Source organism: Astatotilapia calliptera, chromosome 3, assembly GCF_964374335.1.
Source record: "Astatotilapia calliptera chromosome 3, fAstCal68.1, whole genome shotgun sequence".
NCBI classification, from domain to species: Eukaryota; Metazoa; Chordata; class Actinopteri; order Cichliformes; family Cichlidae; genus Astatotilapia; species Astatotilapia calliptera.
The window spans coordinates 71,588,713-71,729,282 of record NC_137424.1 but is presented as its reverse complement, the minus strand read 5'-3'; the positions used below and the strand labels follow the sequence as shown (position 1 = coordinate 71,729,282).

General features: G+C 42.4%; 2 protein-coding genes, 1 long non-coding RNA gene and 1 pseudogene across 10 annotated transcripts; 1 reads left to right on the top strand and 3 right to left on the bottom strand.

The window, feature by feature from the left end:
• Nucleotides 1–39,155: 39,155 nt before the first annotated feature.
• LOC113010558 (uncharacterized) lies at nucleotides 39,156–62,590 on the bottom strand (annotated as a pseudogene). The gene is made up of 3 exons (XR_013906514.1): nucleotides 61,859–62,590; nucleotides 48,563–48,665; nucleotides 39,156–48,115 (listed from the first exon to the last, which is right to left on the bottom strand). The product of XR_013906514.1 is annotated as an uncharacterized LOC113010558 (transcript).
• A 6,600-nt stretch (nucleotides 62,591–69,190) lies between these two features.
• Nucleotides 69,191–72,750, bottom strand: LOC145425771 (uncharacterized). The gene is made up of 2 exons (XM_080299095.1): nucleotides 71,155–72,750; nucleotides 69,191–70,781 (listed from the first exon to the last, which is right to left on the bottom strand). The coding sequence occupies exons 1-2, from the start codon at nucleotides 71,170–71,172 to the stop codon at nucleotides 69,666–69,668; spliced, it is 1,134 nt and encodes a 377-aa protein (XP_080155221.1). The 5' UTR covers nucleotides 71,173–72,750; the 3' UTR covers nucleotides 69,191–69,665.
• Nucleotides 72,751–72,886: 136 nt separating this feature from the next.
• LOC145425769 (uncharacterized) lies at nucleotides 72,887–124,204 on the bottom strand. Of its 7 annotated transcripts, none has more exons than XM_080299092.1 (4): nucleotides 124,018–124,196; nucleotides 89,743–89,842; nucleotides 76,642–76,744; nucleotides 72,887–76,268 (listed from the first exon to the last, which is right to left on the bottom strand). In XM_080299092.1, exons 3-4 carry the CDS (start codon nucleotides 76,657–76,659, stop codon nucleotides 75,153–75,155), a joined length of 1,134 nt encoding a protein of 377 aa, XP_080155218.1. In that variant the 5' UTR covers nucleotides 76,660–76,744; nucleotides 89,743–89,842; nucleotides 124,018–124,196; the 3' UTR covers nucleotides 72,887–75,152. The 7 variants fall into 7 exon arrangements, 5 of the variants coding, with proteins under 5 accessions (XP_080155218.1, XP_080155217.1, XP_080155219.1 ...); XM_080299091.1 differs by lacking the exon at nucleotides 124,018–124,196 and adding an exon at nucleotides 109,990–110,922; XM_080299093.1 differs by lacking the exons at nucleotides 89,743–89,842; nucleotides 124,018–124,196 and adding an exon at nucleotides 109,990–110,922 and having other exon boundaries at nucleotides 76,642–76,775.
• On the top strand, nucleotides 81,020–83,768 carry LOC145425772 (uncharacterized). The gene is made up of 2 exons (XR_013906512.1): nucleotides 81,020–83,214; nucleotides 83,435–83,768. It is a non-coding gene; the product is annotated as an uncharacterized LOC145425772 (long non-coding RNA).
• Nucleotides 124,205–140,570: the final 16,366 nt, after the last annotated feature.

Sequence of the window (140,570 nt, the reverse complement as noted above, 5' to 3'; positions counted from 1 at the left end):
TGTGGGACTTCCAGATACAGACGGACAAAATGGTGGTGGCCCAAGCTCATCAATATCATCACAGTCATCAAACTAACAATCACAAGCAACATTTTAATCAGTCCTTTCTCCTCACGAATCTCCGCTTCGCGGGATGGCATTGTGTTGTATGTATGTTGTATGTATATTTGTACTTAGCATAAATTTTAAAACTTTGTTTCTGTTTTCCTCTTTCCCTTTTTACTCTTTTTATTTGAACCACCCCTTTTCAAACTCTCAATTTGTTACCACTCCTTTCTGTAGGCGCGGCGATCTCCTCCTAGGCTGCTCTTCTTTCTTCGGCCTTCCAGGTAGACTACTGGTCGGCCCGTTGCACAGGTGAAGAGGTTTATTCTGCCTCTGTTTCTTGACACCTGCGTTCTTTGAAGACGAATTTTCCTCCACCAAGCTCTCGTGTGCGGGTGCACACTGCGACCAGTGGTACCAGGTGTCGCCTTTCCCTTTCAGCTGGACTGCTGTAGCCGTCCGGGCGGTCACCTCATACGGACCAGTCCAGCGGGGCTCCTTCCACTTTCGCTTAATGACCTTCAGCCACACTGCCTTTGCGTCCGGGACCTCTCCGTTCCCCGTGGGTCTCTCACAAGTGACCTGTTTTGTAAAGCTGGACACAAGAGCCTTCAACTCATTAAAATATTCTGCATGAGACCTGTTGCTTGTCCTGGGCTGCTCCACCGGGACCACTGTCCAGGGTGCTGGAAACTGTCTCCCAGTCAGCAGCTCATAAGGGGTGAAACCTGTGGATTGGTTAACAGAACATCTTATGGTCATCAAAGCAATAGGCAGGGCTGCGACCCAATTTAGCCCTGTCTGCGCACAGATTTTAGCCAACTTGTTTTTCAAATTTAGGTTCATCCTCTCTACCTTTCCTTGAGATTGAGGATGATAGACCGTCCCGAACTTATGTTGCACTCCCAACATCCTCTCTACCTCTTGCAAATCTTTGTTCTTGAAGTGAGTACCATTGTCTGACCTAATTCTCTTGGGAAACCCATGCCTTGGAATGTAATGATTGATTAAGCACTTAATCACGCTTTTCGCGTCTTCACATTTGGTCGCCCATGCTTCGGGCCATCCAGTCAGAACATCCACACACACCAACAAATACCTCACCCCACCTGGGCCTGTATCAATCATGTCGGTATAATCAATCACAACCTCTTCTCCTGGCCTTTCTGGCATGAGAAACTTACCAGCTTCAGGTTTTACTGCTGGCTTTGGGTTGTGTGCCCCACAAATTAGGCACGTTCTGGCCTTTTCCAGTATCATCCTTCTCAAATCAGGATGCCACCATCGGCACAAATTTCTCTCCATCTGTTTCACTCCCACGTGACCAAGCCCGTGAGCCTCATTCACCTTCTGTTCCGCCATTTTGGCCGTTAAAGCGGGACGCCCATCTGGCCCCCTCCACAAACCGCCATCTTGCCAGGCTCCTTTGTTTTCCCACACCCCCTTTTCCTCTGGGGATGTCTCCTCCTGAGCCTGTCTAACTTCTTCCATGCTGTTAGTGCTAACCTCCTCTTCTGGGGTTACCTGCACCAGTTGTCTCTGTCCTTTGTAGCCCGCTGCTTCCTTTGCGGCTTCATCAGCTTTCTGATTTCCTCTTGCCACCATACTGTCTGCTTGTGAGTGGCCTTTGCATTTTATAATACTTACCTCATCTGGGTCCTCCAGGGCCTTTTCCAGTTCCTCCATTTCCTTTTTGTGACAGATGGGTGCATTAGTGGCCGTTCTGAACCCGGCTCTCTTCCATTGAGCCAGTTCCACATGAGCTGCTCCAAACGCATATGCTGAGTCAGTGTAGATGTTCACTCTCATGTTTTTAGCCAACCTCAGGGCTCGAGTTAGGGCTATCACTTCAGCTCTCTGGGCCGACTGTTGTCCCTCAATTTTTCCTGCTTCTTTCACCTGAAACTCAGTTCCTACTCTACAGACTACTGCATAGCCCGCTTTCAATCCTTCTTCATCTCTGTGGCAGCATCCATCCGTGAACCAATCCTCAGCTCCATATATGGGCTCTGCCTTCAGGTCTTCCCTGATTTTTCCTTCAACTTGGGCTTTCTTAATACAGTCATGTGGTTCTCCTGACCCCATTAGGTCTGCCATATTTATTCCTTCATGTGTGAATATCAAATTTGGCGCCTCTAAAATTTTGCTCAACCTTTGTTGCGTCAGTGGAGTCATTGTGAATGCCTGTGAGTTCACATAGGCCACTACACTGTGTGTGGTAAGCACTTTCAGTGGGTGTTCCCTCACTATGTGTGCTGTTTTCTGAATTATCTTTGCTACTCCTGCTGCGTGTTGTGTGCATGTGGGATGCCTTGCTTCTGTTGAATTTAATCTTATGCTAACATACATAAGTACATCCCTACCTCCCCCTTTTTTCTGAAACAACACACCATTCACAACTCCCTTTGTTTCTGAAACATCAAGATAAAATGCCTCATCATAGTTAGGTGTGGCCAGATCTGTGGCTCTTGACAAATCCTGTTTTAGCGAAATGAACGCTGTCTCTGTGTCCGGCGTCCAAGGCAATTCAGCCTTCAGATTTCGAACACCAACTTTCTTGATCAGGTCCCTTAAAGGGGCCGTTTTACCCGCATAGTTCGGAATGAACTGCCTGCTGTAACCTGTCAAGCCAAGAAAGGAAAGCAACTCCTTCACAGTTCTTGGTTTTGGATGTGTCAGAATTTGGTCTCTGTGTGTGTTCATTAACCCCACTGATCTGTGTGCGATCACCCGGCCCAGGAATGTTACCTCTGGCCGGACCAACTGCAGTTTTTCTTTACTCACTTTGAAGCCACACTCCGCCAATCTGTTCAACACCACGAGCGATGCTGCCGTACAGGCCGCTGCTGACGGGGCTGCAATAAGAAGATCATCAACATACTGTATTAATGTACAGCCCTCTGGCAGTTGACATGGGGACAATGCCTCTTTCAACACCTGATTGAAAATTCCTGGTGAGAGTGCAAAGCCTTGTGGTAGGCATGTGTACCTAAATTTCCGGCCTCTGTATGTGAATGAGAAAATGTCTCTAAGTGACTCGTGCAGTGGGAGACAAAAGAATGCATTCGCTAGGTCAATACATGTGAACCACTTTTGGTCCCCCGTAATTTCGGTCAGAGCCGTGTAGGGATTTGGTACAGGCACAGTGTCAGTCCTCAGGATGGCATTTATTGCTCTCAAATCATGTGCCATACGGTACTTCCCTGTCCCGTGTTTTTCCACTGGCAAAATAGGTGTGTTCCAAAATGACCATGAGGGCTCAAGCACTCCTGCCTTCCACAGCCCTTCAATGGTTTCAGCTATACCTTCTTCTGCTTCAGTTTTGTGCTTATATTGTGGTCTGTTAATTGGTATGTCAGACTTCAGCTGGAACAGGACAGGCGAACAGTTAGCTAAACCTACATCTGTGGGCCCTGCGGACCACAAAGTATCAGGCAATTTTGAGAGCTCAGTTACTGCATCAGGATGATCCATTCTTTCCCTGCCATGTATTCTGGAGATTTCTTTATGTTCTAAGATCACTGCATCGTTGGACAAACAAGTTATGCGATATATTTTACATTTTGGTGCATACCAGACATTTGGAATTTGGGTGCTTTGCCAGCCTGCGTTGTCCAGCGCCCGCTTGACCATTGGTCCCAGATCTCTTGGCCCATGACCCTCGTGGACCGCCAATGTAATGTGAGGGGCTGAATCCTCTCCCACATTGTACCAAGGCAGTTGTTCATCAGTAAATTTCACAGCCGCGGCCACACCTTCTGGTCCAACATAAATGTTATGTGTTTGCACATTCCACGTCTGTCCCTCAAGATCAGACTGGAATTGTTCCCGATAGATATCGTTATCTTCCCTATCATAAAAGAGTGTAACGTGGAAAGGATCTCGCGGAGGGGAATAGACGGCCAGGCTCATTATCCAGGGTTTCCATAGCTGATAATGTCTCAGAATGCCTTCTTCCACTAGCCTCCCCCAGTAGATTTCGGCAGTGGGTTGTTCAGAGTTCTGGACTAGATATTGAGTCTTTGAAGGTGATCCCAGACACGGGAATTCTTTTCCTCCAGGCAGAGTAACAATCAGTCCATCTGGTGAGCACATGATTGTAGCTCCCAGTTTCACAAGCAGGTCCCTGCCCATGAGATTTGCAGGCACCTGTGAGGACACCACATATTGGTGTTTCAAAGTCTGTTTTCCCAGCTTTGTCAATGCTGGATCCGTCAATGGCAGTGTCATTGGAATCCCGGAAAAGCCTACCACATTAACTGTGTGACAGGAGAGTGTTGCACTGTCTGGTGTGTCTTTCAATGTTGAGTATGTTGCTCCAGTATCCACCAGGAAAGGCAATTCAGTGCCTTCCACGGTCATCGACAGCATGGGTTCTGCCGTTCCCACGCTGTTCGGTTTCTCCGGGCTCCGTCAGTATTGCTCGCTCTCCCAGCCCCAGTCAGCTACTGGGTACTGGGCGGCTGGTGCTGCATTCGGGTTTGGAGCTTGATGTGCTCCCCCGTAAGCAGCTCTTTGTCTTGGGCCTCCTCGTGCCTGGGATCGATAGCCTCGCCCCTGATAGTTCTGCGGCGGTTCAGGGCAATCTCGGGCCCAGTGTCCTTCTGCTCCACATCTCAGACACGCAGTCCAAGACACACTGCCAGGATTCCCCGGATTCCAAGCCCTTTGTCCTCCCCTCACGGATCCACCACGCCCTCTCTGCGGTCCACCGGTCCCCCAATTCCCTACGGGTTGACGCTGCCTTGGTGCATTGGCGGGCCAACGGTCATCAGGGTAGAGACCCGGATCCTGATCTGGCCAGTCAGGCACAGGATCGGGCTGAGGCCTTGCCACCATTATTTTCCTTGCGCTCTCTTTATCCTCTTTCTTTCTGTCTCCTGCTTTGCTTTTTGCTTCTGCCAGCTGCAACTTGACCAGCCACGCCTGGGCTTCCTCCAACTCTTTCTTTTGTTTGTTTGCCAAATCCTGTTCCTGCTGAAGTCTGTGGGTCACATGTCTGTCCCACTGCACCGAGTCCGCAACGGCAAAATCTGGGTTCTTTTCCAAGTCAACTGCAACCTGGTTGGGCAGCCCTGCCAGCACTGCCGAACGAAACCACGCTCTACTTTCACCCTCCTTCCCCGGATGTATTCCTGTTTCTAACAACCATTGTTCCTTTGCTTTAGCTAAAAACTCTCTGGGTGTGTTTTTGGGATCCCAAATAATTTTTGGAATGGCTCCAGAGTTAGGAGTTGGGTACTTCTCCCGGACTGCATCTGCTAAGTCATTCTGCACCTCATGGTATTGTAGGTCATTTGCATATCTGGTTGTTTGAGCTATCTGCTCTACATCTGCTAACCCACCACCCAGCATACAACGTCCGGCCAAAGCGCGAAAATCGCCCAGCGCTAATTCTTCTCCTTCGGTCAACGCGCCCAGCCTTCTCAACCAGCTAGCTCCTCCCTCAGTTATTGGTGGAAGTTGTTTAACCAATGCTTCCAAATCTCTCACCTTATAGGCGCGATAAACTGGTTCGTTCTTTGGACCTGCTATTAGAGGCAGATTTAAACCAGGGTCAGGAGCTCCTTGTTCAAAACTCACTTTTCTACTCTTCCTCGACTTTCCTTTTCCCTTTGAGCTCCTAAATATGGGCTGTCTCTGTGCTTGGTCTCTCTTCACACTTCTTTTCCTCAAAATTAGGCTTGTACTTGGTTGGGGCTCAGGTCCTCCATCTTTGTCCTCCTCATCGTCCTCTTCTTCTGATGACGTCGCACGGTCTTCATTCTCCTCTTCTGGCCCTCCCTGCATTACTCTCTGCTTTATAACCTCCAATACCGTTAATGCCTCTATTAACGCACGTGGGGGCTCATGCATTTGTCCATACACTTCTCCTTCCCAATGTTCTCCCTTGGTTATCACTCCTTGTGGTATTTTGTCCTTCATTCTAGGGGTCCTTTTGGCCTCCCCGTCCTGCTTTGGCTGTTCCACTGTAGACACTTCGGCCTGTATCATGTTTCCACTATCCACCAAACTGGGAGGCGAGGTCGAGCCTTCATCTGCAGCTGAGGCTATCATTGTCCCTCCCACATTTTGGGACTGACATTCCACTGCCCTTATCCCTTCTTCGGGGATATTCAGGGGAGTAGTAGTATATTCAACATCTGCTATTCTGCCAAGGACAACTCCAGTCTGTCCATCAGGACCATGAACTTGTCCCCCTCCAAGGGTCATTACAGGCATGACATATGGTGGTGGTGGTGCACAACGTGCCAATTCAGGCCAAGGATATAGTTTCGGTGTATAATTCCTGTTAGCCTCTTCTACCTTCGGAGTCAAGTCCTTCACTTGGGCCTCTAGCTTTTTATTTTCCTCCTTCAGATGTTTCAAAGACTCCATTATACTCACCATGTCTCCTGATTTTCCTGTGTCATCCTCCTCCTCAGTCATCCAAGAAGAGGCTGCCCTCCACAGGAGCAGCCACTTACAGCACCTGGCATGAGTTTCTTTTAGATCCTTAATTTCTCCTCTGGCTTTCCTGTTCATTGAATGTCCCTTGGACTCCTCTTCAAATTGTTTCAATTTCTGTTCACATCTCTCTCCTTCAGTTTTTAACACCAGGCTCAGAGCTATTTTATCACCCAGCCCTTTCTGTTGGGATGTAATAAGTTTGCTTACCTCAACCTCCATCGCTCGGCACTCTTTCTCTGCTGCTTTTAAAGCTCCAGGGGAAGCCAAACGAATAGCTTTCTTAAGCTGTTCAAGCTGATCCTTCAGAGGTTTGCATCCCCTTTTCCCACTAGGTGTCGCACCCGAGCTGTCAGCCATTCTCTGAAACACAGACTTACCTCTTCCAATAGCGTTGGTCGACTCCACCTTCTTGGTCTAGGTCACCCAGACACGCTTAACTTTCGGTTTCAGTCTTCGTCTCGCTGTTCTCGCAACCACTGGCTCCTCTTCCCCTGCTCGGTGACACACAAAGTTTAACCCAGCACTTTAGACGCTGTCCTCGCGTTCTCAAGCGTTGACACTCAATCAAAATTATTCGCCCTCAAAGTGTTAATATATGACACCAGCAACCCTTAGGCGCAACGCGCTCACCTCCGTATACTTACCTCTCCAATAGTTCCTCGGATTAGTGTTTTTTCTTTTTTTTTTTTTCATTTATTTTAAACCCGTTAACGGCGCTGCGCGTCCCTTATATACTTTACAGCAACACACCCTCAAGCATCCCGTACTAATAAATCTAAAACCAAGAAATCACCTTTATGTCATTATGTCAAAGCTTTCTCCATTTTGCACAGCCTGCCACATGTTTAACAAAAAATCGCTGCCCGAGAAGGCTCCCACATATCAAGGTGGTCGTTTTCACAAATTTCCAGCAGACCCTCAAATAAACAAAAACAACGACCCAGGCAGGCTTCCAGTTCAGCCTCCTCAATTTCTATGCACACTGAAAACTCATGGGGAGATTCTTCTGTCTCCCCGTGTCCTACACAATTCACCTCCAAATGATCCCCTACAATTGAAATTTCAGTGTGGAATGACGCAGAGATTAACATTCCCTTATTTATTTACTATATGTAACCTGAATTTTTCTCTCTCTTATCAAATAACAAAGGTTATCTTTAAAATTTGTTATTGAACTCTCACAAATTAAGTTGCTTTTTATGGCATCAGTGATAAACTGCCCCTAAAAAGTCCACTTTATTGCGTGCTCATTGAGTTACTCCTATCAAAGCTATTTAACAAGTTCAATTTACACATACTCATTAATCTGTCACGCTTATTAGTGGCTCATGGTTGCTTAAAGCCTATGTCTGACTTGACCACAGAGTTAGAGCATCATTCAATCCTCTCAGGATGACCACTCCACTTACTCTGCATCCAGTCAGCTCATGAATTAACAACACTTGCAGACTGTAACCCTTTTATTTTTTGTTTATGCCTTCAAATCCACCTTAAATCTTCTTACCTAAACGTTGGTTTTAAACACAAACAATTCTTATATTCTATTTTGAAACGCTGTCACCATTCATATATTTACAATGTTATTATAAACTAAGCCAGCATTTTAATCGCAGACATTTATCCACATTTGCAAACAATAGTTATAGAGCTGAATAGCACACAAAACCGAAAGCATAGTCCTCTCATGCGCTCTGCATCAGCTGCCTCATTTGCATGCACACACACTCTTCATCTAAGAATAGCAGCAGGAAGTCAGTGCATTGCCGACTCAACCCACAGAGATATTTTTTTTTTATTACAGAGACGTCTTATATTTACAACTGCACAGATTTTAAACCTTTTATCACCTATCGAATTTCGACAAATTTAACATAACAGTGTAACCGATAAACTCCCTGAGTTTTTTGCGATCAATTAACCAGTATCAAGACTTTAACTGTTTCTGGCCTCATTTCTAAAATCCCTAACTCAATTTAAAAGTGTCCAACACCCAAGGTCCAACCTTTGCTGCCCAAAAAAGCGCAGATACCGTTCCAAACGGTAAGGAGACTCTAACTCCTAGTTATTCTGGAGTGCCCCAAACTCCACAGTGACCAACTGACTATCCCTCTTCGAGGACAATGTCTAAGCGTCCTTGACATTGGCAAGCGTTACCTCTGAGCACTGCGCTTCCTAGCAGACTCGAACTGCCGTTCTAGAATAATTTATAATACTTTGAAACAACAATCAACACCCAACAAAGTGTAAGACTGAAGCAGGTCCAACCTTATAACCAAAAAATAACCAAATTCCCTAACCTACTAAAATCACTTCCAGCAGTCCAACTGCTTCCCGCGGTCCAACCGCATTAAATCCTTTCCAGCAGTCCAACTGCTTTAAATCCTCAGATTCTTCTCAAAATCAAAACAGACATTCACCAGTAATTTCAGTGAGTAGACTTTTAATTTTCACAGCCCAATTTGACACACTTTGGAAATAATTCAACAGGTAGTGTCTTACCTTTTTAAATATGATGCGCCGGCGTGCGTCCACTCACTTTTGACCACTGGCCAAGTCTGCCCGTCTGACCACCTCGGACCACCACTCACACCTCCACTTTTCTCCCTTACTCAACCACCGGACGAAGCCCCCAAATGTTAAGATTCAAAAATTGAGGAAGGGTACAAGAGGTGATCGAAAAATAACCACACTGGTCCGGCCGGGTGAAGTCAAACGAAGATTTTAATTCACATGTGGGAAGATCAAAGGAAACAGCAATTGATCTTCAACTTACTCAAAGCATTAAACAGATATTTATACCGTCAGGGCTTAAATTTAATGACGCCCCTTCAACGTCACAGATACATTTTATACATAGATCAAATCAAAACCACAACGACTTTTGACACCGTTTAAAAGAACAATTGTCTCCTATCTTCACAACAGGTGCTTCCTGTCACTGCCGGATGCTCGCTTGTCATCCTGACACCTCAGCAAAACATGATTAAACTTTCACCTATAAATGATTCTCTAACTAAGTGTGTGTCTGTGTGCTAACCACAATTGCACCCTGTTTCACCTCGCGACTAGCTCCTGACCTCTAACCAGACAGAGAGACAGAAGCCACTCTGATATGCAACAACTGAAACTATGTATGTGTCCTCTACTAAATAAATGTTTTAATCAAGAACCCCTACTTTAAAGCTTAATACAAGAATATGAACATATAAAAGATATTAAAATGAACTGTTGTGTAAGCATGTACTGCAATTCCTTCTATGTTCTAGTTTTCCCTCAACATGGATCATCTAGACACTCTCACTGGATGAAGCTCACAACCATTAATGAACCTGAACATCAACTCAAATAAGCACAGATATGCAATATGTATAAAATAGTTATAACTGCACCTGGAATACAAAGTTAACATCATCATAAACATCTTAAGGCCATCTTAAAGCTATCTGTTACATTGTTAAAGCAATGATCATACTGCAGATTATATTATGCTGGTAAAATACTTTTTGTTCATCCCTACAATAACCAACCGGACATAGTGGTGGTAGACAAACAGAAGAAGACGGCCGTAGTGATCGATGCATAGTGCCTGTTCAACATCTAGCCAGGGCTCATCTAAGAAGGTATGTTTTGACCATTCTGAGATGAACTGAAGCCTGTTGGCTAAGAAGTATTGGTGAAAATTAGGCAGATCTAATCCTCCTCTACCCTTGGTTCTTTGTAGCGTTTTTAAGCTGATACGTGGGGGTTTATCTTTCCAAAGGAATTTGGAAATATATGAATCCAGAGATCTGAACCAATCTTGTGATGGTTTGTTAGGGATCATCAAAAATAAGTAATTTATTTTTGGCAAGATCATCATTTTTATAGTGGCGACCATTCCCATGAGTGATATGGGTAAAGATTTCCATCTAGTCAGATCGCCTTCTACTTTCTTTAGAAGTGGGATGTGGTTTAATTTAGTTAAGTCTGAAAGCTTAGGAGAAACATTAATACCTCAATATTTAATATTTCTGGATTGCAGTGGGGCAGAGGAAGAATTATGGAAGGAGCAGTTAATGGGGAGAACTGTAGATTTTGGCCAGTTAATTGAATAATCTGAAACTCTTGAAAACCAGTTTATTAGCGTAATTACCTCAGAGAGGTTGGTTTGTGTGTTTTGCAGAAAAAGCAACACATCATCCGCATAGAGACAGATTTTATGTTCTATGTTCTTACATTTTATGCCCTTAATTGTTGTAGCCTGTCTAAATGCTGCTGCTAGAGGTTCGATAAAAATTGCAAAAAGTGAAGGGGAGAGTGGGCATCCCTGCCTGGTGCCCCTCAGGAGACAGAAGCTGGAGGATGTCTGGTCATTTGTTCTGATACGAGCTGTTGGGGAATTGTATAATATTCTTATCCAGTTTATAAAAGAGTTTCCAAAACCAAATTTGTGTAAAGTTGCGAATAAAAATTTCCAGTTAACTCTGTCAAATGCTTTTTCTGCATCTAGAGATAATATTATGGTTTCGATGTTGACATTCCTGCTGTCAGCATGCCAATTGCACGCTCCCTCATTGCTTGTGGCATCTGTGGCATTTTGCTGTGAGACAAAACTGCACATTCCAGGGTGGCCTTTTGTTGTGGGCAGTCTGAGGTACACCTGTGCACTACTCATGATGTCAGATCAGCATCCTGATGTGGCACACCTGTGAGGTGGGATGGATTATCTCAATATAGCAGATGTGCCCACTACCACACATTTGGACTGATTTGTGACCACTGTTTGGGAGGGATGGTTATATTGTGTATCTGGAATGAATTTTAGGTCTCTACGTCCATCCCATGGGGAATGGGAGCAAAAACAAAAGTGTTGCGTTTATATTTTTGTTCAGTGTAGTTGTGTTTTCTTTATTTATTTTTAACTGGTTAGCTAGAAATCGACCTGATTTGTTACTGTGTTCAAAATTCTGCAAGCGAAGTCTTTGTATAAGGAATTGTGTTTTTTTATTAATAGTTTCATTTAATTCTAGTTTTGTCTTGCATATTTTGTTCAATGTTTCCTGATCTTGGTCGCACGCGTAGGCTTCTTCTAGTGATTTGATGTTTTTTTCTAATTCCTGAATATTTTTGTTTTCTTCTTTCTTTTTGTGTGATGAGAAAGAAATTATTTTACCTCTCATCACAGCTTTCCCTGCTTCCCATAGAACAGAAGCAGATATTCCGGGAGTGTCATTAAAGTCTAAATATGAAGTCCATTCCTTTTTAAAATATTTAATAAAGTCTTCATCTTTAAGCAGTGATGTATTAAATCTCCAGTTTTTACTTGGCGTAGTATTATTCTTGTGCATTAGTGTTAAAGATACAGGAGCATGATCGCTGACAGCTATAGGATGAATCTCAGTGTCTGAAATGTCACACAGCAGTGAGCTGCTGACCAGAAAATAATCCAGACGAGAGTAAGAGTGATGAACATGCGAGAAAAAAGTATATTCCTTACTGTTGGGTTGAAGGGAGCGCCATGCATCACAAAGGCCAAAGTCGCTCATATACTGTTTGATTATATTTGTGGATTGCCAATTGCGCTGAGTTCCTGTTGTGTTGAGCCTATCGATTTCTTCATTTAGTCCAAGGTTGAGGTCACCGCCAAGAATGAGTGTGCAATCGAGGTGTTCAGAGAGTGTACTAAAAAATCCGTGGAAGAATGAGGGTTCATCAACATTTGGACCATATATACTTACAATACATAGTTTTTTGTTCAATATTGATAGTTTAATAATTAGAAATCTACCCTCTGGATCTATAACTGTATCGAATACTGTAAAATTAACATTTTTATGTATTAAAATTGCTACTCCCCGTTGTCTAGAATTATAACAGGCTGCAAACACGTTAGGAAACTCAGGTGTTTTAAGTTCGTTTAAACCTGTGACAGGTCTGTGAGTTTCTTGTAATAAAACAACATCTGCCTGTAGTTTTTTAAGCTGGTTAAATATCTTTAACCTCTTTCCTCTGGTGCCAGCTCCATTTACATTCCATGTGACAAACCTCAGCATGCCCATAATTGTGTGTGTATGTCTAATGATGTACGCTGGGTGTTTCGTTTAGACAGGTGGAGAGAATGTGGAAACATCACTTGTTTGTAAATAGAAAGAGAGAGAGGAAAAAAAAGTGTGGTGAGAGGCTCCATAAGTCTGACTATGTGTGAATATTCACTAATATGAACAAGCGTGGCTTGCTTATGTGTCCTGCAAGTCTGTGCGTGCTGTGGAGCCTTTCTGGATGAAGCTACGTCGAACTGGGAACAGGACCTTGCGTCGTTCCAGGATCTCTTTGGGGAACTGGTCGTTCACGCTGAAGTCCGTTCCTTTCAGCTCTCTGCCGCGACTCTTCACCTGTTCCTTCTGTTTGAATTGACCGAATTTGGCCACAATAGGCCGTGGTCTCCCGGTCCGCGACCGCACGCCTCCCAGGCGATGTACTCTATCGAAGTCGATGTTCTTTACGGTGTCCTCCGGTAGCTTCAGGTGGATTTTGATGAAGCTTTTCACCGTTGCCTCCGCGTCCTCTCCGGCAGATTCTGGAATACCAGAAAACACAAGATTATCTCTCATGCTACGGGCTTGTAGATCGATAACGGACTCTTTTATTTTTTTATTTTCAATGTTTAGCTGGGTCACGTTATCGGTGAGAGATTTGACCGACTCCCGTAGCGTGGTATTTTCAGCGGCAAGCGTTTCCACCTGCTGCTGGCTGAATTCCAGGGATTCTTTTAGAGATTTAAATTCCTGGTGTAAAATCTCCACCAGGGCCAGCCTCGCATCGAAACTGGACAATCGCTTGTCGATTGACTCCAGGATGTCTGCGATGTCTTTGCCGGCAGGCGATGTTGTACCGGGGGAGTCTCCCGGCGACATCTCTTCGATGATGGCGTCTCAATTTTGGTCGGGGAGGATGTACTCTGGGCCTTCTTCATTACTAAATCTTGAAAACAGCGGTCGATGTAATCTTGGAGAGCGTCTAAACTCTCCCCGTTGTCCTCCAGGGTGTTAGAGATGATAGAACAGATGTTGTTAGTTATATGACAATTGATTAGTATATTTGGTAATACTGAAGCTTGAAAAACCTTTGTTAAACTCTATGCTACCATTTGCTTTTTTTTTTTTTATTCCGCCAATTCTGCGGCGTTCTGCGTCTACAACAAGCGACCCATGTTGTAGGTGACCTACAACATGGGTCGCTTACCTTACTCGTCACTTCCGTCACTTACCGTCTCTCAAGCTTTCCAAAGTTCTACAAGTGCCTCCATCGCTTGTGTCCAGATCACACGCTGCACTGCACGTGCTGCTCCGTCTTTTTCACCGACGTTTATGTGTTTGCGCGTGCGCAATGTGAGCAGCTGCAGTGACACCCTCACGACGGTCATGAGGATCTCAAACCTCCCAACCAAGTGATTGATGATCGGGAGCTGGTCGTGAGGTGTTAATCGCTTCTTGTTACCCCACGTATACTACAGGATGCATGAGGCACGATGAAGGCCAAAATTGGGCCGATCACCAAAACGGTCGCACAACTGAAAATGGGCCAAAAATCGCACAGAGTAAGCCCAGCTTTACGTTGCTTGAAGATGTTTCACCCGTCATCTGAGAAGCTTCTTCAGTTCTAGGGTCAAATGGTGGAGAGTCCTAGATTCAAGCTCTGTGAGGCCCTCCAGCGGAGACGAGGAGGTGCTAGCCGGGCTGACCAGAGCCCCCAGCGGAAACGAGGAATAGCTGGAGAGGTTCTCCTGAACCCCCAGCGGAAACGAGGAATGGCTGGAGAGGTTCTCCTGAACCCCCAGCGGAAACGAGGAGCAGCTGGAGAGGTTCTCCTGAACCCCCAGCAGAAACGGATGCAGAGCCAGCAGGTGCGGGGACCTCTGGCCCAGCGGATGCTAACTGTAGCGGCACAGGGCACGCAGTCGGCTTAGGATGCAACGGCTGGGGCTGTGCAGGGCAAACAGTCTGTCCAAAGTGTGTCAGCACCATGCAGTCCCCAGCTGGCGGAGAAAGTTCACAAAAGCTTCCAGCTGAGGTGGGCAGTGTCTGAACGGGTTGCTGAGCAATGAACTGAGCTGATGACGGAGTTAATAACTGAGCTGATAACTGTGCTAGAGACTGACCTGAAGACAAAATAGGAAACCGGGCCGATAACTGGGCTAATGACTGTGCTATCGATTGAAGTGCAAGTTGTAGTTGTGGTTGTAGTGATGGTGGGACAGCAGGTAGTTGAACCGGTGACTGAACAGGTGACTGACTCTTGGCTGCTCTCCTCCGAGGAACAGGAACGGGTGCTGGGCCCGGCTGACTATATTAATTTCTGTGTGGATAACACCGTACCTACCAGGACTGTACGGTGTTTCTCCAACAACAAACCTTGGATTACCCCAGAAATTAAAGCTGTCCTCAAGCAGAAGAGGAGGGCCTTCAAATCCAAAGACAAAGAGGAGTTGAAAAGGGTGCAGAGAGAGTTGAGGGGACTGATAAGGAATGGGAAGGACAGCTACAGGCAGAAGATGGAGAACCAGCTTCAGCAAAACAACGTTGGTGAAGTCTGGAGAGGCCTCAGAACCATCTCAGGCCACAAACAGCAGAACTCTCTGCCTGGGAGGGATGTGAGGTGGGCAAATGAACTGAATCATTTCTTCAACAGATTTGATTCAACCATGAGACAGTCTACAACATCGGCTGCAGACTCACCCACCCCCACTGCTGCTGTTCCACCTCTGACACCTCAGACACTTCACACCTCCTCTATTCACCCTGCTCACTCCTCCCCACCCCCAACAACAGCATCCAATACACACTCAACACAAGGCTCCAGCCTGTCTCTCTCAACCACCCAGGTTAGGAGGGAACTGAGGAGGATTAATGGCAAGAAGGCAGCGGGCCCAGATGGCATCAGCTCGAGGGTCGTCAGGTCCTGCGCGGACCAACTGTGTGGGGTGATGGAGCACCTCTTCAACCTGAGCCTGAGGTTGGGAAGAGTCCCACAGCTCTGGAAAACCTCCTGTGTTGTACCAGTGCCAAAGACTTCACGCCCCAAGGACCTCAACAGCTACAGGCCGGTGGCTCTGACATCCCACCTCATGAAGACCCTGGAGCGGTTGGTCCTGGCTCAGCTTCGGCGCCTAACAAGCTCATCACTGGACCCACTTCAGTTTGCCTACCAGCCCGGCATTGGAGCGGATGATGCCGTCATTCACCTCCTACATCGTTCCCTCGCTCACCTGGAGACCGCTGGAAGCACTGTGAGAATCATGTTCTTTGATTTCTCCAGTGCCTTCAACACTATTCTTCCCTCGGTTCTGAAGGACAAGCTGGAGAACTCTGGAGTGGACCATCACCTCACTACCTGGATTTTGGACTACCTCACCGACCGACCACAGTATGTGAGGACTCAGGGCTGTGTGTCGGACAGGGTCGTCTGCAGTACGGGGGCCCCACAGGGAACGGTTCTGGCTCCGTTCCTCTTCACCATCTACACTGCAGACTTCTCCCACAATTCCACCCAGTGCTTCCTGCAGAAGTTCTCTGATGACTCTGCAATAGTCGGCCTCATCACTGATGGGGACGACAAGGAGTACAGAGGACTGACTCAAGACTTTGTGGACTGGTGCCAGCTGAACTACCTCCAGATCAACGCCAGTAAAACCAAGGAGCTGGTGGTAGACTTCCGCAGGCACAAGCATTCTCCACTGCAACCACTGAACATCCAGGGTATGGACATTGAGGCTGTGGACAGCTACAGGTACCTTGGTGTTCATCTGAACAACAGACTGGACTGGACTCATAACTCAGACGCCCTCTACAGGAAAGGGCAGAGCAGGTTGTACCTGCTGCAGAGACTCAGGTCGTTTGGGGTGGAGGGCCCACTCCTGAAGACCTTCTATGACTCTGTTGTGGCTTCTGCTATCTTTTATGGTGTGGTCTGCTGGGGCGGCAGCATCTCTGCTGGGGACAGGAAGAGACTGAACAGGGTGATCCGAAGGGCCAGCTCTGTTCTAGGATGCCCTCTGGACCCAGTGGAGGTGGTGAGTGACAGGAGAATGGCGGCTAAGCTGTCATCCCTGTTGGACAACGTCTCCCACCCCATGCAGCAGACTGTGACAGCACTGAGCAGCTCCTTCAGTGGGAGACTGCGGCACCCACGGTGTGGGACGGAGAGATTTCGCAGGTCTTTCCTCCCCACTGCTGTCAGACTCCACAACAAAGACTTTAACTGAACAAACACACACATCCACACATGTGCAATAACACTAAGTGCAATAATCCTTTCTGGCATCGTTGTATTTTTACTCAGTTGTATATAGCATTCGTATTCTATTTTTATCTTATTGTATATTTTTATTCTATTTTATTCTACTGTATATAGTATATTATTTTATTCTATTCTGTACAGCTGTGTACTGTATTTATTCTTATTGTATTCTAATTTTTGCGTCATAACTTTTGCACTGTCCACTTCCTGCTGTGACAAAACAAATTTCCCACGTGTGGGACTAATAAAGGTTATCTTATCTTATCTTATCAACCCCACCCGAGGGGCAGGTATGGGTGCCGGGACGAACGGCGCCTCTGCCAGGCTGGGGACAGAAGCAGGGACCAGCTGGACCTCAGCCACCCTCCCCCGAAGAACTGGTACGGGAGCAAGGGAAAGCTGGGCCCGCGCTGCCCTGGTTACAGGAACTGGAGGCGGAGAGCGAAGCACAGGAACAGAAACAGTCACTGGGTGAACCAAGTTGGTGGGGCCAAACACAGTGTCAGCAAACCGCGACTCATGGTGCGCTGGTGCCAGCAACGCTGCTGTACTTAAGTTGTCCATGTCATGATTAGCAGTTTTAGAAAGAGTGAGTCCAGGAGCAGCCACAGGTACAGGAAAACTCACACAAGCAGCGTCCGGATAATCTGGATGTGGAACCACACTACTCACAGTCGTACAGGACGTAGCCCGAGACGTAGTGCACATAGAGTCCATGAAACCTGGCCGAAAAGCATGGCGCACAGAGTTAAACCGACCTGACCGGGGAACAGAAAAGTTAACCTGTGCAAACAGCTCTGCAGTGCTCAAACTAAAATCTTTTGCCAGTCTATGTATAGCGGATGAAATCCTGCGACTCTTAACCTTAGCAGGCCTTGAATACACAGTTTCAGTGGGTATGTGTTTCTCAGCATGCACCGTCACATCTAGAGCTGATGATGCTAACGGTGTGTGGCTGAGCTCAGACTGGAAAACCTTAGAGTCTAAGGGCTGAAATAAACAGTTCTGCGGGGCTACGATGCTAGTAGCAGTACGTAGATGAGTCTGGTGTGAAGCAACAGTCCTAGGTTCAGTTAAATCAAAGAAAATACTGTGAGCATTACCAGAATCAGAGGGCTCAAAAACACAAAGGCTACTAGCGAGAGCAACCGGTGAATGATCTGACACTGAGGTGCCTCGCTGTACAGTGTCTATGGAGTCCAAACAAAAGGTGACGGAATTATCCAAGTCAGGTAACACAAAAACAGAGCCACTCACAGTAGTGCATAAGTCATGAAGTCCGGGTGCATAAGTCATGAAGTCCGGGTCCAGAAAACTTGGGCTGAGTATGTGACGCACGGTCACTCTCACCCAGGGATGAAAACTGCTCCGCTGCTCGGGAACGCCGTCGGCGTGAAAGCCGTTTTCTCCGGGAAGGGGAAGGAGGCAAGCCAGGCCGCGAATCCGTCAGCGGACCGGGCTGAACATCCTCCGGCTCTTCATACTGGAGCAGCTGCTCCAGGCGGATGCCTACAGTGGAGATGAGAAAGTCCTGGATGTGGGGGCGTAGCACGCCGAATAGCCACGGGAGTCCGGACACCATCCGCTGCAGACGGACGGCTACGATCTCCCGGTATTCGCCTCCTGGCAGCGCCACCCACTCCTGACAGTGATACTCCACTGTAAAAATCAAATCCTCCCGGAGCTCAGCGGAGGGGTTGTGAGTTTCTGGGTCCATTACTGGTTGCGTCGTACTGTCATGAACTGGCTGTGTGGAGGCAGAAGAGGACCCAAACGCAAAAACTCACGGAGACTGGAACTGAACTCAAAAATGCTGCTTTATTGCAGAAGTGCAAAGTAACAGAACAAAAACCGGGAATATAAACTGAAGACCGAGGGAACAGAAAGCCACACAGGTTCGGGGAAGACACATTGACGACGCAACACTGGACTGGGGGAGACATGCACATAAATACACAGAGGGTTAACGAGGGAAGTGGGAACACACGGGGACACAGCTGACACAGATAACCATAACGAGACAGGGCGGGGTGAACATAACATGACGTATACAGGCGCGAGAGTCACAAAGTAAAACAGGAAGTACACAGGGGTTCAGACAGGAGGAGAGAGAGAGCACAGGGAGAACATAGACATAACGGGCAGGGGAAACATGGAATAAACACAAAGAGAGACGAGGGCCCCCTGGCTGGGGGGCTCCCTGTTATAGTGTTTCCTCACTTGGCTCATGCGAGCCCAGCCCAATTTTTACTCTTTAAGTGTGCGCGTGTGTGTATGTGTGTGTGTGTGGGGGGGGGGGGGGGGATATATGTGTATTGAGAGTGTGGGGAGTGAGTTGGAGGGTGGGGTGGGCTGCTTTTAACTATGTAAAGCACTTTGTGCTACATTTTTTTCTGTATGAAAAGTGCTTTATAAATAAAGATTGATTGATTGATTGATTGATTGATTGATTGATTGATTGATTGATTGATTGATTGATAAATACACAGAGGGGCACATGGGGGTAAGAGTCACGAAGGGAAAACACTTAGGGAACAACACAACAAGGCAACTCAGGAAACATGGCCTAAATAAGGAACAAAATACAAAAATACAAGAAACTAAGAATACTGGGCCAACATAGCCCAGGATCATGACATGAGGACCCGGCCTTTGCGTTTTAAAGAAAGCCGGGCAGTACCTCACGAGCTCCCTCGGTGGAGTGAAACTGCCGTCTGCTCCTTGCTATCCAAAATATAACCATGTGCTGACTTAAATTCTTGACCATCTCGCACTTCTGTTTAATCAGTTTTCTTTTTGACGTTTATTCAGCTGTGTGAAAACCCCGGAGGAACCTCCTGAGGGATTAATAAAGTTACATTTAACTTAATCTAATCTAATAACTTTAATATCAGCCAAACCGATTTACCCACAAACAAATAAAACACTGAAAAAGCCAAACAATAACATTTTTAAGTTATCAAAGTGACTTATATATCATGTTTAACCTGAGTAATGCCGCGGGGGTTTGAAAACGATGTGTCGGTCGGCTCAGATATTTGAAGTTTACACAGCTGCATTCTTACCTGCAAATATGTTAAAAGTTTTTTTGCGACCCAGAAAGAGAAATAAGAGTAATATTAAAACTAAGTCGCTGCCTCCAAACTGGAATTGGCTGGGCCGCGCTATGAATTCTGCGATATGGATTTTCAACTTTGTTGTCCAGGTGGAAAATCGGGAAAAATTCGGGAGAATGGTGGCTCCGAGAGATTTTCGGGAGGGGCACTGAAATTCGGGATTCTCCCTGAAAAATCAGGAGGGTTGGCATGTATGGTTGTGGCAACATCACTAACCTTGTCAAACACCTCAGAGTAAAACATATGACAGAATATGACGAGCGTATGTTGAGGTGAACTGAAGAGAAGAGGACAGGTGCTGCTAGGGCGAGACAGACGTCTCTCATGGAGTCCTTTAGTGCTGCAGGCTGGCAACGTGTTCAAATAGCGCGCAACTTCAGTTTTTGTCACAGGCTGGGTCTCCGACCCAGCACTCTGAGTTTTCTTTGTATTTTTTGATATGTTATTAGTTTTTGTGTTATTTCCTATTTTGCCTTTAGTTTAGGCAGTTATTGGTTATTATTCCTGGGTTTTCTATGTTTTGGGGTTTGGTATTTATTCATCACGTATTAGGTCTGTTAAGTTGTGTTGTCATGTTTAGTTAGTATTTCCTGTTTTATTCTGACAGTGTCATGTGTTCTCTGTTTATTGTATTTAGCTTTTCTCTCCTGGTCCTGTCATTAGGTTTATGGCTGTCAGCTGTTTCCCCATATGTTTCCACTTCCCCTGATCACCTCATGTCTGTATTTAAGCCTTTTGTTTTCTTCATGCCATTGTCGGGTCGTCTGTTTATTCTGCCCTAGTTCTAGCCTGGTTCTGTTTATTTGACCTCAGTCTTAGTTTCGGTTTTCGTCTGTTATGTATTATTAGTCTTAGTCGTGGTCTTTGCTTGTCATTTTCCACCACAGTCATAGTTTAGGTTTTGGTCTCAGTACCGTTTTAGTATTTTGTTTCTTAGTGTCTTGTCAGTTTACTTTGGTTTCCTGGTTTACTTCTGCCGTCATTTAAATAAAGCCTCACCTTTCTGTTAAAACCTTACTACTCCTCGTCGTCATCTGCTTTTGGGTCCTGTTTCCACTCACATCGGCGCACCCCGCCGTGACAGAACGACCCGACCAGTATGGACCCAGCGGATGCAGCTCTCGTCGAGTGTCTGGAGGAGACGGCTCGTATCCAAGCGATCCTCGACCGCATCTTTATAGCGCCCGATTTGAAGAGCAAGCTGGTGATGGTTAACGTTGCTGAAGCTATTATGGAGAGGGATCCCCGCCTTCTCCAGCTCCCGGACTCACCTGCCATAGTTGCTGCCTTTACCAGGATAAAGGAGATGCTGCAGGCCCAGAAACTGTCGAGTCAGGAAATGGCTTCCAGCACCCACCAGTCACAACAACCCCACAATCAGTCATCTCCATCGCTGCCTCCGGAACCTGAGAGTGTTCGTGTCGGTTCGCTGAGATTCGCCACAGCGTCACCACCTCTCAGCTCACCAGTTTCCACGCCCTCATCACAGTCTCGCCATACTCCTGTCACAGTTCAGCGAGAGGTAGCACTGGACACCATAGACTTAGACCACGACGAGCGCCAGTCAATATTCTGCGCTCTGTTGGAGGAGGAGCTCCGGTGGAAGCCATGGCTCATTCCGGAGCACGAGCCCTCTTTCCGGGGAACTCGACTGGCTCTCGGGGGACCTCGGAGTTATCAGGGACTTCCACCCATCGCTCCGCCGTCTGCCACTTCAAAGAAGAAACGGCGCGCGCGCCACCGACGCTCCGTATCACAAACGCAAGTGAGTGATTACATTTTGGCTCCTCATGTTTTCTCTCAGGAGGTTGTTGAATTTGACACTACTTTTCTGGTTAATGAGCCCGGCTATAAAGAGACTGTTTGCCCTGGAAATGCTAGCCCTCAGGCTCAGCTAAGCTGCTGTGGGACTGCTATCCAGGCCGGTTTGGAGCCGGAGATGGAGGTACAGCTGGTGCAGCCAATTTCAGTGTCAGCCAGAGGGCCCGGGGAGCCCGTCCAGCCTCATGCTTCGTCTGCTGGAGGTTCAGAAGAACCCAGCCAGCTTCATGCTTCGTCTGCTGGAGGTTCAGGAGAACCCAGCCAGCTTTACGTCTCGTCTGCTGGAGGTTCAGGAGAACCCAGCCGGCTTTACGTCTCGTCTGCTGGAGGTTCAGGAGAACCCAGTTGGCTTTATGTCTCGTCTGCTGGAGGTTCTGGAGAACCCAGCCAGCTTTATGTCTAGTCTGCTGGAGGTTCAGGAGAACCCAGCCAGCTTTATGTCTCGTCCGCTGGAGGTTCTGGAGAACCCAGCCAGCTTTATGTCTCGTCTGCTGGAGGTTCAGGAGAACCCAGCCAGCTTTATGTCTCGTCTGCTGGAGGTTCTGGAGAACCCAGCCAGCTTTATGTCTCGTCCGCTGGAGGTTCAGGAGAACCCAGCCAGCTTCATGTCTCGTCTGCTGGAGGTTCGGGAGAACCCAGCCAGCCTCACGTCACGTCAGCTGGAGGGCCCGAGGAGCCCGTTCAGCCTCACGCCACGTCAGCTGGAGGGCCCGAGGAGCCCGTTCAGCCTCACGCCACGTCAGCTGGAGGGCCCGAGGAGCCCGTTCAGCCTCCTTCTGCTTCACCACCTGTGGCTGCAGCGCCACCTCCTGCGGCTCCCATGCCGCCACCTGCAGGACCACCACCTGCTGCACTACTGCTTGCTGCTTCTACGCCTCAGCCTGAGGACGACGCCTCGCCTGGTTCTGCCACACCTCAGTCTGAGAACACATATAAACTCATTTCACCCAATATAGACTGTGTATTGCTGCAACTTACGCAGCCTCCTGCCATGTCGGCTGGGGGGCCTGAGGAGCCCGTCCAGCCACCACCTGTGGCTGCCTCACTGTCACCTGGTTCTGCCTCTGCTACGCCAGGACCAGCTCCGGTCTGTGCTTCGCCTGGTCCAGCTTCAGCCTCAGCTTCTGCTTCGCCTGGACCAGCCTCAGCCTCGGCTTCTGCTTCGCCTGGTCCTGCTTCAGCCTGGGCTTCGTCTGCTGCAGCTCCAGCCTGTGCTTCGTCTGCTGCAGCTCCAGCCTGTGCTTCGTCTGCTGCAGCTCCAGCCTGTGCTTCGTCTGCTGCAGCTCCAGCCTGTGCTTCGTCTGCTGCAGCTCCCGTGTCTTCATCTTCGTCTGCTGCAGCTCCCGTGTCTTCATCTTCGCCTGGTCCGGCTCCCGTGTCTTCATCTTCGCCTGGTCCAGCTCCCGTGTCTTCATCTTCGCCTGGTCCGGCTTCTGCTTCGCCTGGACCAGCTTCAGCCTCAGCTTCTGCTTCGCCTGGACCAGCTTCAGCCTCAGCTTCTGCTTCGCCTGGTCCAGCCTCTGCTGCTGCCTCGTCTGGTCCAGCCTCTGTTGCTGCCTCGTCTGGTCCAGCCTCTGTTGCTGCCTCGTCTGGTCCAGCCTCTGCTGCTGCCTCGTCTGGTCCAGCCTCTGCTTTGACTACGCCTGGTCCAGCCTCTGCTTTGCCTCCGCCTGGTCCAGCTTCGGCCTCTGTTCCTGCTTCGCCTGGTCCGGCTTCAGCTTCTGCTTCACCTGGTCCGGCTTCGGCTTCTGCTTCACCTGGTCCGGCCTCGGTATCAGCTCCTGCTTCGCCTCTGTTTCTATGTTGGCCTCGCCTGGTTCTGCGGCTGTGTTGCTGCCGCCCAAGCCACGTTTTGCCCCTCGGAATCGCCGGCCGCTTTCCGGGCCGTCAGCTGGACTTCGTTGCCATCAGGGTCGGCCGCCTGAACTGATGACCTATGACCTGCTGTGCTCTCGACCTCCGGGTCGGCCCCCTGAGCTCATGGATTTTGGACTGCTGGACCGTTGGCCTCCTGGTCGGCCTCCTGAACTTTTGAACTTTCTTTTATTTTGCTGTCGACCTCCGGGGCGGCCACCTGAACTGCTTCGCCATTCGCTCCTGTTCTGCCGGGTTCATGGTCGCCCTCCTGAAGATGGGTCTCGGACTTTTTGTGCCTTTGTTGTGTTTGCTCTGGGTGTTTTCGCTTCTTTGTTTTTTGTGGTTTTGTTTCCAGATGTTAGAAAACTTTGTTTTTTATTTTAGTGGACACTCAAATGTTACAATAGACAGCTGCTGGGGTTTGGAAGAGAACTGAACAAATATTTAAAATAGAATCTGATCATTTTGAAGCAGCCTTCAAAATCTCCACGTATTAACATGCTGTTTTTGTTCCTGGTGAAAATGTTTCTGTTGGGTCTGTGCTTCAGCAGACCCACTAGTTCAGAGACTTATCACCCATGAAGAAAACAAGACAATAATGTAGCCGGGTTTTATTTGCTAGCAAGGGAGGCTGATCGGAACCTAGCTCTTCGAGCTGAATGCTCCTCAATGTGTGTGTGTGTACATGACTTCCTGCCACACAATATTTCCTTACAATTGTTTAACCACATTTCCTAGTTATCCAAATGTCATCTCCCCACACCCGTACACGGCTTAACTTTAATGGTTCACCATATGCAAGTATAGGTGAGCCCCTAAATGGCCGGGGTGGACATCCCTCAGAAGATAAGGAAACCAGAATCTCACATGGAATGTACCTGCAGTTAAACAGCTACAGCTAATTACTCCCCCAGCACCACAGATGTGTAGGGGAGGAACAGATGAATATCTAACCATGCAGTTTAAGGCATGGTTTACAAATTTGAGGGTACCTTCTGGAGTAGCACATGGAATAGACTCGTTCCCAGATGCTCCTCCGTGCAAAACTTAGAAACTTATTTTAACGGTCTCCTAATTCATCTTTCTCTTCGCAAAAAAGTCAACTATTGAAGCTTGTACTGTATACAACAAAAGATGCCCAGAAAACCTGTTAAACAGATTAACTCTTCATCACGAATTATGACTTCAGCCAACACTGCTAGCGCTGTGGCTAACCCTACTGTTAGCATTGGCTCTCCTGAGGGCAGAGATGACAACAATACTGAAGAGATGCCGCTATTATGGGAGAAGATCTCCAACAAAATTCTCCGTCATATAAACAAAAGGTTTGACAATTTGGAACATAATCTTCATGCAGTACAGGAATCCCAAATAGAACTGCTGGAGAAAGTTAAATCTATGGAAGAGCAGGCTCTAGATCAGGAAAATCGTCTGTCCCGCTTGGAGAAAGTGGTCTCCAACTTGGAAAGCAAGAATAAAGCACTGAAATTAAAAGTGGATGACTTGGAGGGTCGTTCGAGCTGAAACAACATTATGATCATTGGCATCCCTGAGAAAGCAGAGGGACCTAGACCGCATGAATTTATTCAAGATTTGATCCCTAAACTCCTCGGTGAGGATCATCTCAAATCCCCGGTTATTGTCGACCGAGCACACCGCTCGCTGAGACCTCTACCTGAAGGTCTTTTCTACACTGGGTGAGGTGTCCGTGTTTATAAACTCCGAGCTGAATAGTTTGGAATAGAGCTGTATGATTTATGCTTCTTCTGTAAAATACTCTTTAATGTTCTGAGAGACTAGTATATTGCATTTTTTTTACTATTTAATAGTTTGTTTGAGCACGGAGTCAAGCGTAGTAATTCTTTTTATTTCATTAGACACTCTGTGGAGGAATGTGTTGAAGGCCGTGTGCCCAGTGGCCTCTGGCAGAGAGGGACGCCAGTACTTCATCTCAGAAGTGCTTTATGCGGGGGTGGGGAGAGGATGGGGAGTGGGGGTTTTTATGGGTTTGTTTTAGGCTGCTTAAGTGTGTTTGGTTTTTGTGTGTGTGTGTGTGTGTGTGTGTGTGTGTGTGTGTGTGTGTGTGTGTGTGTGTGTGTGTGTGTGTGTGTGTGTGTGTGTACGCGGATGGGGATGGAAGTTGATATCTCATGGAGTTGATACATGATGTTTGGGTCAAACAATGAGGTGTGTTCTGAGGGAAACAATCTAAAAATAGTTTATTGGAATGTAAAAGGTCTCGGATATATAATTAAGAGGTGAAGTTCTCTCACACCTTAAATCAATCAGTGCAGATATAATATTCCTTCAGGAAACTCATATAAATATTAATAGGCAACAAAGATTAAGAGCGAGTTGGATATCTCAAATGTATCAAGCTCCTTTTACCAGTAAGGCCAGAGGAGTTGCAATTCTCCTTAAAAAGAATGTTTCATTTTGTTCAGACTTTGTGATTGCTGACCCATATGGCACATAGCTTATAGTCACCGGTCAAATTAATTCACTACCGATAACCTTGCTTAACATCTATGCTCCAAATGTGGATAATCCTGATTTTTTTTAAAGAAAGTTTTCAACTTAATGTCATGGTCCTGGGTTGGTGACCCAGTGCTTTTAGTTATCATTTTCTAGTTTATTATGATGATGATTATTATTATTGTTTGAGTTCTATGTGTTATATTCGGTCTGCCTTTGAGTCTGTGTCTCTGTCTGTCTATGGTGTCACCCCATCTATTTGTGAAGCTGTCTGTTTAGATCTGTGTCTTGTTTGGTTCCTCGTGTCTGAGTTCCCTGTTTTATTGTGAAGGTCTCTGTCTGATGTGAGTGTGTTCAGTTTACATTTCCCCTGTCCCATCAGCTCTGATTTCTCCCAGCTGTGTTGCCCTCCTGTCTCTCATCCCCTGAGAGATAAAATTTTTATCATTAGAGAAAAAATTACCAATAATCATCCCACAGATGTAATATTATCTACAGCTACTCTTAGTACCATTGATGTTAAGTTAGACTCTTTTTCTCCAATTGATCTTTCTGAGTTAACTTCAATAATTACTTCCTCCAAACCATCAACGTGTCTTTTAGACCCCATTCCTACAAAACTGCTCAAAGAAGTCCTGCCATTAATTAATTCTTCGATCTTAAATATGATCAACCTATCTCTAATAATCGGCTATGTACCACAGGCCTTCAAGCTGGCTGTAGTTAAACCTTTACTCAAAAAGCCATCTCTAGACCCAGCAGTCTTAGCTAATTATAGGCCAATCTCCAACCTTCCTTTCATATCAAAAATCCTTGAAAGAGTAGTTGTCAAACAGCTAACAGATCATCTGCAGAGGAATGGTTTATTTGAAGAGTTTCAGTCAGGTTTCAGAGCTCAGCACAGCACAGAAACAGCTTTAGTGAAGGTTACAAATGATCTTCTTATGGCCTCTGACAGTGGACTCATCTCTGTGCTTGTCCTGCTAGGCCTTAGCGCAGCGTTCGATACTGTTGACCATAATATCCTATTAGAGCGATTAGAACATGCTGTAGGTATTACAGGTACTGCGCTGCAGTGGTTTGTATCATATCTATCTAATAGACTCCAATTTGTGCATGTAAATGGAGAGTCCTCTTCACACACTGAGGTTAATTATGGAGTTCCACAGGGTTCAGTGCTAGGACCAATTCTGTTTACATTATACATGCTTCCCTTAGGCAGTATCATTAGAAGACATAGCACACATTTCCACTGCTATGCTGATGACACCCAGCTCTATCTGTCCATGAAGCCAGATGACACACACCAATTAGTTAAACTGCAGGAATGTCTTAAAGACATAAAGACCTGGATGGCCGCTAACTTTCTGCTTCTTAATTCAGATAAAACTGAGGTTATTGTACTCGGCCCTGAAAATCTTAGAAATATGGTATCTAACCAGATTCTTACTCTGGATGGCATTACCTTGGCCTCCAGTAACGCTGTGAGGAACCTTGGAGTCATTTTTGACCAGGACATGTCCTTCAACGCACATATTAAACAAATATGTAAGACTGCTTTCTTCCATTTGCGCAACATCTCTAAAATTAGAAATATCCTGTCTCAGAGTGACGCTGAAAAACTAGTTCATGCATTTATTACTTCCAGGCTGGACTACTGTAATTCATTATTATCAGGATGTCCAAAAAACTCGCTGAAAAGCCTTCAACTAATCCAAAATGCTGCAGCAAGAGTGCTGACAGGGACTAGAAAGAGAGAGCATATTTCTCCTGTTTTGGCTTCCCTTCATTGGCTTCCTGTTAAATCCAGAATTGAATTCAAAATCCTGCTCCTCACATACAAGGTCTTAAATAATCAGGCCCCATCTTATCTTAATGACCTTGTAGTACCATATCACCCTATTAGAGCACTTCGCTCTTGCTCTCCAGGCCTACTTGTTGTTCCTAGAGTATTTAAAAGTAGAATGGGAGGGAGAGCCTTCAGTTTTCAGGCCCCTCTTCTGTGGAACCAGCTTCCAGTTTGGATTCAGGAGACAGACACTATCTCTACTTTTAAGATTAGGCTTAAAACTTTCCTTTTTGCTAAAGCATATAGTTAGGGCTGGACCAGGTGACCCTGAATCCTCCCTTAGTTATGCAGCAATAGACATAGGCTGCCGGGGGATTCTCATGATGCATTGAGTTTTTCCTTTCCAGTCACCTTTCTCACTCACTATGTATTAATAGACCTCTCTGCATTGAATCATATCTGTTATTAACCTCTGTCTCTCTTCCACAGCATGTCTTTGTCCTGTCTTCCTTCTCTCACCCCAACCGGTCGCAGCAGATGGCCGCCCCTCCCTGAGCCTGGTTCTGCCGGAGGTTTCTTTCTGTTAAAAGGGAGTTTTTCCTTCCCACTGTTGCCAAAGTGCTTGCTCATAGGGGGTCATATGATTGTTGGGGTTTTCTCTGTCCGGTTGTTCAGTCTGACGTCACTAGCCGTGTCTGGGTCTAAACTCCGCTGCAGGTGCATATATCAAACGATCACTATGGCATTACTGAGAGTTGAAAAACTGTCTAAAGTCTTTCATCTTTAATAAAATGATCAGCGTTCTGCTCTACCAGGTGTAACAATTGAGTTTAACATCCAGGCATCCATGAAAACGGAATTTATGACATTTAACGGAGTTAGAAGTTAGCAGGGAGTTAGCTCGCTAGCTTCTATCTAAATACAATATAGCATGTCCTGACTGCGGGGTTTTGGAAACAAATTAAAACGTACAGCTCTGCTATCACTTCCAGCATAAATGAAGACAGAAAACTAAACAGCAGTGACGTTTGTAGGGTTACTGAAGTTGGGCTAGCTGGTATATAATGATGTGCTACGTGACCGCTAGCGACACAGCTATGTTAGCATAATATAAACAAGCTAACTTTTTTTCCACTCGATAAAAGTTAGCGTGAGTGTTCTCGGTGGTCAGGAACAAATGTAATCGCATGGCAGGATGCTGTAAAAGGACCAAACTTCAGCCAGGAGAACAACTGAGATAATCCATCCACAATACGAGGTTAGTCATTCATATACTGCTGCATGGGCTGGGCTGTAGTTACATCCTAAGGTTTTAAAAACTGAGCTTAAATAAATGATTAGCGGTAATAAAAGCCGAGGGAGGTCAACAGTGATCACTGACTGTTTTAGGAGCTTTTTGAGATAAAATAGAAGAAAATACATAACATTAAACATGTTAACAACACAAAAGCCATATTAAACGCAGACTACTTTAGACCCGGAAGTAGGATTCGTTGCGTCATCACTGAACAACCGGGTATCTATGAAGCGCCTTGAGGCGACTTTTGTTGTGATTTGGCGCTATATAAATAAAATTGAATTGAATTGAATCTTAATGTGGGGGATGTTTTTCTCTATCCACGCTCTTGATACCATAGTCACTTGGGCCCCTTAAGTGGTACTCCATTGATGGCACATGAGACCATACATCTGTTCCCAATAAGCTGTGCAGTGGGTTTCCCTGGTGGTGCAGGACTGGGTGCATTTTGATCTCACCACACTTGAAGTCTTAGTAAAACTGGTGTGTGCTGGGGACTCCTCGGCTTGTTCGATCACTGGCAGCCCCTCTCCAGTGACCTCACCCCGTTTCCCGACACCTTACGCCGCTGGCAGCCAATAGCCCGGTGTCCTGGCTGGCCACACGCAAAACAGTTGCAGCTCACTTTGCCTTGCTGTACACAATCACCACATCTGCCCCGGTTCTCAGCTGGAGGTGTTGGAGGGTGGTTCAGGGGCGAGCAGGAGTCTCCAGATGTCACACTATCAATCTGGCTCACCACTTTAGTTAGCTGTCTGGTCAATGAAGACACTTGGGCAGTCAGTTCTCTAATAGCTGCACGGTTAGCCTGTAGCTCAGTGTCAACTTTCGCTTGCTCAGTCAAGTCAGTATTAGCAAGCTGAGCGGCACTTATAGTCACAGGTCTAATTTTAGATGCTGTACCCAGTCGCCTCAGTCTCTCAGCTTCCTCACTGGTGGGCTTTGTAATCTGTTCAAGCAAAAAGTCGTCACTAACCTGCAAGTCATTAAGAAAAGGTTTGAGGTCTTGTCTCACATAGTTGTTTTTTTCATTGAACCCTTGATAAAGTGTGTGAAGAAATATGCCCTGCACAAGCTTTTTGTCATAGCTAAAGTCTGCACCAGGCTGTCGTGACTCAAATAGTACACGCTGTTTTAACCCTATAATTCTGTACAAAAACTGCTGTGCACTCTGTTTGTCTTGCTGCTTAGCATTACTTAGCTCTTGAAAGAGTTCAGCGCTATTCTTGTCTCGAATATGAGAGCGGAGAAGTTTCTTCAAACCATCAACTGTCAAATCATCTTTGTTGGTTAACATTTCCTTGAGAGTACCAGGCTTCATTATCTTTAGCACGGTTCTGATTATTTCACACTCAGTAAACCCTTCTTGTAACCCCTCATCAATTTGTTTGCACAGACTACTGTAGGACATATCCAAGCCAAGATCTGAAATTTGTCCACCATGCAACTTGAATTCTCTGCGTGGAAACAAAGCTGCCACATCACTGAGACTCAAAACTTGGTCATATCCTCTGGACGGACGACTCACCCTGCCAGGGGAAACCCCAGCAACACTAGGCGCCGGTGACACTGAAGCTGGGATGTTGAAGTTCTTGGTGGGCGTATCAGTGTCTCTTAGCATGGATGAGGGAAAGGTGGAGATGTCTCTGTCCTGCGGTAGAATGGGCTGTGTGTGAGAGTCTTTGTTAGGGTGTGATGGTAGAGTGGGGACGTGGTCAGCTGGCATAGCCAGGTGTCTGTCAGGATGTGTGGGGTCAGTGTGGGGTGAAGTAGGGCACTCCTGCTGCTGGTTAGGAATATCTTCCATCTCAAGCGGCACGGCCAGATGATCTCCAGCCCCTCTGACGTCCGTTGACAGCAGGTCACTCACGATGTCGTCGAGGAGCAAGAGCTGGGCCATACCTTCATCCTCCAATGCTCTCAACTTTTCACCTCTGATGTACTCAACGATCAGGTCATACAGTTCTGGTTCATCTAAGCCATCAAAATTGCGAGTCATACTGCCATCCTCCACTGAAGAAACAACAGTGCGCAGCTGGCTCACACTCAAATCTCAAAGTCTTTTCTGGATCTTTACTAACAACAACCGCCGTGGGGTAACAGTGGCCATCTTGACGTTTTGACTGTGACCTGGGCTCCCTGGATGACGCACTCAATGCAGCCTTCCCTGAGACTTTGGACACCAGTTCTGGTCGTTTGGCACACACGTCACCACTAGACGATCCCGGACGAGCCCCCAGTTGTTACCGGCACCAGACCTAGGGGAATCTGGACAGGCAGCAAGCAGCACACAGGCTAGAGAGCACTGCGTAGCCAAATATGAGCAAACTGTGGATTAATGGAGAGGACACTGAAGTTAGCGTCTTGCTCAGGCCGGAGCTCATTTATTTCTGCACATATACACAATACAAATCACACTAGGCCATGCATTCTTCCTATAAAATAACACACACACACACACACACACACACACACACACACACACACACACACACACACACAACTTCACTCGCTCATCTGGAGGATCAGCACTCAGGCTAATGGTGCTGATGGGGTTATTGCTCTGGGGTTTTAGCACGTGAGCTAAATCATGTGTAACATGTGAATTTCCTGAGTGTGGCATTAATAAAGTCTGTGTCTATGTCAAAGCTGACGTTTAAATTCCTTTTTAAATTTACCAACATTTCTCATTTGCAGTTAAGACTGTGACATGTTTTCACCATTTGAAAGCCAGAAGAGTGATCACTCTTGAAGCCTGGTTGCTGCAGAATACTAGGACTACTAGCACTAGTTCTAGTACTACTGCTACTGCACAAAGCATATTGTTCAGGAATTTCACAAATTTGCTTACGTCTAATGTGTTGGCTTACAGGTAAACTTGTTTTGCAGGTGGATAGGATGAAAACTTCCAGCATCACATAATGTTTTCCAATCAGTAGGTTTGGAGTAAAAAAGAACTGGACATATATTTGTCTTCTTTGGGCTACTTTTATGTCAAGAAAGTTAACTTATTTAGAACTGTGATCAAGGATAACACATAAACCCTTGCAAATGTGATGGTAAAAGAGTCTAACATCTAGGTGTTACATGGTGTTGCAGGTGATAAAGATCCATAAACTACTTCCATTTGTTTAGAGGTGATTGCCAGTTTTGTTGGGATTTTTAGAGATACAGAGATCCTGTTCTGCTTTACTTAAAAAAAAAAAAAAAAGCATTTTTCAGAGCTGTTGATATATTAATCAGTGTTCATAGAAACATGGATCAACCCTGTTTTGACAGTGAGAGTGTTACATTGTGACAGTTTCCATAAAAGTCTGCAAATTCTCTGAACAGATAGCCATGAAGCAGCCATTTTTTTTAAGATTAATTAAACTTAATATTATTTGTATGGCCATATCACAACAACAGCATAGCCTTAAAGCCTTAAACCAGGTTTGGAGTAAAGAGAACTGGACATATAGTTTCTTTTTTGGGTTACTTTGAAGTGAAGAAAGTTAACTTGTTTAGAACTGTGATCAAGGATAACACGTGAAACGTTGAACGTTTCAATATAAAAACTGTACAAACTGTACAAAAGTGGCAACTGAGGTGGCAAAAGTGCAGGCAATTTTTACTTACATAGAAGTACAGCTGCTAGTGTCAAAAACATTCAAGTAAAAGTTTGATAAAGTATCGGGTCAGAAATGTGCTCAAATTGAGGAAGTCAAAGTAGTAACCTAACTGAACCTTGTGCTATAATAAAACATAAAATAATATTAGTAGATAGGACTACAAACTTAGTCTGGTGGTAAAAAGCACAAAGGCCTCAGGGGGGCATTTGGCAGCCAGGGTTAGAGCTCAGACACCTGGAGCCTGGGGGTTGGGGCTAACAACACTGACTGGTAAAAGAATCTAACATCCAAGTGTTACATGGTGTTGCAGGGCCCTATTTCAGGAAGCCGGTTTAGTGCAAACTCTGAGTAAGTACACCCTGAGTTAACGAAAACTCCGGGTTTTCGGTTTCACAAAGCGAGTTTAGATTAATCCTGAGTGAGTTACTATGACGACACACTCCGTGAAGCTAACCTGCTCCCTAGCAGGTTTACTCCAACTAACCCTGACGTTCTCCACCTCTGTGTCGGAAACCTGACTGTAGGAAGTGTCAGACATGGAGTGCCCCTTCCTTAAAAGAGCCAGTAGATGTTGAAGCCCAAATTCTCCGCAGAGCTCTCCGCCGGGAGAGAGTGATTAGAGCGTGTTTTTTGCAGGTAGCAGGATGAACAAAACTTAATTCATGATGTGGTGATACTTGAACTACTACTTAAATTTTATTTATTTATTTATTTTCAGGGTTCCCAGGCGTGATTGGCTGTATAGATGACACTCACATTCCAATCATTGCTCCTTCAGTAAATGAAGGAGACTATGTGAACAGGAAGTCTTTCCACAGCATTAATGTACAGGTACATAGTTCCCTGTAGCATTTCAAACTAACAAATTATTTCATTATAGTAATGGATGCTAATTTGTGTTCTCTGCACTGTGAAGATCATATATGATGCTGCCAACATTATCACAAATGTGGAAGCCAAGTGGCCAGGCTCTGTGAGTGGTGGTGGTGGAGGACCCCCACTCTGCTTTTTTTCTAGTGGCTATAACAGGTCACATTTGAGCATACAGAGTAAGCAAATATGTACTTGTAATGTGCTCAGATAATTTCAATAAGTGCTTACAGAAAGAAAATTAATGTAGCCTCTAACTGCAATTGATTTACGTGGGACAAACAGACCAAGCACTATGGCTCATAATACAATTACACCTTACCTGTTTGGACTATATTTTTATATTTCATTTTTACTTGCTGCCAGGAACATTTGGGGCCTGTTGGGTTGCACCTGCGCTCACATCACGTCACAGAATAAAATGTATAAAATAAAAAATAAAATATAATAAAATAACATGTTAAATGGGTGGAAATCCCTAGATCAATGTTTAAATTAACACTCACGCATTGACTCTGTCGGCTATGTTTTGCCATGCATGCTCACTTTGTTTTGCAGCTGAGGCTGTGTTACTTTTTTCCTGCAAAATTTGCATGTTATCGGCATATGCTGCCATCAGAATTTCGGCCTCAAGCGCTGTAAAATACATTGACCGCGCCTTCTTTCCCTCCGTCTCCATGGTGACTCGCTTAATCTGTGCTCCACTAATCAGGGCTTTATGTATCCTCGTGCGCGCGCTTAATTTGGGGTTAAAGCAACTCCGCGTAGATTGAACTACTTGTTATCAGCCTTTCTGAAACTGAATATTCTGAGTTGGACAGTTCGGGGTTACTCAACCCTGAGTATCGTTTTTCACTCTGAGTTTTCTAAACCGGCTTCCTGAAATAGGGCCCAGGTGACAAAAAGCCATAAACCACTGTTTAGAGGTTGTTGTGGAAGTTTTCCATTTAATAAAGCCAAGCGATGAGCGGTAGCTAACATTCTTTAATCAAGACAAAGAACAGAAATCAAGCTTGGTGAGGGACTGCCATCGCTGGGACAGAGGGTGAGCAGAGTTTCTCACTGAGCCTAGCATGGTTCTCAGTTAAATACCTCCTACAGAAAAGAAGGCAGGACACAGCTGTTTTCACACCTTTCGTCTTTCCCACAAAGAAAGTTTCACACTGCCTTGCTATCTTTTACAGTGGAGAAAAGACAAAAAGACTCTTCCTGTGGAGTTGTCTGCTTCCCCCCAACTTCCTTACCAGACCCCACTATAGGGCTTTGGAGTTGACGTCACGCCGCAATGCATTGTGGGAGCGCAGCGCCATTTTCGGGGTCTACGAATCAAAAGAAACACACTGTGTTGGAACGACGACTGCAAGAAAGATGCTTAAAAGCAGCTCAAAAGAGAATGAACTGTATAGAGACCGATTGCGTCCAGAGGCGAAGCAGCGGTACTTGCAGAAAATAGCTGCATTGGAAATGTGGACCCGTATGAAATACGGCCGTGGAGTAGAAACTCCGAACACCTAGCGCTATTGACGTAGCCTGATATATTTTCATACCTTGTCTGTGGAGTCAGCGCGTACAAGTCGTCATTCAAACAAAGGTAAGTCAGCTTGAGTACTGCGAGTGAAACGCGTTTGATTTCCCTGCAAACATTCACATTAGTGCAGCATAAATTCATTCATGAGGGGAAATTACAGTGAGAACATGTGGAGGCTGTTAGAGGGATAACATAGTGAGTTCAGTGCATTGATGAGACATTGTCCTGAAGGATTGTTATTCTTTATGGTTGAAGAAATTGCACTATTCATATTTATTATAAATAATCCTAATTACACATCTTGCTTCCATGTTTGTATCCTGTGTCACTAAAAATACATTTTATTTTAGTTTTATACTTTGATCAATGACCTGCAGAATCTCCTTATCATATTAAGGGATTCATAATTGTCACTTTATGCTTTCTCCATCTCTAAAGTGATGACATCCTTGCATTACATACTTTAGGTTCATTTTCTGCAGGCAGGTTTGTGACCGAGAACAGACAGATTTACACTATAAGATGCAGCGTTCTATAGATGGACACATAAAGAAATGAAAAATGACATGTATGTGCTAACTTTCTAAACACTTTGTTACATTTATGATAAAGTAGATAAAACACATTTGTGTCGGCCTTGGCTCATAGTTCTTGTCTTCAAATGAACTTTGTCTGTGTGTGTTTCAGGTGCTGCACTCTAAGACTGAATGAACCAGCATTGCAGCCATGGGTCACTGTGAGCATCGCAGGGAAGGTTGAAGCCGCCCACTGCACCTGTATGGCCGGAGTCGCAGAGACCTGCAGCCATGTCGCTGCTCTTCTGTTTAATGTAGAAGCAACAGTGTTGATCTGTGGCACAAGGACTGTTACAGATGAACCTGCATACTGGGTTTTGCTGGGTAATGTGACCAAGATACAGCCAGAGGTTGGCCATAAGATAGACTTCTCCTCTTCAGCTGCCCAAAAAAAGGCTCTTGATCAAAACATAAACAGACCATCTGTAGTGACAGGTAAAAGGAGCCTCAAAACAGAAAAATCCCCCCTGCTACTGTGGAGGAGTTGTCACTGCTATAATGCCATAATGTTTTATCTAGGGGTCTAGATTTATGCCTGTAGTGCACTGCTGTGTAAATAATTTGCATTTACTGAATATGTACTGACTGAGTCCCGCTGTTCAAAAGTTGAATAAAGAAACTAAATTATTTTGCCTTTTTTTTTTTTTTATTAAAACCACTTTATAGAACATCACATCAGTAACAGTGTAGAATCCATGTCATTTATAGTTTACAAATGACAAAATGTTTACACCAAATCATGAGTGTTTACATGATATCACCCACTACTAACATTACTTTATTTACTGTATCTTTTGAAAAAATAACAGCACAAGACTTAAGAACATTTAACAGGAGCAGGTTTAATTCTTCCCTGGTTTTATTATCACACTGTTCACCAAACGCAGCAAACCTTCACCATCTTATCCAGGAGGGTCACCTCTTCACCCTCACATGGAAGAAGTAATCTGATTGGCATGGTGGTATGTTTGAAGCAGGTCCCTTGTGTAGCGCTGGAACCCAGTCCCGATGTTTCATCCATTTAATATAATTTCATCGGCTGGTTTGCTGCAATAATGGCAAATAATTAGCAACTCTATAAATAGAAGGTAGTTCTGCACTCAGTAGGATGTTTGTTCTAATTTGCTATGAGCTCAGAGCGCATCGAAAATGAAACTTAATAGGCTATAAAGAGTGATATGAACATATTTAGAACTTACTGTAATGAAAATGTCTGGAGCACCAACAGATATCTGGAGATGGAAGAGAACTGGATATCAGCTCGTCTCACAGCTGCTCTCCAGGCTAGACGCCTTCGTTTGGTAACATCGATACACGAGCTGCCTCATGTTGCTTCCAGGTTGGGAAAGAATGAAAAGATAAACCATTTTCAAGCTTATTTTCTTGCCGGTCGTGCGATCGAACATTGCAGCCGACCACACAGCAAATACGAACCATGGCTGTTGTGTGTGCCTTCGCTCCCTTTTCACTTGCGCTAGACCCCCAAAATGGCGGATCGGGCCAAAATCCTTTCCACGCCCACCCCCGTGACATCACGCTCCAAAGCCCTAACTGTCAAACTGTTTAAATGGGGTGTGAGGCAGACATGCTAAAACAGTGACTTAAAAGCATTACCAATAAACAATGTGATCAATACATAAATGAAAGAAATGCAGCTGATAAAAAAGCCATAAACGACTTCCATTTGTTTATTGGTGATTGCCAGTTTGGTTGGGTTTTTTTGAGACACAGAGAGTGAGAGATCCTGTCCTACATTGCTTTAAAAAAACAGAAGATATTTTCAGAGCTGTTGATATATGAAGCTCTGAGCATTGAGTGTTGCATTGTGAGAGTTTCAGTAAAAAGCCTGCAAATTATTGCATTTATACTGGAGAGCAAAGAAAAATTAAAATTCTACTTGTACGATGGAAAATCAGTTTCATAGAAGCTACATAAACAGAGCTGAAGAAGACTGAGCTCGTAAAACTAGCGGTAACGTGTGAGAATTATAAGTTATAAGACTGTTTCTGCTATCGATACAATTTGTGTTGTTTCATTTCATTCATTTCATTTATTTGTTCATTTTCAGGCACAACAAATACCTATATTGGACATAAAATGCACAAAACAAATGCACAAAACAAAAAATCCTAAATGATTCACGGTGACAACATCATAAGAACAAGGCCATTTTACTCCACACACACACACACACACACACACACACACACACACACACACACACACACACACACACACACACACACACACACACACACACACACACACACACACACTTGGAAAATCACATAGTTTGACCATAAAAATGCCCAGAACAATTAGTATTTGAGATTGCTGAAGCAACATCACTAAAGAAAAATATCCTTGCATGTCACTTTGCTTTCATTTGAAAATCTAAAGGTTTTTTTTAATGTAAAACATAAAAACAACAAAAACTTTAGATGTTAGAGATGTCCTGATGAAAATTGTGAATATCTAGATCAATGGTGTTTCCATGTGAGTCTATAGGGCATAGACTGAGGCGGGGTTTTAGAAATACATGATGGTAACATGAGACATGTTACCTTTGAGAACACTAACATCTAGATTAAGGTGTGAGAAGTAAATGCATCACAGAAGCTGAAAAGGAGTTCCTTGTCTCTAGATTAGTTGAAATAAATTGAAAATAAACTGATTTGAACAGGTTTGATGCATTATACAAAAAAAAAAGGTTCATGAAATAGTTCACATGATCTAAGCAAGAGTCACTCGGAATCTCAAATGTTAAAGTACACTTACTGATTGTACTTTTACTACATGAGCTAATGCAGATGCTCTAAAAGCAGGCTGACTGAAAAAGAAGCACACACTTGGAGAAGGTGTGCTGTAACTTCTCATACTGTGAAGTTTTCTGACAAAAGTGTATTGAAAACTTATGCTGTACAGCTTACTAAGGGGTCCTGTGATGGGCCATGTGCAATTACACAAAAGAACAAGTAAAATTTCACCATACCACTGACTGGAGAAAAGCCAGTTTGGTATTCTAATTGAGATTACAACCGTAATCAGTAAAATCAGTGCTGTGATAGTTAGTTTAAGATCAAAACCTGATTTAAAACACAGTCTAACCTCAACATTCTTGCCCCTGAAAATAGGTCAGGATGGCCGAAAAATGTACTTTAAAATGAGATTTTCTTTTTGTTTCATTGGAACAGTAAAGTACCATAACAAAGAAATGAGTACACCTTTGTAGATATCACTGATATGGAGTTTTTCCTGTTTTACATAAAGACTTAGAGCTGCTAGTTTCCTAGTGGCATTTTCTCATTTAAACCATGGTGACTTAAAAGTTTAGCAGCAAGACACTTGTTTCCTTTGTTCCATCAAAACATTTCTTTCAGAGATCTGTGTTTATCAGAGCGATATGTGACTCATTTTTTATTGAATCACCAGGAAGTACACAAATACAAGATTAAATATTTTATTTATTTATCAAAGATACATAATTACACATTGATACAATGAACAAGGTGTTTATAAAAATTACACATGGTGTAAGAAAAACATTATAACATACAAATAAGTGCTTTATGATAATCTGACATACTTTAAAAGCATACGAATAAAAGTTTTTAAAAAAATCATGTTCTTTGATGATCACATTACATGTATCATATTTTTAAAGCATAACATCAGGCACGTGCAGGGGGGGGGGGGGGGGGGGCTAGAGGGGCTTGAGCACCCGCATTTTTAGCGGTCCGGAGCTGTAAGAGAAACACAAGTTAACTCAGAGACACAGACTGATGCGACAAAACCAGTAAGTAGGTGTACAGCGTACACTGTAGTGTATAGCACACAGGAGTATTAGCTTATTACGTACACGTTGGTAAGCTGTCTTGTTGCAACTGACGAACTGAAACAAACGAGCGTGCTGTGTGTGCAACAGCGCGACAAACATTACCTGTCCTTGTATTAACTGCACAAGTAGTGCTGGTCATAGCTGCTGGCTACCTGTGTAAGGCTGTCATGGGTCTGTAGCTCTGTCACCGTTTTAGGGAACATATTTAGTTTTAAAGTAAGTTTCCGTTCTTTTCCTGCCTTTCTGGAGGGATTATATTTCACTAAAAAACAATCTAATATGCATGTCCACATAATTATGCATTATTATAATTATAATATATTTAAAACACGCTGTATTTTAAAGAACATACATTAAGAAGCAGATTATATTAGATTTATATTTTAAATAAGACAAAAGTTGGATTTTATAGCAGTAAAATTATTGTATCTCTACAGTTTAAAAATATAACAAGCTTTGCCCTGCACAGAGTGGATAGTGAAACAAATGGAATCATCATAAATACATTATTTCATATTTATTACTTCCCCCTCCTCTTTGCTTTATTATTGTAGCTCTAGTAATAAATATGTAAGGATTCTGGATCAGCACCATGATGCCCATAGTATATACAGTATTCTGAAGAAGGTCTAAAATGTCAGTGTGTGTGTTTTATTTAGATGGATTTAAAAAAAAAAAATTACTCATGATATAACATTGTCCAGACATGGCTGGTAAGGACATGAGGAGGAAACAGTAGGAGCTGTGTGAGGCTACTAAAGGCAGTGCTATAACATTTTTCTGTCATAATTTTATTTTAGATTAAGTGCAAGAGTTGTTAGGTGTGGATAATTAGATTATAGTAGAGATGGCACGATACCACTTTTTTATGTCCGATACCGATACCGATATCATAAATTTGGATATCTGCCGATACCGATATGAATCCGATATAGTGTTTTTTAATCAACAAAACTGTTTTTTAAAATATCTTGCTGCATTTTGCAAGTCTGCAAGTTCATACTCAAGTTTAAAACAACAACTACACTAAAGCTATTCTGTTATACCTGTATACAAAAAAAATATTTCATAGTTCAGCAATACTGATCAATCTAATAAACTTAGACCTACACCATCCTCCCTATTCTGGTATTTTAAAGAGTACTTAGCGTAAATATTAAGCAACCTAACTAATAGGGTTCCAACTCCCAGCAACAACAAACATAAATAAAAAAAAAATAAGGAACCACCCCTCACGCGCCACCTCATGATGCTTAATCGACGTAATCAACCTTAATTTGATGCAGTGTGAAAAAAAAAATGCACAGAAATCAATTATTTTTCAAGAAATATTAAATAGATTCAACATCTTTCTTCAACAAAATTGCAGACTGTACAGATGGTACCTTCCCAAAGTAAAAAGTACTATAGCTTACTAGGGTATATATTAGACTTAATAGTCACTATATACAGTAATTGACTTCTATTCATTTTACATCAAATTAAAACTTTGGGTGTCAGATAATTATTTATTAAAAGCTCGACATTTTAAATGAGAATAAGAAAGAAAAGTATGTCTTTGTGCCCCCTTTTCCCTGTTCATGCCCTATCGGCCCCCCTGGCTAAACTTTGCTAGATCCGCCCCTGCACAGTTACCAGCGTCAGCTACGTAGAAAAAGATCCTGGTGTAGAAAGAAATATTAAATAAATTCTAACAACAGCTGATCAAGCTTAAACGTTCTGCTGTTGTTCAGCCGCTGGTTTCCTCTTTCTGGTGCAAAGTGGGCCAAAAACAAACAAGAGAGACGGACTCGCGACAGAAAAGCCGATCAGCTGATCATTTAAGCAGTTTCACGATTGAAGTAGCAGCCGGAGAGCGAGAGGCAGTCGCTTGTTAAGCTTAACGTGGGAATGCTTTACAAACATTCAGAGATGGACTTACACACTTGCTTTACTTCTCTCGGGGATAACTTTGTCGGAGATGAAATGCCAGGTTGCTAGCGAAGCTCCACATGCTATCCAGACCACCGACAGTTCCGGCATGCTACAGCTGCTCTATCACGTGATGCATACTGCTCCGACTGCTAACGTTCTGAGGTGAGTTACGGCGTGTTGCAAGTTTTGCGAGGTGCTTTCGTGATATTTAATGGATCGGATTACATTTTTTATTTTTCTCCGATATCCGATCCAGTAATTTAGGTCAGTATCGGACCGATACCGATACGTAATATCGGATCGGTCCATCTCTAGATTATAGTTTATTGCAATAGCAAGTTGTGCCTTGTTCTCAGATAGAAAGCAAGTGGAGAGTGATATATGAAATGATGGGAAGGAAGGAAGAAGAGAAGCAAAGAGTGATTCACAGGCAGAGCCTAAATTATTTCTCACAGTTTTTTGTTGCCTTATGGTTCCAAGCGCTGTCACCAATCTTTGCATTTTGTTATTATCTCATGACACTTGTTTAATCAGCTACCATCTCTCCTATGGACTTTTTAATGTCTACAGTCTCAGATCAACACAGCCCTGCCCTCCAGCACTATCCACAGCAACCCCTCAACAGCAACATTGTACCCATCAGGTAAAGCATCGGCTACGTTTGCTCTGCCTTTTTGCCCATATTAGATTCTTGATGAATGTGTGTTGTTGTTATTCAGCCTGGTTCAATGTGCCCCTTTTTAACTTTGAGCACCCGCCCCTTTAAACCTCTCTGCACAGCCCTGCATAACATAGGGAGCAAAGTGCTCACAAAAACAGTTTTAGAGGACTTAAACACGATCATTTTTTCCACAGTGCTTGTATGCCTCTTGCAAAACTATGTACTTTTCACCATAAGACACAATAACTCACGATTATCTAAGACCAGCCATGAACATGGACAATCGCTTCATTACAATCATTTGTCCCCGCTGCTGCCCTCAGATCCAGATGCAGTCTTCTGTACTGGGGGGTAAAATGGCTCTTTTGGTGGTTCATAAAAAATATCTCAATAAGTTCGTGAGGGGACTAGAAACTAGAAACACTGGGTTGCAGAGCAGTTGGTAAGGACTTGTATATTTCTGGAGAGTCTGCAAAATCTGTATTCCTCGTGCTCCTGATTGGATATGTGGAGCCCGGCTCTGATATCTCACTGGTGGCAGCTAAAGATATGCATGCCTTGGAGGCGGAGTTGGTCTCGGGCGCAATCTTTCAAATGAGCCTCACGGCATTTCAGGAAAACTCAGGCCAGAAACAACATCCGGTCACTCGCGGTCAAAATCCACGCAGAGCTGATCTAGCTTAGAGAGCAGAGGCTGTCTATCGCGTGTGGAGAGACGGATGTTCTTGCCTGTGGATCGCTCAAGCACTGGTGGAGAAGAATTTGGCGAACTCGAAAAAATAAATGTGTGCAAGTCTGAGATATCTGCTGTGACAAAACAAATTTCCCACGTGTGGGACTAATAAAGGTTATCTTATCTTATCTTATTTTCCACCCTAATTTACGAATAAATTCTTTACAAATCCTACCATGTGGATTCATGGATTTTTTTTTCACATTCTGTCTCTCACAGTTGAAGTGTACCTCTGGTGCAAATTACTGACCTCTGTCATCATTTTAGGTGGGGGAACTTGCACAATCGGTGGCTGACTAAATACTTTTTTGCCCCACTGTATATTTTTGAAAAGTGTATTCCAAGTGTTACAGAGCCTATTTTGCATGGCTTTTGAAGATGAAAAAGCTTTTTTTGACAGAATGGTAAAAAGGAAAATGCGAAAATGTAGTTAGAGGGGGAAGATTAACACTTACTGAGTGATATGCACATAGGGCAAGCGAAGGCAGTTGTTGTTGATCCCTGGTTTCGTGGCTGTTGCGAGCTCGCAAGCAGTCTGAGCGGCGCGAGTTGTTGATATGTCTGAAGTCAGAGGTCTTCTGGGAGCTCGACGGCAGTTTTAACCTCAGCGGGAGATCATAAAATCGGACCTGCAGCAGATTGGCTAACCGGAGTGCGAAGGGAGCCGCCCGATTGTTATGTGATTGGCAGCGGGGCGAAGTCAGGGGGAGTTGGTCTCCAGCGGAAATTTTCAAACAAGGTAAGCAGCGCATTTGGGAGCAGAGCGGGGAGCGAACAAGCAGGAAAAAATTGTGCTCTGCTCTGGAAGCAGTTGCGGGTCGGCGATTAAGAGCGAGGTAGAACTTAGACTGTGCGTTGAATTTTAGAGGTTGCTAGTAAGAGGGAAGTTTTTGAAGAAAAAAGACTAAGGAGTTTTCCCCCTGTTTTGGATTATAAGATTTTTGGGAATAGAGGGTAGCTAACAAAGTTATTCTAGGGATTTTGGAGAAATCGCGGAGGATATTTTAAAGGAGTTTTGGCTTTGTTCGGTGGGTGGGAGCCGCGGGGCAATTTGAGAAAAGACTAAGGATTTTTTCAGGATTTACCCTGTTATTGAATATAAGGTTTTGGGAATAGAGGGGGTACCTAACAAGTTATTCTAGGGTTTTGGAGAAAACGCGGAGGGTTTTTTAAGGAGTTTTCCCTGCTTATGTTTCTAAGGATTAGGTTAAGGGGGCTGCGGGGATCGCGAGTTTTTTTCTGAGTATGAGTTTTATTCTAAATGAACAAATGCATATAAATCGAAATAAAGTTTTGCCCCAAGGCATGCAGCCTGTATTTCCGGCCATACTGAACGTTACAAAAGCACAAGTTAAACTAAACAATTTTAAAATGGTTTAACAGATTTTTAAACACATAAGCACGGAGCCCGAGAGAGCACGGTCCGGAGACACGGGCGCACCCGTGCACGCCGAGGCACACAGTCTCGGGCATACACACTGACCCGCCACCAGATGGCGTTTTTTGAGCATAAAAAGTAAAAACTTTTTAATGGCTTAAAAAAAATAAAAGAATGCTACTTGATATATAAGAAACTTTGAAAATAATCAATTAGTTGTTTTTTTGGGGGGGGGGGGGGGGGAGGAAGCAATGAGCTATGAACTAGCATATTTTTATGAATATCATATTTTTATTACTTCCTTTATTACTTCCTACTTCCTGAGCTCATGAATAATTTATTGGGGGGCCATAAATCACTCAGTTTGACATAAGGGGTATAATATCACTCTCTCATGAGACCTTCACTTTTTGACAATCATCACAGAATCGTATAAAACCCTGCACTCACTTCTTAATTACCTGGAAGCACCTTAAAGACAACCGGCCCCTCTCAACTGCGACAAATCATCTGGAGAAAAGGTAAGCATAGGAGACCAAACACTGAGGAACAAATCCTCATTTCATCCTATGATAACAGCATTTTCACCATTTCAGCCAATTCCTTTTGCACAATTTGTCTCTTGTGCTTAGGCAACCTGTAGGGCCATGAACGCACTTTCCAGGCTGCGTTTCAAATTGGTGCTGCATGAGAGTCTTGCAGATGGTCGGGGGATGAACACATCTGCAAACTACTGTTGCAATGCAGGAACATCTGCTTTATTGGAACGTGTGAGATGCTAATCACAATGCATCTTAAACACACTCATGTTAAAACTTCATGCCCACATCTTGTTTTTAAGAAAAATTAATCATCTTTTCCTTGAAGATCATTTCAGAGTTTTTAATGAGCTGCAGGAACCGTGCCGAGAGCAGCCAAGTCTCCTCCTCTGATAAACCTCCACATGTACCACTAAAAATGGATGTGGATCAAAATGAATTCATTAAAAAAACAACGTGGACTTCAAGGATACAGTAAATACACTAAAGTGAAAGGAGGAGCCAAAAATAGATGTTTAATAGGGTTTGAATTAACTAAAAGTAGTCACCTGTAATCTTTAAAATGGTTCTGATGCGTGCTGCTGTTTTTAACTTTTAACAGTTCTTTGCTGCCACTGTGAATATTGTGTTCTTTCCCTAATTAAATAAAGGTTACACAGCATCACTGCTCCATCTTCTGGTAAAAAAAAAAGAAAAAAAAAAAGGTATTACATGGAAGTACAGCCCAAAACCAGTTCAGCTTGAGTTTCTTTTTTCTGGACATAAAGTCACAGCAGGTGTTGTTTCAAAGCTGGTGGACAGATTTAGTTCATTTTGGAAGTTTTAAGAGCAACTGCTGTGAAAATATTTGCTTGTTTTGGGAGAAAAGGATTTAAGAGAAGATTTTACCACAGCAAAAGTTTAAATATGAATGAAGGATTGAAATTTAACTGAGGTGAAACATGCAATGAATACATAAAAAATAAGTTAATTTTGGAAAAGCTAAAAAAGTTCAAATAAAAGAAATGATTTACATATCCATATTTGATTTTTGATAGAATACCAGTTTGGTTAAAAAAAAGAAAGAAAAGACATTCCTATAACTTTAATAGTACAACTACTAAACACTACTGTGTCCTAAGGGAACAAAGGTTAAAATGTAACAGGGATAACATTTTAGAGAATTAAAATCCCTCAAAGGAAAAAACATAAACTTGATATACATATCTATACATGCAGCTTCCTAAATGTAACATTCAGAATTATTCACTGCAGCTCCAGAAATCAGAGCTACCTCATCAGATCCAAGTGTGGCATCAGCTGACACTCTTTACAGGAGATTCCATCTGAACTCTGTGGAGCCTGATCTCAAGGTTTTTAAGTCTGAGCCTGAAACCAGAAGAGGATCTTTCTCTCTCTTCAGATTCATTGTGATCCAGTGATTTCAGTCCTGCATGATCAGGCTGATGTTTGCACAGAGCAGATAATGAAGTGAAGGTTTTTGCACATTGGTAACAGTGAAACAGTTTATTTACAGTGTGGGATCGTTTGTGTTCGGAGTATGAACTGAGATTCCTGAAACTCTTGTCACACTGGTCACAGCTGAAGTTCACTTCCATGTGTGTATGTTCATGTTTGTTACGATGACCTGATTGTGAGAAGCTTTTGTCACAGTGTCTGCACTTGTATGGTGTCTCTCCTGTGTGGATTCCCTTATGCTTTTTCATTTCATGTGCTTTTTGAACACACTGTGGAATAGTTCATGTATTTTTAATGCACTTGGTGCGTGGAAGCCTCTCCCACATTCTTTGCAGTAGTTCATTTTTTCTCCAGTGTGGCTACGTTGATGTGGATTTAGGTCCCGTTGATGATTGGAAGTTTTTCCACAAAGGTCACAGAGAAACGTTTTCCCACCACCACAGTGACGACAGGGCTGAGAACTGGATCCATCTGTGTTGCTCTGCTTTATTTATTTTTATCCTGAATGTCGCCTGAAACAAAGAGCATCTCTGCCAACGTCCAATTACTTTTACTGTTTACATTATAACACTCAGCTTACTGAGAGAAAATGAGTCTTCATTTTCCCAAACAGTTCATTCAGTATAACTCCATGAGTTTACTGATCAAACTTGTTCCAAACAATCAGGTTAAAAATACAGGATAAAAAGGTAAATACATCCTCACAGTAACTGCACTTGTAGAGTTACTTTCTGGTGTGGATCTGTTGGTGTTTATTCAGCTGATGTGGAGATTTAAAAGTCTTCTCACACAGGTCACATTTATAAGGTCTCTCCTCAGTGTGGCTAAACATGTGTTGTTGTAACTGTGCATCTGTTGTAAACAGTTTCCCACACTGGTCACAGCAGGAAACATCATTTCCAGTGTGAATCCGTAGGTGACTATTTCGGTACTGTTTTTCACTGAAACCTTTTCCACAAAAGTTGCAGCTGTACGCCTTAATTCCAGAGTGGGTAACTAGATGCTTCTGTAAGTTTCAACTTTGACCAAAAGCTTTACCACACAACTCACAGTAGTGTGCTTTAACTACAATGTGGATGAGTTGGTGTTGTTTTAAGCCCTCACGATACGTAAAAGACTTTCCACACAAGTCACAGCTGTAAGGTTTAAATCCACTGTGGATGATTTGGTGTGTTTTTAAGCTTCCAGCCTGGGTAAAAGACTTTCCACACAAGTCGCAGCTGTAAGGTTTAACTCCACTGTGGATGATTTGGTGTGTTTTTAAGCTTCCAGCCTGGGTAAAAGACTTTCCACACAAGTCGCAGCTGTAAGGTTTAAATCCACTGTGGATGAGTTGGTGTTTTTTTAAGCCTTCAGCCTGGGTAAAAGACTTTCCACACAAGTCACAGCTGTAAGGTTTAACTCCACTGTGGATGAGTTGGTGTGTTTTTAAGCTTCCAGCCTGGGTAAAAGACTTTCCACACAAGTCGCAGCTGTAAGGTTTAAATCCACTGTGGATGACTTGGTGTTTTTTTAAGCCTTCAGCCCGGGTAAAAGACTTTCCACACAAGTCACAGCTGTAAGGTTTAAATCCACTGTGGATGAGTTGGTGTGTTTTTAAGTGTCCAGCCCGGGTAAAAGACTTTCCACACAAGTCGCAGCTGTAAGGTTTAACTCCACTGTGGATGAATTGGTGTGTTTTTAAGCCTTCAGCCCGGGTAAAAGACTTTCCACACAAGTCACAGCTGTGAGGTTTAAATCCATTGTGGATGAGTTGGTGTCTTTTTAAGCCTTCAGCCCGGGTAAAAGACTTTCCACACAAGTCACAGCTGTAGGTTTTCTCTCCCTTTCTTCTGTGAGGTTTGTCGGCCTCCTGAGAGCGCTGACTTCTCGCTCCATGTTGGTCCTGCAGTGACAGAGATACAAACACAGGCAGTGAGTGAAATGCAGTCGTGGAACAAACTGAAACTCCCTCTATTAGCGGAATCAAACATGTCAACAAACACATTGTAGGTGTGTTTCCACCACCTTCTGGTCATAGTATCACATTTCAATGATGTGCTACAATGACAGTCGTAACGAAAAATACATATTGAAGAAATATTGATAAGTGGAGAAAATATTTTACTCATAAAAAATTGAGTTCAATTTTTGTTATTGTTGTTTCAATGTGTGCCGATAAAAATTATGTTTGTATCTTCTTGTAACATCTGAGTTTTTTGTTTGTGAATGTAGATTCTGTGTATATATGGAGGAGCCCGGGATGGAAAAGATAAAGCTGCTGTTAACATGTTTTTAAAAACCAACAAGCTGTGCAGTTTCAATAACAGTGTAACTGTGATATTTTTCTCACCTTCTGTGTTGAAGTCATTTTTTCCTCTGTAGTGGCTGAGCTGAGTCCAAATGGCTGAAATTGTTCCTCTGTTGCTCCACCAGACTCTTCTCCTGTTACTCAGCTGGGACACAAAAAGTATATGTATTTTATCCCTGATAAAAAAAAAAAAGCAGAGCAAATAAACATGACTAAACTCCTCAGTGACAACAATACCTATGAAACTTCAATGTGGAAACTGAGAAGCAGCTACAACAAGAAAGTCATCAGTTGTCACAAGAACCTGAAAGGGAAAAAGCCACTGACCCCCCTGCATATCACTGCCTTTACCCAGTGGATGCTACACCCTGTATATATGGACTTCTATAGATCCACAAGTCCGGCTCACACTCAATGGTAGCAGTACCACCTGAAGCACCTCATTAGATTCCACCTACTCCACCCAGACAACCCACATGGAAAGGATATATATAAATCTTATAAAGTTTGTATCCGTCTTGTGTGAAACTTGTATGAAAAGCATACAAGAGTGAAAACAGATATAAGACCCCTTGAAAATTATATAATGAAACTTCTATGTTTTGGATACTTACTAAAACAATACATGAAAGTAATGAGAAAGTGGCCGCTTTCATGAGTAAATCATATAATTTTTTACTATTTCTTTTCCATATGGGAAGGTAAAGGGTGGTTGTATGTAGGGATGGGTATCGCTTAGGTTTTATCCGATACCAGGGCTGCACGATTAATCGTTAGAAAATCGCGATCTTGATTCATACTTTTGTGCGATCTCATTTCCAAATGACAACGATTTTTTAAAAAGAAGAAAAAAAAAGACGACGACTGTACCGCATTTTGATCCGGGATGTAATCTGCATGAAAACAAGCGCTCACTGTTCGTGCTGAACAAATGACAAGGGCGGAGCCTTATACCACGTGATACAGAAGCTGTGCCGTGTGATGCTAAAATTAGTAGTGAAAAAACAACGGAGAGCACGTCAGGGAAGACAAGAAAGTGACAGGAGAAAATCCATCCCGGTCAACCACTCAAACATCAATAACGGGAACCTTATACAGCGCTTCCCTATACCCGTCGAACTCCCGCAGGCACAAAGAAATTACAGAGGCCATTACTTATCACCTGACCAAAGATATGGCTCCCATCAACACTGTGCAAAATGAGAGATTTAGGGAAACGATCAACACCCTAGACAAACGCTACACAGTGCTGTCCCACAACTATTTTTCTATTGTTGCACTACCTGCTCTATACACGCAGTGTCGAGCAACGGTGGAGACGGAATTTCAAGCAGTACAACATTTTGCAGCAACGACAAATGTGAGACATTTGTTGTTTTTATGTTTATTTATTGTTTTTATGTTCAGTCTCAACTGTTACGAAGTTGATGTGCAGTTAATAAGTGCAATAAATATTTATATTGGAAAAGAAAATCGTGAGAGAATCGTGATCTCAATTCTAAGGAAAAAAAATCGTGATTCTCATTTTATGCAAAATCGTGCAGCCCTATCCGATACCAGTACCAAACTGGTACTTTTGAAACGGTGCCAGTGCTTAAACGGTACTCAAACTGGTGCTTAAAGAATGGAGAACACAAAATTGGTCCAAAACCCTCTCATGTTCAGCTGTTTTTTTTGTAAAAAGATAACAATGTTAGCCTTTTCTGCAGCCATAGGGCATATATGGTATCACTCTTGGCTGGAAGCAGTGCTTAAACAATGGAAAAAACACAAACTCTGTCCAAAACCCTCTCATGTTTAGCCGTTTTCCATTTTTTCTTTGGTCATTTTAGCCTTTTTGGCCAGGGTGAAGGGAGTATCTGCCATCAGACAAGAAGAAAGCCATGTAACTATGACGGTGTTTGCTAGTTCACCTTACATGCATTAATGTAATAACGTGGTTAGCCTACTCAACGTAAATTACACACGAACAACATTAATCTACATATATTGTTACAAATATATGTAAGAACTGAGCCAAATTTAGTAATGCCAACAAAATGAAATAACAATATTTGTATCTTATATATGATACATTCTTCCACAGGAGCTGCTGATCCAGTTCTACACTGCGGTCATTGAGTCTGTCCTGTGCTCCTCCATCACCGTCTGGTATGGAGCAGCCACTAAACAGAACAGGAGCAGACTGCAGCGGACTGTACGGGCAGCAGAAAGGATCATCGGCACCCCCCTGCCCTCCATCCAGGATCTGTACCTCTCAAGAACCAGGAAACGGGCAGGGAAAATCATCACAGACCCCTCACACCCTGCACACAGACTTTTTGATCTGCTGCCCTCTGGCAGACGGTACAGAAGCCTGCAGACCAGGACCACCCGACACAGGAACAGTTTCTTTCCCCTCGCCATCTCCCTTCTTAACAGTTGACCTGTCACACTGCTCCCACTGCCAGACTGCAGCTGCACCTTATGTACATTTTGTAGTATTCATTCCACCTCATTCATTTCTGTATTTTATGTATATAAGTTTAGGTTCGTTATTTATAGTTGGTTTACACAGCTTTGTGTATGTATGTGTATATATAGACACGTGTGTGTGTGTGTGTGTGTGTGTGATTTACATTGCTGTGCTTGAGAGCCACCATCTACTGAAACCAAATTCCCTGTATGTGTCTGCACATATACTTGGCCAATAAACACTATTCCGATTCCGATACATCTATATATACACTGTAGGGCTGCCACGATTAGTCAACTAGTCACGATTACGTCGACTATCAAAATCGTCGACGACTGATTTAATAGTCGACGCGTCGTTTGAAGCTTTGTAAGATCCCAAAAGACGCAGGAATAAGTAACAGGATTTAAGAGTGTAATAACGGACTGAAACAGAAGATGGCAGCACTGCATGTACAAGGATGCCAGCTGCCGTTAAACCCCGAAGAAGAAGTAGTAGCTCCGTCCCAGTCAGAATTCATAGCGCAGCCCAGCCAGTGTTGCCAACTTAGCAACTTGGTCGCTATATTTAGAGAGTTTTCAGACCCCTTAAAAAAGACGTGAAAGCGCTACTCTCAACAAGCAGCGGGTGCTGTAACGCAGTCAGTTCTTCTTTTACTCTTATGCTGTTTTGTGAATCACAAGGTTTAAAACTACTTATAAACACACACACAAAGTAACTCCACCAGAGTGCCTATTTCGGGTTACTTTTGCCGGTCCAAGCCCGGGCAAAGGAGCAGGGTTGGAATTGTGACATTAAAAAAAACAATAATTGCTAAAAGAAATTTAATTTGTAGTTCTAAATAAACTAACTGCATTTAGGACGTTTTTACTCACTTTATGTCTCTTCCATGATGTTATTTCTCTCTCCAACAACATAGGTTACAATTAGATTAGCATGACCAATTATGCAAATTAGGCGATGACATAATTTAGCGACTTCTAACGACTTTTTTGGACAACCAATAGCGATTTTCCTTACTGAGGAGTTGGCAACACTGAGCCCAGCTCAGTTTCCAACAATGGCGGCAGCTAGTTAGCTTTAATATTACTCTTATTATTCTTTCTGGGTCACAAAATAAACATTTAACATGTTTTCAGGCGAGAATGTAGCTGTGTAAACCTCAAATATCTGCTCAGTTTATCAAGACACCACATATTTTCAAAAGCGCTCCGACGTTTTCGGAGACGTCTGTTACCCACTAGCTCGATAGCTAGCCGGGGGCAAGGCTCGCTAGAGCCATGAGATCACTGGACTCCCGGCAAATCGTTTTTAAACCCACCGCCGTCTTTCGCTACTCAGGTTAAACATGATATATGAGTCACTTAGATAACTTAACAATGTTATTTTTTTGGCTTTTTTCAGTATTTTATTTGTTCCTGAGTAAATCAGTTTGGCTGAGATTAAAGTTATAGTTCTTACACAGCTGAATAAACTTCAAGCAGACAGCTGATCATCAGAAGTGTGAGATGCTGGAGAATTTACTCCGGTGTCCTGTTATATTTTAGATAGCAAGGAGTTTATTAAACTTCACTGAAACAATCTGCAAATTTCATTAAAATTTAATAAACTATCATCTTGTCTTTATTTTTAGTTAGCACCTTAAAAGCTTAAAGCTGTAAGCTAATGATAGTTATATAAGAGCAGATGCTGCTGGTGCAATAAGCTGTAGTTTTACGTTCAATGGATGATGATCTGATTAGTTGACTAATCGCAAAAATAATCTGTGACTAGTCGACTATCAAAATAATCGTTTGTGGCAGCCCTAAAACACTGTCAAAGATACTTGTCTTTGAGTGAAGATTTAAGGTGATAGGACATAAATAAATGCAACTTGAATCTTTACTGAAGCTCAGTATTTGACACAGAGTTCAAGTTCAATGCTGTAATAACTAATAATGATTAATATAATAATAATAACTGTAATATTGGCTGTATAATATTTACATCACCAACATGAGATAACTTTAGTCTCATGAACAACATTAGCTAATTGTTATTTACTAGCTAATCTTAAAATGACTGTTCAGTACAGAAATGAAGCCCAACAATCATGTTTTTACAGTCCCGCGGTCTCAGCCTCAGATACTCAACAAATCAAACAAAGCTCATAAAAAAATAAACAGATGAACAAAAACTGTTTCTCTTCCATTTCAAACAATGCTGTATGAAACGTTTCAGCGGTTAGTATCATGGTTGCTAGGCAACCTGAGCAGCACCATGGAGGCCAGACCGTCCCATTACACAAGCATTTCACTTTCGGTCTTTGAGGACGATTCCCGCGTGGCCCGCATCCTCCAAGGCTGCAGACCCTGAATTGGAATACAGCCTATAAAGGTGTGTGTATGAGAAGTACTTCTCAGAACCACTTGGTGTTTGCTGTGACTGCATGTAGTGGGATCAGTGGTAATAAAGCTTTGAAGAAACATACTTCAGCCTCATCTGACCCTTCTTCTCCAGCAGGAATATCAAAAGAATCGGTGAAGTCAAGAGAAAGTGAACCTCAACAGCACCTAGCCACATGAGAAGTCCGATCATTTTCTCTCTAAGCTTCTTAGACTCAGAACAAAAGTTGTCCGGCTTTGTGTGTCTGGCAAAACACTTTTTACAAATCCTGCTGGAATAGGTCTGGTTACAGCCGCAGTCAAAGCATGATGGAAATAATTGAACAAGCAAGAAAATGTAGCCCTTTCGCACCCTTCGCGGTAGGCTTCCACTACTCTCTTTATAGGGCTTTGGAGTTGACATCACAGAACGCTGGGAACGCTGCGCCATCTTCCGGGGAAATGAATCAAAACAAACACACTGTGTTGTAACGACGACTACAAGAAAGATGCTTAAAAGTAGCTCAAAATAGAAGAGACTGTATAGAGACTGATTGCGTTGTGAGGCGAAGCAGCAGCACTTGCAGAAAATAGCGTGCGTTGGAAATGTGGACCCGCATGAAATACAGCCGTGACGTAGAATCCCCGAAGACCTACCGCTATTGACGTAGCGTGACATTTTTTCGTACCTTGTCAGTGGAGTCAGCGCGCACAAGTCATTAGATATCGTCATATCGCCCAGCACTATCATGTGGACAATAGAAAAGTGTCTAGTGCCATTTGTCTTCTATCGTTTTTAACCCAAATTTTATAAATTATTACATAAAATATATAATTAACCCTTTACAACCGGTCGGAGAAGGCACTCCGTTTTACCTATTTTTAAATCCCTGTAGAACTGGAACCAAAAATTATTTTTTTGGCATGTGAAACCGGAGGAGTTGTACTTACATCTTATGCCATTAGCTTGTCCTAGGTCACGGTTTCCTTCCACATACAGGGAGTGCAGAATTATTAGGCAAGTTGTATTTTTGAGGAATAATATTATTATTGAACAACCACCATGTTCTCTATGAACCCAAAAAACTCATTAATATCAAAGCTGAATGTTTTTGGAAGTAGTTTTTAGTTTGCTTTCAGTTTTAGCTATTTTAGGGGGATATCTGTGTGTGCAGGTGACTATTACTGTGCATAATTATTAGGCAACTTAACAAAAAACAAATATATACCAATTTCAATTATTTATTTTTACCAGTGACACCAATATAACATCTCCACATTCACAAATATACATTTCTGACATTCAAAAACAAAACAAAAACAAATCAGCGACCAATATAGCCACCTTTCTTTGCAAGGACACTCAAAAGCCTGCCATCCATGGATTCTGTCAGTGTTTTGATCTGTTCACCATCAACATTGCGTGCAGCAGCAACCACAGCCTCCCAGACACTGTTCAGAGAGGTGTACTGTTTTCCCTCCTTGTAAATCTCACATTTGATGATGGACCACAGGTTCTCAATGGGGTTCAGCTCAGGTGAACAAGGTGGCCATGTCATTAGTTTTTCTTCTTTTATGCCCTTTCTTGCCAGCCACGCTGTGGAGTACTTGGACGCATATGATGGAGCATTGTCCTGCATGAAAATCATGTTTTTCTTGAAGGATGCAGACTTCTTCCTGTACCACTGCTTGAAGAAGGTGTCTTCCAGAAACTGGCAGTAGGACTGGGAGTTGAGCTTGACTCCATCCTCAACCCGAAAAGGCCCCACAAGCTCATCTTTGATGATACCAGCCCAAACCAGTACTCCACCTCCACCTTGCTGGCGTCTGAGTCGGACTGGAGCTCTCTGCCCTTTACCAATCCAGCCACGGGCCCATCCATCTGGCCCATCAAGACTCACTCTCATTTCATCAGTCCATAAAACCTTAGAAAAATCAGCCTTGAGATATTTCTTGGCCCAGTCTTGACGTTTCAGCTTGTGTCTTGTTCAGTGGTGGTCATCTTTCAGCCTTTCTTACCATGGCCATGTCTCTGAGTATTGCACACCTTGTGCTTTTGGGCACTCCAGTGATGTTGCAGCTCTGAAATATGGCCAAACTGGTGGCAAGTGGCATCTTGGCGGCTGCACGCTTGACTTTTCTCAGTTCATGGGCAGTTATTTTTCGCCTTGGTTTTTCCACACGCTTCTTGCGACCCTGTTGACTATTTTGAATGAACCGCTTGATTGTTCGATGATCACGCTTCAGAAGCTTTGCAATTTTGAGATTGCTGCATGCCTCTGCAAGATATCTCACTATTTTTGACTTTTCTGAGCCTGTCAAGTCCTCCTTTTGACCCAGTTTGCCAAAGGAAAGGACGTTGCCTAATAATTATGCACACCTGATATAGGGTGTTGATGTCATTAGACCACACCCCTTCTCATTACAGAGATGCACATCACCTAATATGCTTAATTGGTAGTAGGCTTTCGAGCCTATACAGCTTGGAGTAAGACAACATGCATGAAGAGGATGATGTGGACAAAATACTCATTTGCCTAATAATTCTGCACTCCCTGTATAGCTTTAGAAAAATTTGCATAAGAAGCACTTGCAGCAACAAAAACATAATATTCCAGAAACACGCGTTGCCGATGTTCATAACACTTCTTACGTTGGCATATACATCAGTGCAAAGTATTGCATGTCCGCCATTACCTGCCCGAAACCGGAAGTGACGTCATTTTTGTGGGCCTTATAAGCCTATGTTGATGTTCATAAAAGTCATGTGCATATTAGTATTGTACAACACTTTGGTCAACCAGGTGTGTTTTTAAAGTGCTATATAAATAAATAAATAAATAAATAAATAAATTGATGATGATGATGATGATGATGATGATGATGATGATGATGATGATGATGATGATGATGATGTTTGACTTTATGCTTTTCCGTATTGTTTCTGGGATCCTTAGAACTGAAATTACACTGTTGGAAATATTATAATGCATCAAAATAAACTATTTATTTTCATTTTTCCTGTAGTATATAAAAGGACTGTTACAGATGAACTTGGATACTGGGTTTTGCTGGGTAATATGACCAAGATACAGTCAGAGGTTGGCCATAAGATGGACTTCTCCTCTTCAGGTGCCCAAAAAAGGCTCTTGATCAAAACATAAACAGACCATCCGTATGGAAAGGTAAAACTAGCCGTCAACAAAAATAGAAAAATCCTACCTGCTACCGTGGAAGAGTTGTCACCGCCATAGGGCTTTGGAGCGTGATGTCACGGGGGTGGGCGTGGAAAGGATTTTGGCCTGATGCGCCATTTTCCGGGTCCAAACAAAGCGCAAGCAAAAAAGGAGCGAAGGCACACACAACAGCCATGGTTCGTACTTGCTGTGTTGCCGGCTGTGGAATAAGCTTAAAAAAGGTTTGTCTTTTTTTTTTCTTTCCCAACCTGGAAGCATCATGAGGGAGCTTATATAGCGGACCTTACAAAACGAAAGCATCTAGCCTGGATAGCAGCCATGCGACAGCTTGATATCCAGTTTGCTTCCATCTCCAGATATCTGTTGGTGTGCTCCAGACATTTTTACTCCGGCAAGTTCTGTACGTTCATATCACTCTTTATAGCTTAATAATATTATCGTTGGGGTTCTTGGAGATTATAGAAATTGCAAACAAACATAGAATTGAGTGACTGTGGAGACAGACATACGTGCTATGTAACGATTTGCTAACTCTTTCGCACAACTGTAGGGAAGCCTGCCTATGAAATGAATCAAACAAATCCAGACTGGTTACCAACGTTAAACATAGGGCACTCCGAAATCCGAACGTGAGGGTTAGGGTCAGGGTTAACAAGATACGTGAAGATATCGGGGTAGGACAGTGGCGGTAAGTACTCTGGGTCTTTACTCCACTGCCGTATTTCATTCGGAAGCAGACATCTGAAACACCCGGGGCTTAGCCCTAAAGGGTAGTATGGATGTGGGATTCTTTTTTTCTTCTTCTTTTTTTTTGGGGGGGGGGGGGTAGACATTACTGAAAGATTAATTGGAGCATAACTGAGCCACTGTGTGAGAGCTGAGCAGCAAAAGGAAATTAAGTGAGGGTAGAAATGACTGAAAGATTAATAGGCTTTCTTATGAATTTTGTTCAAAAAAGAATGAATTCATATAGGAGAAAATATGTATCACATATGCAGGACACCTTAAACTAGTTTTTTAATTAAGCAGCAAGGCAGAACAAAGTTGGGGCTGCATCAAGACACGAGGACTAAACCACAATTCAACCAGATCCAGAACTGATCCAGAATTAAAACAGGACTACAACAGTTCAAAATCAGGACCACTTAGGACTTAACCAAGACAGAACCAGAATCAGAACTAGATGATAGTAGCACTAAAAATCATCATAGACCCGCACTACACTTATTTTTTTAATTCTACCAAAAGTACACTATTTAGATTCAGAAAAGTTTATTTAATTATTTAACCTTCATATGCCTGCATAACTTAATAAATATATAACTTGAAAAATAACAAACCTGAAAAGAAACACTAGGGGCCCGTTCTTCGTACGTCGCTTACTACATCCAAGATCAAATGACACATCCAAGATCAAATCATCGCGCTAACCGTGAGCTCGCTAATCCGGTTCCCCGAACACACCTGCTGTTGACGATTACTACAGCTGGACGCAGGAATGTGACATCACTGGGTGTCGTAAAAGGGGCTACGCATCGATAGTAGAAACATTGATCGGCAACCCGCTGATTGGTCGGCGAAAATGTCGAAGGGGCGTGCTCGGTATTTTCCGGCAGCAGAGCAAGAACTCATGAGTGAGGGATTTCAGGAGTTTCAGAGTTTAATTAAAACGCAAGAGAACACTGCAAAGGCTGCAAAAGCAAGGAGAGAGGGCTGGCAGAAAGTTGCTGACAAATCAAACTCGTAGGTAATTTAATAATAATAATAATAATAATAATGGATTGGATTTATATAGCGCTTTCCAAGGCACCCAAAGCGCTTTACGATACCACTATTCATTCACTCCCACATTCACACACTGGTGGAGGCAGCTACGGTTGTAGCCAGGCTGCCATATCGCGCCATCGGCCCCTCTGGCCAACACCAGTAGGCGGTAGGGTAGATCTATCATATGACACTATATTGTCCAATATCATATGGCATTATATTATATTATAATATGTTATATTATATCCCCTTTCACATTAGAGCCACAACAGGACCCACAAGAACATGGGAACAAGTAAAAGTGGAATACAGGAGTATTCTACAGAATGGTAATCTTAGATTGCTTTGCGTCTCTTGGCAAGGTAATACTGGCCTGTAATACTCTGTTAGTTTGTTCATAACAGCAACCAAGAAAAGGGCAGAGGAAAAAAAGACAGGTGGTGGTCCTGCACCCCCTCGTCAACAAGTTGGTTAAGTAAATAATACCCTCACGGGAATATCGATATCTCTCTATGAGCACACTGTCGCGCTGAGCTAAAGGATCCTGTCTATCCCGCAATATACGCTGAATTCTGAGGACTCTCCTTATCAATCTTGCACCTTCCGCAATGGGTTGGTCGCGTATACGGACAGGACATGGCTGCGACAGGCTTCCCAAATCCACCTTCGCTTTTATAGCCGTGGTCTCTCATCTTGATTACACGAAGTAATTTACAATTACTACTCTGAAATATGAATTACATCTGTAATAATCACATACATGTAATAGAATGTTAATAGTTCATTTCCCTTTTTTAGGAAATGACCTGTATGTATCTGTGTGACATCAATAAAAGGATCAAGTGCTGCATTATCTTTAGTTACATTGATAATATTTATTTATGGTGAAACAGTGGAGAAATATCGCTGTTGCTTTCGTATAAATGAAGCGGACATACCTGCGTGGCCGCGATCTAATCCTGTTTACATAAAGTAAACCTGCTCCCGAGCAGGTTTACGCTTACGGCTCTGTTGCTATGACAGCAAGTCCCGGATGAGCTTCGGAGAACCGACTGATCCAGGATCACGCGAAATCGTCAACAATCTAATCCGGCTAACCTACTTAGCGAGGTACGAAGAACAGGCCCCAGGTACGAGATACACAAGTACCTATGATACGGATTTTGGTAAACAACCATTTGACTAACATGTGTTTCTCACCTGTTCTTGTTCCCTTACTGTTCTGTCCTCATTCTCCTCTCTCTCCCTCTTTGTGCTGACAATCATCAAATATACAGTTGAAACCAGATATTTACATACTCTTCAGATCAAAACAGATACACTTTTTTAATTGTAACATCAAATCAGACTACCGTAATTGTCGGGCTATAAGCCGCTACTTTTTGCACAAGCTTTGAACCCTGCGGCTTTTAGTCAGGTGCGGCTTTTCTATGGATTGTCCATGATTTTTATCATATCGTAAGACAATTTGTTTTGTTTGTTCCGCTGTTGTACGGCACTACGTTGCCTGGCGGAAGGGCATGTGATCAGACACACAGTATCGGGGTTCAAGAGTGGTATGTTGGTCACGTGTCCATCCGCCAGGCAACATAGTGCTGTACAAGTAGCACAAAAAACAAACTTCAAATTAACGCTACGCGTTCAGCGGGAGTCGTGGATGACGAGCGGCGATAAACTTGCGAAAAGCAAGTTATGCTCAACTCCACCATTGGAATCTGACAGCGTGGAAAAGTGTGAAAACATCCATGATCACCAACGGATGTCGAAGGGCTGGACTGCTTGTGTATAAATACATAAACAATACACACATGCTTTCAATTGTGTAATTTAAGTGATCTAGGTAGCGGTTTTGAAAGTTCAGTTAACGCTAGAAATGTGTTTTGGAGTTTGTACATGCATATACATCCGCATATATTTATATATAAACATATATAAATAAAACCACTTCTTTTTTTTACATTAGTAATTCCTTTTGTGCATAATTTTATATTTTTGTTAATAATAAATTAATTAAAGCAACAAAACAACCGAAAAGAGCCGGTTCGGAGCCGAAAGAGCCGGCTCTTTTTAGTGAGCCGAGCTGAAAGAGCCGGAAATCCCATCACATCGTCACTGCGGGGCGATTGTGGCTCAAGAGTTGGGAGTTCGCCTTGTAATCGGAAGGTTGCCGGTTCGAGCCCTGGCTTGGAAAGTCTCGGTCATTGTGTCCTTGGGCAAGACACTTCACCCGTTGCCTACTGGTGGTGGTCAGAGGGCCAGTGTCGGCAGCCTCGCCTCTGTCAGTGCGCCCCAGGGTGGCTGTGTGTGTGTGAATGGGTGGATGACTGGATATGTAAAGCGCTTTGGGATCCTTAGGGACTAGTAAAGCGCTATATAAATACAGGCCAACAATCATGTTTTTACAGTCCCGTGGTCTCAGCCTCAGATACTCAACAAATCAAACAAAGCTCATAAAAAAATAAACAGATGAACAAAAACAGTTTTGTAATAGAGTGAATTGTTGCCCCCCAGTGGTAAAATACAGAAGTGCCTGTTACAGGGCTAGTTCTTGGTTGACCAGTAAATGGTAAATGGACTGGTTCTTATATAGCGCTTTTCCACTCTTCTGAGAACTCAAAGCGCTTTACACAACTTGTGCATTCACCCATTCACACCCATTCGCACAAGCACAACTGACATTCACACACATTCATACTCCGATGAATGCATCGGAGAGCAATTTCGGGTTATTATCTTGCCCAAGGATATTTGGCATGCAGACTAGGGGAAGCCGGGAATCGAACCACCAACCTTCCGATCAGTAGATGACCTGCTCTACCACCTGAGCCAAAGCCACCCTACATAACATACCCTATATAACAACAAAAAGGGTAGTTTTCTGCACGCTAAGAAAACAACAAGTTAGTGTGTGATGTCCTGCTGTTCAATAAAGGCACCTATCCACGTCCTTCTGTCCTGATCTTTTTAAAGAGCCTAATCCAGAATATCACAGTTTCTCTAAATACAGGCCATTTACCATTCACTAACTCGCAGGCAGTAGCTGCCCCGTCCTGCTTAGTGCCTGAGCTCAGATCATACCAATATTAGGGGGGATTTACGCACAGTCGTAAACACATACACATACAAATCCTGATTTACAAGTACAAAATATTTATGATCACATTTTGAGCCCATATTTGAGCTTTGCCCCAGAAAATGGCGCGTCAGGCCAAAATCCTTTCCACGCCCACCCCTGTGACATCACGCTCCAAAGCCTTTTGGCCTCCTTCTCAGCAAGCTTCCACTACTGCGCTCCCCCAGGCCTGTACCTGTGGCTTCATGTCCTGGGGTGGGGGTTGGTTGTTCTCCTGCCCTGCACCCCATCCTTTTGTTCATATTCAAAGACTATTTTTCTTTATGTATTCTTTCCCCCCAGCAACCGCCATATTATGATGTTGCAAGCAATCACAAACTCTACAGTCTGTCTAACTCCAATGTCTACCAAGCAATCTATTATTCTCAACAGAGCTAAACTCAACATAAACTGAACCCACATTAAAGTTAGCTCGATGCTTACCTTTAGACGAGCCCACAAACCGAGAGAAACTCCGTGATGAAGCTGGAACTCTTTCCAAAAACAGGAAACAGATCAGGGAGCAGAGATCCACGTGGTTCACGCTGATCTCAGCTACGATCCAGGAGACAAGGGTGTGCAGATCGATGCAGAAATGAATCCCAACGTTGGTAGTGGTATATGTTCCAGTAAGTTTACTACTTTACAACCGTTTCATAGAAAAGCAGCTCTCTCTGCTCGACTCCTCTCCTGCACACACAGTTTGCTCCGCCCCCTTTATCTGACTCCGCTGTGATTTGTTGCTGTGCGGTCACGTGACTCAGCTGCACAACGTAACCCAGTGGAGTGTTATTTCAAAAGTAGCGCCAATCTCCTTTTCCTAAACTCTTTTCCTTGGCCTCGATGAAAACGTCATCGTGGGGAGGACAATATGGAATCAGAACGATGCCACCTTGAAGCGAAAACGAAAAAAAATATTGAAACCGAAAAAAAATATTGTAACTGAAATAAATGTACTGAAAAATCTTGTTTTGAAACCGAAAAAAAATTGATAGTGAAAAACAATTAATTGAAACTGTAATTTTTTTGTTTTCGCTTACATTTTTTTTTTTCGGTTTCAAACCATTTTTCAGTTTCAATCCATTTTTGTCATTTTTGTCATCCACATTGTCAGATGTAGCCCCCAAAATTTTTACATACTGTAGTCAAACACCTGTTTAAAAAAAACCTGTTCTTGATCTTACGATTCTTGCAAATTACAGGCCTTTCTTCTAACTACCTTTTCTTTCCAAAATTCTTGAAAAGAGAGTTGACAGTCAATGAATGACCTTCCTGAAAAAGCAAAATGTTTTACACGTTTTCCAATTTGGTTTTAAACCCTTTCATAGCACTGAATCAGCCATTTTACAAGTTTTTAATGACATATTTTTAGCCACTGATGCTGGGGACTGTGTTGTTCTTGTACTTTTAGATTTGACAGTTGCATTTGATACAGTGGATCATGCATTTTACTCTGTCATTTGGAGCACTGGGTGGGCACTTGAGTGGTTCAGGTCCTACTTGGCGGGGCAAACATTTTGTGTCAGTCTCTGTGACCATGTGTCGTCCTCCGCTCCTCTCTTGTGTGGTGTCCCACAGAGCTCAGTTCTAGGCCCCCTTCTCTTTTCTTTGTATCTGCTCTCTCTTGGATCTATACTGAGAAAACACAGCATTGCATTTCACTTCTATGCTGATGACTGTCAGATATATGTCCCTCTACATAAAAAAGGCACATATTCCATACAACCATTACTTCAGTGTCTTGATGACATTAAGGCTTGGATGTCTCTTAACTTTTTAAAATTCAATGATAAAAAGACTGAGGTGATGATTTTTGGTAGCCCCACTGAGATGCCAAATGTATATTTAGATTCCTTGGCTCGGTATGTTAAGCCAACTGTCACAAACCTGCTGGTCAAAGTGGACTGTAATGAGAAAAGATGACATTATATGCCACTGTAAATGCACTGCTGAATTGTTACCTCTCCCCACTGCCTTCAGTGGCAGGCAGCAGGAAACAGATCAGGAGGCAGAGATGATATTTAAGTTTAACATTACTCACAATATTGCCAAAGAGTCATATGGAATTTAAGCACAAGTGCGTTTCAGTAACTTATCTTTCTTGTAGATCTGTGCTCCAAATAAAGAACTTTATGCTGACAAGATTATTAGTTAAAATAACAAATTTTAAGTTACAAATCAATATTGTCTGCATGGACAGATATTCCACATTCCATATATCATCCTTCAGGTCCTGCATCAATACATTTCCATATTTTTATATCTATAAAAAAAGCTGACACTTGCTAGACTCTATCAAAGGTGTGAGCATCACAGCAGATGCCTTTGTGTCAAAGTAGCTGAGGATAAAACACAGAAAAACACGAAGTTGATTTTCCTGGCCTGGGATTTTATAAAAATATTCAGCAGTACATCGAAAACGAAAGAAAACCATTAATCAACATATGAACCTTAGCTGATGCTGCTGAAGTGAAGCAGAGCAAAGTTACAGAGGTTTTATTAGAGACACGGCTAAGCGTTTTGAAATTTCGCATAATTTTAAAAAGTTTGAATTTGTTCAGTAGCCTATTGAACAGCAGAAATGAGACTTTCTTTTCAAAATTAGGTAAAAGGGAAAAAACAGAGGCCGACAGCGCTGTAAACAACGGTAGACTTGTGCGTAATAAACAAGCGAATAATGCAGAAAACTGATTTTTTTTGACGGGAAACTGTTCTTGAAGTACACATAGACAGAAAGAGAGAGAGAGGGAGAGAGCTGTGCATGAAGTGTGATTTTATTGTTGTGGAAGTAAAACAGAAAAAAGTTCATGACGATGTTTATGTGAAGGGTTGGATCTTCTTTAGCTGCTGGTTTAGTCAATATTGTTTGGAGAGAGACAAAACCTGCAGCTTCAGAATCTAGTGGAAAAAGGCCGTGAACTCAAAGCACGGATCAGCGAGCTGTCGGCTTTCAGCCCCGACCGTGTCCGTGCTGTCGTGAGAGAAAGGCGACATCTCGCTGATTCTGATCCGTCGGTGGATCCACGCTTTGTGTTTACGTCTTTGTGCAGAATCGTGTTCCTGCTCTCATTTACTATTTCAGCTGTTTGGTTGTTGTTATTTGTTGAAATTTTCTGAGGTTTAACCTGAAATTCTGGCATTTTGGTCAAAATAAATTTGTATTAAAAAATCATTTCAGGATTTTAATGAATCGATATCACATTATCCACGCTAGAACCGATTTTAATCGATAAATCGATAATTAAAAACCCACCCCTATACATAACTTTGTGGACATGTAGCCAACAGTAATGTTATAACGTTCTTTGCAGATATATAAGTGATCTAAACTTTAATACTTGCTTTTAAAAGTTTATTCTTTGGCCACCACGCTTCAGCCATCTGCTGGGGTTTTTTCTTTTTTGAAAAAAATAGCCACAGCCACCACTGCGCTATGAATTCTGGCCTATGTTGGGACATAATCAGCCTTCAAATGGGGCCTCGAGGGATGCAGACGAAGTATAGATAGATACTTACATTTTTTTTTTATCCTTTATTTATCCAGGTTAAAAATCTCATTGAGATTAAAAATCTCATTTCCAAGAGAGACCTGGCATCATAGCAACAAAAGTCACATACCACATAGGTATATAACATTTAAAACAAATACAATATCGCATACAAACATGTGTAAAATATACAATAACAGATCAAATACAAAAAGAGTACATTAAAAACAATCACACTGAGTAAAAGAGCTGTTCTCTCGTTCCTTTAAGACAGACTTAAACTCTCCCAAGGTAACCAATTCTGATAATTTCAGTTCCTTCTGCAGATTATTCCAGGAAGCAGGGGCAGCGTATTTAAAAGCCCTTTTCCCCCATTCTGTTCTGATTTTTGGGACAATCAATTGTATGATTTTGTTCGAACGAAGGTTGTATTGGTTGTGGTTTTTACCCATATAAACACATAAATAAGATGGAACCAGCCCAAGGAGAGATTTATAGATAAAAATCAACCAATGGGAGAGTCTACGAATATGCAAAGATGGACATTTAGCAGCAGCATACAGAGAACAATGATGTACACGACTTCCATAGCCAGTAATAAAACGTAAAGCACAATGGTACACAGTATCCAACCTCTTTAGGTAGTGGGCAGGTGCATTCATAAAAAGCAGGTCACCATAATCCAATAAAGGTAAAAAGGTTGAATGAATCAAATGTTTTCTCACTTGGAGGGAGAAAACAAACATAATAACTTCATACTGTCACTGGGTTTAAACTAAAGGAGTGTTCACAAGAAATCATCAGTATCAAACTGTGACAATAACAAAATGTTCATTAAAGCAATCAAGAATGAGTTTGATGTGAATCTTTGGTAATGCATGGGGGAAGCTCTGTGCCAATTTTATCAACAGCTATGGATTTTATTCTTTTCTGGATGCAATACCTTGGCCTCCAGTAACACTATATGGAATCTTAGAGTCATTTTGACCAGGATTTCTCCTTTAATGGAAATATTAAGCCAATATTTATGACTGCTTTCTTCCATTGCTGCAATATCTTGAAAATCAGAAATATCCTGTCCCAGAGTGATGCTGAAAAACTCGTTCATGCATTTATTTCTTCTTGTCGGGAATATTGTAATTCATTATTATCAGGATGTTATTTTTTTGCGTTGGGACACAGGCAGGATGCGATGGCTGCTGTTTTATCCATGTGTGGATGCACATACCCAGCTCCCAAATTGTACCCAAATACTGTACGTCCCTCCATCCAACCACACACTTTAGGGACTGTGACCACCCACTGCACATGCTCCACCGTGGTATCACTATGAATGGCAACATCATCCAGGTGGCAAACAGCATATGCAGTGTGAGGACGCAGCTATCGCTACAGCAGGTGCTGAAAAATGCCCGAGTCTTCAAACAAACCTAACAGAAGTGTGATGAATGGTACGAACCCTGCACTCACTTCTTAATTACCTGGAAGCACCTTAAAGACAACCGGCCCCTCTCAATTGTGACAAATCATCTGGAGAAAAGGTAAGCATAGGAGACCAAACACTGAGGAACAAATCCTCGTTTCATCCTATGATAACAGCATTTTCACCATTTCAGCCAATTCCTTTTGCACAATTTGTCTCTTGTGCTTAGGCAACCTGTAGGGCCATGAACGCACTTTCCAGGCTGTGTTTCAAATTGGTGCTGCATGAGAGTCTTGCAGATGGTCGGGGGATGAACACATCTGCAAACTACTGTTGCAATGCAGGAACATCTGCTTTATTGGAACGTGTGAGATGCTAATCACAATGCATCTTAAACACACTCATGTTAAAACTTCATGCCCACATCTTGTTTTTAAGAAAAATTAATCATCTTTTCCTTGAAGATCATTTCAGTTTTTAATGAGCTGCAGGAACCGTGCCGAGAGCAGCCAAGTCTCCTCCTCTGATAAACCTCCACATGTACCACTAAAAACATTTAAATTAGTTTGAATCGGAAATCATGGCTCAAACTACTTGCTGTGAGACCATTTCTTTATTTTTCACACCAAACTGTTTAATAAACTTTACACAGAGTTCATCAAATATAACTGATGCTTTAACAGTATCAGGATTTCATAATGCAAACTTCAAATCAAAAGGAAAACAGCTGCAGAACATGTGGATCAAAATGAATTCATTAAAAAAAACAACGTGGACTTCAAGGATACAGTAAATACACTAAAGTGAAAGGAGGAGCCAAAAATAGATGTTTAATAGGATTTAAATTAACTAAAAGTAGTCACCTGTGATCTTTAAAATGGTTCTGATGTGTGCTGCTGTTTTTAACTTTTAACAGTTCTTTGCTGCCACTGTGAATATTGTGTTCTTTCCCTAATTAAATAAAGGTTACACAGCATCACTGCTCCATCTTCTGGGAAAAAAAAAGGTATTACATGGAAATACAGCCCAAAACCAGTTCAGCTTGAGTTTCTTTTTTCTGGACATAAAGGCAAGGCAAGGCAAGGCAAGTTTATTTGTATAGCACAATTCAACAACAAGGTGATTCAAAGTGCTTTACAGAGACATTAGAAACAAAAACAAATAAAAAGCATGATTTAAAATTGATTAAAACAAGCAAATAAACTAACTAACTAATTAACAAACAAACAAACAAAACAGTATATAAAATCAAAACAGATAAAATCAGAACAGTAGATAAAATCAGTAGTTAAATGTAAGTTTTGAAATTTAAGCTTAAAAGTGTGGATTTGGTGCTTTATTCAAATGCAGCTGAGAACAGGTGAGTCTTCAACCTGGATTTAAATAAACTGAGTGTTTCAGCTGATCTGAGGCTTTCTGGGAGTTTGTTCCAGATATAAGGAGCATAAAAGCTGAATGCAGCTTCTCCGTGTCTGGTTCTGACTCTGGGAACTGATAAATTTCATAATAAAGTGTTGTTTCAAAGCTGGTGAACAGATTTAGTTCATTTTGGAAGTTTTAAGAGCAACTGCTGTGAAAATATTTGCTTGTTTTGGGAGAAAAGGATTTAAGAGAAGATTTTACCACAGCAAGAGTTTAAATATGAATGAAGGATTGAAATTTAACTGAGGTGAAACATGCAATGAATACATAAAAAATAAGTTAATTTTGGAAAAGCTAAAAAAGTTCAAATAAAAGAAATGATTTACATATCCATATTTGATTTTTGATAGAATACCAGTTTGGTTAAAAAAAAGAAAGAAAAGACATTCCTATAACTTTAATAGTACAACTACTAAACACTACTGTGTCCTAAGGGAACAAAGGTTAAAATGTAACAGGGATAACATTTTAGAGAATTAAAATCCCTCAAAGGAAAAAACAAACTTGTTATGCATATCTATACATGCAGCTTCCTAAATGTAACATTCAGGATTATTCACTGCAGGTCCAGAAATCAGAGCTACCTCATCAGATCCAAGTGTGACATCAGCTGACACTCTTTACAGGAGATTCCATCTGAACTCTGTGGAGCCTGATATCAAGGTTTTTAAGTCTGAGCCTGAAACCAGAAGAGGATCTTTCTCTCTCTTCAGATTCATTGTGATCCAGTGATTTCAGTCCTGCATGATCAGGCTGATGTTTGCACAGAGCAGATAATGAAGTGAAGGTTTTTGCACATTGGTAACAGTGAAACAGTTTATTTACAGCGTGGGATCGTTTGTGTTCGGAGTATGAACTGAGATTCCTGAAGCTCTTGTCACACTGGTCACAGCTGAAGTTCACTTCCATGTGTGTACGTTCATGTTTGTTACGATGACCTGATTGTGAGAAGCTTTTGTCACAGTGTCTGCACTTGTATGGTGTCTCTCCTGTGTGGATTCCCTTATGCTTTTTCATTGAGCTCACGTGCAGTGGTGAAGGATGACCCACACTAGTCACAGATGTGCTTATTGAACACACTGTGGAAGAGTTCATGTATTTTTAATGTACTTGGTGTGTGGAAGCCTCTCCCACATTCTTTGCAGTAGTTCATTTGTCTCCAGTGTGTCTACGTTGATGTGGATTTAGGTCCAGTTGATGATTGGAAGTTTTTCCACAAAGCTTACAAAGAAACGCTTTCCCACCACCACAGTGACGACAGGGCTGAGAACTGGATCCATCTGTGTTGCTCTGCTTTATTTATTTTTATCCTGAATGTCGCCTGAAACAAAGAGCATCTCTGCCAACGTCCAATTACTTTTACTGTTTACATTATAAGACTGAGCTTACTGAACAAAAATGACTCTTCATTTTCCCAAACAGTTCATTCAGTATAACTCCGTAAGTTTACTGATCAAACTTGTTCCAAACAGTCAGGTTAAAAATACAGGATAAAAAGGTAAATACATCCTCACAGTAACTGCACTTGTAGAGTTACTTTCTGGTGTGGATCTGTTGGTGTTTATTCAGCTGATGTGGAGATTTAAAAGTCTTCTCACACAGGTCACATTTATAAGGTCTCTCCTCAGTGTGGCTAAACATGTGTTGTTGTAACTGTGCATCTGTTGTAAACAGTTTCCCACACTGATCACAGCGGGAAACATCATTTTCAGTGTGAATGCGTAGGTAACTATTTAGGTACTGTTTTTCACTGAAACGTTTTCCACAAAAGTCGCAGCTGTACGCCTTAATTCCAGAGTGGGTAACTAGATGCTTCTGTAAGTTTCGACTTTGAGCAAAAGCTTTACCACACAACTCACAGTAGTGTGCTTTAACTACAATGTGGATGAGTTGGTGTTTTTTTTTTTAAGCCCAAATGCTACGTAAAAGACTTTCCACACAAGTCACAGCTGTACGTTTTAACTCCACTGTGGATGATTTGGTGTGTTTTTAAGCTTCCAGCGTGGGTAAAAGACTTTCCACACAAGTCGCAGCTGTAAGGTTTAAATCCACTGTGGATGATTTGGTGTGTTTTTAAGCTTCCAGCCCGGGTAAAAGACTTTCCACACAAGTCGCAGCTGTAAGGTTTAACTCCACTGTGGATGAGTTGGTGTGTTTTTAAGCTTTCAGCCCGGGTAAAAGACTTTCCACACAAGTCGCAGCTGTAAGGTTTAACTCCACTGTGGATGAGTTGGTGTGTTTTTAAGCTTCCAGCGTGGGTAAAAGACTTTCCACACAAGTCGCAGCTGTAAGGTTTAACTCCACTGTGGATGATTTGGTGTTTTTTTAAGTCTCCAGCCTGGGTAAAATCCTTTCCACACAAGTCGCAGCTGTAAGGTTTAAATCCACTGTGGATGAGTTGGTGTTTTTTTAAGTTTCCAGCCTGGGTAAAAGACTTTCCACACAAGTCGCAGCTGTAAGGTTTAACTCCACTGTGGATGAGTTGGTGTTTTTTTAAGTCTCCAGCCTGGGTAAAAGACTTTCCACACAAGTCGCAGCTGTAAGGTTTAACTCCACTGTGGATGAGTTGGTGTGTTTTTAAGCTTTCAGCCCGGGTAAAAGACTTTCCACAGATGTCGCAGCTGTAAGGTTTAAATCCACTGTGGATGATTTGGTGTTTTTTTAAGTCTCCAGCCTGGGTAAAAGACTGTCCACACAAGTCGCAGCTGTAAGGTTTAAATCCACTGTGGATGAGTTGGTGTGTTTTTAAGTGTCCAGCCTGGGTAAAAGACTTTCCACACAAGTCGCAGCTGTAAGGTTTAACTCCACTGTGGATGAGTTGGTGTGTTTTTAAGCTTTCAGCCCGGGTAAAAGACTTTCCACACAAGTCGCAACTGTAAGGTTTAAATCCACTGTGGATGAGTTGGTGTCTTTTCAAGTCTCCACCCCGGCTAAAATCCTTCCCACACTCATCACAGCTGTAGGTTTTCTCTCCTTTTCTTCTGTGAGGTTTGTCGGCCTCCTGAGAGCGCTGACTTCTCGCTCCATGTTGGTCCTGCAGTGACAGAGATACAAACAGAGGCAGTGAGTGAAATGCAGTCGTGGAACAAACTGTAACTCCCTCTATTAGCGGAATCAAACATGTCAACAAACACATTGTAGGTGTGTTTCCACCACCTTCTGGTCATAGTATCACATTTCAATGATGTGCTACAATGACAGTTGTAATGAAAAATACATATTGAAGAAATATTGATAAGTGGAGAAAATATTTTACTCATAAAAAATTGAATCAATTTTTGATATTGTTGTTTCAATGTGTGCCGATAAAAATTATGTTTGTATCTTCTTGTAACATCTGAGTTGGTTTTTAAAAACCAACAAGCTGTGCAGTTTCAATAACAGTGTAACTGTGATATTTTTCTCACCTTCTGTGTTGAAGTCATTTTTTCCTCTGTAGTGGCTGAGCTGAGTCCAAATGGCTGAAATTGTTCCTCTGTTGCTCCACCAGACTCTTCTCCTGTTACTCAGCTGGGACACAAAAAGTATATGTATTTTATCCCTGATAAAATTTTTTAAAAAAGCAGAGCAAATAAACATGACTAAACTCCTCAGTGACAACAATACCTATGAAACTTCAATGTGGAAACTGAGAAGCAGCTACAACAAGAAAGTCATCAGTTGTCACAAGAACCTGAAAGGGAAAAAGCCACTGACCCCCCTGCATATCACTGCCTTTACCCAGTGGATGCTACACCCTGTATATATGGACTTCTATAGATCCACAAGTCCGGCTCACACTCAATGGTAGCAGTACCACCTGAAGCACCTCATTAGAGTCCACCTACTCCACCCAGACAACCCACATGGAAAGGATATATATAAATCTTATAAAGTTTGTGTCCGTCTTGTGTGAAACTTGTATGAAAAGCATACAAGAGTGAAAACAGATATAAGACCCCTTGAAAATTATATAAATGAAACTTCTATTTTTTGGATACTTACTAAAACAATACATGAAAGTAATGAGAAAGTGGCCACTTTCATGAGTAAATCATATAATTTTTTATTATTTCTTTTCCATATGGGAAGGTAAAGGGTGGTTGTATGTAGGGATGGGTATCGTTTAGGTTTTATCCGATACCAGGGCTGCACGATTAATCGTTAGAAAATCGCGATCTTGATTCATACTTTTGTGCGATCTCATTTCCAAATGACAACGATTTTAAAAAAAAGAAAAAAAAAGACGACGACTGTACCGCATTTTGATCCAGGACGTAATCTGCATGAAAACAAGCGCTCACTCTTCCTGCTCAACAAATGACAAGGGCGGAGCCTTATACCACGTGATACAGAAGCTGTGCCGTGTGATGCTAAAATTAGTAGGGAAAAAACAACGGAGAGCACGTCAGGGAAGACAAGAAAGTGACAGGAGAAAATCCATCCCGGTCAACCACTCAAACATCAATAACGGGAACCTTATACAGCGCTTCCCTATACCCGTCGAACTCCCGCAGGCACAAAGAAATTACAGAGGCCATTACTTATCACCTGACCAAAGATATGGCTCCCATCAACACTGTGCAAAATGAGAGATTTAGGAAAATGATCAACGCCCTAGACAAACGCTACACAGTGCTGTCCCGCAACTATTTTTCTATTGTTGCACTACCTGCTCTATACACGCAGTGTCGAGCAACGGTGGAGACGGAATTTCAAGCAGTACAACATTTTGCGGCAACATTTTGCGAGACATTTGTTGTTTTTATGTTTATATATTGTTTTTATGTTCAGTCTCAACTGTTACGAAGTTGATGTGCAGTTAATAAGTGCAATAAATATTTATATTGGAAAAGAAAATTGTGAGAGAATCGTGATCTCAATTCTAAGGAAAAAAAATTGTGATTCTCATTTTATGCAGAATCGTGCAGCCCTATCCGATACCAGTACCAAACTGGTACTTTTGAAACTGTACCAGTGCTTAAACAGTACTCAAACTGGTGCTTAAAGAATGGAGAACACAAAATTGGTCCAAAACCTTCTCATGTTCAGCTGTTTTTTTTGTAGAAAGATAACAATGTTAGCCTTTTCTGCAGCCATAGGGCATATATGGTATCACTCTTGGCTAGAAGCAGTGCTTAAACAATGGAAAAAGGCAAGGCAAGGCAAGGCAAGTTTATTTGTATAGCACAATTCAACAACAAGGTGATTCAAAGTGCTTTACAGAGACATTAGAAACAAAAACAAATAAAAAGCATGATTTAAAATTGATTAAAACAAGCAAATAAACTAACTAACTAATTAACAAACAAACAAACAAAACAGTATATAAAATCAAAACAGATAAAATCAGAACAGTAGATAAAATCAGTAGTTAAATGTAAGTTTTGAAATTTAAGCTTAAAAGTGTGGATTTGGTGCTTTATTCAAATGCAGCTGAGAACAGGTGAGTCTTCAACCTGGATTTAAATAAACTGAGTGTTTCAGCTGATCTGAGGCTTTCTGGGAGTTTGTTCCAGATATAAGGAGCATAAAAGCTGAATGCAGCTTCTCCGTGTCTGGTTCTGACTCTGGGAACTGATAAATTTCATAATAAAGTGTTGTTTCAAAGCTGGTGAACAGATTTAGTTCATTTTGGAAGTTTTAAGAGCAACTGCGGTGAAAATATTTGCTTGTTTTGGGAGAAAAGGATTTAAGAGAAGATTTTACCACAGCAAGAGTTTAAATATGAATGAAGGATTGAAATTTAACTGAGGTGAAACATGCAATGAATACATAAAAAATAAGTTAATTTTGGAAAAGCTAAAAAAGTTCAAATAAAAGAAATGATTTACATATCCATATTTGATTTTTGATAGAATACCAGTTTGGTTAAAAAAAAGAAAGAAAAGACATTCCTATAACTTTAATAGTACAACTACTAAACACTACTGTGTCCTAAGGGAACAAAGGTTAAAATGTAACAGGGATAACATTTTAGAGAATTAAAATCCCTCAAAGGAAAAAACAAACTTGTTATGCATATCTATACATGCAGCTTCCTAAATGTAACATTCAGGATTATTCACTGCAGGTCCAGAAATCAGAGCTACCTCATCAGATCCAAGTGTGACATCAGCTGACACTCTTTACAGGAGATTCCATCTGAACTCTGTGGAGCCTGATATCAAGGTTTTTAAGTCTGAGCCTGAAACCAGAAGAGGATCTTTCTCTCTCTTCAGATTCATTGTGATCCAGTGATTTCAGTCCTGCATGATCAGGCTGATGTTTGCACAGAGCAGATAATGAAGTGAAGGTTTTTGCACATTGGTAACAGTGAAACAGTTTATTTACAGCGTGGGATCGTTTGTGTTCGGAGTATGAACTGAGATTCCTGAAGCTCTTGTCACACTGGTCACAGCTGAAGTTCACTTCCATGTGTGTACGTTCATGTTTGTTACGATGACCTGATTGTGAGAAGCTTTTGTCACAGTGTCTGCACTTGTATGGTGTCTCTCCTGTGTGGATTCCCTTATGCTTTTTCATTGAGCTCACGTGCAGTGGTGAAGGATGACCCACACTAGTCACAGATGTGCTTATTGAACACACTGTGGAAGAGTTCATGTATTTTTAATGTACTTGGTGTGTGGAAGCCTCTCCCACATTCTTTGCAGTAGTTCATTTGTCTCCAGTGTGTCTACGTTGATGTGGATTTAGGTCCAGTTGATGATTGGAAGTTTTTCCACAAAGCTTACAAAGAAACGCTTTCCCACCACCACAGTGACGACAGGGCTGAGAACTGGATCCATCTGTGTTGCTCTGCTTTATTTATTTTTATCCTGAATGTCGCCTGAAACAAAGAGCATCTCTGCCAACGTCCAATTACTTTTACTGTTTACATTATAAGACTGAGCTTACTGAACAAAAATGACTCTTCAATTTTCCAAACAATTCATTCAGTATAACTCCGTAAGTTTACTGATCAAACTTGTTCCAAACAGTCAGGTTAAAAATACAGGATAAAAAGGTAAATACATCCTCACAGTAACTGCACTTGTAGAGTTACTTTCTGGTGTGGATCTGTTGGTGTTTATTCAGCTGATGTGGAGATTTAAAAGTCTTCTCACACAGGTCACATTTATAAGGTCTCTCCTCAGTGTGGCTAAACATGTGTTGTTGTAACTGTGCATCTGTTGTAAACAGTTTCCCACACTGATCACAGCGGGAAACATCATTTTCAGTGTGAATGCGTAGGTAACTATTTAGGTACTGTTTTTCACTGAAACGTTTTCCACAAAAGTCGCAGCTGTACGCCTTAATTCCAGAGTGGGTAACTAGATGCTTCTGTAAGTTTCGACTTTGAGCAAAAGCTTTACCACACAACTCACAGTAGTGTGCTTTAACTACAATGTGGATGAGTTGGTGTTTTTTTTTTTAAGCCCAAATGCTACGTAAAAGACTTTCCACACAAGTCACAGCTGTACGTTTTAACTCCACTGTGGATGATTTGGTGTGTTTTTAAGCTTCCAGCGTGGGTAAAAGACTTTCCACACAAGTCGCAGCTGTAAGGTTTAAATCCACTGTGGATGATTTGGTGTGTTTTTAAGCTTCCAGCCCGGGTAAAAGACTTTCCACACAAGTCGCAGCTGTAAGGTTTAACTCCACTGTGGATGAGTTGGTGTGTTTTTAAGCTTTCAGCCCGGGTAAAAGACTTTCCACACAAGTCGCAGCTGTAAGGTTTAACTCCACTGTGGATGAGTTGGTGTGTTTTTAAGCTTCCAGCGTGGGTAAAAGACTTTCCACACAAGTCGCAGCTGTAAGGTTTAACTCCACTGTGGATGATTTGGTGTTTTTTTAAGTCTCCAGCCTGGGTAAAATCCTTTCCACACAAGTCGCAGCTGTAAGGTTTAAATCCACTGTGGATGAGTTGGTGTTTTTTTAAGTTTCCAGCCTGGGTAAAAGACTTTCCACACAAGTCGCAGCTGTAAGGTTTAACTCCACTGTGGATGAGTTGGTGTTTTTTTAAGTCTCCAGCCTGGGTAAAAGACTTTCCACACAAGTCGCAGCTGTAAGGTTTAACTCCACTGTGGATGAGTTGGTGTGTTTTTAAGCTTTCAGCCCGGGTAAAAGACTTTCCACAGATGTCGCAGCTGTAAGGTTTAAATCCACTGTGGATGATTTGGTGTTTTTTTAAGTCTCCATCCTGGGTAAAAGACTGTCCACACAAGTTGCAGCTGTATGGTTTAAATCCACTGTGGATGAGTTGGTGTGTTTTTAAGTGTCCAGCCTGGGTAAAAGACTTTCCACACAAGTCGCAGCTGTAAGGTTTAACTCCACTGTGGATGAGTTGGTGTGTTTTTAAGCTTTCAGCCCGGGTAAAAGACTTTCCACACAAGTCGCAACTGTAAGGTTTAAATCCACTGTGGATGAGTTGGTGTCTTTTCAAGTCTCCACCCCGGCTAAAATCCTTCCCACACTCATCACAGCTGTAGGTTTTCTCTCCTTTTCTTCTGTGAGGTTTGTCGGCCTCCTGAGAGCGCTGACTTCTCGCTCCATGTTGGTCCTGCAGTGACAGAGATACAAACAGAGGCAGTGAGTGAAATGCAGTCGTGGAACAAACTGTAACTCCCTCTATTAGCGGAATCAAACATGTCAACAAACACATTGTAGGTGTGTTTCCACCACCTTCTGGTCATAGTATCACATTTCAATGATGTGCTACAATGACAGTTGTAATGAAAAATACATATTGAAGAAATATTGATAAGTGGAGAAAATATTTTACTCATAAAAAATTGAATCAATTTTTGATATTGTTGTTTCAATGTGTGCCGATAAAAATTATGTTTGTATCTTCTTGTAACATCTGAGTTGGTTTTTAAAAACCAACAAGCTGTGCAGTTTCAATAACAGTGTAACTGTGATATTTTTCTCACCTTCTGTGTTGAAGTCATTTTTTCCTCTGTAGTGGCTGAGCTGAGTCCAAATGGCTGAAATTGTTCCTCTGTTGCTCCACCAGACTCTTCTCCTGTTACTCAGCTGGGACACAAAAAGTATATGTATTTTATCCCTGATAAAATTTTTTAAAAAAGCAGAGCAAATAAACATGACTAAACTCCTCAGTGACAACAATACCTATGAAACTTCAATGTGGAAACTGAGAAGCAGCTACAACAAGAAAGTCATCAGTTGTCACAAGAACCTGAAAGGGAAAAAGCCACTGACCCCCCTGCATATCACTGCCTTTACCCAGTGGATGCTACACCCTGTATATATGGACTTCTATAGATCCACAAGTCCGGCTCACACTCAATGGTAGCAGTACCACCTGAAGCACCTCATTAGAGTCCACCTACTCCACCCAGACAACCCACATGGAAAGGATATATATAAATCTTATAAAGTTTGTGTCCGTCTTGTGTGAAACTTGTATGAAAAGCATACAAGAGTGAAAACAGATATAAGACCCCTTGAAAATTATATAAATGAAACTTCTATTTTTTGGATACTTACTAAAACAATACATGAAAGTAATGAGAAAGTGGCCACTTTCATGAGTAAATCATATAATTTTTTATTATTTCTTTTCCATATGGGAAGGTAAAGGGTGGTTGTATGTAGGGATGGGTATCGTTTAGGTTTTATCCGATACCAGGGCTGCACGATTAATCGTTAGAAAATCGCGATCTTGATTCATACTTTTGTGCGATCTCATTTCCAAATGACAACGATTTTAAAAAAAAGAAAAAAAAAGACGACGACTGTACCGCATTTTGATCCAGGACGTAATCTGCATGAAAACAAGCGCTCACTCTTCCTGCTCAACAAATGACAAGGGCGGAGCCTTATACCACGTGATACAGAAGCTGTGCCGTGTGATGCTAAAATTAGTAGGGAAAAAACAACGGAGAGCACGTCAGGGAAGACAAGAAAGTGACAGGAGAAAATCCATCCCGGTCAACCACTCAAACATCAATAACGGGAACCTTATACAGCGCTTCCCTATACCCGTCGAACTCCCGCAGGCACAAAGAAATTACAGAGGCCATTACTTATCACCTGACCAAAGATATGGCTCCCATCAACACTGTGCAAAATGAGAGATTTAGGAAAATGATCAACGCCCTAGACAAACGCTACACAGTGCTGTCCCGCAACTATTTTTCTATTGTTGCACTACCTGCTCTATACACGCAGTGTCGAGCAACGGTGGAGACGGAATTTCAAGCAGTACAACATTTTGCGGCAACATTTTGCGAGACATTTGTTGTTTTTATGTTTATATATTGTTTTTATGTTCAGTCTCAACTGTTACGAAGTTGATGTGCAGTTAATAAGTGCAATAAATATTTATATTGGAAAAGAAAATTGTGAGAGAATCGTGATCTCAATTCTAAGGAAAAAAAATTGTGATTCTCATTTTATGCAGAATCGTGCAGCCCTATCCGATACCAGTACCAAACTGGTACTTTTGAAACTGTACCAGTGCTTAAACAGTACTCAAACTGGTGCTTAAAGAATGGAGAACACAAAATTGGTCCAAAACCTTCTCATGTTCAGCTGTTTTTTTTGTAGAAAGATAACAATGTTAGCCTTTTCTGCAGCCATAGGGCATATATGGTATCACTCTTGGCTAGAAGCAGTGCTTAAACAATGGAAAAAGGCAAGGCAAGGCAAGGCAAGTTTATTTGTATAGCACAATTCAACAACAAGGTGATTCAAAGTGCTTTACATTGACATTAGAAACAAGAACAAATAAAAAGCATGATTTAAAATTGATTAAAACAAGCAAATAAACTAACTAACTAATTAACAAACAAACAAACAAACAACAGTATATAAAATCAAAACAGATAAAATCAGAACAGTAGATAAAATCAGTAGTTGTGAAGTAGCATAACATAAGCAGCATGAAAGGTGATAGGAAGACAGCATCTGCAGACCGTTCAAGTTTCTTTTAAGTGTTCTTTATTTTCTGGCGTCGCCCTTCAACAATTATCTCAAAAAACATAAGAAACCCTGAGTCAAAATCTCACCTGCTTTATATAGAATTCCTACTCACACCTGGATCTCATTAACCTCTACATTGGGAAAACAGGGTAGACTAAATAACACGGTCTAGACAAAGAAACAGGAATAAAATCATTTTTCCACTTAACAAACTCATTCACCCAACTAAACAGTTTGAAAAGTCAATCTCTTCACCTAATCTGATTCATGAGGTTATTTTAAATGAAATAAACAATTTTACACAAAATAAACACCCCTTCATTTGGTTACACCCAATTGACATGATCAGTGACATCATATCCTATAAAATCAGGAAGTACTGGGGCGGCTCTTCCCACATACCTGCTTTACACATAGGACCTGTCCTAAGGAACACACAATGGTAAGTATAACCAAACTACATAAACAAATGAAAGATTCAAATCAATTAATGATGAAGTGACATTTAGCTTTAAGTACATTTGCACTGATGACATAAATATAACCAATGCTACCACAAACAGACCCGGGATAGTATGTAGAGCTAAGGTTACATGTGCTGTGTTTACATTAAAGCATTATGATAGACTATGGGATAACAGAACACAAAATAACAATATATGCAAGTGACAAATGGCAAATGAATTCTGTCCTAGCCACTTTGTCACATTCCCCCCCCCTTAAGTCCGTTACTCTTCATAGGAACGGGAAAGAAAGTCTGCCACAACATTCTTTTTCCCCGCTCTATACCGAATCTTAAAACAATATGGCTGCAGTGAAAGATACCACCTCGTGATTCTTGCGTTGGTGTCTCTCATTCTGCTCATCCACTGTAAAGCTCGATGATCGGTTTCCAGCACAAATTCACCTCCCAGTAGATAGTATCTCAGAGTGTCCAAAGCCCATTTTATTGCCAAAGCTTCTTTTTCAATTGTGGAATACTTCATTTCTCTGGGGAAGAGCTTACGGCTTATGTACTGCACAGGTCTTTGGTCCTCTCCATCACCTTGCAGCAACACAGCTCCCAGCCCAACTCCTGAAGCATCAGTCTGTACAATAAACGGGCACGTAAAGTCTGGACACTGCAACACAGGCTCATTACACAAACAGTTTTTCAAATCCATGAATGCAGCCTCACACTCTGGAGTCCATTTAATTTTGTTGGGGCATGATTTACAAGTTAAATCACTAAGAATAGTTGATCTGGTAGAGAAATTAGGGATGAAACGACGATACCAGCCAGCTAAACCCAGGAAGGATCTCAACTTTTTCTTTGTAGTCGGAGGAGGACAAGAGGCAAGGTTCTCGACCTTACTCACCTGAGGGCGGATGACCCCACCCCCAATGACGTATCCCAGGTACTCCACCTCGGTCTGTGCAATGTGGCATTTCCCAGGGTTGATGACTAGTCCAGCTGTTCTGATGCGTTGCAGGACATCAGCCAGATGTTTCACATGGTCCTCCCATGTCTCGCTGAACACCACAATGTCGTCAATATACGCTGCTGCATAGCCATCAGCTCCTTTCAGAACCAAGTCCACCAGCCTCTGGAACGTGGCTGGAGCTCCATGTAGTCCGAAAGGCATAGTTCTGAAACGATAAAGTCCGCTGGGAACCCTGAATGTAGTTAAATCCCTTGAGGACTCTGTTAGGGGGACTTGCCAATAACCTTTACAAAGGTCGAGTGTTGTGAGGTACTTGGCATTACCCAAGCGCTCAATCAATTCATCCACTCTTGGCATAGGATATGCATCAAAAGCAGAGACAGCATTAAGTTTTGAGAAGTCAACACAAAATCTCTGTCTTGCATCATTTTTCTTGGGGACGAGTACCACAGGGCTACACCACTCACCTCTAGATGGCTCTATAATCCCTGTTGCAAGCATTTCTTCCACCTCCTGTTTCAATGCTGGCATTAGCTTTGCTGGAACTCTGGAGGTGGTATCCCTGATGGGTGGTTGATTCGAACAACGCAGGTGTATGTCATGCTGAATAAGATGGGTGTAGCCTGGCTTTGTGCTGAAAAGCTCCTGTGGCATTATGGCCGCGAGCTCCTCCTGCTGTTCTGGTGATAGATGGCTCAAATCCGGAAATAGCTTTTCTTCAGTACTGGTGGGAAAGAATTGCTCTTGAGGCTCTTCTTCCTGCAGTACAACACGAGCCCACAACTGAAGTGATTGCTCTGGCTTCTCAATCCACTCCCTCAACATGTTGACATGAAACACCTGTTGCTTTTTCCGACGATTCGGCATGTTGAGCTCATAAGTGACAGGACCTGCTTTCCTGTTTATCGCAAATGGCCCCTGCCATTTGGCTAAGAGACTGCTTTCAGTGGTTGGCAAAAGGAGCAACACTTTTTGTCCTTCTTTAAAGGTCCTCCTGCGAGCTGTCTTATCATAGTTCTGTTTTTGACGTCGCTGGGCACTTACTAGGTGACAATGAGCCAGTTCCTGAAACTGTTCAAGCTTGTCCCTCATTTTCAACACATAAGAGAGGGAAGAGCACTGTTTTTCAGGGCTAGCTTCCTCCCAAGCTTCCCGAAGTACATCCAGTGGACCTCTGACATTATGGCCGTACAAGAGCTGAAACGGAGAAAATCCAGTTGATGCTTGTGGTACCTCTCTATAGGCGAAAAGCAAAAATGGAAGCCATTGGTCCCAGTCTTTTCCCGATTCTCTTACGAACCTCCTCAGCATTGATTTCAGGGTTTTATTAAACCTCTCAACAAGTCCATCAGTTTGTGGATGATAAGGGCTCGTTTTGATTCCGGTAATTCCCAGAAGTTTGTAGACTTCTTTCAACAGGTTGGAAGTGAAGTTTGAGCCTTGGTCTGTCAAGATTTCTTTGGGAATACCCACCCTTGAAAACATCTGTATCAGACAATTAGCTATTTGGCGGGCTTTGACCCTTCTCAATGGGAAAGCTTCAGGATACCTTGTTGCATAGTCACAAATCACTAGAATGTACCTATGCCCTGAACCACTTCTCTCCAATGGGCCAACAATATCCATGGCAACACGAGAAAAGGGGACGTCTATTACAGGCATAGGAATGAGTGGGGCTCTGTCTCCTTTCCTACTTGGGGCTGTCAACTGACACTGTGGACATGATTTGCAAAACTGGGCAGTGTCTGAAAATTGCTGTGGCCAAAAAAAACGAGTTACCATTCTGGAAAAGGTTTTAAGATGTCCTAAGTGGCCTGCCCAAGGAACTGAATGAGCCAACTGCAAGACTACAGGTCTTAAGCTTTTGGGAACAACCAACTGGTCACCAACTTTGCTACGACGATATAGTCGTTCATTCTTAACAATGAATACTTCCCGTACTCTGTCTGTAATCTGTGTTGATTCTTGGGTGCTCTTAGCAAACAGAGGTGCTAAAGAGGGGTCCTCCCTTTGGAGTTGGACAATATTGCTCGGGACAACCAGGAGCTCATCGATCTCTGGTTCAGGAAGTGACTCAGCAATTTCTGTCCCCCTCACTTTTTCCTGTCTTCTCTGCATTTTACTTTTCTTTATATGCGGCCTACTTGGTCTGTCAATATCTGGAATTTCACTGTCTGCATAGGGCAACTCACTCAAACCTGGCTCTGACTGAGAAGCTTTATTACCAGACCTAGTGACTACTAGCAGACCTTCACATGCAACATGCAGATTCTTCTCTTCTCTGTCCTTCTCTGTCTTTGCTAATAACTCCCCAAGAATTGGCATGTCCCGGCCCAACACAATCTGGTAGGGAAGTTTATCCATTACTCCAACTGTAAGTACGTACTCCTTTTCATTAACTTGAAGGCAAACATTGGCAATAGGATAATCAACATTATCACCATGAACACACCAGACTTTAACTTTACCACAAAATGTGGTGTCGCTAGGGAGGCAATCTTGCCTGACAAGTGTGCGGCTACTGCCTGAATCCAAGAGGGCAACACACGGTTTTCCCTCAATGAAAACACAGATGGTGTGCTCCTGATCACTGGAGGGTACTAGAGACTCTGTTTCTTCCTCTAGCAAGTCAAAACACTGTGGTGAAAGACACATGTAAGTCTTACTGACTTGCTGACCTGGGCAATCTGCCTTAAAGTGACCTGCTTGACCACAGGCATGACACACCAACGGGCCTCTCTGCTTTACTTCTCTAGCGCGGCTACTGCTAGTGATTGGGGAACTTTGTTTAGGGCTTTTAGCTTTGTACCCATTCCCACCCCCTGACCTACCCACAAAAACATTGGCTGAACTGGGTTTTCCTACCATGTACCCTTTTTGTGGGCGTCGGGCTGCAAGAAAAGCCTCTGCCATCTCTGCAGCTTCTTTTGAAGTGGTGGGGTTGCGCTCTTTCACCCAGGTCCTCAGCTCTGGGTTAAGAACTCTGAGAAACTGTTCCATCACTATGACATCTCCTATTTGGTCCTTTGTCTTCTCCTTTGGAAGCATCCACTTTTCATATAGGTCTTTAAGGCGGGTTCGCAGCTCTTTGGGTGTCTCATCGTCCTTCACCGTCATGTTGCGAAATCTGGTTCGGTAAGTCTCAGCACTTATTTCAAATTTTTCAAGAACGGCGGTTTTTACCTTATCATAGTCCATTGTTTCTTCAGTGTCCATAGCAACATATGCCGCACGTGCTTTACCACTAAGAAGTGGAGCCAGATGCAGTGCCCATTCTTCTTGTGGCCACTGACATCCTGTTGCAATCCTCTCAAAAGTGGTTAAATAATGTTCAATATCTTCATCCTCACCATAGGGCTGCATCTTCGGGCCTTTCCAACCGCTTACTCTGCCCAGATTGGATGAATGTGGTGCTGCGGAAGATTCAGGGGGGTTTCCTCGCTGTTGAACAGGTTGCTGCACCTTTTGCCGCACTGAGGAACTCAGAGGCACTCCGGAATCAGCTACTGCACCTTCCCACAGCATCTGATGCTCCCGGCGCTCCGACTGGACCTCCTGCTGCAGTTGGCTGAACTGGTGTTGCATTCTATGCCACCGTTCATCCTGGCGTTGTCTGTCCTGCTCCCATTTTGCCTCACGGTCAGCCTGCTGTTGCATCAGGCCTTTTAATAAAGTTGAGAGCTCTGAGAGACTTTGTGCTTCCGTGCTGTGCTCACCCGTAGCTTCTAGCAGGTTGCCATCATCTTGGGCCTCCTCTGGGGGAAAATCTGTTGGCCCTTGAGGTTTCCTTGACTTGGTTGATTTCTGCATTGTTATCACCTATTGGCCTGGAGCCACTGCTGCCACCATTTGTGAAGTAGCATAACATAAGCAGCATGAAAGGTGATAGGAAGACAGCATCTGCAGACCGTTCAAGTTTCTTTTAAGTGTTCTTTATTTTCTGGCGTCGCCCTTCAACAATTATCTCAAAAAACATAAGAAACCCTGAGTCAAAATCTCACCTGCTTTATATAGAATTCCTACTCACACCTGGATCTCATTAACCTCTACATTGGGAAAACAGGGTAGACTAAATAACACGGTCTAGACAAAGAAACAGGAATAAAATCATTTTTCCACTTAACAAACTCATTCACCCAACTAAACAGTTTGAAAAGTCAATCTCTTCACCTAATCTGATTCATGAGGTTATTTTAAATGAAATAAACAATTTTACACAAAATAAACACCCCTTCATTTGGTTACACCCAATTGACATGATCAGTGACATCATATCCTATAAAATCAGGAAGTACTGGGGCGGCTCTTCCCACATACCTGCTTTACACATAGGACCTGTCCTAAGGAACACACAATGGTAAGTATAACCAAACTACATAAACAAATGAAAGATTCAAATCAATTAATGATGAAGTGACATTTAGCTTTAAGTACATTTGCACTGATGACATAAATATAACCAATGCTACCACAAACAGACCCGGGATAGTATGTAGAGCTAAGGTTACATGTGCTGTGTTTACATTAAAGCATTATGATAGACTATGGGATAACAGAACACAAAATAACAATATATGCAAGTGACAAATGGCAAATGAATTCTGTCCTAGCCACTTTGTCACAGTAGTTAAATGTAAGTTTTGAAATTTAAGCTTAAAGTGTGGATTTGGTGCTTTATTCAAATGCAGCTGAGAACAGGTGAGTCTTCGACCTGGATTTAAATAAACTGAGTGTTTCAGCTGATCTGAGGCTTTCTGGGAGTTTGTTCCAGATATAAGGAGCATAAAAGCTGAATGCAGCTTCTCCGTGTCTGGTTCTGATTCTGGGAACTGATAAAAGACCGGATCCAGATGACCTGAGGGAGCTGGATGGTTCATACTGGGTCAGGAGGTCATTGATGTATTTTGGTCCTAAACCATTCAGAGCTTTATAGGCCAGCATCAGGACTTTAAAGTCTATCCTCTGACGGACAGGCAGCCAGTGTAAAGACCTCAGAGCTGGACTGATGTGGTCCACTTTTTTGGTCTTAGTGAGGACTTGAGCAGCAGAGTTCTGAATGAGCTGTAGTTGTCTGACTGATTTTTTAGGTAGACCTGTAAAGATGCTGTTACAGTAATCAAGCCTACTAAAGATGAATGCATGGACTAGTTTTTCCAGGTCCTGTTGAGACATCAGATCTTTTATCCTTGATATATTCTTGAGGTGATAGTAAGCTGACTTTGTTATTGTCTTAATGTGTTTTTCTAAGTTTAGGTCTGCATCCATCACTACACCCAAATTTCTCGCCTGGTTTGTGGTTTTTAGATGTATAGATTGAAGTTCTCTGGTGACCTGTAATCGTTTTTCTTTGGCGCCAAAGACTATTACCTCAGTTTTGGTTTTGTTTAGCTGGAGAAAATTGTGGCACAACCAGTCATTAATTTCCTCAATGCATTTACCAAGAGCCTGTACAGGGCCTCGGTCTCCTGGTGACATTGTGATATATATTTGTGTGTCATCTGCATAGCTGTGATAGTTTATTTTGTTGTTGTTTATAATCTGTGCCAGTGGGAGCATGTAGATGTTAAACAGAAGGGGTCCCAAGATGGAACCTTGGGGAACTCCACATGTGATACTTGTCTGCTCAGATGTGAAGTTACCTATTGATACAAAGTATTTCCTGTTTTCTACGTATGTTTTGAACCAGTTTAGTACAGTTCCTGAAAGACCTGTCCAGTTCTCCAGTCGTTTGAGTAATATGTTGTGGTCAACTGTATCAAATGCTGCACTGAGATCCAGTAAAACTAAGACTGACATTTTTCCACTGTCTGTATTCAGACATATGTCATTGAACACTTTGGTCAGAGCGGTTTCAGTGCTGTGATTCTGTCTAAAACCTGACTGGAAGGCATCGTAGCAATTATTCTGTTTTAAGAAGTAACTGAGCTGTTGAGAAACTGCTTTTTCAATGATCTTACTTAAAAACGGGAGATTTGAGATCGGCCTGTAGTTGTTCATTTGTGTCTTGTCAAGATTGTCCTTTTTCAGTATAGGTTTGATTACAGCAGTTTTTAGTGATGCTGGAAACACACCTGATAATAAAGAAAAGTTGACGATCTGTAACAGGTCTGACTCTAAAGTCTTTGAGACCTTTTTGAAAAAACTTGTTGGCAGGACATCTAAACAGCAGGAGGAGGAGTTCAGTTGACCTAAGATGTCCTCCAGGTCTTTGCTGTTAATAGGTTGAAACTGTTTCATGGTGTTTAAACAGTTTTTTGGTGGACACAGTACATATCCTGGATCTGCTGTTGATGTACCAATTGCTTGTCTAATTTTTTGGATTTTTTCAGTGAAGAATTTGGCAAAGTCATTGCAGGCCATGGTTGAATGAAGTTCAGCTGCCACTGACACAGGAGGGTTTGTTAGCCTGTCAACTGTAGAAAATAAGACCCGAGCATTATGGCTGTTTTTAGTGATGATGTCAGAGAAGTAGGACCTCCTTGCATTCCTCAGTTGTAAATTATAATTGTGAAGTTTCTCTTTATAAATGTCATAATGAACCTGGAGGTTTGTTTTTCTCCATCTGCGCTCAGCTTTCCTACACTCTCTTTTTTCATTTTTCACCAGTGTGGAGTTTCTCCATGGAGACTTTTTCCTTCCAGAGATAACCTTCACCTTAATGGGAGCAATAGTGTCCATTACATTTAACATGTTAGCATTGAAGCTATTGACGAGCTCATTGACTGACCCTCTGGACAGGTCAGGTGTTAATGGGAAGACCTGGTTAAAAATTGCACTACTGTGTTCAGTTATACACCGTTTTGTGATCACTGTTGTTGATATATTTGTGTGGGCTGAGATTTTACTTTCAAAGAAAACATAGTAATGATCAGACACGCCCACATCAGACACAGTAACCTTTGAAATGCTCAGGCCTTTGGAGATCAGTAGGTCAAGAGTGTGTCCTCTATTATGTGTGGCCTCTGTTACATGCTGAGTCAGCCCAAAGTTGCCCAGAGTGTTACTCAGGTCTTTAGTCCCTTTGTCCTGAGGGTTGTCCACATGAATGTTAAAATCCCCAGCAATAATTACACAGTCAAAATCAACACAGATCACAGACAGCAGTTCACTGAGGTCATTAAAAAAGTCTGTGCAGTATTTGGGAGGCCTGTAAACATTAAGAAACACAACTTTGGATGGGGCCTTCAGCTGTAAAGCCACATATTCAAAAGACTGAAAACTTCCAGGAGATAGCTGCTTACATTGAAATGATTCATTAAATAAGACAGCAACCCCTCCTCCTCTCCTGCTCACCCTGACCTCACTGATAAAACTGTAGTTAGGAGGGGTCGTCTCGATGAGAACAGCTCCACTGTTACTTTGGTCCAACCAAGTTTCAGTTAAAAACATAAAATCAAGGCTGTGCTCAGTGATTAAATCATTAATTAAAAATGTTTTCCCAGCTAGAGATCTAATGTTTAATAAAGCCAACTTAAGTGTTTTAGAGGTATTACTTGTCCCCTCGTGTTTGGGAGCAGTCTGTGGCACACAAGGTATGTTTACTATGTTTAAAGATCTTTTAGAGTGCAGCTCTCTGTGTTTTGACCAGGCCACATGTCTCCTGTCACCTAAAAGTACAGAAATTTTAAAACCTTCTAGTAAACAGGGTCCCAGCTTCTCCTGGGAAAAGTCATCACTGCCATAATCCTCACAGCCCGGACCCTCCACACATCACACATCAGACTGCGGAGACAGGGCATGAAGAGGAACTAAGGGGGGCGAGGCTGGGCAATGTGACTTCGATTGCTCTGTTGAGGGTGGGGCTCGATGGCGAACCTTTGGCCGCTCTGGTGGGGGGTTTATGGGGGACAAAAAGGGATTGGGACGGGGGGTAGATCTGAGCCCAGCATTGACCCGCTCCATCATCTCCTCAGTGAATTTCAGGTGTGGGGAGGAGGGAGAAAGGGAGGGGGAGGAGGGTGATGGCCTGTCAGGGGTTTGGGGGACTGGGGAAGGTCGTGGTCCCTTGTCCTGGTCGTTGGTGTTGTTGAGAGAGTTGGAGGCAAATAGGGACCCCTCTTCTTGCCTTAGATGTCTCTCCTTTCTGAGGCTCTTCCTCAGATGCCATGGATGTCTCTCCTTTCTGAGGCTCTTCCCGGGTGGGGGCAAATGGAGCTCCTCCTCAAGGTTTCTGCTGGGCTTTGTCTGTTCTTGGAGTACTGTTTGTTCCTCTTTATGAGATAACTCCTCGTTTATCTCAGCCTTGGCACCAAGCACAGATGGATGACGTATGGAATAAAACAAGTTGGAGGTGAACAGTTTCACCCCTGACTTGTTAAAATTAAATCCATTTGCTTTGAACAGATGCCTGCGTTCCCAAAAAATATTAAAGTTGTCGATAAAATGCACTGAGTGGTCAGCACATGCTGATATAAGCCATTTATTCAGTGTAAACAACCTGCTGAATCTCTCGTCTCCTCCTCTGACCGGCGGTACAGGTCCACTGATGAATACAGCTGCATTCAGAGAGTTTACAGTATTTAGTAATCCAGTAAAGTCCCATTTCAGAACCTCCGACTGTTGTTTGGACACATCGTTTGACCCTGTATGCAGAACAATGTTTGTCACAGTTGGATATTCATCTGCAATTTGAAGAATTCTCTCCTTCAGGTTGTTGACCATATCGTTAGGAAAGCAGAGGACTTTAGTGTTCTTACCGCACATCCTTTGTACATCCTTTACGGCAGAGTCACCCACAATCAGAGTTTCAGGCCTAGCCTTTAGCTTTCCCTGTGGCCTTTCACTTTTCAACAGATTTTCAGACCTTATTTCGCTGCTTTTAGATGGATGGTTGTCCGATATAGATCCAGGGTCCTTTGATAGTGGAGCAAATCTGTTCTGCAGTTTCACATTCAGTTGTTTTGGAGGTTTGTTGTTAACCTTCCTATTCACGGTTGTCCAGTCCTGTTTCCTCCCGTATACAGGGGTAGAAGAGCTTCTCTGTCTCGTAGGAAGTGAAGGCCAGTCGGTTTCAGAGATTTCAGCTCGCTGTGCCCTGCCTGTGATACGTCCTCCCCCTTCCAGGAGACATGATTTATGTCTTGGTTTTGCACCAAGACAGTCTAAGGGGGGATTATCACTTGAGGATTTATAATAATGCACAGAGTCTACTTTCTTGGTCATGTTATCTGTGCTCCTTAGCTGTGTACTAGCTTGCTCATCGCCATTGTTTTGAATCAAAGGCAAGGTTGTTTCATTTCCACACAGTCCATTTACCTCCACGTTTACTTCTAAGCGATGAATTTTTGTCTCCAGTACTGCAATCTTCTGCAGGAGGCTGTGGTAGTCATCTGTGGAGAGGGAAGGCATCTTGTTGCTAGTTAGCCTAGCGGTTAGCACCTTTCCAGGCTATTGAGGCTGCTCGGTGCCCAGACGCTGTAATCAGGCTTCAGCTGTGTCTAGGCCACAGACACACGGAGCGCTGAGGACAAGGTAACTGTAAAAATGTTGCTGTTTCTGTTAAGAACACTTTAGTCCTAATGATCTATAAGTGTCCAGAAGTTATCGCAGGTAAGCTCACACGGAAAAAAGGGAAAAAAGGGAAAAAATCAGCATAAAAATCATTAAAAATCAATATAAGAAGCAAAGCATTCAAGAGCAAAGAGATGAAGCGTCCACACTCACAAAGGGAAGGAGCAAAGTTTGTCCAAAAACCTCTCATGTTTAGCCGTTTCCCATTTTTTCTTTGGTCATTTTAGCCTTTTGGCCAGGGTGAAGGGAGTATCTGCCATCAGACAAGAAGAAAGCCATGTAACTATGACGGTGTTTGCTAGTTCACCTTACATGCATTAATGTAATAACGTGGTTAGCCTACTCAACGTAAATTACACACGAACAACATTAATCTACATATATTGTTACAAATATATGTAAGAACTGAGCCAAATTTAGTAATGCCAACAAAATGAAATAACAATATTTGTATCTTATATATGATACATTCTTCCACAGGAGCTGCTGATCCAGTTCTACACTGCAGTCATTGAGTCTGTCCTGTGCTCCTCCATCACAGTCTGGTATGGAGCAGCCACTAAACAGGACAGGAGCAGACTGCAGCGGACTGTACGGGCAGCAGAAAGGATCATCGGCACCCCCCTGCCCTCCATCCAGGATCTGTACCTCTCAAGAACCAGGAAACGGGCAGGGAAAATCATCACAGACCCCTCACACCCTGGACACAGACTTTTTGATCTGCTGCCCTCTGGCAGACGGTACAGAAGCCTGCAGACCAGGACCACCCGACACAGGAACAGTTTCTTTCTCCTCGCCATCTCCCTTCTTAACAGTTGACCTGTCACACTGCTCCCACTGCCAGACTGCAACTGCACCTTATGTACATTTTGTAGTATTCATTCCACCTCATTCATTTCTGTATTTTATGTATATAAGTTTAGATTAGTTATTTATAGTTGGTTTACACAGCTTTGTGTATGTATGTGTATATATAGACACGTGTGTGTGTGTGTGTGTGTGTGTGTGTGTGTGTGTGTGTGTGTGTGTGTGTGTGTGTGTGTGTGTGTGATTTACATTGCTGTGCTTGAGAGCCACCATCTACTGAAACCAAATTCCCTGTATGTGTCTGCACATATACTTGGCCAATAAACACTATTCCGATTCAGATACATCTATATATACACTGTCAAAGATACTTGTCTTTGAGTGAAGATTTAAGGTGATAGGACATAAATAAATGCAACTTGAATCTTTACTGAAGCTCAGTATTTGACACAGAGTTCAAGTTCAATGCTGTAATAACTAATAATGATTAATATAATAATAACTGTAATATTGGCAGTATAATATTTACATCACCAACATGAGATGATTTTAGTCTCATGAACAACATTAGCTAATTGTTATTTACTAGCTAATCTTAAAATGACTGTTCAGGACAGAAATGAAGCCCAACAATCATGTTTTTACAGCTTTAGATACTCAACAAATCAAACAAAGCTCATAAAAAAATAAACAGATGAACAAAAACTGTTTCTATTCCATTTCAAACAATGCTGTATGAAACGTTTCAGCGGTTAGTATCAAAAAACAAGTTACCAGGTTTGACAGGCTCATGCCCACTCACGTCAGACCACTGGCTTGTGCCTGTCCGTTCGACAACCTCGGACCGTCCAAACCTCTAACTTCCACCCCAATACCACAGGACGAGCCCCCAAGCTGTTACGAGTTCAAAATTGGGGATGGAGACAAGAGAAAAAAACCACAATAACAACACTGGTCTGGCCGGGTTAAGTCAAACGATGATTTTAATGATCTACCTGTTGAATTATTTCCAAAGTGTGCCAAATTGGACATGATTAAATTAAAAGTCTACTCACTGAAATTACTGGTAGAGGGTCTGTTTTGATTTTGATGAGGATCCGCGTGTGTCTAATGCAGTTAAAGTCGGTTAAGAGTATTTAATGAAGTTGAAAAAGTATGAAAGAAATGCTGGGTTAGAGTCCCAAGAAATTGAGTTAAAGGCTCAAGTAGTTTGGTAGGGAATTGGTCATGTTGTTGGTTAAAGTCCAAATTGGTTATAAGTGTGGACCTGTGTGATTATAAGTGAGGGAAAGGCTCCATTGACCTCTAGGTTGCACTTGCCTTAGTCAGACTCTTGTTTTAGGGTGTTGACTGTTGTTTCAAAGTGTTATAAATTATTATAGGACGGCAGTCGGAAACTGCTAAGAAGCGCATAGCCCGGAGGTTACGCTCCCTCCTGGCCATGGACGCGCGGTCTTGACCTGTCGGCGAACAGGGTTAGTTCAGTTTGGCTTATCTGTGGGGTACAGGGCATCATGGAATAAGCTAGGAGTTAGAGTCTCCTCACCGTTTGAAACGGTGTGATGTGCTTTTTTGGACACAGTTAAATTGAGTTAGGAACTTTAGAAATTAGGCCATAGGTTGTTCTGGAGGAAACAGATACTGGTTAATTGATTACAAAAAAGTTAGACTTTCTTCGGTTGGACCCGTTAACTTAAATTTGTCGAAATTTGTTAGGTGCTAAATCTGTCAGGCCTGTCAGTGATTGTAAATATAAGACGTCTTTGTAATATAAAATAACAGAGCTTTGTGTGAGACTGTGTGTGGCGTGCAGCTGCAGCGCTGCGAGCTATTTTTAGACTGTGTGTGAACATGCAAATGAGGTGGCTGCTGTGAAGCGCACAGAGGAGTTTTGCTTGCTGTTTAGCGTGTTATTGAGTTTTATAATTATGATTTGTAAATAATGATACATGCCTGTAATTAAAACGCTGATTTTGCTGATTATAATATTACAAATAAGGTTTTGAATGACTAGGGTGAATGTTTGATGTTTGGCTGGGTTTTGATATAGAAGAGACAAATCATGTATGATTTAGACCGGCACTTCAGCCGGCATAGTAAGATTGTGATGAAAATGATATTAAATAAATCTCTTAGTGTGTTGATACAGGTGGCTATGGGCCTGGACCAACTGCCCCCACAAGCACAGCGGCCGAAGCAAAATTATAGTAATGGAAACCACACTCAGCAAGAATCAGCAGCTGTGGAAAAGACAGCAGCTAGCAGAGAATTAAAGGAGAAATTAAGAGAAGTTTTTAACACATAAAATTGGGGCCAACAGACTTGTGGAAGTTGGGAAGGTGTCCGGAGCATCACAACAAAAGGTGAAACAAAAAACACACACAAGCAGAGTAATGTGAGAGAGGCACGTGCTAGAGGAATGCCTCGTTTGAAAAAAAAAAAAAAAGAAAAAAAAAAGTTAAATTAACCCACCTACAAACGCACACACGTGCAATGAAGAAACAGCTTAAATTCATGAACACGTGAAGATTTTCCAGCAAGTTTAAAGCAGCGAAACTTAACATACACCTGTTGTTAAATAATAAAGTTTATCCACTACTAACAAATAAACTCTCTGGGTTGCAGGACAACAACTTAACTTCAAAAAAGACACTGGCCCAACCCGGGGTAGCGGTCATGTCCGGTTGGGGGCTCTTTTCTGACCGTTTCCTCGTGGCTGCGTGCAGCGGGGCTAGGGGAGGGTTTGTGCTGACTAGGGCTGCCACAAACGATTATTTTGATAGTCGACTAGTCACCGATTATTTTTGCGATTAGTCGACTAATCAGATCATCATCCATTGGACGTAAAACGTACAGCAGCATCTGCTCTTATATAACTATCATTAGCTTACAGCTTTAAGTGTTTAAGGTATGTGCTAACTAAAAATAAAGACAAGATGATAGTTTATTAAATTTTAATGAAATTTGCAGATTGTTTCGGTGAAGTTTAATAAACTCCTTGCTTTCTAAAATCTAACAGGACACCGGAGTATATTCTCAGCATCTCACACTTCTGATAATCAGCTGTCTGCTTGAGGTTTATTCAGCTGTGTAAAAACTATAACTTTAATCGGGCCTCGGGGACTTGGGTCCTGGTTTGTGTGTTGCTGGGGTTGTGGGCAGGTGGGTGCGTGGGGGCCCATCCCTGGCACATGGTGCCGCCGGTGTGTCGAGTCACCTGGGGGGCTCTTCAAATGGTGGGGGAGATTGTCACACCTTGCAGGAGCTTTCCTCCTTCAGCCTCTCCTCAGGAACTCTCTGCAGGAGGAGGAGATACAGGAGAGGTGGAGGAAGATCTCAGCCTGGGCGTCTATCGTCTCATGTAATCTGGAAGATGAGTGGATGGTGGGGGGGGGGGGGGGGGGTGCAGTTTTCTCTGTGGGTGGGGTTGGGTGGACTGTCCCGGGCTCTGTGGGGCCGGGGGGCGCTGCTGCGCTGGGCCCCGGTCTGGATGGGCCTGGGCCCCCTTTACCTGGCGGGTCGCAGAGTATGGGAGTGCCTACTGGGGTCAGCGGGGGAGCTGGCCCCAGGGAGGGGTCACCTGCCGCTCCCTTCCTTCTCTCCCCATCTCCAGCTGCCTCCCTCTTCCCGCTCCACCACAACCACAGCCTCCCTGCTGCTGCGGAGTCGGGGCGGTCTGCCTCTCCCCGCCGCAGGGAAAAGGGTAACACCACCTGGGTCTGGGTGCAGTTCCCCCCTCCAGGGGCAAGGGTACCTAGACCCGGTTTGTAGAGTACGCTTGGGGAGTGTGATCGTGTATACAGCGTCTCTTTATGTCTGTCTCCACATCGGTTGAGTGTGAAGTGCACATGAGAGCATGAGGGTGGGAATGGATGTTTGTGTCTGTGTGTGCCTGTATGTTTGTATCTATATGTCAAGTTGGGTATCAGACGCCACCTCTCTGGGGACATCTCAGGCCTCCAAACCTTGGAGGGCCTATCTCCACCCACCACCACTTCCCCTGCCGGTGGCGTACTCCCTCAGGTGTCGGTGCGTTGGTGGTTCTTTGTGTCTGGGGGTGGGCATCCAGGTACACACCGGCTCACTCCTTGGCGGCCGCTTATCGGGGCCTGGAGCCTGGGGCTCGCTCGGACCACTTCGGAGGTGGGGTGCCCCCGGCCTCTCGGCCTGGGGCTCGGTCACTCAGGCACAGCTGGCTGCCAGCGGAGCTCACGGGCACGTCACTGCAACTCCCCTGGCTTCTGCTCCGCGGCTGCTGAATGAGCCCTCATCTGGGACTCTCCTCAGCTCTTACTGGGACAGTGGCGCGGCTGCCCCTCTGTGGGTCTTCCTTGGTCTCTTGTGTTCTGGGGGCCTCTGGATGTCTGGAGTTTTGATCTCCTCCATACCTGCTTGATACCATAAAGGATAGGGCTGTGGCTCCCCACACTCCCTAGCAGATCATTACATGGAGAAACCTTTGGAATGCAAGCATGCTGATCCACACAGGTATGCACACAGGTGTACACATGGGTATTCACAGACGCGGACTACAGCTTTCTTGGCTGCTGCCTCAAAGCACATTGTGCGCTGTCTATCTTGCGTGCTGCACAATATCGTTTATTATTTAGTAACTATTGATATCGATTGCTAGCTAGTTTATTGTGATGGTGCTTTTTTTTTTCTTATTATGTTGCTGCAATGCGTCCTGTCATAGAACCCTCCAACGCATAGTGAGGGCTGCAGAGAGGATCATTGGTGTCTCTCTCCCCTCCCTCCAGGACATTTACAGCACCCGTCTCACTAAAAAAGCCCTTTGCATAGCGGCTGATCCCACGCACCCAATGCAAAGCTTCTTCAAGCTGCTGCCGTCGGGGAGGAGACTGCGGAGTCTCCAGGCCAGGACCAGCAGGCTGAAGGACAGCTTCATCCATCAGGCTGTCAGGAAGCTAAACTCCCTCCCGATTCTGCCCCCTCTCCCCTCTCTCCTCCACGGTCTCACTGAACTCTGTCACACACACTCACACACACACACACACTCTCTGACTCACTCACTGGCCTGCACCAGTTACCAGTCACTTTGTGGAGCATTGGACTGCCATTACCTCATAAGACTTTGTGATACACTATCTCTTACCGTACATTACTAAATCTCCATTTGCACTATTTGCCTATTTGCACTACTCTGCCTGGTTTGCACTCAATGTCATTTACCCTTATATTGTATATTGTATAGCTTTCTTGTTATATGTAAAATTGTATTATATTATTTAATTTTTTTTACTTTAAAATATTTTACTTGCATTTTTAATCACTCTTATATTTAAATGTTCATTTTCTATTTTATCTAGGGATTGAGAGTAACGAAGTTTCTATTCTCTGCATGTCCTGTACATGTGGCAGAATTGACAATAAAGTTGACTTTGACTTTGACTTTGTGTTCGTTTTGTTTTTTCTCTTTATGCTTGATTACAGGCTGCTTTGTCGGCCCGGAAAGCCGAGGCTGACCTGGACTCCTGCTCTCCCCCCTACCATCTTTGCTCTCTCCTCTACCATCTTTGATGTGACCCTGACCAAATGCTACAGCAGCTGGACCCACAACAACAACCTGAAAATGTCAACAGTGCTGCAGGAAAACGATCTCATGCAGCGGAGACGGAGAGCGTTAAATCCAAGGCCCGTTTCACTACACGGGGAGATTTCCAGACAGCTTCAGCTGACAGAGCTGTGACGAGACGCCCATTAAGCCCAGATGAAAAGTGAGGCCGAGCAAAAGAATGCTGACCTTAACAACTCTGCATTAAAACTGTGCAGGACAGTGACGGACCAACACGGACGTTCGGGCAGCAAAAAGGGCGTGCCAGAGACAGGAGGAGGTCAGGAGGCACCTTGGAATGAACAAAAGCACCAGGAGAAAATAAGCTGAAGGCACAGGTGTCGGGGCTCGGCCAGGAGCTGACCTCTGAGAAGAGCCGAACAGCAAAGCTGTAGAAGGCCGTGGAGCAAAGCAAGGGAAACATCAATGGACTTCATTCTGACTTGTACGGAGAAGACTCTGAGGTTTCTGCCCTCAGTAAGAGCTCAAGGCATCAGAGCAGGAACTGAACATGGCTCAGGAGGAGCTGGCTGATAATCGAACCCATCAGGCTTGGAGTCCCAGACACAGGACTTCGAATCAGGCCGGAGCTTGCTGGAGCAGGAGGTCGCCAAACCTGACGAAAAAGCTCCAACAGCAGGAGCAAGCCCTGAAGGAGCTACAGAAGCAAAAGGGTCAAGTTAAGGAGGAGCGGAACAAGGAGAAGATGCAGGATACTGGAGAAAAGGACTGCCTCAATTGGGGCCAGAACCAGTATGGACAGAACTTTGAGCAGCAGCACCAACGGATGCAAACGGACTGAAAAGGAGGAGGGCAGGACCCCAGGGCACGCTTCAGGCCGTGGTTTACCCAGAACACCAGAACAGGAAAGTGATGAACATAAACACCCACATCTACATGCACTGACTCAGAATGAAGAGAAACACACATATGCACATATGCACTTGTTGATTGAGTGAGAAATGACACACACACACATAAATCGAAATGCTGATTCAATTCACTGAGAAGTGATCCACACACACACGCTGATGCAATGAAGAATGCTTTACTAACAAATGCTGCACATGTAACCCACATAAAAATAAAAAGAACTGCATCTATAACTAAATTGGAATCTTAAATTCCAACCGGAGTGTGTCCGTGAAGGCATCGCGACGCGTCGTGACGCACGCCACGCCGCGAGTCTGCACGTGCCTGTTGTGACCAATCATATTCGCGAGGCACCGATATATGCCTTCCGGGTTGTCGTCTCGAAAAGACGCGGGGGAGAGGCGTTAGCGGATGGAAGCAACAGGTACGTGGGGCGAGCGCTTTTCGCTGTTTACTAGCTTGACTTGTTTTTGAATTAATTGTGGATTGCGTTCAACAGTATTTTGATACCGCCGCGGGTAGATGCGTGGGGCTCGTATGTGACATCGCACGTAGTGAATGGTGAGTTGAGCCTGAATGTTTGTTTGTATTTGTAACCTGTATCAGTATGCCAGTGCTATTAGCTGATGGGATAGCTAAGGCTGAGGCCTACTACATTACTACTACTCTCACTTTACGTGGCTGTAGTTTTGTTATTAGAGATTGTTATTTATTTTAATTTATTACAATGGTTGGATATGTATTTGTATATTGGTATTTTCTCATGAACTTTATTGTGTACACTGGAACTAAAGCTAGCTTGGGAAATTTAGATGAATTTTGCTAATAGTGGTCCTGTGATTATAGTGCAGGCTAGTGGTGCCCTGGAGAGACCACAGCGACACCACTACCTTGGATGGCGAGCTAGGCCCAACGAGCCAGAACCCCAGCTACAACTTCCTGCGGTCTGGTAGGAGGCTGCTGCGGCCTACACTCTCCCCCCTGGTTTTCAGTCCCCCAAATCTCACTTTCGAGATCTCAGTCTTGGAATCTCAGTTCTGATCATCACACTTCCAATTTCAACCTGTTACAGACTGTCATACGCGTTGGACTTATATCAATCATGAAATAGCAACTTTATGGACATTGTCTGCCGGGGGTTGGAGGAGGTTGCTGCACCGCTGTGCAGCGGATATTTTACAAGCTTGAATTATGTTTTATCTTTTTCCTGTCTGCAGAATTTATAAATATTGGTATTTGGTAATTGCACTTTATTTTCACTATAAATAATAACTGTAATCACAATATCTGTGGTTGTATGTTTATTGTACTTCACTCACCTCCTAGAGCCGAATCTGATATCTTCTGAATTAGCCCAACTACTCATAACCAACTTAAATTATTTTAGCTTATGTACTTGCTACACACACAAACATCCAAATACGGAGTCTGTTACAACAACAAGAACCCATTGATTGTTTATTGGTTAAATGGATTTCATGCCACCCAGAGGGCATCTGTGTAGATTTAGGGGACAAGGATTAGTGAATGTCCACAAACAATTCACCAAGCCTGTAAAAGAAGGGTGGATGTTTTGTCTTGCTTTGTTTTGTTTTTGCAAGAACAGAAGGATGATAGAGACTAAGGGGGGAGGCTGTAGCTTCACAGGAGTGTGAACTGCAGACTTAACCCTTTGGTTGCTAATTTTGAGTTACTGATGTTTACATTAAGAAAATTGTGTTTTATTAGCTGTATTTCGATTAATGTATCATATTATATGGTTGGGAATGTTAAATGCTAAAGTGAAGAAAAGGTTTGATTTCACTCATAAGTGAGCAGATTATTATTAACCATAGCGGGTCACTGTAAAGAGTCAATCAACTTTTATAGAGATAAAAAACAAAAAACCCTAATAAGCCTAATTCTTAAAGACCCCTCAAATTATTTACTAGATGTTTATTTTTGAAAATTAATAAAAATCTGAGTTTAACAAAACATTTTAAATGTAAATATCAAGCTTACCTTTCTTTCTTCCATAAAATGTGCTTGTGGGCATGCCAGCCATTTTGAAAAGGTGGGAAAAACAATTGGCAAGGCCACACCCACACATGTGATATAATGTTAAAGGTACTGTTGTCCTCTCTAAGAAACATCAGGACTTAGAGGAGTGGCAAGTAGAGTAGGAGAGCTACAAGCAAAAACTAAATGTGTACTACAGTGCGCAAAAATGAATTACTGGGTCAAAAGGGGTTTATGAGGGACATTTATAAAACTAAAAATCCCACAAACTTTAAAGTGCACTTGAAAAGCTCACACAAGAAGGTTAACCTAGCTTACCTTGAAGAGCTCATCAGGGGGAGCACACTCCCCCTCCTTGAAGAGCTCCCCCACTTAACCAGCATCCCCAGAAAACAGCTAACCCCAGATAAGGCAGCGTGATGCATCCCGAGACAACAGGACTGGGACATCTAAATAAATGTGTGAGTCAATCGCCTTCAAAAAGGTTATCAATTCATTTGAACTAAAATTAGGACCACTCGGTGCTGCAAGAGTTAATAGTCTCAATACCCAAGGATAAGCGGAAGAGCATGATTGATATAATGGAACTAGGATTTGGTTACACTTAATTTTTGCAAAACACAACTAAAACTATAACTGAAACTAATCAAAACTAAACTCAAATTAAGGACTTTCTGAAAATAAAAACTAGACTAAACTAGCAAAGAATTGGTAAAAAAAACTAATTACGACTGGTATAAAATTGAAAATCTGGAGTCGAAACTAAATAAAACTGAAAACTAATGAAAATGGCAAAACGATTAAAACCCCGGTGCAGAGATTGGCAAATCTGACCAGGAAATGTTATAAAATGAATTGTCGGAACAGTCAGCGTTAAAGTCACCTTTGACAGTCCAGACTAAGATGGCGTTGAACATCTTCAGGGCGGAAAAGGGTTGGTGTGACCAAGGTGTGGTTTGGCTTGTTGTATGTATATTTTGAGATGATGTGGCTCTGGAGGGACCAGTTACCAGGGCATGGAAGGAGGACAGACTCATTAAATGAGGAGAAGGAATTTCCTGGGATTGGAGATCCTCTGGGTGAGTGGTTGACTGAGAGCATGTATAAAATAAAAGTTATCTGTTGTTATTGATTGGTAATAGATTGATAATTGGCCACATTTACAGCTGTATTGACTTGTTGTGGACGTAGTCGACTTCAGGTTTAAGCACTCTAATCAACAGGTTGAAAATAGTGATATTAAAGGAAGAGTATGCAGCGCCACCCTGTCAGACGCCAGTGACGGTGGGGCTCACTGATGAATCAGGTGAGCTGGATTCATGGCTGATTCAAAACTAAGATTCCCCTGCTGTGGTCAGTAAGGGGAAGACAGGGGGAAATAGAATTTAAAAGAGGCATTTATAAACATTTATGTGCCAAGTTAAATGGGATAAAAGGGGATGTTTTTACGCTTATCTTGGCATCAGCTTTATTATTGCATCAGAATCATATAACAAGCATTGCATTAAACATTTATTGAAGTTTTTGACATTGTACTAACGTTTGTCTTCCAGTGATTGTTATAACCGCAGGTTAATCTTCTATTCTTAATCGTATATTCACAGGTGTCAGGATAATCATGTGATCTTCTATTGCAGGTGTAACCATGATCATTTTTATACATATTGCAGTTTGTTGCTCATTATAGAGTTGTGCACAAGTTAATAAGGGTTAAAAGCTACAGTCAGCGCGATGTTTGGCTGATCTATGGTGTGGAGTGACTTCGAGCATGGAAGGCTGCACGTGCTTACATAACACTGATATCATGTTATTCTTTGTGATCTTTTATTCAATTATATCTTTAAGTCAAGTTTTAAATAGTGGTAGTTAATTAAATGACATTCATTTAAGATCATATTCTTGGGTCAGAGCATCACACGCAGATCAACTTAACAACCTGGGAGACCTTGTAGCTGCAATATTGTGTCTCCATATGGAACAGTAGGCGGAAGCAAACACATGATTTTTGGGGGGCAAAGGTGAGGATTAAAAAAAAAAAGGCTAATTTGTTTTTGATGTCTTCTCTTAATATGAGTGGTTTTAGTAATCTTCAGACACACCTTGCAAATGTGCTTATAATGAGTTTGCACTCGGCCTTTTGAAGGTCATAAGCTTTGTTCGGCGTGATGGTCCGGACTGATAAAGTGTAGGAAATGCCTTGAGTGCAGAGGGCTAAATGCAAACACGCGTACACACATAGGATATGATTAGAATAAGTCCCTGGGACATTCTGAATATTCTAAACCAATTCTGAATCACTAGAAGGTCAGTAGATAACAACATTAGATTATTAGGGTTAGGAAGAGAGGTGTTTTGGTTTTCTGTCTCTTACAGAAAAAGGAACAGACACCAGATGAGGTCACAGAGATGCGAGGATCCTCCGCAGCAGAGACAGACACAGTGACTGCCGAGACACCAACTGGGTCCAAGTGTCATGGCGTTTGGGCTCCAGCTAGTCACCTCAAAAGGATGGATCCCATAAACACAGCAATAACCATGAAGGGGTTGGCGGAAATCCAGGAACACCAGACCAACGAGGTTCGAGAGGCTCTGCTATTGTTGGAATAATTGTTTTTCTTACATTTGAACTGCGCAAACACAGAGGTCATCTCACCTATGGTTCGCTCATCAGGGGGACAAAGGACCTCAGGAGTGAGAAGAGATGAACCCGGCCACACTGGGTTATAGGGTGTTGGTGAGCTCATTATTCTAATGACCTCATCAGGGGGAATTGTTAGATTATAATATTATTTTATGCCATGTTATACCCTTAATTAAAGATTATGAATTATTATGTAGTTTTAGTTTGCATTATTCTCCTGAATTAGAAGAAGCTGATAACTATTGCATTAGTTAAACTGATTTGCATTACATTAGACTGCTGATTTATTGTGGATAAATGATATTGTTTTATGATGTTATCAGAAATACTGTTTGCAGAAAGGGATCGCCTTATTTGTCTGATTAGAAGAGAACGGAACATGCTGGAGTTTTCTGCCCCATCTCAGCAGGAGCAGATAAACGGGGAGCCAAGGTCGTAGCTTAGGCGCCGTGTGAGAGAAAAGCATGTGAATGTTTAGGCTTTTATGATAAGGTGGGGGCACCAGAGGCTATAAGAGTTTGATCAATGCTCCACCATTTTGAGATCTGAGGCTGTCTGCATACAGTGTCCATCTCCCACATGTGTGATCATTAAAATCATTGTTTGACTTAACCCGGCCGGACCAGTGTTGTTATTGTGGTTTTTTCTCTTGTCTCCATCCCCAATTTTGAACTCGTAACACTGGTGGCAAGTGGCATCTTGGCGGCTGCACGCTTGACTTTTCTCAGTTCATGGGCAGTTATTTTGCGCCTTGGTTTTTCCACACGCTTCTTGCAACCCTGTTGACTATTTTGAATGAACCGCTTGATTGTTCGATGATCACGCTTCAGAAGCTCTGCAATTTTGAGACTGCTGCATCCCTCTGCAAGATATCTCACTGTTTTTGACTTTTCTGAGCCTGTCAAGTCCTTCTTTTGACCCAGTTTGCCAAAGACAAGGACATTGCCTAATAATTATGCACACCTGATATAGGGTGTTGATGTCATTAGACCACACCCCTTCTCATTACAGAGATGCACATCACCTAATATGCTTAATTGGTAGTAGGCTTTCGAGCCTATACAGCTTGGAGTAAGACAACATGCATGAAGAGGATGATGTGGAGAAAATACTCATTTGCCTAAATTCTGCACTCCCTGTATAGCTTTAGAAAAATTTGCATAAGAAGCACTTGCAGCAACAAAAACATAATATTCCAAACTTGCAGCAACAAAAACATAATATTCCAGAAACACGCTTTGCCGATGTTCATAACACTTCTTACGTTGGCATATACATCAGTGCAAATTATTGCATGTCCGCCATTACCTGCCCGAAACCGGAAGTGACGTCATTTTTGTGGGCCTTATAAGCCTATGTTGATGTTCATAAAAGTCATGTGCATATTACTATTGTACAACACTTTGGTCTACCAGGTGTGTTTTTAAAGTGCTATATAAATAAATGATGATGATGATGATGATGATGATGATGATGATGATGATGATGATGATGTTTGACTTCATGCTTTTCCGTATTGTTTCTGGGATCCTTAGAACTGAAATTACACTGTTGGAAATATTATAATGCATCAAAATAAACTATTTATTTTCATTTTTCCTGTAGTATATAAAAGGACTGTTACAGATGAACTTGGATACTAGGATATGTATCCTGTGTCACTAAAAATACATTTTATTTTAGTTTTATACATTGATTAATGACCTGTGACCATGGGTCATTGTAGCATCACAGGGAAGGTTGAAGCCGTCCACTGCACCTGTATGGCCGGAGTTGCGGAGACCTGCAGCCATGTCGCTGCTCTTCTGTTTAATGTAGAAGCAACAGTGCGGATCTGTGGCACAAGGACTGTTACAGATGAACTTGGATACTGGGTTTTGCTGGGTAATATGATCAAGATACAATCAGAGGTTGGCCATAAGATGGACTTTTCCTCTTCAGCTGCCCAAAAAAGGCTCTTGATCAAAACATAAACAGACCATCCGTATGGAAAGGTAAAACTAGCCGTCCTCAAAAAAAGTAAAATCCTACCTGCTACTGTGGAAGAGTTGTCACCGCCATAGGGCTTTGGAGCGTGATGTCACGGGGGTGGGCGTGGAAAGGATTTTGGCCTGATGCGCCATTTTCCGGGTCCAAACAAAGCGCAAGCGAAAAAGGAGCGAAGGCACACACAACAGCCATGGTTCGTACTTGCTGTGTTGCCGGCTGTGGAATAAGCTTAAAAAGGGTTTGTCTTTTTTATTCTTTCCCAACCTGGAAGCATCATGAGGGAGCTTATATGGCGGACCTTACAAAACGAAGGCGTCTAGCCTGGATAGCAGCCATGAGACGGCTTGATATCCAGTTTGCTCTCCAGATATCTGTTGGTGTGCTCCAGACATTTTTACTCCGGCAAGTTCTGTATGTTCATAACACTCTTTATAGCTTAATAATATTATCGTTGGGGTTCTTGGAGGTTATAGAAATTGCAAATGTAACCCATATCAACTACTCCCTGTCACATGACCCATGTCAGCTGATTTGAGGCCCCTCTTCTGATTGGCTCCTTCCACGTCGCGGCAACTCTGAAAACCGGCTGTGAAGGGATACTTCCGGGTTCGACTCCTGCTGTGGCTGTGAGCTTATGGCATTTAGAACGGCGTTGGAAAACAAAGCGTTTTCTCCTCAATTCATCTGTAACCTCATTTCACCTCAGCGGTAAATGTCCTTAATATCTTTCAACCTTTGGTTGTCAGTAACCAGCCGATCGTTTTCGCGATTAAAAAATGACTTTGTGCGGCAGTGTTCCCACCGCGAGCAGAACTCCGGTTCAAAAAGCACTGTTTTTGAACACTTTTATTTACTTAAGCATTTTTATGGGCTTACTTTGAAACAAAGTGCGATTGAATGATTATTGTTATGTGTTGCCTTGAATTCGGCTATGCTGTCTGTTAGACAGTTGTTTTTCTTTATTGTTGTTTTTGTATTGTTTGTAGCGAACGCTACTGGAATGTATAGATTAAGCTACGTAGCCAAGATGATTAATAATTTAACTGTTGTACATTGATTGATGATGATTTATGATTTGCATTATTACATAGACTTGCAGAAAAATATATTTGTTTTCCGGTAAACTGAATCGAACTTGATGTGCTAATGGACATTTTTCTGACCTACAGGTCAGGTTTTTTTTCCCCTTTGAATTGATCTTCTTCATATTGAAGTGGCGAGCCGGTAGGAACATTCTTTGTTTTCCCCCACTTAGCCGTCTTTGGATTATGGACATATTTCCCCATTGTATGCAGCTGGACCCTAAGGAGGAATACCTTAAAAGTGAACTTTAAAAAGAAAAGGACCAAAAAAAGGACTCTTAGCAAAAGGACTCTTGCACAGAAAAAAATCCCAGCATTGATTTATTATTTAATTGTGGACATTTACGTTGTGTGTTGTATTAATTATTTTGTTCCCTTTCCCCTATTTATTCAATATATTTTTGGTACAAGACATTGCAGTCTTTGGTCTCATCATTCACACCATCTAGGCTCCATAAAGAAGTATTTCTTCTGCGCATCAGTCAGTAAATTCATCCATTGACATAAACTAGTCCTTAAATAACTTTGCGTTACACAAACAAACATAGAATTGAGTGACTGTGGAGACATACGTGCTATGTAACGATTTGCTAACTCTTTCGCACAACTGTAGGGAAGCCTGCCTATGAAATGAATCAAACAAATCCAGACTGGTTACCAACGTTAAACATAGGGCACTCCGAAATCCGAACGTGAGGGTTAGGGTCAGGGTTGACAAGATACGTGAAGATATCGGGGCAGGACAGTGGTGGTAAGTACTCTGGGTCTTTACTCCACTGCCGTATTTCATTCGGAAGCAGACATCTGAAACACCCGGGGCTTAGCCCTAAAGGGTAGTATGGATGTGGGATTCTTTTTTTCTTCTTCTTTTTTTTGGGGGGGGGGGGGGGGGGGGAGGGTAGACATTACTGAAAGATTAATTGGAGCATAACTGAGCCACTGTGTGAGAGCTGAGCAGCAAAAGGAAATTAAGTGAGGGTAGAAATGACTGAAAGATTAATAGGCTTTATTATGAATTTTGTTCAAAAAGGAATGAATTCATATAGGAAAAAATATATATCACATATGCAGGACACCTTAAACTAGTATTTTAATTAAGCAGCAAGGCAGAACAAAGTTGGGGCTGCATCAAGACACGAGGACTAAACCCCAATTCAACCAGACCCAGAACTGATCCGGAATTAAAACAGGACTACAACAGTTCAAAATCAGGACTACTTAGGACTTAACCAAGACAGAACCAGAATCAGAACTAGATGATAGTAGCACTAAAAATCATCATAGACCCGCACTACACTTATTTTTTTAATTCTACCAAAAGTACACTATTTACATTCAGAAAAGTTTATATAATTATTTAACCTTCATAAGCCTGCATAACTTAATAAATATATAACTTGAAAAATAACAAACCTGAAAAGAAACACTAGGTACGAGATACACAAGTACCTATGATACAGATTTTGGTAAACAACCATTTGACTAACATGTGTTTCTCACCTGCTCTTGTTCCCTTACTGTTCTGTCCTCATTCTCCTCTCTCTCCCTCTCTCTCCCTCTTTGTGCTGACAATCATCAAATATACAGTTGAAACCAGATATTTACATACTCTTCAGATCAAAACAGATACACTTTTTTAATTGTAAAATCAAATCAGACTACCGTAATTGTCGGGCTATAAGCCGCTACTTTTTGCACAAGCTTTGAACCCTGCGGCTTTTAGTCAGGTGCGGCTTTTCTATGGATTGTCCATGATTTTTATCATATCGTAAGACAATTTGTTTTGTTTGTTCCGCTGTTGTACGGCACTACGTTGCCTGGCGGAAGGGCATGTGACTCCGCCACGGCCCTTCTGAGGGTGTTCGACTCCGACACTGACAACAAGGATTTCTTTGGTTTTGAAAGTGACAACGAAGGAAAGAAGCTGAGAGTGGATGACGTAGCAATCCTGAGCCTGTTCGTATCCGACACTGGAGAAGAGGAATTTGGTGGTTTTAGTGCGCAGGAAGATGAGAAAGATGGTGGTGAATGACTGACTTTTCTTCTTGTTAAAGCCGTGTCACTGCACCTGAGCCTAAAAGGTAGTCTGAATCTATTTTTCTGGTGTGCTGTAGGTTATTGTTATGTACTACATTTGTTACTCATTCATGAAGCACAGTACATGTTTCGTACTTGTAATTACCGCTACTTGTACATATACCTAAAAAGTTATGCAAATATGTACCCATAACTTGTTTTTCAAAATATTAATAAAAGGGGTGTTTCTCCAAACAGCCATCTCTTTCCTGACAATTCGCTTTGTGCATATTCTCTTACATATGATAAGTCAACATTGAAACACCTGCGGCTTTTGGTCAGGTGCGGCTAATGTATGTACAAAACAGGATTTTCTCCTGATTTTAGCTTGTGCGGCTAATATTCAGGTGCGCTTTTATAGTCCGGGAAATACAGTAAATGTTTATTTTTTTAGATTGATAAATATAAAAAACATATTTGTTAACTTTAAGAGTAAATAGAGAAACTATCTGTATTTCTTAATTTTAAATGGCACCAAATTGTATTCAAAATTGAGCCACACTTATGGAGCTCCACAATCCTTTTCCTGGTGTTTTGGTTGATATCTCTTAATTTTCCCATTTCAAAGAAACAGGCTCTGTGTTTTGTCTTATATGCATCCACAGCTGTCCCACCAATTTACTCACATGGACTCTACTAACCTATCAGAAGCTTCTTCAGCGCAGAATGGAATCGTCTGGAGTTTTCTTATTAATTAACAATAAACTTAGTGTATATGTACTCCTAAATTTGATGAAAGTGATTAAAATAGACAGCCCTGTCTCTCTTTATTCTGACATTTAACTAAGTCAAAAGATATTTCAATATTTATTTATCTAAAACAAAACAACTTTACTCTAAATTGATGTTGTACAGTAAAAAAATGTTCTTGTGTTTTCCATAAAGTGTATGTAAATATCTGGTTTCAACTGTGAATATACTGCTGTGTATTGAAAGTCCTCTTGTTTTGCATAGATATACTGAACAACATACAAAGCATAATATATAAAATAACATCTACCTGAGTTTTTTCTTTGAAAGAAGCTCCTTATGTCCATTCTTGTATATCAGTGCATTACTGAAACAGATTTATTTAACCGTGGAGGGAAACAACTGAAAATATGAAATAAACACACATAAGCTAAGACTCTCTAAAGAAACAGCATTGTTGTTGTTCAGCTTTTCATTTCGCCATTTGTTGATTAACTTGAAGAGCAAGTAACGTAATATTGGTCAAGTGATCAGTTTCATATCAATGAAACTCATATCAATCTTTCGTGATACACCGTCATATTTACATTTTTTGTACAGTATGAATGATTTACTTTGGTACCTGGTCAATCTTCAGTTCTCCTCTGTCTGCCTAGCTCCGTTTCTCCAACAGCGCACTTGCAGTAGTGATGTGTCGGTCGCGAACGAAATGGCTCTTAGAGCCGGCTCTTTGGAGTGAACGACGCGAGCCGGCTCCTTATTGGGAACCGGGTTTTTTTCTCTCTCTCTCTCTTGCACTTTTTTTCCGGAGCCGGAGGGAAACAGCCAGGGACATCAACGTCACATTAGAAAGGTATAGTAATCATCCAAAACTATATTCAGTTGCGGATGATAAAGGATTCAGAAAGTTTATTCATGCAGGCCCAAATGGCAGAGAATGTGCATGTTCTTTTTGTTTTCATATTTTAATTTATATTTAATTGTGTTGTGGTTTGCAGTGTTTTGTGTTCTTTCACTTTAAATTTGTTTAAAAGGAAAAAAGCTGAAAATTTAAATAGTTAAAAGTTGAAATGTAAATAGTTGGTTTTTGTATTATATTATTTATTTATTACATTTTGTGTGGAGTGAATAAATAAAAGTATATTTACAGTGGCCCCTAGAGACAAAGCACGTAAAAACTCCAAAACACGTACAAAACACAACAGAAGTGCTCCAGGATGCTCGGGCGCAGTGTTGAGCTTTTGTTACCTAGTGGCCACACAAGCCAGCAAGTACCAACGACCGGATTTGGTGTGTGGTAGTAACAGGTAAATGAACTTTTTTTTTTTATTATTTGAATATATATGAGTGCTTGTGTATAAATACACAAACAATACACACATGCTTTCAATTGTGTAATGTAAGTGATCTAGGTAGCGGTTTTGAAAGTTCAGTTAAGGCTAGAAATGTGTTTTGGAGTTTGTACATGTTTTGTCTCTAGGGGCCACCGCATATATTTATATATAAACATATATAAATAAAACCACTTCTTTTTTTACATTAGTAATTCCTTTTGTGCATAATTTTATATTATTGTTAATAATAAATTAATTAAAGCAACAAAACAACCTGAAGAGCCGGTTCGGAGCCGACAGAGCCGGCTCTTTTTAGTGAGCCGAGCTGAAAGAGCCGGAAATCCCATCACATCGTCACTGCGGGGCGATCGTGGCTCAAGAGTTGGGAGTTCGCCTTGTAATCGGAAGGTTGCCGGTTCGAGCCCCGGCTTGGAAAGTCTCGGTCATTGTGTCCTTGGGCAAGACACTTTACCCGTTGCCTACTGGTGGTGGTCAGAGGGCCCGGTGGCGCCAGTATCGGCAGCCTCGCCTCTGTCAGTGCGCCCCAGGGTGGCTGTGGCTACAATGTAGCTGCCATCACCAGTGTGTGAATGTGTGTGTGAATGGGTGGATGACTGGATATGTAAAGCGCTTTGGGGGACTAGTAAAGCGCTATATAAATACAGGCCAACAATCATGTTTTTGCGGTCCCACTTGCAGATACTCAAAAATTCAAACAAAGCTCATAAAAAAATAAACAGATGAATAAAAACAGTTTCTCTAAATACAGGCCATTTACCATTCACTAACTCGCAGGCAGTAGCTGCCCCGTCCTGCTTAGTGCCTGAGCTCAGATCATACCAATATTAGGGGGGATTTACGCACAGTCGTAAACACATACACATACAAATCCTGATTTACAAGTACAAAATATTTATGATCACATTTTGAGCCCATACTTGAGCTTTGCCAGAAAGGCCAGGCGTCAGGCCAAAATCCTTTCCACGCCCACGCCCACGCCCACCCTTGTGACATCACGCTCCAAAGCCTCCTTCTCAGCAAGCTTCCACTACTCTCACCCTGGAGTTGCGCTCCCCCAGGCTTGTACCTGTGGCTTCATGTCCTGGGGTGGGGGTTGGTTGTTCTCCTGCCCTGCACCCCATCCTTTTGTTCATATTCCAAGACTATTTTTCTTTATGTATTCTTTCCCCCCAGCAACCGCCATATTATGATGTTGCAAGCAATCACAAACTCTACAGTCTGTCTAACTCCAATGTCTACCAAGCAATCTATTATTCTCAACAGAGCTAAACTCAGCATAAACTGAACCCACATTAAAGTTAGCTCGATGCTTACCTTTAGACGAGCCCACAAACCGAGAGAAACTCCGTGATGAAGCTGGAACACTTTCCAAAAACAGGAAACAGATCAGGGAGCAGAGACCCACGTTGTTCCTGTAAGTTTACTACTTTACTCCCGTTTCATGAAAAAGCAGCTCTCTCTGCTCGACTCCTCTCCTACACACACACTTTGCTCCGCCCCCTTTACCCGGCTCCGCTGTGATTTGTTGCTGTGCGGTCACGTGACTCAGCTGCACAACGTAACCCAGTGGAGTGTTATTTCAAAAGTAGCGCCAATCTCCTTTTCCTAAACTCTTTTCCTTGGCCTCGATGAAAACGTCATCGTGGGGAGGACAACTGCTGAGAAGTCAGGGAAAGAGAGGAGCGGTGCTGAGAATTGGAACAGCCTTACGCTCGTCTCTCTGTAACAACGTGACACCGGATGTCCGCCTGTTGAAACTACATTGTGCAGAAGATGGACTACAAAACAAACATCTTACTTCGTCACAATGTGTTCTAACCCTGTTGTTTTATGGAGGTTATATAAACAGGAACAGCCTGTTAAAAATATTGCTTCATTATTGAGTTTGAATTTTAAAGAAGAACAAACAGTTAGGGTCAGATTTACTAACATCTGCAGCAGGTCAAACACGTCTTTTGATGTTAAAGAGCTGCTAGGTTTACTGAAGAGACTGTCTTAAAACTCTCCAGTCAGTCCTCAAGCTGTGTTTTGAGGTGAGCCCCACTTATTTTTACTTATTTATAGCACAGCAAAGAGTCAGCTGTTCACAGATGCTCTCCAGCTGATTTTTACTGAACTGAAGTGGCTTCTTCATAGAGAGATTAAAGCACACTGTTAGTAGATCATCCTGTAATTGTGACATCACAATAATTTGCCTCACTTTACAAATCTGTAACTTCTATAACATATAAAATTAAATATATAATACAATAAGTACTTTGTGAAGGACTTTGCTGACATCTTGGCTGAATACATGCCAAAATATGATTGTGTTCCTATTGTTGGGGGCTTTGATATTCATGTGTGTTGTCCTGATATGCCCATTGCAAAGGGCTTTTAAGGCCTTACTGATTCTTTTAATGTGGTGCAATGTGTGACCTGTCCCACACATGAATGTGGACACACACTTGATCTTGTTTTATCTCATGTTTTGTTTTGGTTTTTTTTGTTTTGTTTTTAATGTAGAGATTTGTGATGCTGTGTTTTCTGACCACAGTCCTGTGATGGTTGAAGTTCCTCTTGCCTGTACCTCAGTTAAACCTCACGCTGCTGCTCGGCGCTGTCGAGTTTTTAACTCCTCCCTTGCTGAGCAGTTTTCATCAGTTTTAACCAGAACTGCAAAATCCCAGATTTTTAATGCAGCCAGAACTGAGCTCATGATTTTATTCCACCTGCCAGACTGCTTTGGACTGCTTTGCACATGGCTTAATTAAAATCCAGCCATTCTAAAACTAAATCTGAGCCCTGGCTGAACGACACGACCCGAGCTGTAAGACACGAGTGCCGTCGAGCTGAGCACATATTCAGATGTAGCCCCCAAAATTTTTACATACTGTAGTCAAACACCTGTTTAAAAAAAACCTGTTCTTGATCTTACGATTCTTGCAAATTACAGGCCTTTCTTCTAACTACCTTTTCTTTCCAAAATTCTTGAAAAGAGAGTTGACAGTCAATGAATGACCTTCCTGAAAAAGCAAAATGTTTTACACGTTTTCAAATTTGGTTTTAAACCCTTTCATAGGCAGCACGGTGGCACGGTGGTTAGCACTGTTGCCGCACAGCAAGAAGGTCCTGAGTTCAATTCCACCATCAGGCCGGGGTCTTTCTGTGTGGAGTTTGCATGTTCTCCCCGTGTTTGCGTGGGTTCCCTCCGGGTACTCTGGCTTCCTCCCACCGTCCAAAGACATGCAGCTTGTGGGGATAAGTTAATTGGAAAATCTAAATTGCCACTAGGTGTGAATGTGCGAGTGAATGTGAGTGTGAATGGTTGTCTGTCCTTGTGTGTTGGCCCTGCGACAGACTGGCGACCTGTCCAGGGTGTACCCCGCCTCTCGCCCTGTGACAGCTGGGATAGGCTCCAGCGTCCCCGCGACCCTGAAAAGGATAAGCGAATGGATGGATGGACCCTTTCATAGCACTGAATCAGCCATTTTAAAAGTTTTTAATGACATATTTTTAGCCACTGATGCTGGGGACTGTGTTGTTCTTGTACTTTTAGATTTGACAGTTGCATTTGATACTGTGGATCATGCATTTTACTCTGTCATTTGGAGCACTGGGTGGGCACTTGAGTGGTTCAGGTCCTACTTGGCGGGGCAAACATTTTGTGTCAGTCTCTGTGACCATGTGTCGTCCTCCGCTCCTCTCTTGTGTGGTGTCCCACAGAGCTCAGTTCTAGGCCCCTTCCTCTTTTCTTTGTATCTGCTCTCTCTTGGATCTATACTGAGAAAACACAGCATTGCATTTCACTTCTATGCTGATGACTGTCAGATATATGTCCCTCTACATAAAAAAGGCACATATTCCATACAACCATTACTTCAGTGTCTTGATGACATTAAGGCTTGGATGTCTCTTAACTTTTTAAAATTCAATGATAAAAAGACTGAGGTGATGATTTTTGGTGGCCCCACTGAGATGCCAAATGTATATTTAGATTCCTTGGCTCGGTATGTTAAGCCAACTGTCACAAACCTGCTGGTCAAAGTGGACTGTAATGAGAAAAGATGACATTATATGCCACTGTAAATGCACTGCTGAATTGTTACCTCTCCCCACTGCCTTCAGTGGCAGGCAGCAGGAAATTTTAAGTTACAAATCAATATTGTCTGCATGGACAGATATTCCACATTCCATATATCATCATTCAGGTCCTGCATCAATACATTTCCATATTTTTATATCTATAAAAAAAGCTGACACTTGCTAGACTCTATCAAAGGTGTGAGCATCACAGCAGATGCCTTTGTGTCGAAGTAGCTAGAATAGAATAGAATAGAATAGAATAGAATAGAATAGAATAGAAAACTTTATTTGTCAATTTCTTCAAATGTACTTGCCATACAAAGGAATTGAAATTACGTTTCACTCTGTCCCATGCGTAGACATTGACAACAATAAAGTGCAGATGCACAACAGCTGAGGATAAAACACAGAAAAACACGAAGTTGATTTTCCTGGCCTGGGATTTTATAAAAATATTCAGCAGTACATCGAAAACGAAAGAAAACCATTAATCAACATATGAACCTTAGCTGATGCTGCTGAAGTGAAGCAGAGCAAAGTTACAGAGGTTTTATTAGAGACACGGCTAAGCGTTTTGAAATTTCGCATAATTTTAAAAAGTTTGAATTTTTTCAGTAGCCTATTGAACAGCAGAAATGAGACTTTCTTTTCAGAATTAGGTAAAAGGGAAAAAACAGTGGCCGACAGCGCTGTAAACAACGGTAGACTTGTGCGTAATAAACAAGCGAATAATGCAGAAAACTGATTTTTTTGACGGGAAACTGTTCTTGAAGTACACATAGACAGAAAGACAGAGAGAGAGGGAGAGAGCTGTGCATGAAGTGTGATTTTATTGTTGTGGAAGTAAAACAGCAAAAGTTCATGACGATGTTTATGTGAAGGGTTGGATCTTCTTTAGCTGCTGGTTTAGTCAATATTGTTTGGAGAGAGACAAAACCTGCAGCTTCAGAATCTAGTGGAAAAAGGGCGTGAACTCAAAGCACGGATCAGCGAGCTGTCGGCTTTCAGCCCCGACCGTGTCCGTGCTGTCGTGAGAGAAAGGCGACATCTCGCTGATTCTGATCCGTCGGTGGATCCACGCTTTGTGTTTACGTCTTTGTGCAGAATCGTGTTCCTGCTCTCATTTACTATTTCAGCTGTTTGGTTGTTGTTATTTGTTGAAATTTTCTGAGGTTTAACCTGAAATTCTGGCATTTTGGTCAAAATAAATTTGTATTAAAAAATCATTTCAGGATTTTAATGAATCGATATTACATTATCCAAGCTAGAACCGATTTTAATCGATAAATCGATAATTAAAAACCCACCCCTATACATAACTTTGTGGACATGTAGCCAACAGTAATGTTATAACGTTCTTTGCAGATATATAAGTGATCTAAAATTTAATACTTGCTTTTAAAAGTTTATTCTTTGGCCACCACGCTTCAGCCATCTGCTGGGGTTTTTTCTTTTTTGAAAAAAATAGCAACAGCCACCACTGCGCTATGAATTCTGGCCTATGTTGGGACATAATCAGCCTTCAAATGGGGCCTCGAGGGATGCAGACGAAGTATAGATAGATAATATAAGTGTAGATACTTACATGAAAACAAACATAATAACTTGATACTGTCACTGGGTTTAAACTAAAGGAGTGTTCACAAGAAATCATCAGTATCAAACTGTGACAATAAAAAAATGTTCATTAAAGCAATCAAGAATGAGTTTGATGTGAATCTTTGGTAATGCATGGGGGAAGCTCTGTGCCAATTTTATCAACAGCTACGGATTTTATCCTTTTCTGGATGCAATACCTTGGCCTCCAGTAACACTATATGGAATCTTAGAGTCATTTTGACCAGGATTTCTCCTTTAATGGAAATATTAAGCAACTATTTATGACTGCTTTCTTTCATTGCTGCAATATCTTGAAAATCAGAAATATCCTGTCCCAGAGTGATGCTGAAAAACTCGTTCATGCATTTATTTCTTCTTGTCGGGAATATTGTAATTCATTATTATCAGGATGTTCTTTTTTGCGTTGGGACACAGGCAGGATGCGATGGCTGCTGTTTTATCCATGTGTGGATGCACATACCCAGCTCCCAAATTGTACCCAAATACTGTACGTCCCTCCATCCAACCACACACTTTAGGGACTGTGACCACCCACTGCACATGCTCCACCGTGATATCACTATGAATGACAACATCATCCAGGTAGCAAACAGCATATGCAGTGTGAGGACGCAGCTATCGCTACAGCAGGTGCTGAAAAATGCCCGAGTCTTCAAACAAACCTAACAGAAGTGTGATGAATGGTACGAACCCTGCACTCACTTCTTAATTACCTGGAAGCACCTTAAAGACAACCGGCCCCTCTCAACTGCGACAAATCATCTGGAGAAAAGGTAAGCATAGGAGACCAAACACTGAGGAACAAATCCTCGTTTCATCCTATGATAACAGCATTTTCACCATTTCAGCCAATTCCTTTTGCACAATTTGTCTCTTGTGCTTAGGCAACCTGTAGGGCCATGAACGCACTTTCCAGGCTGCGTTTCAAATTGGTGCTGCATGAGAGTCTTGCAGATGATCGGGGGATGACCACATCTGCAAACTACTGTTGCAATGCAGGAACATCTGCTTTATTGGAACGTGTGAGATGCTAATCACAATGCATCTTAAACACACTCATGTTAAAACTTCATGCCCACATCTTGTTTTTAAGAAAAATTAATCATCTTTTCCTTGAAGATCATTTCAGAGTTTTTAATGAGCTGCAGGAACCGTGCCGAGAGCAGCCAAGTCTCCTCCTCTGATAAACCTCCACATGTACCACTAAAAACATTTAAATTAGTTTGAATCGGAAATCATGGCTCAAACTACTTGCTGTGAGACCATTTCTTTATTTTTCACACCAAACTGTTTAATAAACTTTACACAGAGTTCATCAAGTATAACTGATGCTTTAACAGTATCAGGATTTCATAATGCAAACTTCAAATCAAAAGGAAAACAGCTGCAGAACATGTGGATCAAAATGAATTCATTAAAAAAAACAACGTGGACTTCAAGGATACAGTAAATACACTAAAGTGAAAGGAGGAGCCAAAAATAGATGTTTAATAGGATTTGAATTAACTAAAAGTAGTCACCTGTAATCTTTAAAATGGTTCTGATGTGTGCTGCTGTTTTTAACTTTTAACAGTTCTTTGCTGCCACTGTGAATATTGTGTTCTTTCCCTAATTAAATAAAGGTTACACAGCATCACTGCTCCATCTTCTGGAAAAAAAAAGGTATTACATGGAAATACAGCCCACATCAAGAGTTTAAATATGAATGAAGAATTGAAATTTAACTGAGGTGAAACATGCAATGAATACATAAAAAATAAGTTAATTTTGGAAAACTAAAAAAGTTCAAATAAAAGAAATGATTTACATATCCATATTTGATTTTTGATAGAATACCAGTTTTGTTAAAAAAAAAGAAAGAAAAGACATTCCTATAACTTTAATAGTACAACTACTAAACACTACTGTGTCCTAAGGGAACAAAGGTTAAAATGTAACAGGGATAACATTTTAGAGAATTAAAATCCCTCAAAGGAAAAATAATAAACTTGATATGCATATCTATACATGCAGCTTCCTAAATGTAACATTCAGGATTATTCACTGCAGGGGCCCGTTCTTCGTACCTCGCTAAGTAAGTTAGCTGGATTTGATTGTTGACGATTTCGCGTGATCCTGGATCGTTCGGTTCCCCGAAGCTCATCCGGGACTTGCTGTCATAGCAACAGAGCCGTAAGCGTAAACCTGCTGGGGAGCAGGTTTACTTTATGTAAACAGGATTAGATCGCGGCCACGCAGGTATGTCCGCTTCATTTATACGAAAGCAACAGCGATATTTTTCCACTGTTTCACCATAAATAAATATTATCAATGTAACTAAAGATAATGCAGCACTTGATCCTTGTATTGATGTCACACAGATACATACAGGTCATTTCCTAAAAAAGGGAAATGTACTATTAACATTCTATTACATGTATGTGATTATTACAGATGTAATTCATATTTCAGAGTAGTAATTGTAAATTACTTTGTGTAATCAAGATGAGAGACCACGGCTATAAAAGCGAAGGTGGATTTGGGAAGCCTGTCGCAGCCATGTCCTGTCCGTTTACGCGAGCAACCCATTGCGGAAGGTGCAAGATTGATAAGGAGAGTCCTCAGAATTCAGCGTATATTGCGGGATAGACAGGATCCTTTAGCTCAGCGCGACAGTGTGCTCATTGAGAGATATCGATTTTCCCGTGAGGGTATTATTTACTTAACCAACTTGTTGACGAGGGGGTGCAGGACCACCACCTGTCTTTTTTTTGCTCTGCCCTTTTCTTGGTTGCTGTTATAAACAAACAAACAGATTATTTCAGGGTCTCTTTCCAAGAGACTAAAAGCAATATAAGTGATAAATATTACCATTCTGTAGAATATTCTTATATTTCACTTTTACTTGTTCCCATGTTCTAGTGGGTCCTGTTGTGGCTCTAATGTGAAAGAGGATATAATATAACATAATATAATATAATGTAATCTAATATTGGATAATATAGTGTAATATAATAAATCTACCCTACCGCCTACTGGTGTTGGCCAGATGGCGCGATATGGCAGCCTGGCTTCTGTCAGTCTGTCCCAGGGCAGCTGTGGCTACAACTGATTAAACTCTGAAACTCCTGAAATCCCTCACTCAAGAGTTCTTGCTCTGCTGCCGAAAAATACCGTGCGTGCTCCTTTGACATTTTCGCCGACCAATCAGAGGGTTGCCGATCAAGGTTTCTACTATCGATGCGTAGCCCCTTTTACGACACCCAGTGATCTCACATCATTTCATCCAGCTGTACTAATCGTCAACAGCAGGTGTGTTCGGAGAACCGGATTAGCGAGCTCACGGTTAGAGCGATGATTTGGTCTTGGATGTGTCATTTGATCTTGGATGTAGTAAGCGACGTACGAAGAACGGACCCCAGGTCCAGAAATCAGAGCTACCTCATCAGATCCAAGTGTGACATCAGCTGACACTCTTTACAGGAGATTCCATCTGAACTCTGTGGAGCCTGATCTCAAGGTTTTTAAGTCTGAGCCTGAAACCAGAAGAGGATCTTTCTCTCTCTTCAGATTCATTGTGATCCAGTGATTTCAGTCCTGCATGATCAGGCTGATGTTTGCACAGAGCAGATAATGAAGTGAAGGTTTTTGCACATTGGTAACAGTGAAACAGTTTATTTACAGCGTGGGATCGTTTGTGTTCGGAGTATGAACTAAGATTCCTGAAACTCTTGTCACACTGGTCACAGCTGAAGTTCACTTCCATGTGTGTACGTTCATGTTTGTTACGATGACCTGATTGTGAGAAGCTTTTTATTCTACTGTATTTAGTATATTATTTTATTCTATTCTGTACAGCTGTGTACTGTATTTATTCTTTTTGTATTCTAATTTTTGCGTCATAACTTTTGCACTGTCCACTTCCTGCTGTGACAAAACAAATTTCCCACATGTGGGACTAATAAAGGTTATCTAATCTTATCTTTTGTCACAGTGTCTGCACTTGTATGGTGTCTCTCCAGTGTGGATTCCCTTATGCTTTTTCATTGAGCTCACGTCCAGTGGTGAAGGATGACCCACACTAGTCACAGATGTGCTTTTTGACCCCACTGTGGAAGAGTTCATGTATTTTTAATGTACTTGGTGTGTGGAAGCCTCTCCCACATTCGTTGCAGTAGTTCATTTGTCTCCAGTGTGGCTGCGTTGATGTGGTTTTAGGTCCAGTTGATGATTGGAAGCTTTTCCACAAAGCTTACAAAGAAACTCTTTCCCACCACCACAGTGACGACAGGGCTGAGAACTGGATCCATCTGTGTTGCTCTGCTTTGTTTATTTTTATCCTGAATGTCGCCTGAAATAAAGAGCATCTCTGCCAACGTCCAATTACATTTTACTGTTTACATTATAACGATCAGCTTACTGAGAGAAAATGAGTCTTCATTTTCCCAAACAGTTCATTCAGTATAACTCCATAAGTTTACTGATCAGACTTGTTCCAAACAGTCAGGTTAAAAATACAGGATAAAAAGGTAAATACATCCTCACAGTAACTGCACTTGTAGAGTTACTTTCTGGTGTGGATCTGTTGGTGTTTATTCAGCTGATGTGGAGATTTAAAAGTCTTCTCACACAGGTCACATTTATAAGGTCTCTCCTCAGTGTGGCTAAACGTGTTGTTGTAACTGTGCATCTGTTGGAAACAGTTTCCCACACTGATCACAGCAGGAAACATCATTTCCAGTGTGAATCCGTAGGTGACTATTTCGGTAGTGTTTGTCGCTGAACCTTTTTCCACAAAAGTTGCAGCTGTACGCCTTAATTCCAGAGTGGGTAACTAGATGCTTCTGTAAGTTTCGACTTTGAGCAAAAGCTTTACCACACAACTCACAGTAGTGTGCTTTAACTACAATGTGGATGAGTTGGTGTCTTTTTATATCTCGACCTTGGGTAAAATCCTTCCCGCAGTCATCACAGCCGTAAGGTTTAACTCCACTGTGGATGAGTTGGTGTGTTTTTAAGTTTCCAGCCTGGGTAAAAGACTTTCCACACATGTCGCAGCTGTAAGGTTTAAATCCACTGTGGATGAGTTGGTGTGTTTTTAAGTTTCCAGCCTGGGTAAAAGACTTTCCACACATGTCGCAGCTGTAAGGTTTAAATCCACTGTGGATGAGTTGGTGTGTTTTTAAGTTTCCAGCCTGGGTAAAAGACTTTCCACACAAGTCGCAGCTGTAAGGTTTAAATCCACTGTGGATGCGTTGGTGTGTTTTTAAGCTTTCAGCGTGGGTAAAAGACTTTCCACACAAGTCACAGCTGTAAGGTTTAAATCCACTGTGGATGAGTTGGTGTCTTTTCAAGTCTCCACCCCGGCTAAAATCCTTCCCACACTCATCACAGCTGTAGGTTTTCTTTCCTTTTCTTCTGTGAGGTTTGTCGGCCTCCTGAGAGCGCTGACTTCTCGCTCCATGTTGGTCCTGCAGTGACAGAGATACAAACAGAGGCAGTGAGTGAAATGCAGTCGTGGAACAAACTGTAACTCCCTCTATTAGCGGAATCAAACATGTCAACAAACACATTGTAGGTGTGTTTCCACCACCTTCTGGTCATAGTATCACATTTCAATGATGTGCTACAATGACAGTTGTAATGAAAAATACATATTGAAGAAATATTGATAAGTGGAGAAAATATTTTACTCATAAAAAATTGAATCAATTTTTGATATTGTTGTTTCAATGTGTGCCGATAAAAATTATGTTTGTATCTTCTTGTAACATCTGAGTTGGTTTTTAAAAACCAACAAGCTGTGCAGTTTCAATAACAGTGTAACTGTGATATTTTTCTCACCTTCTGTGTTGAAGTCATTTTTTCCTCTGTAGTGGCTGAGCTGAGTCCAAATGGCTGAAATTGTTCCTCTGTTGCTCCACCAGACTCTTCTCCTGTTACTCAGCTGGGACACAAAAAGTATATGTATTTTATCCCTGATAAAAAAAAAAAAGCAGAGCAAATAAACATGACTAAACTCCTCAGTGACAACAATACCTATGAAACTTCAATGTGGAAACTGAGAAGCAGCTACAACAAGAAATTCATCAGTTGTCACAAGAACCTGAAAGGGAAAAAGCCACTGACCCCCCTGCATATCACTGCCTTTACCCAGTGGATGCTACACCCTGTATATATGGACTTCTATAGATCCACAAGTCCGGCTCACACTCAATGGTAGCAGTACCACCTGAAGCACCTCATTAGATTCCACCTACTCCACCCAGACAACCCACATGGAAAGGATATATATAAATCTTATAAAGTTTGTATCCGTCTTGTGTGAAACTTGTATGAAAAGCATACAAGAGTGAAAACAGATATAAGACCCCTTGAAAATTATATAATGAAACTTCTATGTTTTGGATACTTACTAAAACAATACATGAAAGTAATGAGAAAGTGGCCACTTTCATGAGTAAATCATATAATTTTTTACTATTTCTTTTCCATATGGGAAGGTAAAGGGTGGTTGTATGTAGGGATGGGTATCGCTTAGGTTTTATCCGATACCAGGGCTGCACGATTAATCGTTAGAAAATCGCGATCTTGATTCATACTTTTGTGCGATCTCATTTCCAAATGACAACGATTAAAAAAAAAAAGAAAAACAAAGACGACGACTGTACCGCATTTTGATCCAGGACGTAATCTGCATGAAAACAAGCGCTCACTCTTCCTGCTCAACAAATGACAAGGGCGGAGCCTTATACCACGTGATACAGAAGCTGTGCCGTGTGATGCTAAAATTAGTAGGGAAAAAACATCGGAGAGCACATCAGGGAAGACGAGAAAGTGACAGGAGAAAATCCGTCCCGGTCAACCACCCAAACATCAATAACGGGAACCTTATACAGCGCTTCCCTATACCCGTCGAACTCCCGCAGGCACAAAGAAATTACAGAGGCCATTACTTATCACCTGACCAAAGATATGGCTCCCAGCAACACTGTGCAAAATGAGTGTTAGATTTGTATTGTTGATTGTCATTTATGCTTAGAAATATTTAACCATAGATGCTTAGAGGTGTATAATCAATTGTGTAGTGATAAGTTGTGTGATCTTTAACAGGCTACAGAGGCTTGGTGTGCATTCCACACCTACATCCTGGGAGCATGAGAGAGGTCATACCTTCTCTTATTGTTTTATGGTAGGATTAACGTAGCTACGTCTGTTTTAGTCTAAGTGCTTTTCTGTTTAGATGAACTGCTGGACTTCCTCACCGGGGGGGGTCTAGTCTACCCTCTTCCTGACCAAGGATGTTTGACCCTTTGATCAGCAGTCTCCCCACACACACACACACACACACACACACACACACACACACACACACACACACACACACACACACACACACACACACACAGGCAAGGTACTCTTTGTTTGTATGTAGACGTCGTATGTTAATGAACCTATGCATATTCATGTAACCTCAATAAAAGGATAGTGTATGGGAGAACGGACGAGACCAACTGGAGTCAAGCGGTTGTCCGGTTCTCTCCCGTGCACGAGTAACATGAAGAACTTTGCCTACTTGTGTCTTGCTTAGCAGTGTAATTATATTGTCTTAACGTTCCAGCGAATAGGTTTATGCTACAAACCTATCAATGAGAGATTTAGGAAAATGATCAACGCCCTAGACAAACGCTACACAGTGCTGTCCCGCAACTATTTTTCTATTGTTGCACTACCTGCTCTATACACGCAGTGTCGAGCAACGGTGGAGACGGAATTTCAAGCAGTACAACATTTTGCAGCAACAACAAATGTGAGACATTTGTTGTTTTTATGTTTATTTATTGTTTTTATGTTCAGTCTTAACTGTTACAAAGTTAATAAGTGCAATAAATATTTATATTGGAAAAGAAAATCATGAGAGAATCGTGATCTCAATTCTAAGGAAAAAAAACTCGTGATTCTCATTTTATGCAAAATCGTGCAGCCCTATCCGATACCTGTACCAACCTGGTACTTTTGAAACTGTACCAGTGCTTAAACGGTACTCAAACTGGTGCTTAAAGAATGGAGAACACAAAATTGGTCCAAAACCCTCTCATGTTCAGCTGTTTTTTTTGTAGAAAGATAACAATGTTAGCCTTTTCTGCAGCCATAGGGCATATATGGTATCACTCTTGGATGGAAGCAGTGCTTAAACAATGGAAAAAACACAAACTTTGTCCAAAACCCTCTCATGTTTAGCCGTTTTCCATTTTTTCTTTGGTCATTTTAGCCTTTTTGGCCAGGGTGAAGGGAGTATCTGCCATCAGACAAGAAGAAAGCCATGTAACTATGATGGTGTTTGCTAGTTCACCTTACATGCATTAATGTAATAACGTGGTTAGCCTACTCAACGTAAATTACACACGAACAACATTAATCTACATATATTGTTACAAATATATGTAAGAACTGAGCCAAATTTAGTAATGCCAACAAAATGAAATAACAATATTTGTATCTTATATATGATACATTCTTCCACAGGAGCTGCTGATCCAGTTCTACACTGCGGTCATTGAGTCTGTCCTGTGCTCCTCCATCACAGTCTGGTATGGAGCAGCCACTAAACAGAACAGGAGCAGACTGCAGCGGACTGTACGGGCAGCAGAAAGGATCATCGGCACCCCCCTGCCCTCCATCCAGGATCTGTACCTCTCAAGAACCAGGAAACGGGCAGGGAAAATCATCACAGAGTTGGGAGTTCGCCTTGTAATCGGAAGGTTGCCGGTTCGAGCCCCGGCTTGGAAAGTCTCGGTCATTGTGTCCTTGGGCAAGACACTTTACCCGTTGCCTACTGGTGGTGGTCAGAGGGCCCGGTGGCGCCAGTATCGGCAGCCTCGCCTCTGTCAGTGCGCCCCAGGGTGGCTGTGGCTACAATGTAGCTGCCATCACCAGTGTGTGAATGTGTGTGTGAATGGGTGGATGACTGGATATGTAAAGCGCTTTGGGGTCCTTAGGGACTAGTAAAGCGCTATATAAATACAGGCCAACAATCATGTTTTTGCGGTCCCACTTGCAGATACTCAAAAATTCAAACAAAGCTCATAAAAAAATAAACAGATGAATAAAAACAGTTTCTCTAAATACAGGCCATTTACCATTCACTAACTCGCAGGCAGTAGCTGCCCCGTCCTGCTTAGTGCCTGAGCTCAGATCATACCAATATTAGGGGGGATTTACGCACAGTCGTAAACACATACAAATCCTGATTTACAAGTACAAAATATTTATGATCACATTTTGAGCCCATACTTGAGCTTTGCCAGAAAATAGCGCGTCAGGCCAGAATCCTTTCCACGCCCACTCTTGTGACATCACGCTCCAAAGCCTCCTTCTCAGCAAGCTTCCACTACTCTCACCCTGGGGTTGCGCTCCCCCAGGCTTGTACCTGTGGCTTCATGTCCTGGGGTGGGGGTTGGTTGTTCTCCTGCCCTGCACCCCATCCTTTTGTTCATATTCCAAGACTATTTTTCTTTATGTATTCTTTCCCCCCAGCAACCGCCATATTATGATGTTGCAAGCAATCACAAACTCTACAGTGTGTCTAACTCCAATGTCTACCAAGCAATCTATTATTCTCAACAGAGCTAAACTCAACATAAACTGAACCCACATTAAAGTTAGCTCGATGCTTACCTTTAGACGAGCCCACAAACCGAGAGAAACTCCGCGATGAAGCTGGAACACTTTCCAAAAACAGGAAACAGATCAGGGAGCAGAGACCCACGTTGTTCCTGTAAGTTTACTACTTTACTCCCGTTTCATGAAAAAGCAGCTCTCTCTGCTCGACTCCTCTCCTACACACACACTTTGCTCCGCCCCCTTTACCCGGCTCCGCTGTGATTTGTTGCTGTGCGGTCACGTGACTCAGCTGCACAACGTAACCCCGTGGAGTGTTATTTCAAAAGTAGCGCCAATCTCCTTTTCCTAAACTCTTTTCCTTGGCCTCGATGAAAACGTCATCGTGGGGAGGACAACTGCTGAGAAGTCAGGAAAAGAGAGGAGCGGTGCTGAGAATTGGAACAGCCTTACGCTCGTCTCTCTGTAACAACGTGACACCGGATGTCCGCCTGTTGAAACTACATTGTGCAGAAGATGGACTACAAAACAAACATCTTACTTTGTCACAATGTGTTCTAACCCTGTTGTTTTATGGAGGTTATATAAACAGGAACAGCCTGTTAAAAATATTGCTTCATTATTGAGTTTGAATTTTAAAGAAGAACAAACAGTTAGGGTCAGATTTACTAACATCTGCAGCAGGTCAAACACGTCTTTTGATGTTAAAGAGCTGCGATTTACTGAAGAGACTGTCCTAAAACTCCAGTCAGTCCTCAAGCTGTGTTTTGAGGTGAGCCCCACTTATTTTTACTTATTTATAGCACAGCAAAGAGTCAGCTGTTCACAGATGCTCTCCAGCTGATTTTTACTGAACTGAAGTGGCTTCTTCATAGAGAGATTAAAGCACACTGTTAGTAGATCATCCTGTAATTGTGACATCACAATAATTTGCCTCACTTTACAAATCTGTAACTTCTATAACATATAAAATTAAATATATAATACAATAAGTACTTTGTGAAGGACTTTGCTGACATCTTGGCTGAATACATGCCAAAATATGATTGTGTTCCTATTGTTGGGGGCTTTGATATTCATGTGTGTTGTCCTGATATGCCCATTGCAAAGGGCTTTTAAGGCCTTACTGATTCTTTTAATGTGGTGCAATGTGTGACCTGTCCCACACATGAATGTGGACACACACTTGATCTTGTTTTATCTCATGTTTTGTTTTGGGTTTTTTTGTTTTGTTTTTAATGTAGAGATTTGTGATGCTGTGTTTTCTGACCACAGTCCTGTGATGGTTGAAGTTCCTCTTGCCTGTACCTCAGTTAAACCTCACGCTGCTGCTCGGCGCTGACGAGTTTTTAACTCCTCCCTTGCTGAGCAGTTTTCATCAGTGTTAACCAGAACTGCAAAATCCCAGATTTTTAATGCAGCCAGAACTGAGCTCATGATTTTATTCCACCTGCCAGACTGCTTTGGACTGCTTTGCACATGGCTTAATTAAAATCCAGCCATTCTAAAACTAAATCTGAGCCCTGGCTGAACGACACGACCCGAGCTGTAAGACACGAGTGCCGTCGAGCTGAGCACATATTCAGATGTAGCCCCAAAATTTTTACATACTGTAGTCAAACACCTGTTTAAAAAAAACCTGTTCTTGATCTTACGATTCTTGCAAATTACAGGCCTTTCTTCTAACTACCTTTTCTTTCCAAAATTCTTGAAAAGAGAGTTGACAGTCAATGAATGACCTTCCTGAAAAAGCAAAATGTTTTACACGTTTTCAAATTTGGTTTTAAACCCTTTCATAGGCAGCACGGTGGCACGGTGGTTAGCACTGTTGCCGCACAGCAAGAAGGTCCTGAGTTCAATTCCACCATCAGGCTGGGGTCTTTCTGTGTGGAGTTTGCATGTTCTCCCCGTGTTTGCGTGGGTTCCCTCCGGGTACTCCGGCTTCCTCCCACCGTCCAAAGACATGCAGCTTGTGGGGATAGGTTAATTGGAAAATCTAAATTGCCACTAGGTGTGAATGTGCGAGTGAATGTGAGTGTGAATGGTTGTCTGTCCTTGTGTGTTGGCCCTGCGACAGACTGGCGACCTGTCCAGGGTGTACCCCGCCTCTCGCCCTGTGACAGCTGGGATAGGCTCCAGCGTCCCTGCGACCCTGAAAAGGATAAGCGAATGGATGGATGGACCCTTTCATAGCACTGAATCAGCCATTTTAAAAGTTTTTAATGACATATTTTTAGCCACTGATGCTGGGGACTGTGTTGTTCTTGTACTTTTAGATTTGACAGTTGCATTTGATACTGTGGATCATGCATTTTACTCTGTCATTTGGAGCACTGGGTGGGCACTTGAGTGGTTCAGGTCCTACTTGGCGGGGCAAATATTTTGTGTCAGTCTCTGTGACCATGTGTCGTCCTCCGCTCCTCTCTTGTGTGGTGTCCCACAGAGCTCAGTTCTAGGCCCCCTTCTCTTTTCTTTGTATCTGCTCTCTCTTGGATCTATACTGAGAAAACACAGCATTGCATTTCACTTCTATGCTGATGACTGTCAGATATATGTCCCTCTACATAAAAAAGGCACATATTCCATACAACCATTACTTCAGTGTCTTGATGACATTAAGGCTTGGATGTCTCTTAACTTTTTAAAATTCAATGATAAAAAGACTGAGGTGATGATTTTTGGTAGCCCCACTGAGATGCCAAATGTATATTTAGATTCCTTGGCTCGGTATGTTAAGCCAACTGTCACAAACCTGCTGGTCAAAGTGGACTGTAATGAGAAAAGATGACATTATATGCCACTGTAAATGCACTGCCTAATTGTTACCTCTCCCCACTGCCTTCAGTGGCAGGCAGCAGGAAATTTTAAGTTACAAATCAATATTGTCTGCATGGACAGATATTCCACATTCCATATATCATCATTCAGGTCCTGCATCAATACATTTCCATATTTTTATATCTATAAAAAAAGCTGACACTTGCTAGACTCTATCAAAGGTGTGAGCATCACAGAAGATGCCTTTGTGTCGAAGTAGCTAGAATAGAATAGAATAGAATAGAAAACTTTATTTGTCAATTTCTTCAAATGTACTTGCCATACAAAGGAATTGAAATTACATTTCACTCTGTCCCATGCGTAGACATTGACAACAATAAAGTGCAGATGCACAACAGCTGAGGATAAAACACAGAAAAACACGAAGTTGATTTTCCTGGCCTGGGATTTTATAAAAATATTCAGCAGTACATCGAAAACGAAAGAAAACCATTAATCAACATATGAACCTTAGCTGATGCTGCTGAAGTGAAGCAGAGCAAAGTTACAGAGGTTTTATTAGAGACACGGCTAAGCGTTTTGAAATTTCGCATAATTTTAAAAAGTTTGAATTTTTTCAGTAGCCTATTGAACAGCAGAAATGAGACTTTCTTTTCAGAATTAGGTAAAAGGGAAAAAACAGCGGCCGACAGCGCTGTAAACAACGGTAGACTTGTGCGTAATAAACAAGTGAATAATGCAGAAAACAGATTTTTTTGACGGGAAACTGTTCTTGAAGTACACATAGACAGAAAGACAGAGAGAGAGGGAGAGAGCTGTGCATGAAGTGTGATTTTATTGTTGTGGAAGTAAAACAGCAAAAGTTCATGACGATGTTTATGTGAAGGGTTGGATCTTCTTTAGCTGCTGGTTTAGTCAATATTGTTTGGAGAGAGACAAAACCTGCAGCTTCAGAATCTAGTGGAAAAAGGGCATGAACTCAAAGCACGGATCAGCGGGCTGTCGGCTTTCAGCCCCGACCGTGTCCGTGCTGTCGTGAGAGAAAGGCGACATCTCGCTGATTCTGATCCGTCGGTGGATCCACGCTTTGTGTTTACGTCTTTGTGCAGAATCGTGTTCCTGCTCTCATTTACTATTTCAGCTGTTTGGTTGTTGTTATTTGTTGAAATTTTCTGAGGTTTAACCTGAAATTCTGGCATTTTGGTCAAAATAAATTTGTATTAAAAAATCATTTCAGGATTTTAATGAATCGATATTACATTATCCAAGCTAGAACCGATTTTAATCGATAAATCGATAATTAAAAACCCACCCCTATACATAACTTTGTGGACATGTAGCCAACAGTAATGTTATAACGTTCTTTGCAGATATATAAGTGATCTAAAATTTAATACTTGCTTTTAAAAGTTTATTCTTTGGCCACCACGCTTCAGCCATCTGCTGGGGTTTTTTCTTTTTTGAAAAAAATAGCCACAGCCACCACTGCGCTATGAATTCTGGCCTATGTTGGGACATAATCAGCCTTCAAATGGGGCCTCGAGGGATGCAGACGAAGTATAGATAGATAATATAAGTGTAGATACTTACATGAAAACAAACATAATAACTTGATACTGTCACTGGGTTTAAACTAAAGGAGTGTTCACAAGAAATCATCAGTATCAAACTGTGACAATAAAAAAATGTTCATTAAAGCAATCAAGAATGAGTTTGATGTGAATCTTTGGTAATGCATGGGGGAAGCTCTGTGCCAATTTTATCAACAGCTACGGATTTTATCCTTTTCTGGATGCAATACCTTGGCCTCCAGTAACACTATATGGAATCTTAGAGTCATTTTGACCAGGATTTCTCCTTTAATGGAAATATTAAGCAAATATTTATGACTGCTTTCTTCCATTGCTGCAATATCTTGAAAATCAGAAATATCCTGTCCCAGAGTGATGCTGAAAAACTCGTTCATGCATTTATTTCTTCTTGTCGGGAATATTGTAATTCATTATTATCAGGATCTTCTTTTTTGCGTTGGGACACAGGCAGGATGCGATGGCTGCTGTTTTATCCATGTGTGGATGCACATACCCAGCTCCCAAATTGTACCCAAATACTGTACGTCCCTCCATCCAACCACACACTTCAGGGACTGTGACCACCCACTGCACATGCTCCACCGTGGTATCACTATGAATGACAACATCATCCAGGTGGCAAACAGCATATGCAGTGTGAGGACGCAGCTATCGCTACAGCAGGTGCTGAAAAATGCCCGAGTCTTCAAACAAACCTAACAGAAGCGTGATGAATGGTACGAACCCTGCACTCACTTCTTAATTACCTGGAAGCACCTTAAAGACAACCGGCCCCTCTCAACTGCAACAAATCATCTGGAGAAAAGGTAAACATAGGAGACCAAACACTGAGGAACAAATCCTCGTTTCATCCTATGATAACAGCATTTTCACCATTTCAGCCAATTCCTTTTGCACAATTTGTCTCTTGTGCTTAGGCAACCTGTAGGGCCATGAACGCACTTTCCAGGTTGCGTTTCAAATTGGTGCTGCATGAGAGTCTTGCAGATGGTCGGGGGATGAACACATCTGCAAACTACTGTTGCAATGCAGGAACATCTGCTTTATTGGAACGTGTGAGATGCTAATCACAATGCATCTTAAACACACTCATGTTAAAACGTCATGCCCACATCTTGTTTTTAAGAAAAATTAATCATCTTTTCCTTGAAGATCATTTCAGAGTTTTTAATGAGCTGCAGGAACTGTGCCGAGAGCAGCCAAGTCTCCTCCTCTGATAAACCTCCACATGTACCACTAAAAACATTTAAATTAGTTTGAATTGGAAATCATGGCTCAAACTACTTGCTGTGAGACCATTTCTTTATTTTTCACACCAAACTGTTTTATAAGACAAACTTTACACAGAGTTCAACAATTATAACTGATGCTTTAACAGTATCAGGATTTCATAATGCAAACTTCAAATCAAAAGGAAAACAGCTGCAGAACATGTGGATCAAAATGAATTCATTAAAAAAAAAACAAGGTGGACTTCAAGGATACAGTAAATACACTAAAGTGAAAGGAGGAGCCAAAAATAGATGTTTAATAGGATTTAAATTAACTAAAAGTAGTCACCTGTGATCTTTAAAATGGTTCTGATGTGTGCTGCTGTTTTTAACTTTTAACAGTTCTTTGCTGCCACTGTGAATATTGTGTTCTTTCCCTAATTAAATAAAGGTTACACAGCATCACTGCTCCATCTTCTGGAAAACAAAAAAAAGGTATTACATGGAAATACAGCCCAAAACCAGTTCAGCTTCACTACAGTTCGCTTACCGTCCAAATCGTTCCACAGACGATGCCATCTCTCATCTCCTCCACACATCACTCACTCACTTGGACACTAGAAGGGGGAATTATGTTAAAATGCTCTTCATAGACTACAGCTCTGCATTTAACACCATAATTCCCTCCACACTCACCACCAAGCTGGAGCATCTGGGACTCAGCTCATCTATGTGTCAGTGGATCTCCAACTTCCTAACTGGCAGACCACAGGCCTACCTGAAGGAGATTAGGAATCTGGAGAACTGGTGCCAGAGGAACAACCTCCTTCTAAACGTCAGTAAGACAAAGGAGCTGATAGTGGACTTCAGCACTAAGCAGGAGAGGAACTACCAGACCCCCGTCATCAACGAGTGCCCAGTGGAGAGAGTGGACAGCTTCAAATACCTCGGAGTTCATATCACGCAGGACCTGTCATGGTCCTGTCACATCAACACCGTGGTGAAAAAGGCCCGACAGCGTCTCTACCACCTCAGACGCTTGAGAGACTTCCAACTGCCCTCCAAGGTGCTCAGGAACTTTTACTCGTGCACCATAGAGAGCATCCTGACGGGAAACATCTTAACCTGGTTCGGGAACAGCACCATGCAGGACAGACGAGCTCTACAGAGGGTTGTGCGGTCAGCTGAGCGCACCATCCGCTCCGAGCTCCCTGACCTGCACTCAATCTACAGCAGGCGGTGCTGGACCAAGGCCAGGAAGATCGTGAAGGACCTCAGCCATCCCAACAACAGACTGTTCTCTCTGTTGAGGTCAGGAAAGCGATTCCGCTCCCTGAAGACCAACACAGAGAGACTGAGGAGGAGCTTCTTCCCACAGGCGATACGGTCTCTCAATCACACCACCACACAGTACTGACCCACACATACAGTTCTTACACACACACTGGACTTTCTGGACTTTGGTTTTGCACAACAGTGGTCACTATATTCTTCATTTCCAGTTAATACTTGTACAGCTGCTGTTATTGTGTATATATTTATTTATATATAGATTTCTTCATACATTCTTATATAGTTCTATATTGTGTATTGTGTATTTTGTTGTACAGTTATTTTATTTTCAACTTTAATTTATATATTTATCTTTATCTTATTCTTCCCAGTTAAATTTACCCTTCATTCTAATTTGTGTTGTACAGTTATTTCATTTTTAACCTTAATTTATATTCTATTCCTTCCTAGTTAAATTTACCCTTTTTAATTTTTCATATTTATTTCCTATCTTATTCATAGCCTTTTCCTTTTTTGTTTTCTTTAGGTCACGAGCAGTTGTCCAAGCATTTCACTACATATCGTACTGTGTATGACTGTGTACGTGACAAATAAAATTTGAATTTGAATTTGAAATTTGAGTTTCTTTTTTCTGGACATAAAGTCACAGCAGGTGTTGTTTCAAAGCTGGTGAACAGATTTAGTTCATTTTGGAAGTTTTAAGAGCAACTGCTGTGAAAATATTTGCTTGTTTTGGGAGAAAAGGATTTAAGAGAAGATTTTACCACAGCAAAAGTTTAAATATGAATGAAGGATTGAAATTTAACTGAGGTGAAACATGCAATGAATACGTAAAAAAATAAGTTAATGTTGGAAAAGCTAAAAAAGTTCAAATAAAAGAAATGATTTACATATCCATATTTGATTTTTGATAGAATACCAGTTTGGTTAAAAAAAAGAAAGAAAAGACATTCCTATAACTTTAATAGTACAACTACTAAACACTACTGTGTCCTAAGGGAACAAATGTTAAAATGTAACAGGGATAACATTTTAGAGAATTAAGATCCCTCAAAGGAAAAAACAAACTTGATATACATATCTATACATGCAGCTTCCTAAATGTAACATTCAGGATTATTCACTGCAGGTCCAGAAATCAGAGCTACCTCATCAGATCCAAGTGTGACATCAGCTGACACTCTTTACAGGAGATTCCATCTGAACTCTGTGGAGCCTGATCTCAAGGTTTTTAAGTCTGAGCCTGAAACCAGAAGAGGATCTTTCTCTCTCTTCAGATTCATTGTGATCCAGTGATTTCAGTCCTGCATGATCAGGCTGATGTTTGCACAGAGCAGATAATGAAGTGAAGGTTTTTGCACATTGGTAACAGTGAAACAGTTTATTTACAGCGTGGGATCGTTTGTGTTCGGAGTATGAACTGAGATTCCTGAAGCTCTTGTCACACTGGTCACAGCTGAAGTTCACTTCCATGTGTGTACGTTCATGTTTGTTACGATGACCTGATTGTGAGATGATTTTGTCACAGTGTCTGCACTTGTATGGTGTCTCTCCTGTGTGGATTCCCTTATGCTTTTTCATTGAGCTCATGTCCAGTGTTGAAGGATGACCCACACTGGTCACAGATGTGCTTTTTGACCCCACTGTGGAAGAGTTCGTGTATTTTTAATGTACTTGGTGTGTGGAAGCCTCTCCCACATTCATTGCAGTAGTTCATTTGTCTCCAGTGTGTCTACGTTGATGTGGATTTAGGTCCAGTTGATGATTGGAAGTTTTTCCACAAAGCTGACAAAGAAACTCTTTCCCACCACCACAGTGACGACAGGGCTGAGAACTGGATCCATCTGTGTTGCTCTGCTTTATTTATTTTTATCCTGAATGTCGCCTGAAATAAAGAGCATCTCTGCCAACGTCCAATTACTTTTACTGTTTACATTATAACACTCAGCTTACTGACTGAAAATGAGTCTTCATTTTCCCAAACAGTTCATTCAGTATAACTCCGTAAGTTTACTGATCAGACTTGTTCCAAACAGTCAGGTTAAAAATACAGGATAAAAAGGTAAATACATCCTCACAGTAACTGCACTTGTAGAGTTACTTTCTGGTGTGGATCTGTTGGTGTTTATTCAGCTGATGTGGAGATTTAAAAGTCTTCTCACACAGGTCACATTTATAAGGTCTCTCCTCAGTGTGGCTAAACATGTGTTGTTGTAACTGTGCATCTGTTGTAAACAGTTTCCCACACTGATCACAGCAGCAAACATCATTTCCAATGTGAATCCGTAGGTGACTATTTCGGTACTGTTTGTCGCTGAAACGTTTTCCACAAAAGTTGCAGCTGTACGCCTTAATTCCAGAGTGGGTAACTAGATGCTTCTGTAAGTTTCGACTTTGAGCAAAAGCTTTACCACACAACTCACAGTAGTGTGCTTTAACTACAATGTGGATGAGTTGGTGTTTTTTTTTTAAGCCAAATGCTACGTAAAAGACTTTCCACACAAATCACAGCTATACGTTTTAACTCCACTGTGGATGAGTTGGTGTGTTTTTAAGCTTCCAGCCTGGGTAAAAGACTTTCCACACAAGTCGCAGCTGTAAGGTTTAACTCCACTGTGGATGATTTGGTGTGTTTTTAAGTCTCCAGCCTGGGTAAAAGACTTTCCACACAAGTCGCAGCTGTAAGGTTTAACTCCACTGTGGATGAGTTGGTGTGTTTTTAAGCTTCCAGCCTGGGTAAAAGACTTTCCACACAAGTCGCAGCTGTAAGGTTTAAATCCACTGTGGATGAGTTGGTGTCTTTTCAAGTCTCCAGCCCGGGTAAAATCCTTCCCACACTCATCACAGCTGTAGGTTTTCTCTCCCTTTCTTCTGTGAGGTTTGTCGGCCTCCTGAGAGCGCTGACTTCTTGCTCCATGTTGGTCCTGCAGTGACAGAGATACAAACAGAGGCAGTGAGTGAAATGCAGTCGTGGAACAAACTGTAACTCCCTCTATTAGCGGAATCAAACATGTCAACAAACACATTGTAGGTGTGTTTCCACCACCTTCTGGTCATAGTATCACATTTCAATGATGTGCTACAATGGCAGTTGTAATGAAAAATACATATTGAAGAAATATTGATAAGTGGAGAAAATATTTTACTCATAAAAAATTGAGATCAATTTTTGTTATTGTTGTTTCAATGTGTGCCGATAAAAATTATGTTTGTATCTTCTTGTAACATCTGAGTTTTTTGTTTGTGAATGTAGATTCTGTGTATATATGGAGGAGCCCGGGATGGAAAAGATAAAGCTGCTGTTAACATGTTTTTAAAAACCAACAAGCTGTGCAGTTTCAATAACAGTGTAACTGTGATATTTTTCTCACCTTCTGTGTTGAAGTCATTTTTTCCTCTGTAGTGGCTGAGCTGAGTCCAAATGGCTGAAATTGTTCCTCTGTTGCTCCACCAGACTCTTCTCCTGTTACTCAGCTGGGACACAAAAAGTATATGTATTTTATCCCTGATAAAAAAAAAAAAAAGCAGAGCAAATAAACACGACTAAACTCCTCAGTGACAACAATACCTATGAAACTTCAATGTGGAAACTGAGAAGCAGCTACAACAAGAAATTCATCAGTTGTCACAAGAACCTGAAAGGGAAAAAGCCACTGACCCCCCTGCATATCACTGCCTTTACCCAGTGGATGCATGTTCTTTTTGTTTTCATATTTTAATTTATATTTAATTGTGTTGTGGTTTGCAGTGTTTTGTGTTCTTTCACTTTAAATTTGTTTAAAAGGAAAAAAGCTGAAAATTTAAATAGTTAAAAGTTGAAATGTAAATAGTTGGTTTTTGTATTAAATTATTTATTTATTACATTTTGTGTGGAGTGAATAAATAAAAGTATATTTACAGTGGCCCCTAGAGACAAAGCACGTAAAAACTCCAAAACACGTACAAAACACAACAGAAGTGCTCCAGGATGCTCGGGCGCAGTGTTGAGCTTTTGTTACCTAGTGGCCACACAAGCCAGCAAGTACCAACGACCGGATTTGGTGTGTGGTAGTAACAGGTAAATGAACTTTTTTTTTTAATTATTTGAATATATATGAGTGCTTGTGTATAAATACACAAACAATACACATATGCTTTCAACTGTGTAATTTAAGTGATCAATCTACTGCTACACAAAACAAAACAACTACACAACACACTAACTACACAAGACAACACAACGCACTAACTACACACTCCACACTAAAGGTCACAAATCTCAAAACTCTCTTTCTCTCTGACACTCGCTCGCTCTGTCTCACTGCCATCACTCCCAAAACTTTCCACTCTTCCTAAACAACCAATTCCCAAGTGTTGCCGTTTTTTGTTTTTTTTTAATGGGTGGACAACATGGTACATTTTCCACCAAGAGAAAAGAGGTGGCTATTTTTTTTCCCTTTTTTACTGTTTTCGTGACGATACTATTTAGAAGAAAGCATGGCTTAGATCTATTTTTTAATCATAACTCTGGATTTAGTGGCTTGTCATTAAAATGTAAAATCCGGTGTATACTTTAAAGTCCGAACTTTCAACAACTGAAATAGAGACTCGGCGTGACTGCAGTTTGTTGCTATGTCAGCTTAAATCGGTCATGTGATTTGGAGGTGCAGTGTGTCTGTGGACCCCAGAGAGTTAATAACACTCACCTTCATTCCATTTCCAGAGCCCAACAACTAACCACCTGAAATTCTCATGGAGTTGATTCAAATAATAAATAAAATGATGGGCCGTTGGAGGTTTACCCAGTGCTACAGTGGTCATATCAGCAGGGGGGGTTCTCTGTGAATTTCACGTTCATGGCAGCGTGCTAGGTGCCTGCTCAGATTTGAAGTTTAATTTTTTCCTATAGAAAGGAGTTTTCTTCCCACACAGAGTGCAGTGGACACTAATGTTTTTGTCACTTTTTACCGAATCAAACTCAAAGTAATATACAGTGGGGCAAAAAAGTATTTAGTCAGCCACCGATTGTGCAAGTTCCCCCACCTAAAATGATGACAGAGGTCAGTAATTTGCACCAGAGGTACACTTCAACTGTGAGAGACAGAATGTGGAAAAAAAAGTGAATTCACATGGTAGGATTTGTAAAGAATTTATTCGTAAATCAGGGTGGAAAATAAGTATTTGGTCACCTCAAACATGGAAAATCTCTGGCTCTCACAGACCTGTAACGTCTTCTGTAAGACGCTTTTCTGTCCCCCACTCGTTACCTGTATGAATGGCACCTGTTTGAACTCATCATCTGTATAAAAGACACCTGTCCACAGCCTCAAACAGTCAGACTCCAAACTCCGCCATGGCCAAGACCAAAGAGCTTTCGAAGGACACCAGGAAAAGTATTGTAGACCTGCACCAGACTGGGAAGAGTGAATCTACAATAGGCAAGCAGCTTGGTGTGAAAAAATCAACTGTGGGAGCAATCATCAGAAAATGGAAGACGTACAAGACCACTGATAATCTCCCTCGATCTGGGGCTCCACGCAAGATCTCATCCCGTGGGGTCAAAATGATCATGAGAACGGTGAGCAAAGATCCCAGAACCACACGGGGGGACCTGGTGAATGACCTGCAGACAGCTGGGACCAAAGTAACAAAGGTCACCATCAGTAACACACTACAACGGCAGGGAATCAAATCCCGCAGTGCCAGACGTGTTCCGCTGCTGAAGCCAGTGCATGTCCAGGCCCGTCTGAAGTTTGCCAGAGAGCACATGGATGATACAGCAGAGGATTGGGAGAATGTCATGTGGTCAGATGAAACCAAAGTAGAACTTTTTGGTATAAACTCAACTCGTCGTGTTTGGAGGAAGAAGAATACTGAGTTGCATCCCAAGAACACCATACCTACTGTGAAGCATGGGGGTGGAAACATCATGCTATGGGGCTGTTTTTCTGCCAAGGGGACAGGACGACTGATCCGTGTTAAGGACAGAATGAATGGGGCCATGTATCGTGAGATTTTGAGCCAAAACCTCCTTCCATCAGTGAGAACTTTGAAGATGAAACGAGGCTGGGTCTTCCAACATGACAATGATCCAAAACACACCGCCCGGGCAACAAAGGAGTGGCTCTGTAAGAAGCATTTGAAAGTCCTGGAGTGGCCTAGCCAGTCTCCAGACCTCAACCCCATAGAAAATCTGTGGCGGGAGTTGAAAGTCCGTGTTGCTCGGCGACAGCCCCAAAACATCACTGCTCTCGAGAAGATCTGCATGGAGGAATGGGCCAAAATACCAGCTACTGTGTGTGCAAACCTGGTAAAGACCTATAGTAAACGTTTGACCTCTGTTATTGCCAACAAAGGTTATGTTACAAAGTATTGAGTTGTATTTTTCTTATTGACCAAATACTTATTTTCCACCCTGATTTACGAATAAATTCTTTACAAATCCTACCATGTGGATTCATGGATTTTTTTTTCACATTCTGTCTCTCACAGTTGAAGTGTACCTCTGGTGCAAATTACTGACCTCTGTCATCATTTTAGGTGGGGGAACATGCACAATCGGTGGCTGACTAAATACTTTTTTGCCCCACTGTAAGCACTTCCACGCTTTAAACGCTGCATGGTCCTACTTTCTCCTGCACTCCATATTATCCTGCACTCCATATTATCCGTTGTTGATCTGCATACGTCTGCTGCTGCCACGAACGTCGCATGCTCATACGTCATTGTCACGAGACACTCTCACAAACAAAATCACGGTTTAGTAACATAGTAAGGCAGCATGCTTATGGGAAATGCTCTTCCTGGGATCTTCCTTTCCAATGTACGATCACTCAGGAATAAGACAGACGAACTGGCCCTGATGAGAAGCATGAACAGAGACTTTGCCTCCTCCTGTGTGTTATGTTTTACGGAGTCGTGGCTCTGTGAGGACATCCCGGACAGCGCGCTAAAGCTGGATGGTTTTCATCTGCTGCGTGCGGACCGGCAGGCCTCTCTCTCTGGTAAGACCAAAGCTGGAGGTGTCTGCTTCTACATTAATAGTGGCTGGTGCACAGATGTGACAGTGATTGCTCAGCACTGCTCTCCCTCTCTGGAATATCTTTTTATTCACTGCAAACCGTTTTATTCTCCGCGGGAGTTTGCTTCATTCATCCTGGCCGCTGTTTACATCCCGCCAGATGCGGATGCGCAGGCAGCTCAGTGCACACTCGCGGAGCAGATTCTCCACACGGAGCGGACATTCCCGGACTCTCTCATCATTGCTCTTGGGGACTTTAACAAAGCCAATCTGAGCCATGAGCTTCCCAAATACAAGCAGTATATTAAATGCCCGACCAGAGAGGAGAGGACATTAGACCACTGTTACAGCACGATCAGCGGGGCCTATCGCGCGGTACCCCGCGCTTCACTCGGACTTTCTGACCACGTCATGATCCACCTAATCCCCGCGTACAGATAGAGGCTGAAGCTCTCCAAACCTGTCGTGAGGACCAAAAAACTGTGGAGCAACGAGGCTGTGGAGGAGCTTCGCACGTGTTTGGAGTCTACAGACTGGGACACAATGAAGGCTGCTTCTAACAGCTTGGACGAGTTTACGGACACTGTCACCTCCTATATCCACTTCTGTGAGGACAGCATTGTGCCATCACGCACCAGGGTGAGTTATAACAATGACAAACCCTGGTTTACTCCTAAACTCAAAAAGCTGTGGCTGGAAAAGAGTAAGGCGTTCAGAAGTGGAGACAGAGACTGCTACAGAGAGGCCAAGTACAGGTTCACTAAAGAAGTGGACATTGCTAAATATCAGCACTCTGAGAAGATGCAGCAGCAGATCTCAGAGAATGACTCGGCCTCTGTGTGGAAAGGTTTTAGGAATATCACCAACTACAAGCCTAAAACCCCCCACTCCACTGATGACTTGCTCTTGGCCAACACCCTTAACGACTTTTACTGCCATTTTGACGAGCCATCAGGCAGCCTTCACACCTCCAACGGCCCCAACAATAGAGACACTTTGGACACTCATTCCCCCACCTCTCCCCCCTCCATAGAGCCATCACCACCTTCAAACACTTCACCTACAACACCCCCCTCCTCACCCCACACAAAAGAGGATTTCACACCACCTCCTCCCACCACAACTCTTCATATTCATGAAGCAGATGTGAGGAAGCAGTTTAGGAGTCTGAATGCTCGGAAAGCTCCCGGCCCAGACGGTGTGTCTCCTGCCACCCTCAGACATTGTGCAAACGAGCTGGCCCCAGTGTTTTCTGGCATCTTCAACTCCTCACTGCAGGCATGTCATGTGCCTGCCTGCTTCAAGTCCTCTACCATAATCCCTGTCCCCAAGAAACCTAGGATCACTGGACTAAATGACTACAGACCCGTGGCTCTGACATCTGTGGTCATGAAGTCATTTGAGCGCCTAGTTCTCTCCCATCTCAAGACCCTAACGGCCCCCCTCCTGGACCCCCTGCAGTTTGCATATAGAGCCAACAGGTCTGTAGACGACGCCATCAACATGGCCCTACACTTCATCCTGCAGCATCTGGACTCCCCAGGAACCTACGCCAGGATCCTGTTTGTGGACTTCAGCTCTGCCTTCAACACCATCCTTCCAGACCATCTCCGAGGCAAGCTTTCCCAGATGAATGTGCCTGATCCCACCTGCCGGTGGATCACTGACTTCCTGAAGGACAGGAAGCAGCATGTGAGGCTGGGACAGAATGTCTCGGACTCCCGGACCATCAGCACTGGCTCCCCTCAGGGCTGTGTTCTTTCTCCTCTGCTCTTCTCCCTGTACACCAACTGCTGCACCTCCACCCACCAGTCTGTCAAGCTAATCAAGTTTGCAGATGACACCACCGTTATTGGACTCATCTCGGACGGGGATGAGTCTGCCTACAGGAGGGAGGTTGAACGTCTGGTGTCCTGGTGCAGCCACAACAACCTGGTGCTGAATGCCCAGAAGACAGTGGAGATTATTGTGGACTTCAGGAAGCACACAGCCCCACTCCCCCCCATCATCCTGACTGACACCCCCATCACCTCTGTGGACTCATTCCGCTTCCTGGGTACCACCATCACCCAGTGGGAGCCCACCATCACCTCCGTCATTAATAAAGCCCAGCAGAGGATGTACTTCCTGAGGCAGCTGAAGAAATTCAACCTGCCAACACGGACGATGATGCAATTCTACACTGCAATCATCGAGTCCATCCTCACCTCCTCCATCACCGTGTGGTACGCTGGAGCCACTATCAGGGACAAACAGAGACTGCAGCGTATTGTGCGCTCTGCTGAGAAGGTGATTGGCTGCAGACTCCCATCTCTGCAGGACCTGTACACCTCCAGGACACTGGGGCGTGCAGCTCGGATCTCAGCTGACCCTTCTCACCCTGGACACAGTCTGTTTGACCTGCTCCCCTCAGGCAGGAGGCTCCGGTCCATTCGCACCAGAACCTCTCGCCATAAGAACAGTTTCTTCCCCTCTGCTGTTGGACACATGAACAATAACCGTATGACTGTTCCCACCACTAACACATGACCCTACGCTGTGTTCACTGCATCATTCCATGTTTGGCACTGATCACCACCTGCACTCATGTATATATCATGTATATATCTATCTACTTAGCACTTTTAATTCTTATTCTCATTTTTATTTTCATGTCTATTTAAGCGTAATTTATGACAGTATGTTTGCACTGAAGCACCGCAGCAATTTCCTAATGTTGTAAACCTGCTCAACATT

Bases quoted from the DNA above. Each gene is read 5' to 3' on its own strand.
- LOC145425769 (XM_080299089.1), bottom strand. From the start codon at position 89,427: ATGCCTTCCCTCTCCACAGATGACTACCACAGCCTCCTGCAGAAGATT.